Here is a 144,179-nt window from a genome sequence, read left to right as displayed (position 1 = left end):
CATTTATTACCATATCATCATACATTATATTATTATGCATTTATGTATTATGTATTATATGTTTCACTATTTACATCATGATGATATGTAGATCCAGAGAATAATGAAATTCCCAAATAATAACTTTTGGTGTCTTATTACCAGGGCTCTATAGATAGTATTGTCATTGGAAACTATTATAAAGGGTTAAATACTGTTTGTTTAATTTGTGATTAATGTGTGATCCATAGTGATTCTGTTAAAAAGTAAGTCAAACCGTATCTCTCTTCTGCTCCAAATCCTCCCATGTCTCCCATCTCACTTGAGTAAAAGCCGAAATCTTTACTGTGATCCATAAAGCCCTGTATTATCTCCCTCTGCTTCTTCTCTAACTGCATGCCTACTACTCTCTCCTTTAAATTCACTCCAGCCACAGTAGGCTCCTCACTGCCATGAACTTCCCAGGTAGGCTCCTATCCCAGGCCCTTTACACTGGCTGCCCCCAACCACTGGCCTGGAATGCCTTTTTCCCAGGTAGCCACGTGGCTAATTCCTTAAGGTCATCTTCTCAGTAGGAACTCCCTGGCCACCCTATCAAAAATCTCCTTTCCTCACTCAACCCCCATTATCACCAACACTTCATATTTCACTCTATGCTTTGTCTTCTTACTGTATTATTGTTTTTCCAGCAAATTAGAATATTAGCTCCATTATGGAGGGGGTTTTTGTTGTTGTTGTTGTTGTTTGTTTGTTTGTTTGTTTTTTTCTAGTAGACGATGATTTTATTGCTTGAGTACATAGCCAAATTTATGCGACCAGGGCAGAGGCTGTGGATGACTCATATTTCCAATTGAGGGGGAGGACTCATTTAGTCTTATAATATCGAGCCAATCGGTGAATATGGCTCTCAATCAGAATCAGTTGGAATTTGGCATCCTTATCCCTTCTGTTCCTCTTAAGATGCTTTCGAACAGCAACAGCTTTCTTAATCAAATGGTACAGATCCTCAGGGAGATCAGGTGCAAGTCCCTTGGACTTAAGAATTCTCAAGATTTTATTGCCTGTCACAAAACGTACTTGTGCAACACCATAGGAGTCTCTCAGGATCACACCAATCTGCGAGGGAGTCAGACCCTTCTTGGCCAGTATGGAGGGGTTTTTTTTTTTTGTCTTTTGTATTCATTCCTACATCTACTATTCCCAGAATAATGCCTGGCACATAGTAGGCACTCAATACATCTTGCAGAATGAATGAACATATCCTCCTTGTTTATATTGAGTGACTACAATATGCTAGATATTCGGATAGGCTCTGGGGATACAAAGATAACTAAGACACAAACCCTGATCTTGCAGAGCTCACAACTGGTGGGAGCTTTCTACATGTGACTGTGTTTTGCACTACCATATATTTTTATATTATATTATGTGCAAAAGAGTATGGATCCTGTCCAAGGCAGGAGCTAAGTGAATGTTATAGTAGCCAGCTTCATATTTTAGGAAGCTTTTACCTTCCTTGTAAGCACTGAAATCAAAGCTAAATAAAGGTGTAATTAAGTCTTCACATCCTGGCATGTGCTTCCCTCCGTTTGGGTAAAAGTCAAGGTGACCACAAGCATTAATAGTTCCGGCACCTGAAATAGATAAAAACAGGGTAAATGCTTCTAAAATTCTTTTCCATGCTTCAGTGTAGTTTCCGTTTGTATTAAAAACTTACCAAACTCAAAGAGCAATCGAACTGCATTTGTATGAATAACATCAACAAAGTTGGCATCCGAGGGGTCCAGCCTAACTTCATTTGGAGTATTATGGAAATATGGCCCAGCTGGGTCCAATCCTGGGAAAAAGCATAAACGCCCATTAAACCAAGACATGTTCTATACAAGAACACATTCATAGTGTGGTTATTTTGGAAGATAGATGGTGAGGGCAAGGTATTCTTTCCTTTATGATTTATATAGGTCCAACACCACCCAAGACAAATTACAGACACATAAATTGAGTACATACATGCAGGTCTATACATTACAATGTCAGATTCCTATACAAGTAAGGCTGTGTCCAGACAGTGTCAAAACAAGTAACAAGGTCAGAAAAAAAAGTCAAATTCTAGGGTCTGTACACAGATTACCGTATACATAATTAAGGTTATGGATTGCAGATGATCTCAAAAGTAATATCTGTATACAAAAATATAAATAAAAGTAAAAGATAAGAGTTCTTCAATATGTAAACATCAATCGACAAAGCAATACACTTAAACTTAGTTTTCAGCTATGGCTCACTTATTTCCACTTCATTCCATTACAAATGAAAAGCCTGATACCCAGTGAAGCGAAGTGACTTGATAAGGTCACCATATATTGGAGGCAAAATGAACTAAAAGCCCAAATGTCTAGACCTTCAGCTGACTGTCTCATTTTCAGACATCTAATAAAGATAAAGGTAAGACACCTAGAGGTCTCCAGGATGTTATGACCATTCACATATCCATTCATTTTTCACATTTGACAATTATTTTTCAAGCACTATTATTAGGTTCAGCATTTGGGTACAAGGAATAAGGCCTAGTCTTGTGCTTAAGGAGGTTTCTGTTTGATGGGGAAAGCACCTTGATCTAGTGCACTCGGTGCAGAGACAGAGGTGAGCATAGGTATTATGCAAGCATAGGGAAGCAACAAGGAAAACAGTCTTAGAAAATTGGGGCATGCTTCTGCTGGAGATGGGAAATGCGAGTGGAGACCTGAGGAACCAGAAGAGTCAGCCAGGGTAAAGAGGGGTCAGCTAAATAAATAAATAAATAAATAAATAAATAAATAAATAAATAAAAAAGAGGGGTCAGCAGCATGCCAGGGGTGAGAAAGAGACTCTTCGAGGCCTGCAGGTGAGACAGTTAAGCACTTCTGGGAAACTGTAACTGGTGTTCAAGGGCTGGTGTACAGAGTTTTAGAATTGGATGGAAGAGAAAGATAGCATCATAAGCAGGAGCCAGATGTAATCTGAACCATGCAAAAGAGTTTGGACATCATCTGGTTGGCAATGCGAAGCTCTTACAAGTTTGCAAAAGGGGAGATTTACATTTTAGCAAAATCCCTCTGCTTTAAAGTGGAGACTGGATCCCAGAGTGGAGAGGACTCAGAGCAGGGTGGCAGCTGACCCCTGTGGAAATGTGGCAGGAGTGAGAAGTGAATGTTTGTGCACCAGGCTTACAAGACACAACAGTCTGAGAATCAATCTTCAACTCCAGGAAGTTTGTTTGGTTGTTTAGTGTGTAGTCACTGATTGACTGCAAACTTCTGATGAGGTCAAGAGCCCTGCAGAGATGCATCCAAATATAGGAGACACACCTCAGACTATTGATCAGAGGACAGGCAAACAGCAGGGAAGTGGGGTCCTGCATTTGTGCTTCTAGGACGTCTCAGGAGGAAAAGCAACAGAAGGTTCAACTTATGCATATCCTAAAACCTATCATTTAATTTTGCTTTTAACTGATTTTATGATAAAACTACTATCTCTTTCTTGAAATTTTAGTTCTTTGTTATTCAAGGAACATGACTGTTCAAAAACCAACCAATTACGAGGAATATAGATTGCAACATCCAAATAATAGCAACCTTCAGACTTTCAGAGAGCCTCTAAAAATGTATTGTTTTCTATTTACTCAATGGGATAATTCACTCGGAAGGAAAAATTGGGAGTTGATAGTATCTGATTTTTGAAGTCAAAATTGAGAAAAACAAAATCTTCACAAATTTATGGTAATCCTGCACAATTTTTAATACATGAACAGCAATGTTCCTCCCTTTCATTTATGGCTGAAATGCTTACAGGCTGTTCAGGCCCCAGGAACTCCCATCTTCACAAATGTGCCCATTTCTCCTTTTCCCTGTGCTTGAAAACTTAGAGCAAAGGGGGATTTTTGCTACCCGGCAACTTCAGAATAAAAACACAATTTTATGGTACCAGAGAAGAAAGGTGGCAGTTGGCTGGCATTGTGGTTGGGATTTGGGAGCTGAGAGAAAGAGGATGCTTTCAGCAGGAAAAGTCTGCTATACCAAGAGGCTGCAGAGGCAAAGCATTCTGCATGTAATTTGGAGTTCTGAACTCTTTTTAGAAAAAAATACTTCAAGTTCAAATTTGAATTTAAAGCATAGGTATAGGGTAGCCCCCGTGGCACAGCGATTTAACGCCGCCTGCAGCCTGGGGTGTGATCCTGGAGGCCCCGGGATCAAGTCCCACGTCGGGCTCCCTGCATGGAGCCTGCTTCTCGCTCTGCCTGTGTCTCTGCCTCTCTCTCTCTCTCTCTCTCTGTATCTCTGTGAATAAATAAATAAATATTTAAAAATAATAATAAAATTCTTTAAAAAAATAAAGCATAGGTATATGTGTTTATATATGTCCACAGAACTGCAGTTTATTGTTTTAAGCAACAGGAAATGTGCACCTATTATGTGCCAGGCATGGGGAGGGGTGGTGGTAAGGGAGATTTTCTTAGTAGTTCAGAGTCTATCAAAATAAACAGATGAATACACACACACACACACACACACACACACACATATAACATGCAATACAGGAGTTGCATTTTTGGATACAATAGAAGCATATTTCAAAGGATATGGGAAGTACAGAGAATTAACTCTGCCTGAGGAAGGCGGCTTTGAAATAAATCTTGAAAGATGAACAGTGGCCTTTTAGGGCAAGGGGCAGTAACATTGCCAAGAGACAGAAATATGAAAAACCATGATGGAACATGAACCATTTATGTGAGAAGCTAAGAAGCTTTCGGCAATGGAAAGTTCCAGCAGTGAGTGACGTGGCCTGTGTTTGGAAACATGATGACTTGGTGTGGCACTCGTGGGGATTTGGGCTGGGGGACCAGTCAGGAGTGGCCAAACCCAGGCAAGTGATTAAGAGGGCCTGAACTGGGACTGTGGCCAGGGACAGACAGGCGCAAAGCAGACAAGAGGCCTGGTACCTGTTGACTGAATGTTGGTTGGGGATGCAGAGGAGAGAGAGGCCAGCCCAACTTGTTGATATTGGAGCTGATATTTTGGTCTCCATCCATCTGACTCAATTGGTTTGGAAGTCGGAATACAGGGAAGGGATATGAATAGTTTATCATTCTCGAAAATCTAATTCACAGTGAATGCTAATTCACAGTATATATACTTGACTCTCTGCAATATTTATTTATTTATTTGAGAGAGAGAGAGAGAGAGAGAGAGAGCACCAGCAGGGGGATGGGCAGAGGGAGAGGGAGAAGCAGGCTCCCAGCTGAGAAGGGAGCCTGACGTGGGACTTGATTCCAGGACCCTAGGATCGTGACTGGAGCCCAAGGCAGACACTTACCCCGCTCAGCCACCGAGGCGCCCCTGCAATGAATTTTTAGACTTAACAGTATATTCATGGATAACATTAAACACTTTAGCAACTGGAACAGCATGGCACAGTCCTTAAACCAGTTCCACATAGCCAGCATCTGCTGTGAGCTGCGACCCAGATGTGTCAAGGACATCCTTCCAGCACCATTAGCTGGGCTCTGTCGCATTCTTTGTATTTGAAGTATGGAGTTGCAAAGCCTGGCACGCATCACAATTCCTCAGCCATCCTGTACCCGTTGGTGGTCAGCTTCTATTACTTTGCTGCCACGGATAATGCCACAGTGAACATTCTGTAGAACTGTAGATCTGCACCCTCCGGCTTTGAAAACACTTTTATGTTTCGTTGGATCTCATTTTTTCCTACCTCACATTTGCCTCCTCTACTTAATTTGGCACTGCAGATAATTGATTTTGAGTGTAGACCAATGTGCAAGCAAATTCAAGGCCCAACTCCGGGGCGCGCTTACCAGTTATTCTTCCAAGGCCTGGTACCCTTGACCCAGCTTCCCCAGCCAGATGTGCTCCCACGCTGTGGCCAATCAAGTGAACTTTAGAAGGAGAATATCCAAATTTTTTCTGATAGGATTTTTAAAGGAAAACAGAACAAATATTTTTAGAAGACCAGGACAAATGCCTTAAATGTTCTTGACATATGCTTGACATGTTTGTCCCTCTCACATACAGGATGGGGACTAGTCAACGGACAAAGTAACCCCCACACCCCCCCTTGTCTGGCTGAAGGAGAAAGCACCAGGCAGGCTTGGAGGAATGCCTCGTGTCAGGTTCTTCTCCCTGTGCTAAGGGGCCTCAGGGTCCTCAGGAATAGAACAGCCCAGCCACTGCCTCCGTGGCTTCCAGCCCATGCCCATTCTTCCGGAGACCCAGCACACTTCCAACACAGGTCAAGTGTAGTCGTGCCCAGGCTGATACCCATCTTACCTGTGTCCATCTCCTCCAGTTGAGGGCAACTCTACACATGTCTGGGTTGACTTTGGTTTTCAAAGAGGAGTTTTCAAGAATATTCACAAAATGACTATATGCTTAAGAGTTCACACACACACACACACAACTTAAAGAGGAAAATAAGAGCAAGCATTTTTAAGTTTCATCTAAGCTTTGAGTTCTCTTGATGAGAACAGTGAAAATCAAGCAGTTGCCTTCACTTGGATGAATTTGTCATTTGATCAAATGTTCCGCCTTTTCCCCCACCAGTAATAACAATATTATGTGCTGCTTTTTAAAGAGTGTTTTCAAAAAAAAAAAAAGAGTATTTTCACTCATTTACACGTCAATGGCTGCTCAGGATATCTCCTGGCCATTAGGAGACCCCTTCTTCCACTGCTGCCATCCTTTTGTTATTTTTCCTTTTCTTTTCTTTTCTTTTAAATTTAAATTCAATTTGCCAACATATAGTATAACATCCATGCTCATCACCTCAGGAGCCTGCCTTAATGCCAGTCACCCAGTTACCCCATCCCCCACCCACCTCCCCTTCTGCAACCCCTTTGTTTCCCAGAGTCAGGACCCCTTTTAATCTCTGCTTTCTTTCTGTCTTTCTTCCTTTATGGCCTGGTATCTGAAATCAGCCCTCCACCCCCTTCTCCTCCTCTGTCCCCATTGATTTACTGAACATGTACCTCAGCAAATGCTTTCTCCTTCAGTTCAGCAAACACTTCCTCTCCTACAAGCCACTGCTCTTTATTTCCTGGGCCTAGAAGAGCCCACAGCCCAAGCTCCAGGATCGGCGAAGAAATTCACAAAAACTTAGGACAAGTTTTTCTCTGAAGAGGAAATGAATCTGATTTCATCCTTTGAATGCAAGGACCCATTCTAGGTACCTCCTTCTGCCCTGGTCTCCCCTGACAGCAGGAAGAGCAGACAAGCAGTGTGGGGGCACAGGTGAGTACTTGGCTCCCTGATTCCTCTCCAGCTGCTTCCTCCTTGTGCTCAGGATTCCAGTATCACCTCCCCTGGCTGCCCATCTAGGTGAGCTGCTGCTCCAGTCTCCCCCCATCCCATTGCCTTGGACTTCTTTATGGAACCGTCTCCACACATTATGAGAGAAGAAACACTGTCTCACTCACTGCGGATCTTCAGCGTCTAGAACAGTGCCTCGCCCACAGCCAGCGCAGAGAAAAGTATTTGTTGAATGAATGAGTGAGCCCTCCTCCTTAAGAGTCTGAAAGGGTCATAAATCTTTAGATTTTACTTCACTGCCTTTTATGGTGGGAAATTACTTTCTATAATGGGAGGGCATTTGGAGATTTATAAATGTCTCCGGGTATATCCCTCATAAATAGCAAAGTCTATTTTATTCTTTTAGAAAACGTATAGGTTATTGTGCCTGGACTGGACTGTAGACCTAACTAATTCACTGCCACAGAGCCCAATTTCTGTGGGAAAATGTATTTCACATTCTAAACAAATAGCATTCGTCTAATGGGAACAGTTTATAAACATTAAGGATAGGTTTACAATGCAATGAAAACTAACTAGCAGGAGAGAGGGGCCTACACGCTGACCCTAGAAGCGACCTTGGGGGTGGGATTAAGGGTGGGGAAGCATTTGGTGAAGAGCCTGTGAAGAGACATTGCCACCAAGTGGTGCTTTGCAGAACCACAGGCACTTCTTTCCTAAGAAATAATTTCCCTTATCTGCTCACCATACAAGAATGATTAATATCTCACATGTTCAGAACGCGTGTAAGCTAACAAAAAAGCCAAAAAAACGAGACTCAAATTCTTGGTATTATGATGCAAAACTAATTAAACATGATTTTTGGAAAAGCAACTTTTCTTACCGTGAGAACATTAATAAAATATGCCACCTCAGCACCAACAACTCGGAGATTGTTTACAGCATGGATGTACTCCAGCGAACCGTTAATCCAGTCTATGTTAATGCAGTTCACATCTTCTACTTGTAGTAACGCCTGATACAAAGATTTATTATAAGTATTTAAGAAATAAGAATTAAAGAAAGCCAAAGTGACTGAGCAACAGCTTCCATTATAAGAAATAACACTACTAAATATTGAGAACCTACTGCATGCTAGGTCCTGTCCTAACCCTTTTACATATATTGATTTATTTAATCCTCTTTTACAAATAAGGAATCCAAAGCACAGATAGGTTAATTAAACTTGCCCACGACCATGGTAAGTAGAACCATGGTATAAATTCAGGCATCTGACTCTACTATATGGCCTTACAAATAATTAATTGCTTACTATGTTAGCAGTCTATTAATCTTGAGTGTAAGAGAGAAAAATTAATTTCTTGGAGTGAACCTGGAACATTTTTTTCCCGTAAGTGAGAAATTTATCATATCATTCAATCTTTCATCAAAAGTGAGAATTTATCAAAGAATAATTACAAAGAAATATGCTCCCATTATAATCTATGCAATCCATACTAAGTGAGCAGAAATGGGGCCTTGGGACAGGGACAATGTAACTGAATGGACAAATTCCCATGAATATGCATTAATATATGCAAACTACATTCCTGTTAAATATACAGGTTTTACACTAGAATGAAGAAGAGTTTATTCACATCATACATGGCACATGTCTTGCTGCCACTTTCCATCTGATTTCCATCCAGGTATGTTGATGCGGGTCACCTTGTCTGTTCCAAAGTGCGAGGTTTGGATAGTTAGATAATTAACTGCACTGATCTCCTATTTCAAGTGAAAAGAGATTAAGGTAAAATAATAATTCAATATTATTTGACGTTTAGTAGAATTATTCTAACTCTGCTCAAAAGTCTTCCACTAAATTTGATTTAACAGCCTTCTTTAATATATTTTTTACCAAAGAAATAGTTACTGCTACACACTGTAAAGTACCAAGAAATTATTAATGCATTATAAAGTACAATATACACATTTAATCACAAGGCAAGGAAAGAAAAGTATTTGATTTTAAGGCGAGGTTTATAAGACGATGTTGGGTCAGTTTCAGTCAGGACTTCGTCAGCCTTACATTTGTATAGTAAATCTCTGTTGTCAATAGTGTGCTATTTGAGGCTTAGAAGCACGCTACAAAAGTGGCAAAACAGATTGTTCACCCCACTTTACAAGTGAGGAATAAAGGTGAGGATCTCATCACATGAGTACAATAGTATATTAAAGATAATTTTATGTAATTGCCTTAAATCTTCTTTTGTGTTTCTTGTATTTTGTTGGATTGTTTTTATAACCAACCAAACTCACTTTAAGTGACACTATGAATTTAAAGTGCTTTTGTTATTAAGAGAAAAATGAAAAGGCACAATGCAGGTAATGCTCAAAATTCTATTTTGAGAAAAAAAATGAACACTCTAATCAGCAAATTGCAGGTTTGACAACGGTGAATCCTATAACAAAGAGCCTTCAAACAAAGAGCCTATTACTAGCTACCTGTGTTTAATAGTAACATGCAAATTAATCATACAACTTGCTGGCTAGTTAAAGTATCTTCGAGATAGTAAGCAGTGATGAGAATCTTAAGTTGGTTTATGCAGTAACTATAATATAGTTATGCTTGTATCTGCCCATGCGCCAGGACTTGTTCTAAGCACTTTATAGTGTAGTTCATTTTAACTCCACAACACTGAGGTAGGTACTAACTACAGATTAGGATAGGGCACAAATGAGAAATCAAGTCACTTGTCCAAAAGCACTCCAGCCAAGTATCCCTGGAGTGGGGGGGCTGAAACCCACATGGTCTTTCTCTGAAGCCATGTGTTCCACCGCTGAGCTCTCAAGTTGGGATCTGACCATACTGTTTTATACTGATAGGGCCCAGAGCAGATGTGGATTTGCTGATGTATCTGGGCTTTCCTGGAAGCACTGCTCTGCTGCATAATGGAATCCAAGTGCAAAAACATTTGTCCATCTATATATCTAAAAGAATCCAGATGTTAATTCCAACTCCAGCTGGAGCTCCTTAAACACCAACTATATTTCTATTTCTATGTCAAAAAAAAAAAAAAAGCAAATCAATTTGGGAAAGGGGTCTTGGGAGAAAAAGTTTTTTTAATCTTTCTCCATCATGAGAATAGCTGGATATGGGGCCTCGTGAAAGCTTCAAAGTGGCAATCTGACACGTATTGTGGGATCAAAGCATCCTCCACCGTCATGAAAGCCTTAAAGAATTTAATAAAATAGGAAAGATAGAAAAACACTTTTGTTCACTTTATTCAATCTGGCACACCCCTGTGAAATGGCATACTAACCCAGAAAACAGGAAACTCAAAACAACATCATATAATCAAGTTCAAGAAGACACCTCAGCTTCTGCTGCCACAAGCACAGAACCATACAAGGGCATTGGGACAGAACAGGTTACCCTCAGCAAGGGCTAGTTAAGGTCACAATGTTTAACTGGGTGCTCAGGCCTTTACTTTTAATGTTCTTTGAGGAATCATAGAACCTAACTGATCCGAGATCAACCCATTCTACAAAGCATGACTACACTCTAGGTGATCTCATTTGTTAGTAAATCAAAAGCAGTCACCAGTTAGGTATGTCCCAGCCTTGAGAAAAGCTGCAGGCCCAGAGACTACTACTAATTATGCAAAATATGTGTCACCACTAGCGACTGTATGAGCCACTCTGGGGAATAGCAGGTTGGATTTATCCTTGCTGAAATGTAGCTGGGAAGACTTATGACTCTCAGAAGAGTAAAGTTTATTGCACCATGTTTAGCTTTAACAATTCCTCCCTCCGAGAAAAGAGTATGTTAACACTGCATGGTTAACTTCTCCTTTGTCATGCACGAAGTCAGATTTGCACAGTGTAGCATGTGAGTCAAGCCTGGGGCAATTCAGGTTTTTAGTACTGTACCTTCACTTATCCTATATCCTCACTGTTGGTACGAAACATGCTGACTCCAAGACTCAGGCTTCCATCCATTGCATAATTCAGGTACAGATCTGGTTTGTTGTGTGTGGTTTTTTTTTTTCCAAATGGAAGGGAGTGGGAAATATGTGAGGAATACTGCCTTTATGGTCACCTTATTAGGAGAGTGCTTGGTGTCTGATATTTTTTCATTGCCTTTAGCGTGGTCCAGATTCTCCTAAAGACTGACCTTCATCACTTGTTTTAGTGCCTGCGCTCTGCGAGTGTTCAAGTGCATGGCCACTATGCAGAAGGATAAAGAACCAATGAGTCCTAAGTGGATTGAGGGTCAAGACCAGGGGATATAGTTAGTCCTGAATGCACACACACATCCTAACCTGCTTACTGAAGGTGCTCTGAAACATTTGTATTCAACATAGATTCTCTTTACATTAAAAAAAAATTGTGGTAAAATATACATAATATAGAAATTAACATCTTAACCATTTTTAAGTACACAATTTAGCAACATTAAGCCACTAGTATTGTTGTACAACCATCAGTTCCATCCCTCTTGAATTTTTTATCATTCCAAACTGAAATCCTACACCTTTTTTTTTAAAGAGTTTATTCTTTCATTCACGAGAGACACACAGAGAGAGGCAGAGACATAGGCAGAGGGAGAAGAAGGACCCCAGGGTCACGACCTGGGCCGAAGGCAGACATTCAACTACTGAGCCACCCAGGCATCCAGAAATCCTACATCTTTAAATAGTAACTCTCCATTGTTCCCTCCTCCAGCCCCTGGTAACTATTATTCTACTTTTCTATCTCTACGAATTTGACTATTCTAGGTGTTTCACGTAACGGGAATTATACAATGTTTGTCCTTTTGTGTCTAGCTTATCTAATTTAGCAAAAATGTTTTCAAGGTTTTTCCATATTGTAGCATCTACCACAACTTCATTTCTTTTTAACGCTGAGCAATATTCCTCTCTCTGCTTTTTAATAGTTATAGAAATCACACTTTTGAGTACACTTTCTTTGTAAATTTCTCTGTACCCAAAAGTAGGACTTTTCATCTTTGTTTTAGATAGAGCTGTTACCTACAGAGCAAATGGCATATTCAGTGAAGAGCCTGGTGCCCATACGTGTGTATGTGTGTGTGTGTGTGTGTGTGTCTATTAAGTGGACAGCTACAAATCAGAGTCTGTTTGTGTGGTGCGAAGGCAGAGCAGAGGCCATCTTGGCTAAATCTGATGGAAAGTAAGCCTCAAGGTTATACAGATGCAGGAAAAGACTGGAAATGATCTTGCTCTCGAGAATGCTCTTGCCCCACCTGGGTCTAGTATCATGCTTTTTTTTTCTCTGCCTCTGAGATCATATCACTCTTTGGGCTTCAGCTCTCACCTCTAGTTAAGACACTTTGGAATCTCTTTTTCCAGCTCTAGACTGCCCACTGAGCTATAAGACAAAAATTTGTGATAGCCTGCCCAAAACTCACTGGTCCAAAATATAACTCATTCTCCAGCATCCTCAATCAAATTTTCTTGACAAGGGGGTCATTATTCTTCCTATGACTCATGTATAAGGTCTCAGGACAGCTTATGATGTTTATCATGTCAATTTTCTATTGTCATACTCATGCTCATTCTCTGGCTCAGGCTAGTTCTCTGAGTCTGATTCAAACTGCACTATAGTTTTCTAGCAACCTCAAAGAGAACTTTCTGTGGGGGTGGAAATATCCTATATTTGCACTGTCCAAAATGGTAGCCACTAGCCACTTGGAGCTACTGAGCACTTGATAGGTGGTTGGTGCAGCCAAAAACTGAATTTTTAATTTTATTTAATTTTAATACCTACGTAGCTCATGGTTACCATGTTGGGTGGCAGGGTACTAAACGGTCTGGCAATCACCTGCAGGCTCTCCCGGATCTGGTCAAGAAGGTGCACTGTAACCAGGGTAAATATGCTACAGCCTCTTTAAAAATTCCCAGTGGGAGACTCACGGCTCAACAGGATGAACTCCAAAGACCCCAGGAAGGGGTTATATAATTTGTCTCTAAACTACTTTTCTAACTAACTCCATATTTGAGGACTTCCTTTCCATCCCCAGTCTAACTCAACATGTTGTATTCATCAGATGTACTCTGCAGGCTCTCTCCTGTATGAATTTGTCCACGCTGGTTCATTTGTCATTTCCCTGTATGTCTCTGCTTACGCAAGCCCTGCCCACCCTGCAGGACACACCTCAAACAGGTGTCTTCCTCGAGGCCTTTCCTGGCTCCCATCCTACCCCCAAGGGGAAGGTAAGTCCTTCCTCACTACGCTCCCAGATTCTTTTGGTTGTATCTTATGTAACAGGTCATCATCTGTGCTGCAACAGAGGTTAATTATTTATATACCCTATTTCCCCTAATATAATAAATTTGGGATACTATCTTGTTTATTCAATTTAATACATAATAGTTACTTTGTTCACAGTCTTACACGTGGAAGGCTCTCAATGAATACATTAATTGAATGAAGTATCAAATTTACCTCATATGAAACAATAGATTCAGAGTAGTCTTTATATTTAAATACTAGGACAAATAATATGACAAGAAAATCTGGCTCACAACACTAAATAAAAATATTTGCCTTAAAGTCATTAGTTTATGACAGGGTAAGTTAGCGAACCTAGGTCTTCTGTATCTAGAGCTACATCTTCTATTTTAGAAAAACCTGTATATGAAGGCAGCAAGTGAGCTTACCTGATAAGCTTTGGGATTATGTCTAGTGTAGAGCAGAAAGCGAGTATTTATCTCCTCTGGAGACCAGGGCAAACCTGCCAACTGTCTTGACCAAGTCCCAGTCCATGGTAAACCATCTTTAAAGCACCCCACCCTTTCATAGCAAACTTCTTTTCCTGCAGCAAAAAGATGGAGTGTCAGTATTGTAGGAACCAGGCCCAGAGAGAGGCTGTGTTTCCCACCACGAGGGTTCACTGAAATAAGCGTTTAAGTTAAGCAAGTCTGGCTCAGGAAGACTCTCTTTAAAATATGTTCTCCTCTCCCCTTCCCATATTATTTCCGACCATGACTTTGTAGATCACAGTGTGGCAGAGGAGAGCATAGTGGCTTTGGAATCAGACATTCCTGGCTTTGGGCAATTCTTTTACCTTTTAAGAGTTTCCATTTCTTCCTCTGCAAAGTGAAGTTAATCCCACTTACCTTACAGCCTTAATAGGAAGACTAAATGAACTATTACACAGGACAGCCCCTGTGAATGGGCCTGGACGTAAGAGGGGATACTGTGAATTCCCTGAATTCCTGCCTTTTCTTATGAGACTGAAAGTTTTTGATGAAAGGGATCTTGGAGTCCCCAGAGCCTAGCACTATGCCTGACATGCAGTAAGAGTCCAGCATAGGTCTCCCAAGAGTATAGTTGACAGCAAAGGTCTCTTCAGTTGTAACCAAGTCTCTTTCTTCTGGCGCTCACCTCACTCATCTCTACAAAGAGAAGCTTTTGGGAAACTGAGTCTTAATGTTTCTGTCATCCACTGACTGATTTACCTTTTCAACATGGCCTTTCTTTTTCACTTAATAGTCAAAAACAACTTCATTTTCTGCTGTTTAAGGGAGGAATAATATTATTCAATAATAATAATTATTATTATTATTTATTCAATTTATTATTATTTATTAAATTGATTTTCATTTATTCATTTTGTGACTATTAGTATCAGAGGAGCTGTTCAAAGTTTTGAATTTGAGAGTTTTCTTTTATCACTTACCAAAAAATGTTGAATAAGTCTTTCACTTTTGAGTCCCTCGGATTTTACTTTAAAATTTTAAGAGAGTTTGCATTTTCTCCATTCCCTAATCTCATTGTTAATGAGATTCCGTAATAAATATAAAGAGGGAGAATAGAGAATTACAATATTTTTAATCAAAGAAGTGTTTGTACATTAAAAAGAAATTGTAGATGATCAAATATCCCTTGCTCACCCCCAAACTCAGCTCTCTCTCCAGAGGCGGTAGTTCTTCTGGTGGTTACCCCGATATGTATATATAACGTGCTTACACTGCCAAGGTTTGATTTATTAACTTTAGTCACACATGATCTATGAACTTGCTTCAATAATAAATGAGAATTTAACCCACCTACCATTAGGATCAGCCAAGATCAGGGCAAGAAACAAATCACAATGGTTATTTTAACTGTGAGAGTTTAATAGAACGAATTGTTATCAATCAGGTATTGAAGGCAAAAAGGGAGACCATGTAGTAGCTCCGATGTGACAACTGCAGGGAGCAGCTTCTATCAGGGGGCTGGTGGAAGACACAGAAGAGGTTCAGTTATTCAAATGAGGAAACTTGGAGGAAGGGCTGCTAACCCCGGGGGGGAGGGGTGCTGTCTCCAGAGTTGGGGTTTGGTCCCTGAAGAGGGGGGCTATATGGCTAGTGCTGGCATCTGTGAGTAGGCACCGTGCACCTGGTTCTGAGACTTTTAGAACGGCTGCAAACTGGAGCCACCTGCTGCTATTGGATGATTGTTCATGCAGGGGTGAAAAGTCATTGCTGGTAAAGCACTGACAGGAACCAGGAGCCAATAGGAAGGAACACCTCCCTTCTCCCACATGGAGCCTCAGTGTCCCTCTAGCATCCCTACCAACAGCACTTCTCTGGGAGTGGCTGAACAGGGTGAACTGTGGTTGTGCATCCCAGGCTGGCCAGGCAAGGGCTGGACTGAAGCTCAGGACAAGAGCTCCGATAGGTCCTGCTGTCCATTGTCTCAATTCTTTCTCCTATGACACTATTTTTAGCTCATTAATTGGCTTTCACAGTAAACTTAAATAGTAACGTTTTTTTTTTTTGAGAGAGAGAGAGAGAGAGTGCACGTGTGCATAGAGGCAGGAGGGGCAGAGGAAGAGGGAGAGAGAGAATCTTAAGCAGCCTTCATTACCCAGCATGGAGCCCAACGCAGGGCTCAATCTCAAGACCCTGAGATCAGGACCTGAGCTGAAAGCAAGAGTAGGATGCCTAACCAAGTGAGCCACCCCAGGCGCTCCAGTAATCTTCTGTTTCTTGATCCATACCTCCTACTCCTCATAACTTGGCTGCCTACCTTTGCAAGACAAGTTTTAAGCCATGTTGCCTGTCTTCCTCCCATCTTCCAAGATTTGCCAGCTGCACTTTGACTTTCATACCGTCAAAGTTGATAACATTCAGCCTTTGTTCTATAATCATAATTAAGTCTTTCATGTTTTGTCTGTAGGCTGGCTCCAAAAAATTGAATGTCAATAAACAGAATTTATATTATTATGACTAGATAAATATTTTTCCTTTCAGAGCCAGCTAGCATGCTATAATTACATTTCCTTGTCTGCACTCTTTATTCAGTTTCCCATTCCTTTCAAAGGAGAATATTCAAATGAATTATCTTTTCATAGACATGAAGTGCTCAAGATCAGTGTCATTTTAGTTTGCTCCATATTTGGATCATGATTTTCTTGTGCTGTTTTCATTTTCCTGGATTCTCTGGTGCCTTTGTTTTTCTAGTTGCAAGAGTAAACATGTGCCCTCTTCAATGTATCCCTAGTATAGTGCGGCTCCTCCATCAATATTTCTCTTGCCTGGAATCTATTCTGTTTTTTCTGTTGAAGAACACATCTATCCAGTTCTTATTTGGACCAATGAGTTCACATTCAATCGTGCCTTTTTAAAAAAGATTTATTTATTTGAAATAGAAAGCATTGGTGGGGAGGGGCAGAGGGAGAGGGAAAGAGAGAATCTCAAGCAGAGTCTACATTCAGCAAGAGCCTGACTTGGGGCTCCATCTCATGACCCCGAGATCATGACTTGAGCAGAAATCAAGAATTGGATGCTTAACCAACTGAGTTACCCCGGTGCCCCTGGATCATGCCTTTCTAATTATAACCTTCTGTTTTTTCTAGAATATCTAACTGACTTTATTTTTTGCATTGCCTGGCTTCATACACACACACACACTCTTTCTCTCTCTCTCTCTCTCTCTCTCTCTCTCAATACATTATTCAGTCTACGAAAGTGAGTTTGGATTTTGAAATGAAGAATGTTGTAAATACTCTATATCTTCTATGGTTGTAACTTACCAGGGTCCTTTAAATTTGCACTTCTTGAATTGCCTAAATACTTGAATATATTTGCATTTCTGGCCTTTTGCACATCTGTGGGTGAGATCTTCGTGTCCTATGCACTTTTTTCTGATTTTTTGTAAAAACTCTTTGAATTGTAGAGAGATTTGCTCCTCTTTGGTCAGCTATTGAGAAAAGATATTCTAGTTTGCTGTTTATATTTTTGTTTTATAGAAGTTTTACATTTTACTCAACAAAATGATCAATCTTTTTTTTTTTTTTCAAAATGATCAATCTTTTCCTTTATGGCTTTGGGGTTTCTTCTTGTTTAGAAAAGCCTTCCTTACTTCAAGATTATTAACAATGTCACTGTTTTCTTTAATACTTTTCTTGTTTCACACTTTTATTTTAAATGTTCATTGATCTGAGATTTATTTTGGTATAAAGAGTAATATTTCCTTCTAGAATTTCAATTCAATTTATATAAGTATAATCATTTTAATTTCTTCCACATCTGTGGTTATTTCCCTGTGTTTATTTAAGTCTGTCATCATGGTTTTCTATTTTTCTATTTTTTTAGTTTTATTAAGCAACCATCACACATATCTACCAATTAGATTGTTTTTCTCATGTTTTTCCAATGTATTAACCTCTACTTTTATTTTCATTAATTAAATTCTTCCTTCACTGTTACTTGTTCTTTTTCTAGTTTCTTCAGTTCTAGAGTCATTATATTTTGATATATTCTGCAATTGAAGTGTTTTATTTCCTCTTTGACCTAAAAGTTCTTTAAAAGAGCATCTGAAATATAGCACATTACGTGAAGCTAAGTTTAATTGGTTAAGAAATCATATAGGTTGGCATATCAGTTCATATTTTCTGAATTCCCATTCTCTAAATGAGTCATTTCTCTATCTTACCATGAGCAGCCTTTCTTAATGACATGAAAATCTTTAAAACAGATTCATTAATTTATTCAAGAAATATTTATTCGAGTGCCTATTATGCACCAGATATTATTCTCAGAACTGGGGATTCAACAGTGGGAAAAATAATCCTAGCCCTCGAGGGGTATAGTCTAGTGGGGTTGTAGAGACAGTGAATAAGTAAATAAAATGAAGGTACGTGTGTGTTTAGGTGGGGAGGGGCTTACTGTTTAAATAGAGTGGCCAGGGAAGACCTCATTAAAGTAAGTGGTATTTTTTTTTGTTTTGTTTTCTTAGGTAGATTCCATGCCCAGCCCAGAGCCCAACATGGGGCTTGAACTCACAACCCTGAGATTAAGACCTGAGCTGAGGTCAAGAGTCAGATGCTTAACAAGTGAGTCGCCCATGCACCCCTAAAATAGGAGACATTTGAATCCACAACTGAAGGCGGTAAGGAGCAAAGTACAGGGATTTCTGGTGGAGGGCAGCATTCTAGACAAAGGGAAGGGAACATTCAAGCCTCTGGGGGAAGGAGTGTGCTTAGGATGACTGAGGAATTATGAAGAGGCCACCTTGACCAGAGCTCAGGGAACAGTGAGGAAAGACAGGTCCACTGCACCTTATTCTGTGGTTTCAAAATATAAAAATCTCTGGGGAAAAGAAGTAGGGTTTTATATTAGACTTTCTTGTTCCTCTGTTTTTCAATTTGCAGCAGACTCATTTGGCAGCAAAAACTGACCTAAGGCTATATATATACATTCGTTATCCCACATAATATGAATATTCATAGATTTTATCACAAAAATAGTTGTGTGGTTGTTTGCAGGGTGCTGCCCCGGATTCCTCTTGGGGTTTTATATTTTATAGTGTACTTACCACAGTCCCTTTCTCAAATTAAAAGAAAAATCTGAATTCTGGAACAGGGGATTGAATGATGGCAGACAAGTAACAGAGGATGATACTAGAGAGGCTATAGAGGAATAAAGCATGCAGCACCTGGCAGATCATTGGAAGAACTTCAGCATTTACTCCAAGGTGAGGGGGATAGTCACTAGAGGGCCCTGGAAAGAAAAGTGATGCAGACTGACTTAGGTTGACTTTTGTTCTGAGAATAGATTGGAGTAGGAGAAGGGGAGAGGCAGAGAGAACAGCCAGGGGGCTATTGTAGTAAACTAGACAAGAGAGAGTGGTGGTAGTTGGGGAGGCAGTAAGAAGTGGTCTCAGGTTCTGGATAAATTGTGGAGGAGAATCCAAAAGAATTTACTGATTAATTGGCAGGGAGGTGTGATAGAAAAGTTGAGGATGATGTTGAGGTTTATGGATGAAGTTCCCAGAAGACTGGAGTTGCCATTAACTGAGATGGAGAAACTCTAGAAGGGACAGATTTGGGAGTGGAATCAAGAGCTCAGCTCTGCATATGTAGCTTCTATAAGAATTAGACAAAGAGTGGAGATGCCACAGGAACAGGTGGCTATGAGACTGGATTTCCAGGGAGAAGTTTAGCTGGAGACAGGAACTTGGAAGTCTTAAACCTAAAGTTGGTGTTTGATGTCATGAATATGGATAAGATCACTAAGGGAGTGACGACAGGTAAAGAAGAGGGATAATCTAAGGATGGAGTCCTAGGACACTCCATCATTAAAACATCAGGAAGATGATGAGAGGGAAGCAGAGAAGACTGCCAAGAAGTCATCAGAGGAGCAGGAAGAAATCCAGAAGAGTGTGGCATCCTAGAAGCCAACTTAAAAAAACCTGCTGCTAGCAGAGGGAGCAATCAAGAGTACCAAATACTGCTAAGTCTAAATGGATGAGGATGGAGAAATGACCACTGGCTTGTCAACATGGGAGTGACTAGTGGCTGTGACAATTGCAGTTTCTGGGGTGAAAGCCTGATTAGAGTGAGTTCAAAAAAAGAAGAAGAGGAGAAATAAGAAACCTCATGTACACAACTCAAAAGTGGGTTTTAAAGATGGGTGAAATAACACGTTTGCGTGCTGTGGGGAATGTCCCAGAAAAGAGGAAGAAAAGTGGTGGGGCAGGAGAAATAGAAGAGAGTATTGTTGAGTAGAATCCTTGAGCAGGTGAGAGGAGATGTGTAACACATACATAGGGGGAAGTGCTGGCCTTCGTGGAAGCAAGGACAGTTCATCTCTTGTGAGACAGAATGCAGAATGTATGGGCAGGTGCACGCAGGTAGCTGGTCAGATGTGGTACTGGGAGCTCCAGGAAGGCCTCTTCTCTTTGTTTCCATTTTCTTACAAAGGGGGAAATAGGAATGCAGGCCATCAGCTGGGTGAGCAGGGAGGTGTTGGAGGTTTGAGTAGAGAGAAGAATGAAACAATCCAGGAAGCCAGGCATATGAATAGACGAGGGGAGAAGAGTAAGATGGCTTGGCAGCTTCAAGGTCCCTTTCAGCCTGATTAACCATGAATTCGCAGTGAGACAGTGCATGGTAGGGGGTTTTCTCCAGGCACACTCAGCTGCCCATTCAGCTGTACAAAGGAGATGGAGTGTTGGATTTAACTGGGATTGAGGTTAAGCCAAGAGAAGCAAGAGCAGCAGAGAGAAGTTCAATGTCTATGCTAAGGAGTGATCATGATGGACCATGAGATTTAAACTGAGTAAGGAGGGAACTGAGGAGAGAGTTAGCTTCCAAATAAATTTAAAAACATAGGCAGTTATATGAAATTTAGACTATATGTGTGTGTGTGTGTATATTTGTACAGCACACATATATTCATTACAGAGCTGCCATAATTAAAAATTTGAGTCTACATCACATTTGTACTGTTACCTATATTGGCACCCATTAAATTTGTAGCAGAGTCCATTTGCATTCAATTCTTTGGTAGTTGCCATTTTACAATTTGTGTTCAATCCAATAAACCTGCAAACAGAAATTACTCCCTACTGAAAAGCGTACATTTCTGATGGGCCTAGAGAAGACTTGTCAATCACAGCTGTGTCTCTGGAGCTTAACACAGCACCCAGCACATAGTAGGTGATTGTATTTGCTGATTAAAATAAAACATATTATCATCCTTGTTCAGAGAGGATTTTGAGGGGTGGGCTGTGTGTAGAGATGGCAAAGAAGCCCCGAACCTGGGAGGAGGAGAGACCACCAGAGGAAAGAAGGTGGCAAATAAAGGAAAATGGACCAGGGCAAATGTCACTCACTCAACTCTGCTCTGGAGCTCATCAATCTAACTGCTTTCAGCATTCAAATCAGGCCAGTTTTGGGAGCAGGACAAATATGGAAAATAGAGCACATTTCCTAGAATATACTAGAACTAACTATAGCTCCATCCACTTTTATCCCATAGGACAGAGCTGGAGGGCAGAGACTAAAAACAGTGTGATATTCTTTGATTCTCTTTTGGTTAAAACATATCAACTAACTTTTGTTGTGCTTACAGGATCACCATTGAACCAAGGAGGTAAAAACAGCGAAAATCAACCAATACATAAGAGATGCATAAGGACGTAAAGAGTGCAAGTCAATATTGAGTTAGCGGGTCAGAAATGTTCACAGAAAAAAAAAAAAAAGAAAGAAATGTTCACAGACCAAAATCCCTTCCTGAAATCATGATCCAAATAGAAAAAATCAACTTGGAATTTCCAATTGGCATTACTTATTCATTCATTCATTCATTCATTCATTCATTCAGCATCTACAGTGAAACAGGTACTGAAATCAGAAATATGAATGTATTTTCTTATTTACTGTTACACATCTATATTTGAAGTGAAGAAATTAAGATTTTGACAGATAAGCTATTTATCTCGTGAACCTTATGGACCAAGTCCATAGGCAAATACGTGCAGAGCTGGGAGCTCAGTACAAGACAATCCAGCAACTTTTATATTATTGGAAACAGATGATTATATACTCATCAGATTTAGTATTACTAAATTAACGCATTTCCCTTAGATACTTTTAGATTTTTTTTTTTTAATTTTTATTTATTTATGATAGTCACAGAGAGAGAGAGAGAGAGGCAGAGACACAGGCGGAGGGAGAAGCAGGCTCCATGCACCAGGAGCCCGACGTGGGATTCGATCCCAGGTCTCCAGGATCGCGCCCTGGGCCAAAGGCAGGCGCCAAACCGCTGCGCCACCCAGGGATCCCTCCCTTAGATACTTTTATGGCAAAAATCAAAATATAAACAGAGCCATTATTTCAAAGTCCATGTTAATCACATTTTGGATGTGACTCACTATACTCCCTATTTTTAAGGAACTAATGAATTAGGAGTCTTACCTGTTGATGTGCTGAAGAGTAAGAGTGGAGCAATCCAAAATGCAAGCATCTAAGTTGATTTTTAAAATCACATCAACTCTTCTTGAAGGTTTTTACTTGTAAAATCACCTTGCTATAAAATATTAAGCGATTTTCTCCAAAATGATACCATTCAACATTTAAATTCTAGGTCCAGAGGAACATGGAGCTCACACCACCTTTAATCCCTGTGCCCCACAAAGTAATGTGCCATAGCCTACACTCCTAGCTCCACGTTGAGAGATATAATTAGCAGGGTGTGTCTTCTATTAGGTGATTGGTAATTAAAACTTCTGAGGTTTTGCTGTTTCATCATTAGCAATATTTTGGTTAAGTACACACTGAGTCACTCTTGAAAGTTATTTTAAGGCTTTGGGATGATAGATAACAAACATTTAAAAGGCACAATGTTTCTAAATTAGGATTATACATTTTGAGTATTCTTCCCTTAACACATTTCTGAGTGCACACATTCACTTACTATGAACAGACTCCTAAAATATGTATGAATTAAACAATGAACATGTCTAATAATGGCTAACCTGCCCATCTTACCTGTGTGGCAATATAACGTAGCAGTACCGTCATCTAGAGCCCAATCACCTGGGTCCAAATTCTGGCTCTGCCACTTATTAGTTGTGACCTTGGGCTAGTGAGCCTCACAGCACCTTTCCTCCCTTGTAAAATGGGGATAGTCATGGTTCCTACCCCATGGGGTCACTCAGGTGATTGAATTACTTATTATATGAGTAGCACCTACTAGACAGTACTATATTAGGAGTTAATTTTATTTGTTAGTTTTCAACTATATTAATGGTTATGAGAACAAATTTACTATATCCACGTATAGCTAAATACACCACTTACATCATGGTACACGCACTTCACAATGAACTTTAATGTAATGAAAACCTGCTTGTTGGCTACTACATTAACTTAGAGCGACTGAATTCACAGATATCCTCAGTCAATTTCTCAATTTTTATATGTTCATCAAAGATAGATGAAAGTCATTTCTTGATTTTTCTTAGGTCTTTTCCTCTTACCATAACAACATTAGGATTTTAAAGTATTTATGAAGCATTCAGCCCTTTCATACAAATCTTGTTACATTATGAAAGGATCAGACAAAGAAGAGATTATGACCAAGAGTAGTCACAAGTCTTGGGTGCTTTATTTGGTTAAAGTATTTCCTGGAACTAATAGCGGCCAGTCCACCCCAGCACGCAGGCATCCAGACACCCAGTAGTTAGAGAATGGGCCATTCAGCAGCTCTGAGCCGGTGCCTGGCACGCTGAGTGCCCAGCAACTACGCCATGGAAAAGGCATGTTCCAAAAACTTCACCAGTTGCAATTGGTCATTTCCCCAAGAATCAATGTTTTCAGCCACACGTGCAGGATCAGCATGAATAGCATAATCATCAGTAGGTCCTCTCAGAAGACAACCTCTTACTCATGTCTCCATCCCAAGGGTCAAGCATAATGCCTGGAATTTAGCAAGTGCTTAATGAACAGTTTTAAATGAAAAAAATACCAAGATCTACAATGATCACATAGGAACTTTTCCCAAACCACGCCCTCTTCCGTGTTTCCACAGCACTTTTCAATGAATCTGCTATAGCAATTGGCATGTCATAGAATGGCTAGGCAGTTACCAATTTGTCTCCTCCCCTAGGCTGAACTGTTCAGACACAAGGACTGGTTTTTGTAGCATTGATTTTCATTGATCTCACATCATTTGAGGAAATTCTTACTGTAGAGAGAAGATCATTCGGAGAGTGTAAGGCTCATTATACTTGAACAATTATATTTAACAATTGTCAGATAGCTGCTTGCTGAAATCATGGTCGTTCTGCCTGGAAAAAAAAAATGTCAGAGAGAGCAGTTAACAAGAGCGTTTAAAAGTTCATCATGAAATCAAAGCTCTGCTTGTAGGTGCCAGCACACCAAAATGAGGATAAACAGCCAATCAGTTGAATTCTTGATTCAAGAAGAGAGAATAATTCAATTAATTTTGCCCTTGAGATGATAAATTATTTTTAGGATTTTAGTAAGGCCGAGAACCTTTAAAGATGTCATGATGAATATTTCAATATTAATGTCAGAACCCCAAAGAATATGGCTGTAGTTTTAAAGATCACTTTTTTGGCTATTTCTTAATGGATGGCATTTTAAATTATCCAAGATTTCAAGGAGGCCAGGATTTCGTCATGGTCATTTTGGTGAAGCAAAGAAAGAATTTAGTACAAAGACAAATACCTGAGTAATCTCAGCAAACCAAATACTTGTACAGCTACTACATGCCAGGCACAATTCCAGTTTCTCATGCTATATCCATAAATAAAAGACAATAGAGACTCTGCCCTCTTGAATATGACAATTGGGAAGGCAGTCAATAAACACCATATACAAGTAAATTATAGAGTATGGCGGTTTAAGTACTATGGGGGAAAAAAAAGAAAGCAGAATTTGCGATTTGACTGGAGGAGAGGGTTGTTATTAAGTGTGGATGATCCAGGGAGGCCTCACCAAGAAGGTGATGTTTGAACAAAGACTACTGGCGGAGGCAAGGGAGGTAAACTTTGTTACTCTCCAGAGGAACAGGTGGTCCCAGGCCTTGAGGTAGGAGTGTGCCTCCTGTTTTTGTGAAAGAGCAAAATGGTCAGTATGACAGGAGCAGAGGAAGGGGAGCAGGAGATGAAGCCACAGTGGCACCTGGGGGCCCGAGTGAGTAAGGTTTAATTGGTCATTGTAACAGCTTCAGCTTTCCCTCTCAGGGAAAAGAGAGCCATTGGAGGGCTCTGAGCAGAGGAGATCTGGTCTGCCTGTGGTTGTAACAGGGTCTTTCTGGCTGCCCTGCTGCCAAGAGACTGAAGCAGGGCAAAGAGAAAAGCAGAGAAACCAGGTAGGAGGCTCTTTCAGTAATTCAGGTGAGAGATGATGGTGGTTTGGACCAAGAAGGTGCCAACAGAGGTGGTGGGAAGTGGACTGGCTCAGGGGAGAGTCTGAAGGTGGAGCCAATAGGGTTTCCTTTCTTACTATGTCTATTCTTCAACTTAGCTCTTGAAGTTGAAGCTCAATGACACAGGGAAGCCCCCAGTGTGTTTTGCAGAGGTACAAAAATCTACTCACAGTTTTTTTCCCATTTTATTTTTGAGTAACAGATTTTTCTCTCATGAGTATCGTCAGAATAATTCTTATGATGTTTGAAAGGACAAAAAGATTTTAATGAATTTGTTCACAGCTTGATTGGTTTAAGGAATGTAGTTTTTCTGCAAATTTTCAGAAATGTATCCCTGAAACAGATTATGCTTCTGGAGTCTGTCTCTGTAGTAAGACTTTATTTGTATGCACAATTTGTAGTACTTATGCCACTTGTAGGCAGACATAAAACAAGCATCTCATGTGAAAAAATAACCCCTACCAAGGAAATATTATTGTAAACTATTACTCGGTGAACTATAGACTGTAATTAGATAGTCATCACATATTTGTTAAATTATACACAGTAAAAATATACGTTGCATCAACACAATTCATTATAATTACAAGTTACTCTAGAAGGCTACTTGAAGTTTCCAAGTAGTACACTTTTCATAATAGTAATGTACTATATTAGAATGCGTATTAAAATTACACTTGAAAAAAAATAACTTAAATTCTCCCACGTTCAGGAAAGAAATTGGAACATATAGAAAAAAATATCACAGTCAAAGAGGCAAGGGAAGGAGAGGTTACAAGGATTTATGTTGGCAGTTCATGTAGGAGACTTCAACACAGTTTGAAAAGGCCTAAATTCTAGAAGTGGATTCTCATAGGATGAATATAGTAGCATGGTGATTTGGGGCCTGGACTTCAGAACTGGATCTGGGTTCATGGCCAGTCAGGACCTCTTTAGCTGTGCAATTGCTGGCAACTTAACCTCTCTGAGCCTCAGATTCCCTATGCACACTGGTTAAATAGATAAGCCCCATGATCTTACCTGCACTAATTTTATTTTTAATATCAGTAAGTTGGCCTTTTCTCCTTTATCCAACTATTCATTTCCTTCCTTCCCACCCCCCAGCTTCATTAAGGTAAAATTGGCAAATAAAATTGTATATGTTTAAAGTGTACAATGTGATGATATCTGCTATACATACATTGTGGAGTCATTATCACAGTCAAGGGATGTCAGTGTTCTTGGGAAGATGCAGTGAGCATGCTCACAGAGAGCCTGGCCTCCACGAGGCACAGGGCAAACCATAAATAGGAGCTGTAAGAACAATTACTATTTTCTTAAGTCCAACCCAGTCTCCTGTTACGTGCGAGGTGGTACAGAACGAATGTTACTAAGAGAGGCTGGGCGACTTGTCCAAACAAGCCCAGGAGAAAGGCAGGGCTAGAAGGGAGGGTCATTCACAGGTAAGTCTTCCTTCCATGGATGCACAGTGCCAACAGGAAAATCTGTACGTGGACAGTTTGTGTAATTACGAAGGAAGTGTGGGCGCAATAGAAATGAACCACTGGGAGAGAGAGTCATGGAAAACAAGCTCATTAGGAAGCATGATGAAGTACCTGGATACAGTGAGGAGAGGGATGATTGTAGGGTGAGGAAGTCAGGAAGAGGAACAAGTGTGCTCAAGGACAGAGAACAAGAAGGTGACTTGTAGATTAGAGAGCAGAGGGAGGGGACGTGATTTGCTTCACCAGGGAATGAACGTGTTCCTGTGAGGTGCTGGTTCCACGGTCAACAGCATTCCTAACTTTGGTTGCTCTGTCATGGACTCCCACCCAAGGAAAACCAGAGCTTAAGTAGATTAGTGTAAATCCTGCCAAACACATTTTAAAACCAGTCAGATGCTCATTGGTGAAAGGACTTACCATGAGTTTCAGGGCTCCCTACTAACAGTACAGGTGCTTCCCCAGCAGGGGGACTCAGGGCTGTTTCCCCCTGCAAAGTATTGAGACCACATTTACCTATGTCTCTTTCTACTCTGGCTCCCCTTCCATGACATTTCCCCTTGGGTGGGTGGTGCTGGAGTGGCCGTGGGCATTTCTGGGGCCCGGCTAAGGGAGATTTAGGGAAACACCTTGTAAGTGCCTGACTCTACTCTTTGGTGCTTGACTACTGACAGCTTTCAAGCCTCACCCTAACCTCCTTCCTTTCTGCGCCCCATCTGGTAACCTGATAAGAAAGCCTGAGTCCTCCCTTTTTCTGCTTGAGTGGGAAGTCCAAACAGGGAATCCATGCGCATGCGTGTGGGAACCCTCACCTTGAGCCCTGCCTCCTAAGCCCCATAAACTCCCCCAAGCTGGTGTCCTCTCTCTGGTCCTTTATAGACCAGCATGGGGGCCTGCCCTGCTCTCCCAGAGATGCATGAAGTAAGTAATATTAGCTCATTTTGTTCTCACAAATACCCTACAAGGTTGATATTTTATTCTGGTAAGAAAGTTGAAGTTACAGAGGTTAAAGAAATAAACCCCAAGGCAATAATGAACATTGAGCTAGGATTTGAATGCAGTAAAACCCCTAAACACCTCACTGTCTCACAGGAGCCTTCCAAATGGTTGAGCCTCCCTGTTCCTCTGTTGTATTTACTTCTTCCTGGCTCTGGCGACACACATCCCATTTTCCAGGTCCTTGAAATAACCTGTTTTGCTTATCTATTTCTATAGATTCCCTGGTTCCATTGCTGGTGGATTTTTCAATGATTTTCCTTATTCTTTAACTACAATTATTCCCCAACATTCTCCTTCTCTCACACACCATAGATTCCTAGATATTTCCACTTGAGAAAAGAGCCTTCCCTCCTATGATGTCACCTTTTGTCTCTATGTGTGAAACTTCCATCCATGCTCATCCTGAAGCTTCTGGTCCCACCATTACCAGCTTTCTTCCAGACCTTCCTAGCTAGGTGTTTTAAACGAATCATAAAGTCATCCCATCCATGTTCTAAGAAACTCTTCTCTCCTTGGAGCTTTTCTTCTCACCTTCCCTGTTTCTATTGTAGGAACCACTCTTCTTTGATGCTCTCAAGAGCCCTACTGATTCTTCCTCTATGGTGTCTCCTTTGTTCATTTCCTGTGAAACTCACTGTCATGATCCCTGCTCAGGACTTCATCTCTTGCCTGAAATACTGCTCCTCTTTCCCCAGCCATGTGTCCTAGACGTTATTTATAGACCAACCATCTTGAATCCTATCTCTGATCACATTCTCCTCAAATGTCTCTGTCAAATAAAGCTCAAGCTATTTAACTTGGATAAAGGACCTCCTTGTCCTCTCCTGACTTTAGCTTTTGAGCCTTCAAGTCCACGCCCCTCCACACCCATTGCTCCTGTCAATTTCTCTCATCAACTTGCTGAGGTTTTGGTTACTGCTGGTTCTTCCAGCTAGATGGCCCTTCTCCACCCTTCTCTACATGTTAAACACTCCTCACAATTCAAGGCCCAGTAGTGTGACAGTATCTTTCCTGAATATTTCTCCTGATTCCCCTCAGTCATGTAAGTTTTCTCCAGTTTCTGAATACCCACCTAACTTGTATTATTTTTATTCTTTGTATAACTTTTAATTTTATTATTCCATTTTTAATTTTTTTCTGTTCACCTTTGTTCCTCCTTTCATCCATTTTCCCACCCTCCACCTCCGTAACAACCAAGCTGTTCTGTTATCTTTGAACTTGATTTTTTTTCTTGATTCCACATATAAAATAGATAATATGGTATTTGTCTTTCTCTGTAGGTTATTTCACTTAAGCATATTGCCCTCAAGGTCAATCCATGCTGTTGTAAATGGCAAAGTTTCATTCTTTTTTATGGCTAAAAAGTATGCCACTGTGTGTGTGTGTGTGTGTGTGTGTGTGTGTGTGTGTGTGTATGGATGTATATACCACAATTTCTTTATTCATTTATCCACTGGTGGATACTTAGGTTGTTTCCATATCTGGGCTGTTGCAAAAAAATGTAAATAATTATTTTTATCCTTCTTATAACTTAAAAAAATCTCATGTTATTTTTTCATCCCCATTATTAAATTGTAATGAACTACATTGTAATGTATTAAATTCAAGGCCAAGGATATATTTATATGCTTGTTTTGATACCTGATTAGTACAGTTTTTTCCTAACACACAAATCCGATTGATTTTTTTCCTCTGATTTATCTATGAGATATAGTCCAAACTCATCAGCATGCAATGTGTGGCTTTTTTCACACCACCTCCTTGGGCTTCTCCCACTCCTAGCTCTAAGTGCCCATCAAACAGAACCACTTAGAGCACTGCAACCAGTTCATGGTGCCCATGCTTCTGTACCTTTATTTGAGCAATTTTTGCAACACTGTTACCTTCCCTACTCTGTGGGGTAAAATCCTAAGCTTTCATTCAGATCCACGTAAAGTATTACTCATTCTGTGAAATCATTCTCATCTTTAAATTAGAAATTATCACTTACTCTGGGCTCCCCCATACTTAGACACATCTCTAATTCTTATGATATTACATTTTAATTAGTGACATGTTGGACTGTCTCACCTGACCCCTCATCAAAATTAAGGAAATCAGTACCTCATAATCATCTTTGTGTTCCTCAGTAGCAAGTATAAGGGGGCTGTCACTTGGTGAACACTCAGTACTTCTAGAACAAATACTTGGACAGATGAGTGAAAAATGAAGGAAGGAAGGAAAGAAGCAGTCTCAATATTGAATGGAGTCATCCTGATTTTGCTAAATATATAAAAAATAGAATTCTTGTCAATATTCTAAATTTCTAATATAACTTTAACAACTTATGGAAAAGGAAGCAGCTCTATGAGTGTATTCACTCTATTCTTCATGTTTTCTAGTACATGTAGACTCTTAAATAAGTTAACTACAGGCCTGGTTGTCCATACTCTGAAAGCAAGGATCACCATTATGTATTGTTCTCTTTGATATACCAAAATAGGTAGATGTATCCTAATACAACAAATGTATGTATTCCCACAACAAATAGTTCCAAGAATTCAACTTTGGTACTGATGATCATTTATCTCTTATCAGGCTAAATCTTTATTATCTCATTAATTTGCTCAATATTATTTATTTCTGCTTCCATGTATCCACAATGTCTAGTTGCCATCTTAATGAATTTAAGTTTTCTGCGGAAAAGATGACCTGGGGGTAACTTGAAGACAATTGGGCTTTCTCTTTTCACTAGAGACCCAGTACTGGGGCTGTTATAGACGGAATGGTATGGTGCTATTTGAAGTTTATTGAATACATATTCTTAAGCTCCTTATGTGATAAATCACAAAACACATTTTAACTAAAGCACATATTTTCCTCTGGCAGATTTTATATTTAAGCTTTACACGACAGCACATGATATCAAAAAGACAATTCAATTTGACATCTGAAGACAGTTGTGTGAGAAGGCTCTCTGGACACAGAGGGATACATAGAAATAAAGGCTCTGCTTCTGATATGACTGGCCACTATGATCTAGGCCAATAGACACTTTCTGAGTTTAATTTCCTTGTCAATAAATTGAAGAAGTTGAACTTTGTGATCTAAGGTCCTTTGCAGCACTAAAGCAGTCTAAGCTTTGAATTTTAAGGATCACATTCATAGATCATTGAGTAAGCTCAACTTGCGAGGAAAAAAAAAAACAACCTCGTCAAATTTGTCTTCCTCTCTCACAGTAATGCTTTGATCATAAAACTATCCTACAGTGTGGTTATTCCTTGCCATCTACGCTGACTCAGTTTTTATCATAGTCAGGTGGCATGACTTTTTGGCACCACCTGGAAAGGAGCTCCTCTCTCTTGGGGCAGGACATCATTAAATAATTTTAAGAATGAAGAACGAATGACTTGAATGTCAACTAAAAAAACTCCAAAGACAGCATGTCCTGACGAATAAAGGGATTGATTCAGGTTCAGTCAAACCTGAGACCTTTCGGTGGCATAAGGAAAATTGACACCACTGTTATTTTAAAAGAACAGGGACTAAAATCCGCCCCCCCCCCCCCCCCCCGCCACTTCCCCAATTGTGGAAGAGGATAACAGGAAGCATTAATAACAAGTGAAATACTTTTAAGCTTCACAATAAGGATGACTCCTGGGCTGGGTCTCTGGAGAAAGAAATAGGACCAGTTGAAAGAACAGGAGAGCTCAATTTAAGGGGGAATTTTCTAATAAGTAGAATGTCCCCAAATAGGAACTCCGTAATTGATGACTTCAATAATATATTTGAGAACCTTATTACAGGGAAAGCACTTTTATCAACAGGATATTAGGGATTTAAATATTGAATCTGCCCTCAAGGAGACTATAGTCTAGTAGAAATCATATGACCTGTACATAAAAAAACCCTAAAACCAGGTAGAAGGTAAAATTTATGAACTGAGTAGAAAGGTAATAAATCCAGTGTCAGTGGCAATGTTCAAGGAGAGGCTGCATGACTGTTTGGGGTGACGTAAGAGAGATTTATACATCTGGCAGGAAGTTAAACTACGCGACCTTCAAGATCCTTTCCAACAAACACTTTGTGGTTTTATTAGACTGTCACCATAGTAAGGATTTTTTAAAAAACAGGATTGTCTGATTTTTCTGTTTCACTCACATCTCAGATGTTTTTCTTATAGAAATATATCTCTATTGTATGGTATCTTTCCCCAACATTAGTTCTTAAAACAAAGATTTTTAATTAATTTACCTAAAATATGTCTGAGAATTCAATCAGCTAGAAAAAGTCATACTTAAAACTATTTCTAAAAGGCAAATACCAACAACTTTTTTTCCAATATAATCATGATGGATTTTTTAAAGGGAAACTTAAGTATTTTATATAATACAAACCAGAAAAATAGGACTAAAGTAAAAATCTTATATGCATTTTAAAATATCCATTCACTCTTCATACTATCTTAGCCTTAAGATTAATTGTTCAGAATCTTATTTCACAGTCTCTCAACTTTTATTGACTTCGATATTGACAGACTTGGTACAAGTTATAAAGCCTTATGTGGCGTGATATATAATTAAAATACTTTGTCTCATAACTTATATTAATGGGTGCATGTCAGAGAATGCCAATTTGCCTCTGAGAAGAATGTAAACCCACATTAATTAATTTATTGTGGAAAAGCCTAACAGGGCCATTAACCACTTTGTCTTTGCCTTACATAGTGAAGCACTTGCTGCTACAGGCTGTGGTTAGGAGCCCTGGAGGCTCAGCCAACTCTTCCTTAATGTGACTTCTGTTAATGGTAAATTCATATTCAACTAGCTTACTGGTAAATTTTTCAAAATGTAAGGCCACTGGATCAGATTAATTTTTTTTTTTTTTAAAGCATTAGTAAAAGAGTAATTTGATTTCAAAATGATTGTGGTAAGGAAGATTCTCACTGTTGTTCTTAAACACTCATACATAGTTGAATGTTAATGGGTATGGTCCAACCATTTTTAGAGCACTGAGTTATAAATAATTAAGTAGCAGGATCTGGTGTGTTATTTATAGGTCAACGTACACATACTCTGTTCTTATGCCCAAGGGTGATAAGGCTCTAACAACTAATTTAGCTCCCCAAACTGACAACAAGGCTGCTATACAAACTGGAAAGCAAATTTATTAATGTGTAGGAGAAACATTCACTTTTGAAGAGGAAAGATATTCTGGTGCTTGGTCTCTCCCCCAGGCCAGATCAACAGTGTTGCTGTTGCTTAGTGAACACAACACCTGATCAAGGATAGGCAGTTGAAGGATATTTATGGCTACTGTTACCCATCTAGAAAATGACGGGTGCTTCTATCTCCACAGTAACAATATCCTTGAGGCCCCTGGTTGAGTACATTTTTTCCCCTAGCTAGTGCTGGACACTCTCTGGCAAATTCTTGCTATTTGGAATCTCTGTGTTTATAGATACCATAAAGATTATTTTCTTTCATATAGCCTTCCATCAAAAGATGATTGAGCATCAATAGAGGTTTAGGTCAATGCAGGGGGTGCTCATTCTAATGCCTACGAGGGCCAGCTAGTCCCATAAACAAGTGAGGTTGATGAGAAGTGAGAGAAGTATTGGAAAATAACCAAATTTACTTTATTTTTTTCTGTATATAGTATGAGCAGGTATATGTGTTATTTTTAGAGATATTTGAAACCTTAAAATAAAAATCATTGAAAAATAGAAATATTTCTTTCTTTTTTTAAAAAATATTTTATTTATTTATTCATGAAAGACACAGGGAGAGAGAGAGGCAGAGACACAGGCAGGGGGAGAAGCAGGCTCCATGCAGGGAGCCCGATGCGGGACTCCATCCCGGGTCTCCCAAAACATGCCCTGGGCTGAAGGCGGCACCGAACCGCTGAGCCACTCGGGCTGCCGGAAAAATAGAAATATTTCATTACTTAGTTCTCTTTCATAATTTGTTACTTCTGGACTTTAAATGAAAACATAATATGTCACCATCAGACCGTGTAAACCTAAACCACAAATCCCTCAACTAGTTGCAATAATTTGATTTACTCGGTTTCATATGCAAAACTGGAGTTTACAAACATTGGTGCTACTTAACATGTATAGATTCTCTTTACACGGTGCTTGGGTCTGGAGATGTGTTTGTTCAGTTCTGGCATCGCAGAACCATTGTATTTAACTTTCAGTTATTGGTTTGCAGTTCAACAGTTTCAGTTTATAGCTCTTGTTTTCATATTATCAATCTCCAATTATAAAGGAAAACTTTCTAATGTTTCAATGTTACTTTATTTTCATAAAGTTTAAAATCAGAGAACCTTTTTGGAATTCCATTTTCAACTCTACAGCTTTGGTAATGTAGCTCAAGCCATGACTTTTCATTTCAGGGAACTGATTTCAGTGCAGGATAATGGGCCAGATTATTCCTTGCAAATTAGTTTCCTAAAGACACAATTTTACTTCAAGTGAGCAAATTGAATCATACATTTGTGTAGCTGATTGTGAATGTCTTTGCAGAGAACTATTCAAAATCGATGGATTCTAGCATCAAAAGGCCAAGATTTTGATCCACTTTTCATTGTTAGAAACTGAGTAGAGTGACAAATGACAGGGAAGTGTCCAAAAATATTAGCGCTCAGCCACATAAGTCCACGTACTGCAACAGGCCACAATAGTATCCATCTAATTTATAAAAAGAAGCCCTGGGATATCTGGATTTTATGCTATGTAACATTATCCAGTTCGCAGTATTAATTATGGCACATTCATGGTATATTACGTTTTAAATTCTTTGGCATAAAGCAATTCCTAGAAATGATGTAATCAGGAGACCTAAATTCTATGTCGTGGGGAATATTCCCTTCTTAAATTTAAATTTTCACATTAACACTGTCCATTTTAAGAGTTGAATCACACTGACTGATTTTGACCAACTGCCCTGCATTTTGCACATTTTCTTACAGACAAAGATCAGTCATTTGCTGAGTCCAATCACAGCCTGTCATCATCTGACACATACAGATTCTTGGCAGTATCACCATTTCAGGGTAGCTGATGATGTTATATTATTTAGATCTGTGCTCTCATCATCTGCAATAAAAAATGCTGCAACCAATTTTACATTTTTTTATACAACTTTTCTGTAAGGGCTAAAATAAAACTTCAAAATTCTGGTCAACAGTAGTTCCAGTAAGATTTCAGTGTACAAATGCTTGTCTCTGTGCAGAACACATAATTTGTGCTTTATTCTGTGATGCTCTTTTATAAACTTGCCATCATTTATAAAGCTTTTGCTGTCTGGGTAATTTTTTCACTTAATATATAACCTCATTTTAGGAGCAATATCAGATATTTTATTGATATTCAAAACAATCATTGATATTTTGATCCGAGTCTCAGGTTAAGTTTTTCATTTCTCATCTTCTCCATATACCAGTCGTAAATCTTATGATTGTTTCATAATGGTTTCAGATGGTTCATTTCATATTTCACAACCTCTTAAGTTGTGGTTCTTTCAATAGGGACATCTTTTATTTGCAATGTTATATATGGAAGAATCGTCTTCATTTCATCAAAGAAAGATGATCTCTTCTATCATATCTGAATCAGGCATCTTTTCCCCACATTCATTGGAGATAGGCATATAGACAAACAATTCTTTGTTCTAGAAGAAACAGACACATGTGGCAACTGAAATCAACCTCAACATTAGAGAAGCAATAGGCAGTGATGGTGATTGTGGCTAACAAAAGACCAAATGTTCCATCTAACAGAATAGTTGCTGATGCTCCATATAAAAAAGGTAGCTAATTATTTGCATGCAGGAATTATTTGCATGCTGGTATTGCTGTATTGCCAAAATTGATTTTTTTATAGGAGAAGCTGAAAATGATTGACTCAATTAAAAAAAAAAAAAGAAACTACAGATCACTGATTGCCAAATCAGTCCCATAGGCAATCAGTATGCAATCTCTGTAATAAAGTGTTAAGATATTTCCATAGAATTTTACTTTTCTGAGACTATACCCATCACTGTGATTGGAATGCTATATATTCCCCAACATCTCAAAGATTTGCAAAAAAAAAAAAATATGGATGTCAGCTTTTAGTGTGAATCTCTTATTTTTGTTATCCCAGCAGGTTCTTTCTACTGGTAGGGATGTCAATCACATGGAACTGCATCCCCTGCATCTTCTATCATTGAGAGGATGTCATGTGATGCAGCCTAGCCACAGTTCTGAGATTTATGAATGGGCACATGACCCAAGTCAGTCCAGTCAGAATCCTCTCTGGGTTTTTATTTAAATGTTGAGAAACTCACTTTTCTTGGGGCTCATCACCAGAAAGTACATGAAGTCTGGAATTATATATGATCACTTTTGCTACAATACAAAAAGCATCTACCTCAAAAATGATGCCAACATGGAGAAAGATATCAGAGTCAAAAACCTGAAGAAAAGAGATAAATAAATTGGGCATAATATCATTTGAACTGCTGAAGCCAGCCATTTTAAAGCCAGAATTTTCCTTGGTCTTCCTAGTTCACATAAATCAGTATATTTTCTTTTTGGCATAGGTTGGTTTAGGGTGGGAAGGAGTACTGACTGTAACAAGCAAGGAGTATTGACTACATCTGACTAGTACAGATAATTAATATTACCCATTATGTCTGAGTTGTTTGGCAAGCTATATGGTCCATATAATCCTAAATTTTCTCCATAATAATGTACTATATTTAATTGTAATCTCTTATTTAGCATCAATTTTATGTACTACATTTGGAAAATTTTATTTGTGAAGAGTGAGAGAGTAAATATTGTAGACATTTTGGGTCAGCTGTACTCTGTAACAACTAACTTAACTCTGCCTTTTTGTGCAAAATCAGCCATAAACCATCCATAAACAAATGAGCCCAGTTATGTTACAATAAAACTTTATTAATGGTACTGAAATGTAAAATTCATGTAAGTTTCACATGTCATGAAATTTTACTCTTCTTTTGATTCTTTTCAATCGCTTAAAAAAATAATTCTTAACTTGTGAACCATACTTGGCCAGCAGCCTATGGATTGCTGACCTTGTAGTAGACCATAGACTCCATAAAGGTGAGGAGGGAGAGCCTCATCATCAATATGTCCCCAGCACTCAGGGGCAGTGCTCTCACATAGCAACATATCACTAAATATTGAATTTGGGTAAATGAGTACTCAAAGAAGGTCAAGATTATGGAAGATTCAGTTTTCACCAAAAATAATTACACTAAGGCATTTTAAAAACTTAGTAGAAATTATTAAAGACTGAAAGAACCCAAGGAAGGTCAATACTTCTTCCCAGTTCTCTGGCCCCTTTTTTGCCCCTCCCTCATCTGTTTACACCCTCCCTCCCAAATTGTCCCAGGAACTCCAACTTTTTCTTCTTCTATTATGTGGACTAATATTTTTTCTTTGCAACTACTCTCCCCAAACTTGCATATTGAAACCAATCAAAATATTCGAATGGACAGAGAGATTTGCCCCACAAGTCAGGGAACAAACCTGCCAGTTCTATTAGTGACATCCTCAACAGGTCATTGGTCTCAAGCAACGCACTTAAAAACTGATTTTTTTTTTCACATATAAAATGGAGACAAGTATCACTTATAGAACTAACTCCATACATTTTCTTGAAAGTTCCACATGAATTAGTAAACATATTACTTTGATGTAAACATGTTTTTCAAATTCCTAAAAAAAATTTAACAATTACCAATAAAGATTTTAGTGATTGTTATGATGATCAGTGTTTATAAGGAATTTGATCCTGCCTGCTTAACAAATCAAATTTGTTTTAAAAGGGTCATCATTGGGGATCCCTGGATGGCTCAGCAGTTTGGTGCCTGCCTTCGGCCCAGGGCGTGGTCCTGGAGTTCCAGGATCAAGTCCCACATTGGGCTCCCTGCATGGGGCCTGCTTCTCTCTCTGCCTGTGTCTCTGCCTCTCTCTATATCTCTGTCTCTCATGAATAAATAAATAAAATCTTTTTAAAAATAAAATAAAGGGTCATCATTATAACGAAATTTCTCATCTTAAAATAAAAATAAATTAGGCTTCGCAGGCTTTCTAAGGAGAAATATCAACTACAACAAGGATAACTTTCATACTATATTTTTTAACTGAGAATCTTGTATTCACTGATTTTAAACTATTAATACATGAAAATGAAAAATGACAACATCTGAATTTTAATTGTATTAAAAATAAAAACTCAGCCAGCCTAATCTAAAAAAATATGAAAATTTACACCTTTAGGATGTTATGCTCTAGAAAAATGTGGCTATTTCTAAAGATATTTAATTTTTTTATTTAAAGATTTTATTTATTCATTCATGATAGACATAGAGTGCGAGAAAGAGAGGCAGAGACACAGACAGAGGGAGAAGCAGGCTCCATGCCAGGAGACCGACACAGGACTCGATCTCAGGACTCCAGGATTGTGCCCCAAGCCAAAGGCAGGTGCCAAATTGCTGAGCCACCCAGGGATACCCCTTAAAGATATTTTAAAATGATATTTTATGCTAGTGGAATCCTTTTCTCTTTCATTAACCTGAAAGATAAACTTGGACTTTCAGTTAAAGTAAGAATCAAATGAATGAAACAGCAATGTATTGTCAATATGTAACACATTGATCTTAAATAAAAGTATTGTAAAAATTTTTTAGTCTTTCATACAATAATAAACAAGTCTCTTTTCTTCAAAATCATCTTTAATGTGTTGCGTAGCTACGGTTGCTAAGATTCTTTCTTTTTGCTTTTTCTTGAAAAATAATATTATGTTACATAGCCTATGGGGCCCTCTTATCTTACCTTAACTTCTGCTATCATAACTACACAAAACTAAAAATCTACACAGACATATCTTTGTTTTAAATAAAGAATGACAGATGGAAGTGGTTAGATTTTCAATTATTTTAAATATTTGCATTATCTTTCAAACCATAAATTCTCACAAATGAAACGTCTGGGTTTCTAGTCCAAACTATCCAGTTAATCTGTCCATTTTTGTACTTATTTGTTTATAAAATGTGAAAGTAAAATATAAAATAATTCTAAGCAAATGTGCCTCCATCATTTCAGAACAGGATGAAAACATCTGGTTGCTTTAATACTAAATGGAGTTTAGTATTAACTGGTTTTCTCCCTTCGGCTCTACAAAATCAAGTGTGGACCTAGAATGGAATATTCTTTCTCCTTCTCTATTACTCTAGGAAGTAATATCATCTCCCACAACGGCCAGTGAGGGACTTTTCCAAAAAAGATTTTAGTCTCACTTTTTTTTTTCTCTTTGTAGGGATGGTGTGGGAAAAGAGGTAGTAGAGGAAGGCAGGGAATTAAACCAAGTCCAATCAATTTTTGAAAAAAGATAATGTGTTCTCACCACCTTTCAGCTGTAAGCTCTTAATTGGTAAAAACCAAAGTTTGCTCAAGTTTAGCTTCCCCATTACTTTGTGAGTTCAAAGACAGGACCGGGTTTTACTCATCTTTTTATCTCCAGCACCTAGCATACATGGTGCAAGAGAAGTAGGAAAAGTTTAGCAAGAGTGCTGAAACAATTAACAAATGGATGAAGGGTCAATGGTAAAGATTATCTGTGTAGTCATAGTGATACACTCCTTTGAAAGATAAGTGAAGACAATATTTAATTGGCTAGGACTATAGGGTAAGCCCCCCAAGAGAATAAGAGTACTCATTGTTATTGATTATTTTAAATACAAAAAATAATTATTGGAAGCCATGCAAAAATTTGCATTCATCTATTGTGATCTAAAACATTGTGTAGTTTTATGATTGATCACAGGATAGCAGGGATGAAAAAAAATATGATTGGATTAGAAACTAACGAGAATTTTGTACATCAAAGACCATTTTAATCAATTGTTAGAATTTTTGTTCCTCTTGAATTCCTGTTTGCTTTTGACAATATTTTAGAATGAGGCAGGATTAGAATTGCTTTTCACCCAGTAAAGAGTTACATGGAAAAAAATGGCTCATCTTCTATTTTCTGGAGACAAAAGTGAGATTCTACTGAAAGGAGACAGGACAAGAAAAAGCATAATTAACTAACTCATTCTCAATATTCCTGCTCTCCATCCTGGTACTCAAATGGATCTTTTGTTTTAAAATGAACACTTTAGGACACACTGATGAGTTTGACGTTGATCAGTATATGTCCCAAGATTTCCTTGATGGCTTTCCTTTGCATTAAAGAAGTAGATGTCCCTGGGAGGTTTAGCAAATCTGCTCATGTATTTGAAAAAGGCCTTCCAGCATTACTGCTTCACTTAGAGTAATACCATTGATTATTACAGCCACAGCATCTGACAATGCTCAGAGATTATCCTTTCAAAAAAGGATCAAGAACTATGTTGCTTAAAAAAAAAAAAAAAGAACTATGTTGCTTATGGTAAAGACCAGTTTATCTATTTCACCATTAAATTTTTTTGTATTTCTTAGACAACACAGGACAAAAATCTAATGTGGAGTTACCAATAAAATCCTCACAAGTTAATTTCTCACTGAACTCAGCCCAATTAAAATCCCCAGCCAGTCAGACCACGTCACCAAACACCACAATGGGTAAAGAAACATATCCTGATAATGTTGTTCATATTATGCAGGCAGGAAGCTGCTGCCCACAGAGTCAACAGAATGTAGGAAATTCATGTGTCAGCATGCATGTGTCAGAATGCAAGGAGAGAACAAATCTGGCTTTGACTATGTAGCAACTAAAGCTTTATCTGACAAATTCAAGGATACAATATGTACATCTCAGGAAATGCAATATGGAGTTAACCTGACCTTAGTGAAGACTTAGTATTATTATAATAGTCTACAGTTGGATGTGAATATTCATGTGATCTTAACTATAAAAGGTTTTTCCTTAGAGAGTCTACACTAGGGCATAGGCTTCAGAGCAGGGAAACATTAGCAGCAGCCCTTAGAAATGACTATGACTTGGTGATGTCCATTACAGTTCTTGGGAGTCAATCAACAGTGAATACTTCCTCACATGGTCTGTTGCGTGATGAGCACTGTATCCGATCTAGTTGGAGACAGTGCAGAGAGGGGCAACAGCAACCCAGTCAGGGGGACAACTTACAAAAATGTCTTGGGAAAGAAGTGATTCGCACCATTAAAAATCCAGGTACAATAAACTGATAACATGGCCTCAGTAGCTAACCAAGTTCCTAAAATATAGTCTGGGAGTTTATACAAAGAAACTATAATTCTTTCTGGATTCAGACATTACATGAATTTATTTAAAAACTAAAATGTAGGGGCAGCTGGGTGGCTTGGTCAGTTAAGTGCCTCTCTTCAGCTCAGGTCATGATCTCGGGGTCCTGGGATTGAGTCCTGTATCAGACTCCCTGCTCAGGGGGGGAGTTGGCTTCTTCCTCTCCCTCTGCCGCTCCTCACTCTGGGTGAGTGCTCTCTTTCTCAAATAAATCCATAAAATCTTTTTAAAAACCCTAACTTGTATATCTTTTGTTTTTAAAGAAGAAAAGACAAAAACCAATTAAATAATTTTTTTAAAAATGTATCAGACCAGTGAGACAACCCCAGGAGGCTATACCATGTCCCTACAAAAGGTTTCAAACCTAAAGCCACAGGAAAATTTTGAGAGGCCGCCAATGAGTCATCAAATAAGAACCTAAGCACCCATATTTAGTGCTTACAAGGTACTCAATTTTTACCATATTTTTGTTCAATAAATGTGAATTACTACAGCATTATTTTATAGCCCACTAGAAAAATGTTGTTCCATGATATTAAATTCACCAGCACAGAGATGCTTTCTGGAATATCAAGCAAGTACTGAGTTCTGAATTTGTGCCAGAACATTACAAACACAAACCACAATTTCTTCAGCTTCACACTAAGAAATCAGATGGTGCCGAGGGAATAAATGTGCATTCTTAAGGGACAATGTCCTCCAAATAAAGGAAGCGCTTGATCCTAACTCAGAGTTAAGAAGTTCTAGAATTATGTCTGCGATTACGCCTATATAATTTACATTGATTACAAGCTGTTTTCTGGGCTACACTAAGGAAGCCTGGTGGGAGTAGGAGGAAACAGGTGGTTAGATAAATAGGACTTTAACTTTCTGACAGGAATCACAAAGAGAATCTCAGCTTTACTCACATGGAGTCAGATGTCAGTGCCTTGTAAAGGAAAAGTATCCAGAAGAGAACTCCCAGGCTCAGGAATATGTCTCTTAGTGGCCAGGACAGTGGCCAGTGATTTTTTTTTTTTTCAAATAGAAAGGAGACCAGGAAATCTGGATGAGAACCCAGCACTAGAGATTTATTCACAAGGGGGAAAAAAACAGCTGACAGAAATACAACAATATAATCCACACTTCCCCAATTTGCACAATAGCCTATAGAAGAGTGCAATCCTAAGGTAGAAAAAATAAAATAATTATCTTTGGCTCAGAGCCACCAGCAACAAAACAGACCTCGATGACACAATTATAGTTACGTGCAAATGACAGATCACTAGATAGGGCTAGCTTCTGACTCAGAGTCTGAGCGAATGAATCAGTTTGTCCTGGTTGGCATTAGGCAGGCAGTCTGTGAACAAAGGAGTTATTTGAACAGCCCTCACGGTTGCCTCCAGCAAATGATGAGGCGGAAAGAATGATGTAGATAACAACGATTATCACACTGAAGAAGACTGCCATTAAGACTCACCAGGATTTGCATCACTCTAGGCTCACATGCTCCATATTAAAAATCAGAGCCTGTCCAGTGAAGGCAAGGGGACGGTGCCTCACCTGGCTTTAGCTGTGTCTGAGTAAACTCTGAGAATTCACAACACAATCCTAAAGGCTGTTCTATCTGTTGGACCTTTCATTTTTTAACAAGTCATTTTTTTTTTTTTTTAAACAAGTGAGTCTCTGTAAAGAACTGTGCAGGCACCAGGGTTGTTTTCTGCCAATGGGTATTAAGGAATCCAAATTTAAAATACACAGTACAGTGTACAGATGGGCCGACAGCTCTGGAATGGCCAACTGGAAAATGTTTTCTCCAAGGAACTAAACGATACCAGAACCATTAAAGTATTTCTCAGCCTTACTTGCATATTCAGTTCAGCTGAATTATTCAGAGAGCTTTAAAGCCTTGGCATTAGTTTTGGTTTGCTTATTCGTTTTGTTTGTTCAGCACTTTTTCTCTTTTTTAAAAATATTTTAAATTGAGGTCTATTTCGTGTGATTGGAAGTGGGTGTAATCTGGATTCTGCTAGATTTCACTAATTTATAGCTGAAAAACCAGGCATTCATCCCAGCAGCTGCCATGGATGGATTTGGGGGGAACATGGCAACTCAAGTGTTACTCTGTGGAGTAGAGTGAATGCAGCAGGCATTTCCCTCAAGGAACTGAATCCAGAAATGGGAAGACAGTGACAGTGAAGATTGGAAGGAAGTGCCTAAGGTGGTGGTTGAAAGTGCCTACAAAGTCATCAAGCTAAAATGATTTACCAACTGGGTTATTGGATTAAGTGTGGCTGATCTCATTGAATCCACGTTGAAAAAAAATCTATCCAGGATTCCTTCAGTGTCAAAGATGGTGAAGGGAATGCATGGCATTGACAACAAAATCTTCCTGAGCCTTCTGTGTATCCTGAGTGCTCAGGGATTAACCACTGTTACCAACTAGAAGCTGAAGGATAATGAGGTTGCTCAGCTCAGAAGTGTAGACACCTTGTGAGATGATGAAAACACCTGCTTCCGGCTTTTAGGCTGTAGAAATTTTAAACTACAATGTGATTAACCATGAGCCTTTAGTCTTTCATCCATTTATATGGATCAAAGGTTGCTTTTATCTTCCTAAATATGTAAATTGGGCTCACAGAATCGAAGCTATACTTGGTTTAATGCTTGCAATAAGAGCCCTTAACAAATAAAATTAACTAAATAGAGGTATATTTAACATTCAATAAAATATACAGGTCTTTGGTGTTCAATGAGTTTTTTTTTTTAATTGTGATGAAGTGTAAATAACATAAAATCTACCATTTTAACCATTATTGAGTACAGTTCAGTGGCATTAAATACATTCATACTGTTGTGCAGCTATCACCGCTATCCACCCAAAGAACTTCTTAATAAAATAAGGTAAAATAAAACTCTATATACATTAAGCACTAACTACTCTATGGGTGCATGGGTGGTGCAGCTGGTTGAGCATCCAACTTTTTGTTTGGTTCCGTTCATGTTTTGATCTCAGGGCCCTGATTTCAGGGTCATGGGATCAAGCCCCAGACAGAGCCTCATGTCATGCTCATGTCGTGTTCAGTGTGGAGTCTGCTTAAGACTTTCTCCCTCTCCCTGTGCCTCTCCTCACCTCTCTCTCTCTTTCATAAATGAATAAATCTTTAAATACTAACTGCTCTATGTTGTGAAGCATCTTTTTATATGCTCACTTGCGATCTGTATATCTTTTTTGGTGAGACACCTCTTAAGGTTTGACCTATTTTTTTGGGGGGGGGTTGTTTTCTTATTGTTGAGATATAAGAGTTCTTTCATATTTTATATATTTATTAGATGTCTTTTGCAAATATTTTCTCCCAGTCTGTGGCCTGCCTTCTCATTCTCTTGACATTGTCTTTTGCAGAGCAGAAGTTTGTAATTTCAGTGAAGTCTAGCTTATCAATTTTTTTCTTGGTTCATTTTTAATATTAATCTACAGGAACTCTTTTTATATTCTAGATACAAGTTCTTTCAGAGTTATGAGCTACAAGTATCTTTCCCAGTCTGTAGCATGTCTTTGTATTTTTTAAATAATTCCTTTTGATGGCAGAAATTTTAAATTTTGATGAAAATCTATTTTTTTTAATGGTTAGAACTTTTCATGCCCTATCCAAAAAATTCTGCCTATCCCAAAATGGCTAAGATATTCACTTATGTTTTCTTTCTATAAGGTTCCATGTTCTCGGTTTAACATTTAGTTCTATAATCTATCTCAAATTAAGTTTTATGTATGTAGTGAGAGAAGGGTGTATTTTTTATATATGGATATCTATTTTTTCCAGCAATATCTGTTTGAAAAGTCTTTCCTTTCTCCCACTGGATTGCTTTGGTACCATGGTAAAAAATCCACAGATCATATATACATAAGACTCTATTCTGTTCTCTTGATCTATATGTTTATCTTTTTGCCAATACCACAGTGTCTTGATCTAAGCTTTAAGGAGTAAGTCTTGAAATCAGGCATTGTAATTTTACCTGTTGTGCTTATTTTTCAAGATAGTTTCAGATATTCTGGGTCCTTTGTATCTCTATGTAAATTTTAGAATTAGGTTGTGTATTTCTTCACAAAATCCTCCTGGTGTTTTAATAGGGATTTCATTAAGTATATGGACTTATTTGGAATGAACTGACATCCAGATGTTAATAAGCCTTCTAATCCAGGAACATTATCTCTTAGGCATTCTGTAATTTCTCTAAGTAACATTTCATACTTTTCAAAATAGAAGTCTTGCATATCTTTTGTAAGATATCTGTATTTTCTAAAGTATTTGATGTTTTTTTGATGCATTCATATTTAGTATCATTTGATATTTAATTTAAATTTCTCATTGTATACAGAATACAATTAATTTTTGAATATTGCCTGTGTGTCTTATGTTCATGCTAAATTCATTTGTTCTATTATACTTTTGGATGATTCCATAGTATTTTTTAAATACTCACTGTTATTGTCTGTGAATAATGAGAATTTTACAACTTTTTCCCAATTTAGATATCTTTTGTTTCTTCTTCTTGCCTCAGTGCAGCAGCAAGAACCTTTAGTACACTGTTGAATACAAATGATGAAAATAAACATGCTTGACCTGTTTCCAATCTCAGGGGAAAGGATTTAACAATTGACCATTAACTATGATGTGAGCTGTAGGTTGTTTTGTAATGCCCTTTACCAAACTGAGGAGGCTGTCATCTATTCCTGGTTTGCCTAGAGGTTTCATCATGATGGAGTATTAAACTTTGCCAAATTCCTTTTCTGCATCCATTATGAGTTTTTTCCTTTACTCTGTTAAGTGGTGTATACCATCAGCTTGGTTTTCAAGCGTTATTATTTTTTACGATTTTATTTATTCATGAGAGACCCAGAAAGAGAGGCAGAGACATAGGCAGAAGGAGAAGCAGGGTCCCTGCAGGGAGCCTGATGTGGGACTTCATCCCAGGACCCCTGAACTGAAGGCAGACACTCAACCAATGAGCCACCCGGGCATCCCAGGTTTCTTTCTTTCTTTCTTTTTTTTTTAAGATTTTATTTTATTTATTCATGAGACACACACACACACACACACACACACACACACAGAGCAGAGACACAGGCAGACGGATAAGCAGGGTCCCTGCAGGGAGCCCGATGTGGGATTTGATCCCGGGTCTCCAGGATCACACCCTGGGCCGAAGGCAGGCGCCAAACCGCTGAGTCACCCAGGGATCCCCTCATGCCGGTTTTCAAGCCTTAAATCAACCTTGTATTTGTGGAATAAGCCCCACTTCACCATGATAAATTATCCTTTGTGTATATTATAGGTTGTTAAAATTTTTGTGTTATGTTCATGAGAGTTATTGATCTATAATTAACTTTTCTTCTAATATCATCATTAGGTCTCAGAGTTATTCTAACCTCACAAAACGAAGTAAGAAGTATTTGTCCCCTGCTTATGAAAGAGTATTGTCTCCACCTTATGAAAGAATTTGTGTAGATTGGTTTTATTTCTTCCTCCAGTGTTCGGCAGAATTCATTAATAAAGATACCTGGGGCTGTAGTTTTCTTTGTAGTAAGACTTTCTTTGTAGTTTTCTTTGTTGATTACAATTTCAACTTATTTAATAGATACAGGGCTATTTAGAATCTTATATAAGTTTTGGTAATTTGTGTTTTTACAAGAAATTTGTCTATGTTGCAAAATTAATTGGCATAAAGAAGTTTATAATATTTGCATTATTCTTATAATGTCTACAGAATCTGTAGTGGTGTCCCCTTTTTTATTGCAGATATCAGTAATATTTCCTCTCATTCTTGATTACATTTGTTGGGGTGTATCAATTCTATTTGTCTCTGAAAGTATCACATTACAGTATCTTTTAAATGTTATTGTACTGTATTGTCTAGATTGCTTTTTTTTTGCTTAATAGATCATTGAGATTTTCCAAAATTGATGATATAAATATTCCTCAATTTTTAATAGTTGCATAATATGTCCTGGATTCCACCCATATTTAAATCATTTCCAGATTTTTCAAAACTACAAACAATGTTGTATTCTTGTTTAAAGTCATCACACAACTCATGCTATAACCTAGTAGTACTTGCTAGATCATAAACCATGAAATTAAAATGTTCATAGAGTCTCCAAAAACATTGCAATGTAAGAGTATGCCTTTTCATCCTAAATTCACCAATACTGGTAGCATCTTTTTGTTTAATTTTTGCCAATTTCTTAAAGAAATTTATCTTATTTTTATTTGCATTATAAATGAGTCTAAGCATCTTTTTTATATGAATAGCAGCCTTTGTATCTTTTTCTATTAATTATTGATATCCCTTGCCCATTTTTCTTTTTTTTTTAATTTTTTGAGGTTCTCTCCATGTTATTCATGTTAACACTCCACTTACCACCCGTTGCAAACTCATTCTCCCAGTTTTGTGTGTGTAGGTGTCTGTGCATGTGTGTGTTGGGTATTTTTTGTGATAAGTGTTAGAAATAGATGAATGTTTATAAGGCATTTGGCACAGTGCAGAGCAGATATCCAATGCACAGAACTGTTATTAATCCTGTCATGTGAATGGCTGATGCTAGGAGCCTCCTTTGTTGCTTGTACTACTGACATCCATTAGGGAGCTAAACGCTTCATTTTCTCTACACTTCTGAACTTACATCAGACTCCACCCCCACACACCAGTCATGAAGAACTACTGCTTTCCTACTCCCACATTCTGTAATGAACTAGCTAAATTTAAATCTTCTACAGGAAATTGAGTTTTAATTAATATAATCCAACTCGCACTAAAAACACTGATGCCATTTTTCATGACATGCATCAGAAAATAATTCAAATTCTTATGACTCATCCTTGAGAACGAAATGTCCTCGGACAGTGGAACACAGGTGTAACAGGTGTCGTCAGCCTTGTAGTCTCTGTCTTGTGCTCCCAGATGAGAAATAACATATCCTGGATAAGAAATGAAGAAATGTTGATGTAATTTGCTACATTCCCTGTGCACCTTCTGTCACAGGAAAAGATTTCAATGGACTGTCTTGCTCAGCTTGACCTGACAGGCTTCAATGATATAAACAATTTCTGCAGGTGTTATTTGATAAGACGGGCCCTTTTAAAAAAGAATCACAGGCTCCATGTGAACCTAGATGAAAAAAGTGGTCATGAGGAATGGAGAGAGTGTGAGAACTGACAGTTAAGTACACTTGGAAATAAAGCTTTTCAAGTGAAAGACTCTAATTACTGCTGGATGCTCTAAGAAGTCCTTTACCTTCCTTTGGCCCAGATTAATTAAGCCCAAACCAATTTTCTGTCAGTAGGAAAAGTAGAAAGCTGGGTGAATATTAGCCTTACAGTGATGTGTGTCCTCATGTATTTTATCCCATCTTCAAGCAACTTCATCTGAATTTTTAACAAAAATAATTCATTTGATGACTCATTTATTTGAAAGAGCATCTATTAACCACTTATTAGAAGTTTTTCCCCCACTCTTGTATGTTTTAGCACCTAGCACTGAACCTGGCATAATCACCAATGTTTTTTTAAAAGATCTTTTATTTATTCATTTGAGAGAGAGAGAGAAGCAGACAGACAGAGAGAGCAAGAGCACAAGCAGGGAGGAGTGTCATAGGGAAAGGGAGAAGCAGACTCGGAGCAGGAAGCCCGATGCGGGGCTCTATCCCAGGACTCCAGGATCATGAACTGAGCTGAAGGTAGATGCTTAACTGACTAAGCCACCCAGGTGCCCCAATCATTGATGTTTAATAAACATTTAGTTGACAAATAAATTAATGAATGAAACCAGGTGTTGTGCTAGGCAGTATGGATATGTTTTAATCACTGCCTTTCTTGGCAGCATTTGAAACAGATACCCAGGATCCCTGGGTGGTGCAGCAGTTTAGCGCCTGCCTTTGGCCCAGGGCGCGATCCTGGAGACCCGGGATCGAATCCCACGTCGGGCTCCCGGTGCATGGAGCCTGTTTCTCCCTCTGCCTATGTCTCTGCCTCTCTCTCTCTCTCTGTGACTATCATAAATTAAAAAAAAAAAATTGAAACAGATACCCTTCCTTTCTTCCTTGAAGTTCTGTTCTTATGCTTCCTCAATGTCACAGTCACCTGTTTCTGCTCCTAACTCTGGGCAATCCTTGCTGTTCTTTGTTAGTTCCTCCTCTACTTGCCCGTTACATTTTGGTAGTTCTTCCAGAGTCTGTCATAGGCCTTCTTCTAAGTCTGCTCATTCTCCCCAGATCATTTTATTCATCTCTAAGACTTTAGTTATTGTTTATATGTGGACAAAAAAATCTTTATTTTGAACCCAGGTATCTCTCTTGAGTGACAGATCATATATCTAGTTATCCCTTGGTTTCTCCCCTTAGGTATCATACAGATACCTCATATTCATCAGCATCAAACTGGAACTCATCATTTCCCCTTTACCTCCCTTCCACATGCTTCTGCCTCACAACACACTATCTCAATAAACAGCACTCCCACGCAACCTAGATTTCAAGCCAGAAACCTGGAAGTCATGTTTGAATCTTCTGTCTTCTTCACTTCTTTCTCCTCTGTTCTGTGCAACCAATCACAAAGTCCTCTTAATTCTAGGGCTTACATTTCCCCCGAATCTATCTCCTCCTCCCAATCTTCTTTACAATGATTTTGGTCCAAGCTGCTATCAATTTTTACCTTCTCCTACTACAGTAGTCTCCGATCTCCCTGCCTTCAGTCTTGTTCCTCTTCAATTTCTTACTCATTCTGTAGTAGAAAAGAATGATTCAGTGTAAATATGGTCAGATTCTTCCCCTTCTTGAAACTTTGTCTTTTGTCCTTAAAATACAATCCAAGCATCTGAAATAGCTTAATAATGCATTCTAGGATCTGGCCTATGCTGTTTCTATACCATATGAGATTCAGTTCCTTGAACACCCATAGTATCACCTTTTACCTGAAGGCTTTCATATAGGCCCTTCCTTCTTCCTGAAACAGTCACCTCCCATCTCCACACCACCCTTCATCATGCTAAATCATTCATTCCTCCATGTCTATTACCATCGTGCTCTTAACACTTGTACCACAAAATTCAACACATACTTTGTAGTTTTTTTTCTTCCTCATTAAAAATAAGCTTTGTTAGTGTGGAGACAATGTGTACTGAACTCTATCATCTTGCTAGCATTAGTGTCATGTCTGGTACATCGTACTCATATATTTGCTGACTAAATGAATGGGATGGGATTCAAACAAAAATAAAACATAGGCTCTACCCTCAAAGAGCCAGGAGGAAGAAGGCAAAATGATTAGTTATAACTGAGCCAAAATTATGTGTCATAACATAGGTATATGTAAAAGTTAAATGAGAGTTAAAAGACATCATTTTTGCCTAATAGAGAAGGGTCCAGAAAAGGCTTTATAGAGAAAATGACACTTGAACCAAACCTTGAAGAAAAAGTGGACATTGAGAGTGTTTGGAATATGCAAATCTATTGCTTTAGCTGGTAATGTCCGACATTCATTCTTCCTCCTTGTGCTAACACTCCCACTTTCTTCTGGTGAAATATGCTTCTCTTTTCTCAGTGCATGAGCTTTGCATTCGGTGGACCTCATCCCCTGCCCCACCCCTCAGCCTGGCCTGGCCAATTAGAATCGGAGAGAGTGGTTCAGACCCTCGCACCTTGTCCATGCAGGCCAATGAGAGCCACTTCAGAGACTTGCTAGAACTAGCCGAAGAGGAGCGCACTTTCCAGGGGTATAGATACACGGACACTAAAAGCCTGAAGCTGCTAGTAGCCGTCTCCGCCAGCATGTGGCCAGAGTTTACCTGAAGATGAAGCTGGAAGAGTGAAAAACAGGCCTAGGGGTGGAGAGAGAGCCAGGTCTAATTATTTTGTTAAAGCCCTTGGGTCCAGCTGTGCGGAAGACCAATACTGGTCTTCCAATTAGTATTCCAGCACTTAACTTACTTAAGAGAGACAGCACACTCCTTTGTTTTGTGGGGGGTTTTTTGTTTGTTTTTAAGTGAATTTGGGTTGGGTATCTGATCTTTGACAAGTAAAAGTGTCCCAACTTACTCAGCACTTAATAAGTAACTATTAAAATGTGTACAAAAGTAATAGAAAACACAAGACAAGGTTTCAGGTCAAGGGAATAAATAGTAAGTGAAGGAGGAAATTAAGTTTTAGACAGCTTAAAAATGGGGAGAGATCTATATCTATATATCTATATCTGTATCTATATCTATATCTATCTATATTCATAGATATGTAGATATAGATATATCCAGCATTCATTCTTCCTCCATTACCAGCTAAAGATATATATGTATATCTTTATATAGGCAAGAATTTCATGCCTTTTAAGGCACCTATCTGACGGCTCCTCTTCATCGCTCAAATTGTTATACATAAGAATCATGGCACATAGGGGCACCTGGGTGGCTCAGTGGTTAATCATCTGCCTTTGGCTCAGGGCGTGATCCCAGGATCCTGGGTTCCAGTCCTGCATTGGGCTCCCCTTAGGGAGCCTGCTTCTCCCTCTGCCTATGTCTCTGCCTCTCTCCGTGTGTCTCTCATGAATAAATAAATAAAATCTTTTAAAAAAAGAATCATGGCACATAATATAGGAATGATTCGTCCAGTTTTGTTCAAAGATGGCTATTTATTTTGTTCATGTTGAACAAAAAGATTCAAGGAAGTGGTAAAGAGCTCATTTATTATATCTATGTTCAGCTATTAGAATCAGTCCTTTAACCAGCCATTATGATGTCATTCTTCTTGACAGGCGCCAGGAAACAATTCTTACTCTTAATGTATAACCAAAAGATTTGCATAATCTGTACTATATTCAAACGGCATACATTATGACTAGAGCGCTGCCAGCTTATGATGACGTGACTTCACTACGTTTTCTGCATGATCAAATTACACATCTGTTGCAGTAGATCTTCTCAACATGTCTTGTATAATTTTAATTTTCCTATACACATGAAACCTCATTTCTGTTTCCTAACAACTCAAACATAGTTCTGTCTTAGTCTACTATCTGGCACACCATTCTTTTTCTTAATTGGACATCAAAACTTATATGCTAAACAATTTATATAAAAAGTATTAGTAGAGTACCAATAGGCTTTTATCTCTCTATAACCCAGGCTCTAAATTAACTTCAGCATTTGCTGAAATGTTCTAATTGAGGTTTATAGGCTTATTGGTAGTGCTCAAAATTGTACTTATATGTGGAGATCCCACTAAATTTAAACCTCATGCTCCATATAACCTTCAGAAGGTAAATAATTATAATATAAGGAAAAAATAGGTATGCCTCACTTTAACTGTTGCCTTGCCTAAATTTCCTATAGTTAGAGTACCCATTGCCCTAAAATATCCCATATTGGGTATAGAAGCTTTAACATAGTGAAAAATAAAGGAAAATTGAAATAAGTTTTTGGCATTTATAAATTGGCTTGATAGATGAGACCTCATGAATTCGCAGTTAAAACAGTTAACTTGCTCCAATGTACATTAAAACAGAGCTTCCAAAGATAAAAACTTATTATATAAAACTTAATAAAGGACTGATCATCTCACTGTTTCTCCATTTCATAGCCCCCAAATTTTTGCCGGTTACTAAATTTTTGCCTGGAAAAAAATAAAGGATATCTCATGATGGAATACCATAGCCTGAATCCTGTAGTCCCATCCATTAAGGCCCCATACCCAATATCAATATTACTAAAATTACTGATTCCAGCCAGTCAATAATTATAAATGAAATTATTCCTTTTTCTAAAAAAAAAGATTTTATTTATCTATTCATGAGAAACACACACACACAAAGAGAGAGAGAGAAAGAGAGAGAGAGAGAGAGAGAGAGAGGAGAAGCAGGCTCCACTCGGGAAGCCCAATGTGGGACTCGATCCCGGGACTCTAGGATCACACCCTGGGCCAAAGGTGGGCGCCAAACCACTGAGCCACCCATATATTAGATTTTTTTTAAAGATTTATTTATTTAAGGCAGAGACAGAGATATCAACAGAGAGCATGAGCAGGGAGAAGAGGGAACAGGGAGCCTGACTCAGGGCTCAGTCCCAAGATGCTGAGATCATGACCTGAGCTGAAGGCAGATGCTTTAACCAGCTGAGTCACCCAGGTGCCCCTAAATGAAGTTGTTCCATCCCTTGCTTTGGGTAGTGATTATATGGGTGCTTACCTTTGTCAAAACTTATCAAAATCCACTCAAAATCTGTGCATTTTGAGATGAATTACATCTCAAAAAGTGATTTAAATTTAAAGAAGAAAAAACTGCAAAGAAAATGTGTTTCACATAGCCACTATGCTTTTCATGCAAGCCAGAAAGGACTTTTTTTTCCTTTAAAAAGAAAAATAAAAGCATGTACTTTTATTGAAGTCATTATAAGCTGATTTACGTGGTCTTGTATTAGCCGATTATTAAATTTTAGGAACTTTGTGAGCCAGCTGTTAAGCTATTGTTATCTTGAAATTTGCCATGGTAGAGGCCTTTACAACACATTACAAATCAGGGCTCCTTCCATCCCCGCAGCCTCAGTGAGCTGGTGTACTAGCACACCACTGTATTTATGATATATATTACAATAAAGGCCTACTTTGCATGCTGTTTAGAGTTATGGTCAGTAAACAAAGCAAATTTTCCAAAAATACAGTTCTATAAAAGTTATTTGTATTAATGTAGACTATCAATATCTCCTTGCCTGCTCCCCTTTGCTTTCCATCACCTGTGCTCCCAAGTAATAATTTCAATTATTTTGGCTGTTCATTTCTTAATTTGCCTTCATGTCACTAACATGCTTCTGTTGCTTATTTTTTTCAGTTTTGGCACTATCTACTGGTTTCCCACATGAAAGATATGAATTTAGTCTTCTTTCTCACATAACATCTGCCATCATCACACACTTTTTCCTACCTCTATCCTTCCAACATTGTGTTATACTTTGTTATATCAATAGTCAATGTTTACACTAACATGATTATCAAAATATTCACAGCTGAGCTACCTAATATTATGATTAGTATTACTTATCCTTCCTTGCACAACTTTTTGTTTTCTCTGGAGTTAGTAATATTCTTGTGGTTTTATTTGCTTAGTTTTCTATGTGCTTATCACTGACCGAAACTCTATCCCAGTTGCTTAAAATTCCTCTCAATATTTCCAATATAATCAGGTATTGTAGCAATTCCATTTTGGGAACACTTTTCTGGAGGCTATTTTCACTTAGATTTGTTGCTCTTCAGGACTGGTGCACAGCTATGATCCTGGGATTTATCTTCCCCACATCTATAAGATTCTCATTACCTCTCTTGTGAATTGGTAAATCAATTGCTGGATCAGTCATCCAAGTATTGCTGTTGACAAGTTCAAAGCACTCTGACTCCTGATCCCTTAGAAATGACCTATTTTTCACTTTGCAACTTTATCCTTCATATTCTGAGATTTTGTGATGATGTCAGTTGGAGAGCAGGTCTAGTGATTCCACTAGGCCTTTAATGGGTTCTTTCCATCTAAGAACTTAGGTCCTTTAATTCTTGAAAAATTTCCTTGCTTTTTCTGCTCTCTTTCCAAACTCTTATTATACAGATATTGAACAAAATGAACTGATTCTTGATTCTTCTCTTTCTTTCCATTTTTTCTTTTCTTTTCTTTTCTTTTTTTTTTTTGCTCTGCTTTCTGAGAGATTTCCTCAACTTTAGCTTTTCACTCTTTTATTTTTTTTCAAAAAGCTCCTGCTAACATTTTAAATTTAATTTGTTTGCACCTCTCTGAAGATATCAATGATTTTTAAAATTTTTTCATCTCCCTACATAATCTCTTCCAAGTTGCTTTTCCCCATATTTATTCAGATAGGTCTTCTTGTTAAAGACATGTCTTATGGATATTGACTGCTTCTATTTAAAAGTGAGGCTGTAAAACGTTTTAATATTTCTTTGGGGCCTCGCTAGCTCAGTCAATTAAGAGTCTGACTCCTGACTTCAGCTCAGATCATGATCTCAGGGTTGAGAGATCCAGCCTTGCTTCGGGCTCTGGGCATGGAGCCTGTTTAGGATTCTCTATCTCCCTCTCCCTCTGTTCCTTCCCACCACTGCTTGCTCGCTCTCTCTCTCAAAAAAAAAAAAAAAAAATTAAATTAAATTAAATTAAATTTCTGGACACATGGGTGGCACGTGTCAACCTGAGTTTCATGCTAGGGTTATCTGGCTGGACTGTTTCATTGAAAAATTTCTTTCCTTAAGTCATTTCTGTTGAACTTGTGAAATTCTTCAGAGAAGGATATCCCAGTCTTGTTTGGAGTGGTATGGTTCTTAAACTTGAGTGTACATCAGAATCACCTAGACAGCCTGTTAAAACACAGATTGCTGGCTCCACCTATAGAGTTTTTGAGACAGAGCTCTAAAATTTACATTTCTATCAATTTGTATATGATATTGATGCTGCTGGTCTTGGGACCATACTTAAAGGCTTACAACATTTAGAATGTAAGCTTTCTTAATCCCTCTGTTCAGTAATTATACTCTATCCTCAACAGTGCCAGGTACCCTCTGTCCAGAGGCCTTTTATTTTATAGTTTCTAGAAAATAAATCTAAAATCTTCTGCCATAGCTGGGGAAGGGATGTTCCCAGCTTGAATAAGGAATAGGATCTGAGGATCTCAGTTTCCTAAACACATACCTAAGCAATCCCTTTGTTTTCAATCCCACCTTCATTTCTACCTTTAGAGGTACATAGTATTTCCAGTTTCCAAGTGTTTGAGAATTCTTTAGGGGTAAATAAAGATGGTTTTCATCTTTCTATCTGCCATTTTGGGATCCACTTTCTCAAGTTTGCTAAGTCATTTTCCAATCATCCCTCTACTTACAGCTTCCAAAATCATATTACTATCAACTCTTCTATATCATTTTCTCCTTGTCCTTTAGGTTTTCAAAAAAAATCATTTTACTATCATATTAGAGTTTGGGGGAAGAAGGAGAGGTAAAAGTTTGTATTTCATCTGCCACCCGCAATTTGAAGTTAGAAAAATCTTCAGTATCCAACAAATGATATCCCCAGGATAATATCTCAAAATATAAAAACAACAAAAGAAAATTGAATCATCCCCAAAAGTTCTGCTACACTGGTCAGTTCAGTTGTTTCAGACTTGGCAAAAGATGTAAACAATGTGCTTCACAGCCTTAGACTATATCCCTCCTATAGCCAAGTGTGTCATGGGTCCGGGATATAAGCCACACATATGAAATTCTGGTGACTCAAAGCAAGGAATCATAAAGAAATCTAAGTGTATGAACCAGAAAGTTCATCTTTGCATAAAAAGAAAAACACTAAAAATATTAATACCACGCTAAGGTACACTATCTGTTCCATACTGTCTTCTACCCAACAACAGTTAAAATGACTAGGATTCACTGAACATATATACACATCAGAAATATGCTAGTTACTTTATATTCTTTGTCTCATAGAATCTTTATAATAACCTGACACAATGGGTATTATTTTATACTTTTATTACCAGTTAGGTAACTGAATTCCAAGAGAGTTAAGTAACTAGCCCAAGGCCACAAAGGAAGGGCAGAACCAGAATAGGACAGCATATCTGCCTTATTCTAAAGACACTGCATGACCGTCTTGAAATTGGGTGAGTTAAAAGCAAATAAAAATACTTTGAACACAAAACTCAAGTTGCCTTCATAAAGCAATACAGCAACTTAAATTTAAGATTTTTTAAATAGATTTTAACTATATCTTACTTTGTGTATGACCTACACAGCACCCACCAGAGCAAAACTTTAAGAAATAGTCACTAAATTGAAGATAGTTCTAAGTTATTTAATAGCTCTATAAATAATACACAAGAACAAGTTCATTCAAGATTATTATAGACATGTCTGGTAAGTCACTAGACAGATTTCTGCCAAGGTAAATCAACAGGACAGAACACCCTTCAGAAACACACAGAACTTGCTCCTAATCATTACTTTGGAATATTTTCTGTCTTCTTAAATAAAAACAGATTCTATACATTTGAAACAACAAGGTGGTTTTCCTAAAGGATACTTTGAGGGTGGATATTTTTGTTTTAGTTTATAAAGATCACTTTGAAGTTCCATGGTCTTTGGGGAGTCTTCCAAATGAAGATTTTTACCAGACAAGAGAGATTCAGTGAGGGGCTAATGATCACATTTTAAAATCTAAAAAATGGGCATTTATTATCCACAAGTGAAAGTAATCCAGTAAAACAAATAAACAAGATAAAAGTGGACAACAAGAGTAGAAGTGAAAAACAAGAGAAAAAAATTATAAAAATGTGTTTGGGAGACACTCAGAAAGGAAAGGCAGAGGTGTTAACAATTAGGATGAGAAGGAGATGAAGAAAAAAATGCTTAGAACTGCCCATGAAATGTCTTTGTTACAGGACTATGGGACCCACTTTGCTGGGAGGAGGAGAAATCACTCAACTACATTATGTTTTTACTTTATTGCAGGGCCAGGAGATGGGCTACAGAATCATAAAAAGCAAATGTCATTAACTAATACTGAATTTTTCATTCAATTTAAAAGGACTTGCTAGGAAACCAAACACAAAATGTGCTGCACAATTCAAAAGACAGCTTAGCTTAGAGAGCACAAATATTTCATTGATGTGCTATGCAGAATAATACCCCCTTCCAAAGAAATCCACCTCCTAATCTCCAAAACGTGTGAATATGTAAGTCACATGGCAAAAAGAAACTAAGATTGTGGTTGGAGTGAAGCTGTTAATTAGCTGACTTTGAGATGGGGAGATAAGCCTGGATTGTCTAGGTGGGCCTCAACATTACAAGGGTCCTTATAAGTTGAAGAGGAGGGCAAAAGAGGGAAACCAGGGAGACTGAACAAGAACAACCTGGCTTTTAGTAGGCTGGATGGAGTAAGATGCAGAAAGGGTCCACATGCCAAGCCCCAAGAAGCTAGAAAAGGCAAAAATCTATAGATTCTACTCTAGAGCCTCCAAAAGTAATGCAGCTCTGATGTCTTGCTTTCAGTCCAGTGAAACCCACATTACACTTCTGACCTTAGAATTGTAAGACAGCAAATGTGTGTTGTTTTAAGCCACCAAATTTGTGGTAATTTGTCAGAGCAACAATGGGAAACTAATGACAAGCCCATGTATATACACTCATCGTTAGTCTTATCTTACTCTCTAAAGCAAGCCAGTCAATTGTCACTTAACAGTGTGCAGTGTAAAAATAAAACTGTCATTATTATTTTTGTTTGAAGAAAAATTGACTCCGTTTTTCAGTTTCAAATAAGTATATTCCCAGTTAAACTTAATTAATGAGGTTTAATGAAAACAGAAATCAGAACTGAATTATACATGTATAAGTAAGTAGTCTATTTCGTGCATCATCATCATTGCATAATACTGTTGCAATATGGCCAACTATGCTGTTTTCTACACTCACTGAATGGATTAACCAAACGTCCTCCTCAATGAAGAACTTCCTCCATGGGTTTGTATGTATACATTAATTATTTAATTCTGGTAGTCTGTGATCAGCTATTTTTTCTAGATGCTTTCTCCATTCCTTTTAAAATGTTCCCATAGTAGTGAGTATTCCCAACTTCCCTTTTAACAATATCAAAGTGTGACTGTGAATGGCAAATGGTTGTACTGAGAGCAAATTTGAATTTTGGGGGGGAAAAATCACCAGAACAAGAATTTGAGAAAGAAAGCGTTGTGGGTATCTAGTGTTCAAAAGTTAGCATTAGGTTATTTATTTATTCATTTGTTTTGATTTTTATTTAAGTCCCAGTTAGTTAACATGTAGTGTAATATTAATTTCAGGAGAAGTAGGTTGTTTAAATCTTAGCAATCACCTTCTCTCACCAAGATTACTAAGATGATTAGGTGTCAGGCCAATCTATAAAACTTAACCCACTAAGTATGTGAAGTGGAAGTTAATCATATGCATGAAGTCTTCCACATTTACTGGGTACCTGCAACGTGCAAGGCACTTTGATAGAGTTCAAAATCCAAAGATAAATGAAAATTCTTGTCCTCATATAGTTCACAATCCAGAGGAGGCTAACAATTATACCACTGCCAGATACTATACTATAATGCACATTGAGTAAAGGTTCAGTGGGGCACAGATGGCACGCTCCATTTGCTTCATGGTACAAGGAGACACTTGACAGAGAAAGAGATACTTGTGCAATACCTGAAAGAAATGAATATCTGTATTCCAATTACCTCCAAACTTTCTGGGAAGGAGAAAGCAGGGGCCACCACTGGAGAGGTAGCTGAAACATCCCTAGTACCTAGTTAACTGCTTTCTTCATCTATGAAAAGAAAATCACTGTTGCATTTCTAAATCCAGGCAAATTGGTCCCTATGTATTCTGAATTGGGAAAGATGGCATTTATTAGAGAGGATTGAATTTAGGTAGTCCTGGGTTCAAATCTTCCTGGAAATTGTCACTGCATTATCTTGGTATTTTGCTTAGGCTTGCAGCCTCCGGTTTCTTGGCTGTGAAACAACTACCAACATTCCTGTTTTTTAAGATAGTGGTAAAGATTAGAGCTGGTTTATGTAAAGTACCTAGCATGAGAAATCAAAAATGGAATTTGAACTCTAAGTCCAGAACACACACAAGTGTTCATGGATCAGGAAAAACACCAAACTCCTCAAGAATCACTGCCAAGTTTTACTGATGCCCCTCAGAAAAATCAGCAAAGTGCAACAAAAACAAAACCATCTCCTATTCTTTGAAGAATAATTCTAGCAGCTCTGAGTCTGAATTGTTTTGTCATTCATCATAAACCTTTAACAATCCTCAGAGAGAAGTACAAGTTCTGTAAATAAAAGGGCCACATCTTAGTCACCTTTGGTCCCATATCACAATTATCATGATTTCTTGTTTAGTAGGTATTCATTTTTTACCTTAAAATGTAGTGATATATATATAGTCAATCTGCATGCATGTAAGTGGCAGAGATTATACTTACTTGGACATTATAATTTAAGAGTTGACAGAAGCACCAAGAATATATCCCTACTCAATAATTTATAAAATATTTTATTTGAGAAAGAGGAAAATAGCTTAAAGTAAATCCATTCATTTAAGAAATAAGCTGCATGAGTATATATTATGTGTCAAACACCATTCTATGCAATGGGGAGATAGTGAAAAAGAGAATTTCATGAAGCTTATATTCTAGTCTGAAAGATAGTGAACATGACAACATTTATAAATAAGAAAAATAATAGGATAAGTGCTAAGAGACAAAGCATAAAAGAAAGGCCGGAAGTGTCAGGAAACTACGCGGGGGTGGTAGCCATGCTGCGATGACAAGAGCTCCCAGATTCTGCATATATTTTGAAGGTGGGAACAAGATTTGGTGATGGATTGAACACATGAAATACTGTCAAATATTCGACTATTAGGATATTCTTGGAGTCAACAGAGATTCACCCCAATTTCCCTTCATCAACAGAAATGTGCTAGATAATATTTCAATCACTTAATTAATGAAACAACATGAATTCTGTAGATGATAAATGATAAAGAGATGGGAATTTTAAAGTAAATCTCTAAAGAAAACACATATCTGGTGGTAAAGGTGCTTGGCAGATCAATTGCCAAAGATCTTAAGTAGAATGACTTCACTTCATTTGATGAACGAACAATGCACTTCACAATCTTTGAAGATTAATGACAAACTCTAAACAATCAGATTAAGACTCAGAAGTTGTATAAATAATCAGCAATTTGATTTTACACCAATTTTTTAGTGGTCTCAGAGCAAAAGTCTTCTATTTTTTTTAAACTCAAAAATAAAGAAAATGTCTTGATTAAACCAATTAGGTTCTTTTAACACTAGCAAAAGTAGAAACAGCAATATTACTAAAATTTCACTTTTAGAGCCCTAAAACTTTATATTTTCTCTTGGATATATATATGTGTGATACTAATTTGAAAATTTGTATCATATTTGAAAATTATATATGGAACAATTGGAATTTTATAGCTACATAAATGGGGAAGGAGGGAATAAAGGAAGGAAAGAATAAGAGAAAGGAAGGAAGGATCACTTGTTTACAAGGATTTGTCATTCTCAAACTTCCTCCAAGTTTTCTCATCTTGTTCAAAGTGGTACCAAAGAAATCCAGCAGATGGCACTCACACATTTTTCTAAATATGGTGCTGAATAAAAACAGGATTGCTTAAACTTTGTATTTCAGACCAGAAAGACCGAATAAATCATAGTCAGAAGCAAATGCATTTCAAAATTTTCTATTACCATGGAGAAATAATGCTTTTAAGCTACTCTAATGCACATTCATAGCTTGCAAGCAACTTACAATTTTCACTTCCTATTCTAGTAGCCGGTGGAAAGTAAGCATTCAAAGCCATTACCTGCCAATCAACAGCTTGATAATAGAAAGCTGTAAGTAAACATTGAGAGACCCACAAACTTTTTCCATGATGGGATATGGGATCATTATTTTCTTCTGGTTTCCTTTCAATGCTTTTATTGATTGTTCTATAAAGATAGGTTCTGAAATTAGCAAACATTATTACTGCCAATTTTTAGCTAAGTAAACAGGGTCTCAGAAAATAAAAAACAGGGTCTCAGAAAATAAAAAAAAATGAATAATTCAACCAAGAAATAATCAACAATAAATGAAGTCAACTTCTTTAACTAGAGAAGCAATAATTTATACTTAAATTCTCAATTAATAAATATGTGTTAAATGAACAAGGTAATTCAAGCCATATTTTAGCATACATTTATTGAACACTTCCTAAATGCCAACATTGTTCCAGGCTTTGAGAAGAAAAAGTGGTGCATAAGACTAACAATACCCTTGCTCTCATAGAACTTGTGTTTCACGTGGATGGAACTGGAGGGTATTATGCTGAGTGAAATGAGTCAATCAGAGAAGGACAAACATTATATGTTCTCATTCATTTGGGGAATATAAATAATAGTGAAAGGGAATAGAAGGGAAGGGAGAAGAAATGGGTAGGAAATATCAGAAAGGGAGACAGAACATGAAGACTCCTAACTCTGGGAAATGAACTAGGGGTGGTGGAAGGGGAGGAGGGCGGGGGGTGGGGGTGACAGGCACTGAGGGGGGCACTTGACGGAATGAGCACAGGGTATTATTCTCTATGTTGGCAAATTGAACACCAATAAAAAATAAATTTATTATTTAAAAAAAAGAACTTGCGTTTCAGTGGTTAGAAATAGAAAAAAAAAACAACAAACAAGAAATGTATCAGAAATGACAAATAGTATGAAGAGCATTAAACTTGAGTGTGTGATAATGTGACCAAGTAACTACTTTAGATTGACTGCTTAAAGGAGGGCTTCTCAGAGGAAGTGACATCTCGGTTGACACTTGAATGACAGAGCAGGCAGTCTTACAGAGATCAGGAAGAGGAGCGTCCCACGCAGAAGAGACAGTTCCCAAAATGATCCCAAGGCCAGAGCAGAAAAACCAGTGTGGCTGGAGAGGAATTTTCAAGGAGGAGAGTGGCATGATATGAATTTAAGAGGTAGATAAGAACCAGGATAGAAGGAAGGAAGGAAGGAAGGAAGGAAGGAAGGAAGGAAGGAAGGAAGGAAGGGAGGGAGGAAGGGAGGGAGGGAGGGAGGAAGGAGGGATGGTGGATGGAATAGAAGGGGAACAGAAAGAAATGAACAAGAGCACTAATTTCAGGTAATCAGAGATTCTTTTATATCTCTATAAGTTTTCTATTCACAATCCTGTCTTATCAAGTACTGAAAAATGAATATAACTCTTATTATTTGGTATTTTAAGAAGGTGCCATCCCTTAGGTTATCACCTTAAATTATCAATGACCACAGGGTAACACTGAAAAAAATAAATCTGTACAAAATGTAACAAAGTGGGGTGAATTAATTAATTTCAAGAGATATCCAGGAGGTGAATTTTCAGTAACACTTGAGTCTGTTTTGTACCGATTTGCCCTTTACTCCTCATAGAGAGTAAAAGATGCTCTTAATGATTTACATGTACTGATTCATCAGTGTTTTCTGGTACCAAAAGGATGATTTAAATGATTCTCAAAGTTCTCTTATCTTCTAATATTTACCTGTTATATAAGACTTTATTATAAGCATTTTTTCAAAAGCAATGTATTTTTAACGTTGTTGGAAATGAAGCCCAAGGAATTAAACTGTAAATAAGGGGACCCATTGCCCTCTGTGACTTCACACAAAACAGATCATCAATCAAAATCTCAGTTCTTCCTACAAACACTGGAATATATGCTTAGGCTCCAACTAGAATCTCAATAAAGAGCTCTAGTTTTATTGGATAAAATTGATTTTATAAATATAACCTTGATATTTTACAAATTTTAATTGATGACAGATTTTAAAGCTGACATTATACTGACCTTAGGATTACTCCCATATCACCCATTCCCAACCAGAAGCTTCCTTGTCTAAAGTCCACAAAAACTATCAACAACCACCCCATTTGATGGTGATTTGAATTTGCAAATACTTTCTCTCAGCAATCACAAAGCCATATCCAGAAATATTCATTAGTAATTGTATTTGCATCTATTAAATGTAGATTAAGAGGATTTTATTTTAACAAGATTTTATTTACCAACTAATTAGGATGACAATTTATTACAAGTATGAAAATAATTAACTTAGAATTAATAGAGTAGTATAGCTTTTCTAGTTATAAGAAAGAAAATAATTTCTCTCTCCTCCATGGGCCTTGTTTTGCACAGCAACTTACATCAGTCATTGTTATTAATTTCACATTTTTACTTACTCTTTATTTTCCCAGACATTTGAATTCTGGTGCTGTCAATTTCATAAAGGTCTTTTAAAGATAAATGTGCTATGTATCAAAAGCAGTTGTTTAAATAAGCTTTCGGTTCTGACAGCTTTGCTCTTGATAGTTTTCACAGCAGCAGCTAGGAGAGCATTTTACCCTCAGTCATGGCTTTCTTTGTAATGCTTCCTTTCTTTTCCCTCCAGTCAAAGTAAATATGTTCTTACAACCAGCATTATCCTGCAAAAATGTTTCCTCATGTTAATGAATGTGACCATCAGTATAATGAACAACAACAAATAAATAAATGGAATCCCTGTACTCCCTTACAGAATGGGGAAAGTGATCACATTGTTTCCTTCATCTATTGGTCAGTGCTATCTCAGTATTATCTTTTGGTCAAGTGTCAGGAAGGTAAATAAAAAAATAAGGCTTCTTCAGCAGCATGATGATTAGATCATTAGCAAGCCAAGCAAAAACTTAACTTGAAAATATAATGTTTAGAAAGTATAAATGCAATTAACTGTACATTCCCACCTCTGACATTTTCAAAGATAATTTCATCTTCCCCGTTCTTCCATTAAGAAAAAAAAAAATTGTTGTCTTAAGATAAAAGGGCCACAAAACTCCAAGACTTAATCCCTGCTTCAGGCTAATGACAAAAAATATTTTTCATTTTTTTTAGTTCACATCGTGAAAAAAATTCCCTTGACAGAAAATGTTCTGAACTAGACTCTGAAAGGCAAATGTATTTGCTTCATTTTGGTTTTTCAGAATGACAAAGGAGAGAAGAGGAGTCAAGAAGAAACATAAAAGTTGACCTAAAAAAGATCTGTTTCAAATATTAAAATATTTTTTAGAACATTGAACAACTTCACATTTCAAATGTTATGCTATAAATAAATATTTGAATGACAGTACACCTTACCCTTGTGCACCCAGGATTAAAAATCATATCCTATTTATTTCTAATCATGTCACTGAACTGCTCCTATCTTCTGGACTGCAGATAAACGACTTATTCATAATAACGTGACACAGTTATGTATGATTTATTGGTATGAAATAGAAAGGGACTTTGTCCTCAGTGTAAGCTGCCCAGTGCAAGGGCCTGACCAGTGCATGGTATCGGCCCATCTGCAGCCAGCCAACTGAATTATCCTTCTCGTAAGAGGGTAGATTTTTCACAGCATAATTTCTACTCTAACATAAATTACCAATAGCAATTGTCTCTGCTTTAAGACACTTCTATATTCTAGTTCATATAATTCTATGACTTCAACCTTATCTTGGACTTTTAACAATCTCATCATGGTTTTTGGGGGTTCAAGGAGAAAAAAAGACAGGTAGACAAAGTACTCCTCAATTTTTGTTTCTTTTACAGGAGAAAACACTACTTTTGACAAGACAATGGGTAGCATAGAAATCTTCTTGATTGTATATACCTTATCTTGGACTTTTTAACAGTCTCATCATGGTTTTTCAGGGTTCAAGGAGAAAAAAGATAGGTAGACAAAATACTCCTCAGTTTTCGTTTCTTTTACAGGAGAAAACACTACTTTTGACAAGACAATGGGTAGCATAGAAATCTTCATAATTGTATATACCTAAAGCTTTTCCTTTTCTTTGATTTTTCCTTCCATTTCAATAATCAGGCCAGAGAAGGAAAAAAGGAATGTCTAGTCTAGTTGTCACGCTCCACATCCTATAATTTTGCTGCTGTTTTTTCCCTAGCCAAGTGGTGCCATTAATCAGCAGGAAAAATATGCAGCAAACTATCTATACATCCTCATATTATCCCCAACGGAGAGCTGAGAATTAGAAAGTTGCTTCTGAAAGAACTTCTGTCACACTAAAGACCTACAGTAGCATGCCTAGCACCTGCAGCATCACTATTACTCTGGGTTAGTTTGAGCCTTGGCTATAACTAAGTATAAGGAAAATTTAGTGAATTATTTGCTTACTGAATGAACATCCATTTAAAAACTGCCTTTCTGTATAGCCAAAGTCTTGCTTCCAGAATAATTATAGTCAGTCTGAGACACATTTTTTACCCAGAAATTTCAGTTATTTTTCCTACTTAAGAGGTTTATAAATACTGTCTTAAAAAAAAAAAAACTAAAAGTGGACCAAATCTACTGCTGATATATTACATTGACAGTGCAGTTTAGTTTAGCACACTGTGATTTCTATTGATTGTTATATTTCCTTTGTTCAGTGAACCTGTTCCTTTGATTACATTGATTCTAGTAGTCCCAGTTATTTTGACTTGTTATCTCATGGGTAGTGATTTAAACGACTCTACTATGTAGTGTTAAATTAATCATACATTTGATTGTTTGAAAGTTAGTTTAAATCTTAGAATATGCATTTTGAAACAATGAAAATACCGAATCTTCCATATTTTTTCTCAAATTCAGTTTATTTGGATCCTGATTCCATTACTGAATATTTAATCCAGATATCCTGTATGATACACATATGAAAAGATAGTTGTATCAATAAAAGTTTATTCTGCATATGTGTCATTATGTGTTATGCAAATATGTGGCAGATCTGTAATTCACATTAATGTTTAGCTACAAAACCAATATCGAACAAAAATTACTGGTAAGTGAAAAAGGCTTTATGTGTAAACTCAATCTGCATATTAATAGTAATAATACAAATTTAATAAGTAGATAGTCATGAGACTTAGAATTTAGATAAATGGAATAAAATAAGACAGAACTGAAGTCATGACTAATCCCAATAACCATTTCCTACTCTATATTTGCATATAAAATAGAATGTAATTCCCTGGTACCATTAATTTTTTTTCTTCTTAAGCAAAAGTAATTTACTATCAAATATTTAAGAAATCAAAATAAGAAATTACTTCTGAAAATGCAAATTATTTAAACAGATGGCAATTGCTACACATCTCAAAGGAGAGTTTTAAGTTTACTAATTTTTAAAAAATAAAAGTGTAAAACAACATACAAAGAAAGCTATGCCAAAGTAAGCATTGGTCTGGAACTAGACCACCTTACCATCAGTAGAGAGAAGACGTTTAAAACATTTCATAGTTGATGTTAAACTCATTCAACTATAACCACAAAAGAAAACACGATTCTAGCATTTGCACTCAGTACTTTGAAATATGTCCCCAAACAGGTTTTGCTCCCCTCCCTAGTCCCAGCTCCCTTAAAAGGCCTTGTTGAACAGTTTCAATGCACTTTTTTAGAAACTAGTAAGAAGTATATACACCTTTCTTCCTAGACAGGATGGTCAATCACAGAAAGCTATATAACGTTGCAAATTTGGTGGGAATACCAAGTTTGATTCAAACATGAGTTGTAGTTGCCATGCTTCAGCGAAAATGAATCCTGAGAGCCCTCAGGAGATTATGTACATCCCCAAATAGATGACTTATTTCATTCCACCAACATCGGCATCAGGAAGAAAACTGGCAGGCACATACGCTGGCCAAGGCTGCAGGCACCTCAGACTTAACTCCACAGACACACCTAGAGAAAAGGGGAGAAAACTGGCTTTTGCAGATGAAAGGCTTCTTTCTGAGTACTTCTGTCAACAGACATCTTATGGTGAGAGAAGGATTAAAATGAAAGTGAACATCTTTTTGGTGGAAATGGCATCGACAAAATTGAGTCAATAATCTGATCATTTCTCTCTCCCAGTGTTTGATTAGACCCAAGGTAAACTGCAACAAAAAATGAACATCAGAAAGTACAGATCAGCTTAAGGGTCAGGGGAGATAAGTTGGAGAACACAGTATCTACCTGTGCTTTTTTCTGCCTTTAGAAATAAAATCAAATCCCCATAAGACGCTTTAAAGTTCCAGCAAATAACAAGACAAAAAATTACATTTTTAAAGTGCTAATCTACCAATTCTAGATATCAACAACTTTGAACATTCTGGACCTCACGTTTTCCACAAAAATCTGTTGTAATGGGTATCGTTTGTCTATCACAAAGATTTGATTCTAAGATGTTTTGATCAAACCTTGGATAGCTTTGGTCAACTCTCCACAAGTTATTTGTTTTCCTGAAGATCTTTCTGTGCCAATGTCTGAAATGAAAAATATAATAATTATTTATGAGGAAAATGAAATTCTTAATGAAGGAGTTCCATAAGGTTCCTGTAAATTTAGCACAATAACTGGGCTTTTCTAAATTTTATTTTTGAAAATTTTAATAAAAAAATACAAATCCTGACATAAGCTATTGGAACATTTTAAACAAAAGATGTTTACAGAAAATAAATATGAAACAAAATGTAATGTACTAAATTAAAATTACATTTTAACATATTTTAAAGCTAGCTATATATGTCTTCCATTAGAATAGAGCATGGCAAATACTGCATTCATTTTATAAACAACCAAAGTAAGAGGTTAAAAGCAATTTAAAGTGCTCCCACACAATCTGAAAATAAGTTTCCAATAATTGAATCCAAAGTTCTTGAGATCATAAAAATCTGTAATAAGAAAGTTTTAGGATCAAATATAATAAAAGTATAATTTATGCCTATCAAAAACAAAAAAGCTTTTAAGCATTATGATAGTTAAACTCCTTCAGTGCATTAATCCTCTAATAACGGTTTCAGTCAAGGGAATGTTGTGAGGTCAGGTTGAATTTTTTTTAACTTAGTTTGAAATTGTACATATTCTCTTTGAATAGAATTTGCTTTATGTAGCACCTAACTCTCAAGGAACTCAAAACACTTCACAGATTTATATCTTGACCTTAGTTTTGTTCATTGTTGCTGTTTTATTTTTTTGTATCTAGTGAGAATCCGTGTGAAAGGCAAACCACTAGTTCAGTGATACGTATCTTAGCAAACTCATTCTTGCTAGTAGAGAAAATAATGCTGAGAAATTAAAGAATGAGTGGTGGCTTACCAACTCTAAAACTTCTATTTCTGTTTGGAGAGCTTCACAAGCACTTTGCATGTCATCTTCCTTATAAAGTTGTAATTCTTTTTTAAGTCTGTATTAAAGGAAAAATTCACCCTATGAGTTCAGCAATAAACTTTCATAATAATTTTTTAAATTATATGGATAGTGGCAGATTAGCAGATTCTGTCATCAGAATTTTAAGTTAACATTAAAGAACCTGGAAAGAAATTTTAATTCTCTATAATTCTAAAAAGACTGTAAAAATTCTGAAGAAGTACAAAGCTCCCATAAAGAAAATAAGGCAGACTAAATAAATAATAGACAATTTTATGTTAATTAAAAGAGCAACATGGTTTAGTGGGAAAAATATAGTACCGTCTGAAGAGTTCTGTTTTAGTCCTGGCTCCTAACAAGCTTAAAAACCTTGGCTAAATCATTTAGCCTCTCTGAACTTCACCTGAAAAATTTTAATTACAAGAAAAAATGACCTCTGAGATTTCTTCTTGAACTAAAATTAAACATCAACTTTACAGTACATATATGTAATTTTAATTTTGGAGTGAGAAAGCAATATCAATATTTCTTCCTTCCAGTTAAATCTTTAATCCTTTGAATATTCAGAAATTTAAATAAATTATGCCTATATTTAATGTAAATAATTGTGAAAAAAACAGTCTTCTATTTCTAGCATTATGACTAACATTCCTTCCAAAAAGAAAAACATAAACAAAAGCCATGAGCTGTGGTTGGAGAGGTAGAGAGCTAGGGCAGCAAGGAGATGAGGCTGCCTTAAAGGCTAATATCAAGAGCAACATTGATCTCACAAACCTGGGCCAGCTGGGCCAGCCACAAGGTGAAGAGAATAGATTGAACTGGACCTCTGCAGACTCCAACTCTTAAGGAAAGTCTGAAAGGGGTTCTAGGCCACTGGCGTTCCCAGTATACTAGTAGAAACAAAAGAAAATCCTCTCCAAAAGAAAGGATTAACATATTCAGACCTACAGGCCTCCCAGATTAAGAAACCATGAGCTCACATCAGAGATCACCAAGCACCTAAGAAGGCAAGCCACCATAAGTAAAAGTCAGCAGAGACAATAAACAATAGATTATGTCCATAACACACGAAGAACTACAAGTCAATAAGAAAAAGTCAGCACAATGGAAAATGGTCATACACACACACACACACACACACACACGCACGCACAAACCTCTACCAGATTATTCACAAAAGATATACACAACTAACAAAAATATGAAAAGGTGGTCAGCTTCATTAATTATCAAGTAAATACAAAAGAAAAACATAATGAAATGCTACTACATATCCAGAAGAATAGCTACAATGAAAAACAAGCATTTCCAAGTACTGAGGAGGATGTGACTATATGCCCTAGAGGCTGTTCCTTCCCACTGGGTTGCAGAATGCAGATGAGAAGTGTGGCTAACTCCCAATGAACATGTATGTAGTGTGAGCAAGAAATAAACACTCATTGTAAATCACTGACATTTTAGGGTTGTTTGCTTCTAAAGCATAATTTAGTCTAGGCCACAGAACAAAATACAAAAACTAATTAGAGAGTCACCAGGAACTGAGCATTGATGGCCACTAAACACACCAAAAACAAGAGGCAATAGCCTCCTGATGGAAAAACACCACCATTTATGATATAGCTTTGCCAAAAAATTACAGCCTAAATTTGATCAAACTTCAATTACCAATTCATAAAAAATATATAAAAGTCAAACAAATATTTTTAACCATACAATGGGAATATAATCAACTACATCCAAATCATGGGAAACTCTACAGGATAAAATATATCATTTCCTCACCAAATAAATTACAAGTAAAAAAAAGAAAGAAAGAAGGGGGATTTTCAAGATTTAAAACATTTATCAGTTGATTGTCATGTGTAGACCTTATTTGGAACTTAATTCATGCAAACAAAAAAATGACACCTATAAATTGTAAATGTGAACATTGACTGGATATTTGATGATATAAGTTAATTGCTCTTAATTATTTTATTTTATTTTTTTCTTAATTATTTTATCTATAATAATAGATTCTAGGTATGTTTTTTGAAAGTTCTTATTTTTTAAGAGAAACAATAAGATAATGATATATATGATTAGCTTCAAGTAATACAGAGGAAAAACAAATAGAGATATAGATGAAACATGATTGGCCATAAACTAATAACTGTTAAAGTTGAGTGATGAGTACATACAATTCATTATATTTTTCTTTTTTACCTATGTATGTGCTTTAAATCATCTATAATAATTCTTTTAAGAAATAGAGTTCAGCAAAGATAGTGGCCATAAAGTACATACAAAAACTTGTGGTATTTTCATGCTCAGCAATTAACAATTATAACGTCATTTAAAATAAATACGTTATTTATGAGAGCATCTAAAACTACAAGGTACCTAAAATTAAAACTTACCAAAGATGTAGAATTAAAAAACCAGAAAATTATAAAGTTTTATTAAAAAGTATTTTAAAAGACAAATTGAGATATCCTAAGTTCATAGAGGGGAAGTCTCAGTTTCATGAAGATATAAAGTCTCTCAAAAGTAACTATAATACTAAGTGCAATTGTAACCAAAATCACAACAGATTTTCTCGAATATGGTAAGTTGACTCATAGATGTATGTAAAAAGCAAAAGGCCAAGTATAGACTCTTGATGAAGCCAAAAAAAAAAAAAAAAAAAGACAAAGGGGAGTATCCAACCTTGTATCATGACTTATTACAAACTACCAGTAATTAAATAGTTAAAATGGAATAATATGCATTTAGTAGTAATTAAGGCAGTTCTGAGCAGAAATGAACAAATTGCCCAATAAAACAGAATAGATAGGGATCCCTGGGTGGCGCAGCGGTTTAGCGCCTGCCTTTGGCCCAGGGCGCGATCCTGGAGACCCGGGATCGAATCCCACATCGGGCTCCCGGTGCATGGAGCCTGCTTCTCCCTCTGCCTGTGTCTCTGCCTCTCTCTCTCTCTCTCTGTGACTATCATAAATAAATAAAAAATTAAAAAAAACAGAATAGATAATAACATATGAATTATATCCATAACATATTATTATTTTTGTTTTTAATAAAAGATGTGACATTTAGATTACTAGAGGAAGAAGAAACCATTCAATAAATGTTGCTGGGACAATTGGTTATCTATGTGCAAAAAAATGAAAATGGATCTTGTTGTACATATAAACGAAATCAATGCCACATAGACTAAAGACAAATGTAAAAAGCAAACTTTACAAATTATTAGAGAAAATATAGGACATTATCCTTCTGATCTTAGGTAGGTAAAGAGTTCTTGAAAAAGACACAAAAATGCGAATCCTAATAAGAAATTATTGATAATTTCAACCATAGTAAAAGGAAGAACTCTACTAAAACAGTATAAAGAGTATAAGGAACTCTTAAAAAAAGAAAACAAAAACAAAAAGCTTCATAAATTGGGAGAAGATGTCTTCAACGTGTAACAAACAAAATCCAAAATTATTAAAAAACTAGAAATACAAAACTTCTAGAAATCAATAAAAGACAAATACCCAATCTCGTTGCAATAATTATGAGGCATTTTACAAAAAAGGAAACACATGGCCTATTAACAGATGGAAAGAGGCTCAATCACATGGGTAGCCAGGGCAATACAGATGAAGATCACAAAATGCCATCATATATCCCTGAGACTGGCAAGAGTTTAGGTAAGTCTAAAAATAGAGTACTGAAGAGGATGGAGTTCAACGGAAATTTTATAATGTACTAATATAAATATAAACTGGCTTAATCATTTTGGAAAAGAATTTATTACCTTGTAAAGTTCAACCATCATATACCTTATACACTAATTCTATCAGGCATATAACCTAAACTCTTACACATGTAGCTCAGGATAATCACAAAAGCACTGTTTGCTAAAACAAAAACTAGAAACAACCCAAATGTACATTAAAAGGGGAAAAACTTGTGATATATTCACACTCAACAACATGGATGAAAACAAAACAAAACAAAACAAAAAAACAACATGGATGAGTTTAGAAACAATCCCAAACAGTATCATACCATTTTTACACAACTCAGAAGTAAACAAAAATAACCAATATGCAGACAGATCATATACATAAATATATGGCATAAATTTAAATAAATCACAATGTAACAAAGAAAATTATATATAGGAAAATGGACTAAATGCCATATCACAAATGCACACACAAGAAAATGAAACACAATATAGGACAGGAATTACATGAGGAAGGAAGGGTATGGAATAAAAGAGTAGCCCATGTGCAAGTTATTGGTTATAATCTAGTTTAGTTCACAGGTGCTCATTATATTATTATACTTTACAACTTACACGTAGGGAAGAAAGACATAAATTGTAGGGATGGAAGGGGAAACAATACCCTATATATGTGAACTTCACTGTGTTCTGAACTCTTATGAATTTAATAGTAAATAGGAATTCTGAAGGAATGCTCAAGTATGAAAGATAGAACAAGTTATTAATTTTGAGCATTAGATGTTTACACAAGCATAAAAAGCTTTGTAATGGATATTTTTAAGGAGTAAGTGGAAAGTTAAACGGAGAATTACAATGTACTGTGGAGAGCTACACAATATACTTCAGGCTTCATTTGAATATATTTATCTTTTCAAATAAAATGGTAGTGATCTTTCTTCCTACCATACTTTCCATACTCGCTCCTCCCCTTCTCAGTTTAAATGAACTGAAGTTTCCCTAAGATTTTTCATGTCCATCAGAACTGGGCAGTTTACTACTTTTCCTTTTCAGTTAGCTATCCGCGAGAATGAGAGACTACTGAAATTAAGGAGGGCATTTAGACGGAATTATAGGAAGTATTTCACTATTCAGCATATAATCAAGCTGTAGAATTTAGATCTGCACTTAACGAAAAAATTGCTGTTGCTAGCTTTAAGAGGCTAGATAATAATGGTATGAATATTAATACATTTGCAGCTAGCCAAAGCTATATAATGGTAAGCAGATCTCATGCTTCAGTGCATAGACTGATTGCCTACAGGAGTCAAGAAGGACTTCCTTCACCTACTGCACAATAACTCAGAGCAGTTTGCATTGGTTATTGTCACCCTTCTCTGAATCATCAAATAATTACGAGGATGGGCCAATACTGCTAGTTAGTTTTGCAAAACTTATGTTCCATGTATTTTTATGATTTCCTGCACATTCTTTTCAGTTACTTCTAAGTGTTACAGAAAAGCCTTTACTAAAATAATACTCTTTTTAGCTATAGAACTGTATACAAGAACTATTTAAGTAGAAAGAAGGAAAAATTTCACCCAAAGGCCTACTATACATACTCAAATTATATTAAAATTTAGGAATATTCTACTAAAACAACTTACTAAAAGAATATTCTTTTTAGCTATAGAACTGTACACAAGTACTATACCAGTGGAAAGAAGGAAAAATTTCACCCAAAGTCCTAGTACACAAACTCAAATGATACTGAAATTTAGGTATATTTCACTGTGGTCTTTGTTTCCAAATGATGGTGATTATACAACTTTACTTCCCAGTTTTTTTCTTTTGCTTAACATTATCACTTATATTTTTCCCAGTTAATTACACATGCCAATTAATACCATATGAGATAAATACATAGTCCAAGTGGTTACACCAGAGTTAACTTAATCATTCATTTATGGTATAGCAATTAAGTTGTTCCTGTATTTTTCTACCACAAACAATACTTCTATAAATACCTTTGTACATAAAATTTCTTCTGTACTTAGAATTATTTTCCTTAGGATAGAGCTCATAAGTGTAAATTTTAGGTTAAATGGTATAAAAAATTTTTAAGATGCTTACACTGAATTATGTACATTCCAAATATATACAATGTATACTGCCTCAGCAATATATGAATTAACTCTGTACCACGCCCTTGCCAATTTTGGTATTTAAGAATGTCATTAAGAATTTAAGAATGTCTTTCAAAAAATATTTTTAAAAATTTTATTTACTCATTCATGAGAGAGAGAGAGCAGGGACATAAGCAGAAGGAGAAGCAGCCTCCCTGTGGGGAGCCCGATGAGGGACTCCATCCCAGGAGACTCCATGCCAGGACCCTGGATCATGACCTAAGCCAAAGGTAGATGCTCAACCACTAAGCCATCCAGGTGCCCCTGTCTTTCAAAATTTGATAGAAAAATTATATTCAGTGGTTTTAATTTGCATTTAACTGATAAACAGTATAACTGATTTACCGTTTGACTTATTCATCCTCCTATCCCTACTAACTTGCATAGTGTGAGATACAAAGTATGCATTCAATACATGTTGGTTGGATAAATACATGAAATGAGAACTATTGATTTTGTATTTCCTGACTGATTTTTTTTATCAGTTGATTATTTGGTAAGCTGTTATCTTTTGTCATAACTACAATAAATTTCTATATTAATAACTACTATAAATTTCTCCCAGTTTATCATTCCATGATGCTGAACTTTTTTTGACAAGTGGAATTTTAAATCTTTTTTTATAATAAATTTATTTTTTATTGGTGTTCAATTTGCCAACATACAGAATAACACCCAGTGCTCATCCCATCAAGTGCCCCCCTCAGTGCCTGTCACCCATTCACCCCCACCCCCCGTTCTCCTCCCCTTCCACCACCCCTAGTTCGTTTCCCAGATTTAGGAGTCTTTATGTTCTGTCTCCCTTTCTGATATTTCCCACACACTTCTTCTCCCTTTCCTTATATTCCTTTTCACTATTATTTATATTCCCCAAATGAATGAGAACATATAATGTTTGTCCTTCTCCGATTGACTTACTTCACTCAGCATAATACCCTCCAGTTCCATCCACGTTGAAGCAAATGGTGGGTATTTGTCGTTTCTAATGGCTGAGTAATATTCCATTGGATACATAAACCACATCTTCTTTATCCATTCATCTTTCGATGGACACCGAGGCTCCTTCCACAGTTTGGCTATTGTGGACATTGCTACTAGAAACATTGGGGTGCAGGTGTCCCAGCGTTTCATTGCATCTGAATCTTTGGGGTAAATCCCCAACAGTGCAATTGCTGGGTCATAGGGCAGGTCTATTTTTAACTCTTTGAGGAACCTCCACACAGTTTTCCAGAGTGGCTGCACCAGTTCACATTCCCACCAACAGTGCAAGAGGGTTCCCTTTTCTCCGCATCCTCTCCAACATTTGTGTTTCCTGCCTTGTTAATTTTCCCCATTCTCACTGGTGTGAGGTGGTATCTCATTGTGGTTTTGATTTGTATTTCCCTGATGGCAAGTGATGCAGAGCATTTTCTCATGTGCATGTTGGCCATGTCTAATGTCTTCCTCTGTGAGATTTCTCTTCATGTCTTTTGCCCATTTCATGATTGGTTTGTTTGTTTCTTTGGTGTTGAGTTTAAGAAGTTATTTATAGATCTTGGAAACTAGCCCTTTATCTGATACGTCATTTGCAAATATCTTCTCTCATTCTGTAGGTTGTCTTTTAGTTTTGGTGACTGTATCCTTTACTGTGCAAAAGCTTCTTATCTTGATGAAGTCCCAATAGTTGCATTTTTGCTTTTGTTTCTTTTGCCTTCGTGGATGTATCTTGCAAGAAGTTACTGTGGAATTTTAAATCTTATATGTTAAGTGTATTAATTTTATCCTTTTTGGTTTTCTTAATCACACCAGAGGTTTGCTAAGTAGTTCTTTCTACTTTTCACCAGTGTTTTCAAGGCTTGACTTTTATATTCTTCTCTATATTATTTTCTATGAAAATTATTTTAGTGCCATTTAAACACAAATACACTCTTTTTGAAGACATAAAGGTCACTCTCTTTCATATACAATTTACTTTTGAAAGTAAGTTTAAAAGTTGAATGTGTGAAAGCAGAATTCAGTGTTCTAATTATGTCTTCCTTCAGTCCAGGCCACCAGCAGACAGGTCATAACCTTCACAGGTACGTCAGGCTGAATCAGAGAGATCTGCTTAGAAGGAGGTAAAAGAGGGATGGGTCCTGCCAGCATCTCTTTTATTTCAAATCCTGGGTGAGCTGAATTAGGCACCTTCTTTAACAATGTATTTCCTATCATCTCCCTACCCCCATACCAAAAGGGCTTGTTTGTAAAGGTAAACAGATGAAAATGGAAAAAAAATCTGTTTTCTATCAAAGACATGAGTGATTTTTGAAAATGATTACTTTAATATTATACATGGCCTGTACAATAACATTATTTTGAAGTTTAGGAACATCTACAGATAGTCACATTTACATCAGAATATAATGTTTAAAATAATCAATTGATTCTGTCATCAAAATTTCCCTTGTATTTACTTAGAAGCTTTGTATGTGCCAAAAATTCACAAAACAGGAGATCTCTATTAGCTTGAAGGCTACAAAATCAATGCTATAAAGACACTTCTGTTAGTGAATAAATGATGAAGTTTTACTAGAAAAGATGCAGAGTCAACAGAAATATTCAACAAAACACAGAGCTAAGAATAATGCTGGAATTAAATGGGGATTTCCATATTTTATAAATGTTAAAAAGAGAGAGAGATGGCCTGGATTGGCTACAGGTATATAATTATTTGGCTAGTATTTTCCAGAAACTTTAATGCTGAGGTCTTGCTACACTTACCCATTTTGAGTTCATTCTTGTTGATATACAGAGTGGCAAAATACCTGTGCATTATTTCCTCAGTGTAGCCTGGATAACAATTCCTGTTGCTCTACTAAATAATAATTATTCCAAATAATGTTATAAAAACACTGCCACAGCTATTTAAGGATACATGTATAAAAATGTTTTCAATTATGAAAGTTTAGAAACTCTTATACATCTATCAGCGGGAGAAAGGCTATATCAGTATGGGATTTCCATATTATTGGCATTAAAAGAGGATGAAGTTGATCAGCACAAACATGAGAAATGTCTATAATATTTTTCTAGGTAATAAAGTAAATTACAGACCAGTAAGTGTGATCCCATTTTATGCTAAACACATATACAGTGGCATGTTTGTATGTACACACACACAAACACTGAAGAGATGCATGTTAAACACTGAAAAGATACATGTTAAACTTTTAACAATGCTTACACAGGGGGTTTCTGGAGTAAGGTGATAAGAGAGGAGACTTTGATGTTTTATATTTTCATATAGTGTTTGAATTTTGGATTCTGTCAGCATAGCCTAGTTTCATAATTTAAAAACACCTATAAACATTTGGTAAAATAAAAATTATAAATGTGTGTGTGTGTGTATATATATATATATATATATATATATATATATATATATATATATATATCTGTGTATCTTTTAGAGAGGTTGGGAGTGTTTCAATACCATCATGTGTTTATGCTTTCTTATAAATTGAAGGACCATCAATGTGACCTCTACAACCAACTTAACTGGATGACTTTCTCACTGAAAAGGCAACAGCACTGATTTACTACTTCATATTAATGCATTTAGAGTCTCTCAGTAGGAGGTGTGTATTAACTTTTGTGCAGTTTCCATTGCAAATATCTCTTCACAAAACCACACTATCTTCAAAAGTTCAGAAGGAAAATCCCATGTTATTGACTTTGCAGCTTCATTTCTGAAATAAACTTCCTATTGTATTAAATAGGCACAAATACTGGTTATAAAAAATGTAAAAGCATTCTACAAAGAAGTTTCACGGGTAAGGAAAATGCCTGAAATGTTTCAAGTTGTCTGGTATGTCACTATTTGGAGCCAATAAAAAGTCATGATTAAGAACTGTATTTTGGTGACCCTGGTGCTGGGCAATAATAAAAATAATAATAATAGGTGTTGAGAGTTTGAAAGGGTCCAATATATAACACTCTGCCTGAATTCTGCCCAATTGAGAAATAAGGAAAGCAGAAGATATCACATGTACTAGGAATATAAGAGATAGTGGAGAATGTGGCAAGCAAAGGGCTTACTAATATTGAACCCCAGGATTAGCCTAACTTAATACACACCATTACCAGCACAGTTGGATGCCACAGGCTTTCTCTTATGGGTTCCTACCACTGTAAAAGTTAAGGGATAGAGGAGTAGGGAGGAACATACACTCTCTGAGGCAGGCCAGCTTCCAAGGAAATAGGGCAAGGAAAGGGGCTGTGCTTGTCTACCCTTCTAAATTTACCAGTCAGATTGAATCACTTCTCCCCACCTTCCAAAAAGAAAGGAGGGTGTTAGGAAGAGTTGGGAGGGTTAAACGTATAAAGCTTTTTCCACATGGAAAAAAAAATCCGGAGTGGAAAAAGAATTCCATGGGGCTATCCCAGTGATGAAAATATACTACATTTTTGCAAATAACATTGAAAATATGTGAAGGATTTGTATCTTCTTTGTAGTGAAAATTAAATTATATAGAGACTCAATCTCCAGACCAAATATTTATTTGGTGTGCCCTGACTGTGCTAGATGTGAGATTGATAGAAAAATGAACAAGAAGTAGAGGGAATTCCCAGTTGAGTGATGCATGTAACTATCATAGAATATGATTACAGAATTATAAACATATGCTCTATGAATACAGAGAAAGGAACAATACAGGAAGCCATCCATAATTTATTACATTAACTTATTCATTTATTTATTTAACACCTACTATATGCCAAGCTCTGTACCAATGTCTTAGAACATGAGTATACAATGGTAAACTGAGTAGACAAGATCTCTTTTCTTGTTGAGCACATGACAGAGACAGACACTAACAAAATAAATCATGTAAGTATGTGATTACAAAATGGAATCTGTGCTATAAAGGAAAAATATGTAGGATGTTATTTTAAAAAATAGTACAATTTAGATCACAGGGTAAGAGAGAGCTTCTTGAGGAAACATTTCAACCAAGATCTAAAAGATAGTATATGTTCCACCTAGGTAGGAGATAGGAAGGCAGAGGGGCTAACAGATCATTTGAAGAGAAAGAAACAGAGACAGAGGTCCTTAAATGTAAAAATCTTGAAGTTCTTGAGGGAGCAGAATGAAGAGGGGGTCACAGCTGAAAATAACACCAGGGAAGTGGTCAGAAGCCATATCCTGACAGGGCCATTCTAAGGACGTTAGATTTTATTATGTTCATTAGGAAGCCAGTGAATGACTTCAGTGACATGATTCAATTTACAATGGATTGACTGATCCAAGAGTACATGAACAGGGAGAAGAAGAGAGATTGTTACTGTGAGAGAGGTGGTAGCTAGAACTAGGATGTTAGCAATGGGGAGAGAGAATTGGAAGGATTCAAGAAATATTTTGCAGGCAAAAGCAACAAAACTTGGTAATGGATTAGGGTAGGGTGAGAATGACAATATTTGTAAATACATCAAAAATGCCCACTACATTTTAGATTTGACCCATAAAAACCCATAAAAAATGGCATGTGAGTTGAGCTTTAAAACTAAGTTTTATTTTAGTTCATGGAGAAGAAAATGGAGTGAAGTCCTGTGGCATGTTCAGAATTTCATAAACAGTATTCTGATGCACTAGTAGTATAGGATATTTGAAAAAAAATGCAGGAAGATAATGGAAAGACACAGATTATGAAGATCTCTTGGAATTTTCCCATCCAAGTACTAACCAGGCCCAACCCTGCTTAAGTTCTGAGATCAGACAATATTGGGCATGTTCAGGGTGGTTTGGCCTAGAAAAGACCTTTGAACTTCTGATAAAATTTTTATTTTTACTTTTTTGTTTATTTAATCAGGGCAACATCACTTCAGATCTATGTTTATATTAATCTGTTGGGAATTCAGGATTGGAGCTTCTGAAAGAGGGATTTGGGACAAACATTTGAAAATTGTCTATATCTGATAACTAAAACCATTAGAGCATATGAGGTAGCCCATAAAAAAGTACAAAGAAAGAAGATAATCAACCTTTAGGGAGACCTTGCATTTAAAAGACAGGTGTAAAAAATAAATAAATAAAAGACAGGGGTAAGGAGTCCAAGATGGTAGAGGAGTAGAAGACCTTAGTTTTGTCTGGTCCCAGGAATTCAGCTAGATAACAATAAATCATTAAATCATTCTCAACACCTGTGAACTCAACTGGAGTTCTTAGAAAAGAATTGCTGCAACTCTACAAATAGAAAAGTTACCACTTTCTGCAAGTCTTTTTAAATTTTCATTTGTAAGATATAACTGTAAAGTTATATTCTATCCTTTCATTGCATTTAATTTTATTTTTGTATATATATATATATATATATATATATATATATATATATATATATATATAAAAGCTTTTCTTTCTTTACAATTTTGGGATTCAGTTTCTTCTAACAAACAGATCAAAATAAACCCAGAATCTAGTGTATTGCTCTGTTCTGTTCACCTGTCTGCTTATATTCCTTCTTTTTTTTTGTCTTTGATTTTAATTTTTACAGCTACATTCTATCCTTTCATTGTATTTATTTATTTTTCATTTGTTTTTATTAAAGCTCTATTTGCCAACATATAGTATAACACCCAGTGCTCATCCTATCAAGTGCCTTTCTCAGTGCCTGACTCCCAGTTACCCCAACCCTCTGCCTACCTCTCCTTCCACAACCCTTTGTTCATTTCCCAGAGTTAGGAGTCTCTCATGGTTTGTCTCCCTCTCTAATTTTCATTGTATTAAATTTTATTTTTGTACATATATAAGTTTTTCTTTCTTTACAATTTTGTGATCTAGTTTTCTAGCAAACAGACCAAATACACACGATCCAGTGTATTGCTCTGTTCTGTTCACCTGTCTTATTATATACTCTCTTTTATTTTTTAAAATTTTATTTTATTTATTTATATTTTAAATTTTTATTTAATTATGATAGTCACACAGAGAGAGAGAGAGAGAGGCAGAGACACAGGCAGAGGGAGAAGCAGGCTCCATGCACTGGGAGCCCGACGTGGGACTCGATCCCGGGTCTCTAGGATCACGCCCTGGTCCAAAGGCAGGTGCCAAACCACTGCACTACCCAGGGATCCCCCTAAAAATTTTATTTAAAACAATTATTTATTTATTTTTTGCTTCAGGTTGCTTCTGATTTGTTTAGTGTATACTCCTCTGGGGTCATTGTTGCCATTTTAGTATTTTGTTCTCGTGTTCATCTATTCTTCTCTGGACAGAATGAAAGATGGAAAAACTTGCCTCAAAAAAAGAGAACAGGCAGTACTGACTGCTAGGGACCTAATCAGTATAGCTACAAGTAAGATGTCAGAACTAGAGTTCAGAAAAAATGATTATAAACATAATACCTGAGCTTGAAAATAAGTATAGAAGACACCAGGGAATCCCATTCTGGAGAAATAAAAGAACTAAAATCTAATCAAATTGAAATTTTAAAAAGTCTATTAATGAGATGCAATAGGAAACAGAGGCTCTAACTGCTAGGATAAATGAGGCAGAAGAGAGAATTAGTAATATAGAAGGCAAAATTATGGAGAATAAAAACCTGAGAAAAAAAGATAAACAACTGCTGAGTCATGAGGGGTGGAATTCGAGAGATAAGTGAAACCATAAAGCAAAACAATATTTGAATGATTGGGATCCGAGAAGAAGAGGAAAGAGAGAGGGGGGCAGATGGTATATTGGAACAAATTATAGCAGAGAACTTCCCTAACTTAAGAAAGGAAACAGGCATTCAAGTTCAGGAGGTACAGAGAACTCCCCTCAAAAATCAATAAAAATAGGTCAACACCTCAACATATAATAGTGAAATGTGCAAATTTCAGAGACAAAGAGAAAAAATTCTGAAATTAGTTCTCATAAGAAGTCTGTAATCTACAAGGGTAGAAACATTAGACTGGCAGCAGACCTACCACAGAGACCTGGAAGGTCAGAAAGGACTGGCATGATATAGTCAGGGTGCTAAATGAGAAAAATATGCATCCAAGAATATTTTATCCAGCAAGGCTGTCATTCAAAATAGAAGGAGAGATAAAAACTTCCAGGACAAACAGAAACTAAAAGAATTTGTGATCACTAAACCAGTCCTTCAAGAAATGCTATAGGGGAAGCTTTAAGTGAAGAGAGATTCCCAAAGTAACATAAACCAGAAAGGAACAGAGACGATATACAGAAACAGTGACTTTATGGATAATACAATGGCACTAAATTCATATCTTTCAATAGTTACTCTGAGTGTAAATGGGCTAAAACCCCAATCAAAAGATAAAGAGTATTAGATAGGATAAAAAAGAAAGTCCCATTGATACGCTGTCTGCAAGAGACTCATTTTAGACCCAAAGACACCTCAAGATTGCAAGTGAGGTGGTGGAAAACCATTCATCATGCTAATAGACATCAAAAGAAAGCTGAGTTAGCAATACTTATATCAGGCAAATTAGATTTCAAACCAAAGACTATAAGAGATGAGGAAGGACACTAAATCATAATTAAAGGGTTATATCATAATCCAACAAGAAAATCTAACAACTGTAAATATTTATGCCCCTGACATGGGAACAGCCAATTATAAAAACCAATTAATAACAAAATTAAAGAAATACATTGATAATAATACAATAATAGGAGCAGACTTTAACACCACACTCACTGCAATAGACATATTATCTAAGCAGAAGATCAATAAGGAAACAAGGACCTTTCATGACATACTGGACCAGATGGATTTCATAGATATATTCAGAGCATTTCATCCTAAAGCAACAGAATATACAGTCTTCTCAAGTGCACATGGTATTCTCCAGAATAGAATCACACACTGGGTCACAAATCAGGTCTCAACTAGTACCAAAAAACTGGGATCATTCCTGCACATTTTCAAATGATAATGCTTTGAAACCTGAACTCAATCATAAGAGGAAATTTGGAAAGAACTCAAATACATGGATATTAAAGAGTATCCTACTAGAGAATGAATGGATCAACCAGGAAATTAAAGAAAAATTAAAGTAATTCATGAAAACAAATGAAAATAAAACACAGCTTTTCAAAACCTTTGGGATACAGCAAAGGTGGTCCTAAGAGGGAAGAATATAGCAATACAAGCCTTTCTCAAGAAACAAGAAAAATCTCAAATACACAAGCTAATGTTACACCTAAAGGAGCTGGAGAAATAACAGCAAATAAAGCCTAAATCCAGCAAGAGAAGAGAATTAATAAAGATTAGAGCAGAAACCAATGAAATAGAAACCAAAAGAACAGTAGAACAGATCAAACACACTAGGAGCTATTTCTTTGGAAGAATTAATAAGATCAATAAACCCCTGGCCAGACTTATCAAAAAGAAAAGAGAAAGGAACCAGATAAACAAAATCATGAATGAAAGAGATCACAATCAACATGGAGGAAATAAGAACAATTATAATAACATATTATGAGTAACTATATGCTAACAAAGTAGGTAATCTGGAAGAAATGGATGCATTCCTAGAGACTTATAAACCACCAAAACAGAAAGAGGAAGAAACAGAAAACCTGAACAGACCGATAAGCAGCAAGGAAATTGAAGCAGTAATCAAAAATCTCCCAACAAACAAAATTCCAGGGCCAGATGGCTTCCCAGAGGAATTCTACCAAACATTTAAGAAGAACTAATACCTATTCTTCTGAAGTTGTTTCAAAAAATAGAAATGAAAGGATAATTTCCAAACTTGTTCTGTGAGTCCAGCCTTACTTTGATCCAAAAACTAGACAAAGTCCCCACCAAAAAGGAGAATTACAGATCAATAACCTTGAGGAACATGGATGCCAAAATTCTCACAGATACTAGCCAATAGGATCCAAAAGTACATTAAAAGGATTATTAGCCATGACCAAGTAGGATTTATTCCTGGGCTGCAAGGGTGGTTCAACATTTGCAAATCAATGTGATACACTACATTAATAAAAGAAAGGAAAAGAACCATATGATCCTCTCAATAGATGCAGAAAAAGCATTTGACAAAGTACAGCATCCTTTCTTGATTAGAACTCTTCACAGTGTAGGGACAGAGGGAACATACTTCAATATCATAAAAGCCATATATGAAAAGCCCACAGAGAATATCATTCTCAATGGGGAAAAACTGACAGCTTTTCCTTTAAGGTCAGGAACATGGCAGGGATGTTCAGTATCACCATTGTTCTTCAACATAGTAGTAGAAGTCTTAGCCTCAGCAATCAGACAACAAAATGAAATAAAAGGCATTCAAATCAGCAAAGAAGTCAAACTCTCACTCTACACAGTTGACATGATACTCTATGTGGAAAATCCAAAAGACCCCACTCCAAAATTGTTAGAACTCATATAGGAATTCAGTGGCAGGATATAAAATCAATGCACAGAAATAAGTTGTATTTCTATACACTAATAATGAGACAGAAGAAAGAGAAATTAGGGAGTCGATCCCATTACAATTGTACCAAAAGCCATAAGATACCTAGAAATAAACCTAATCAAAGAGGCAAAGGATCTGTACTCAGAAAACCACAGAACACTCATGAAAGAAATTGAGGAAGACACAAAGAAATGGAAAAATGTTCCATGCTTAAGGATTGGAAAAACAAATATTGTTAAAATGTCTATAGTCCCTAGAGCAATCTATACATTCAATGCAATCCCTATCAAAATACCAACAACTTTTTTTTCACAGAGCTGGAATAATCCTAACATTTCTATGGAAACAGAAAAAGACCTCAAGTAGACAAAAGAATGCTAAAAAAGAAAACCAAAGCTGGTGGCATCACAATTCTGGACTTCAAGCTCTATTACAAAGCTGTAATCTTCAAGACAGTATGGTACTGGCACCAAAACAGATACATGTATCAATGGAACAGAACAGAGTACCCAGAAATGGACCCTCAACTCTATGGTCAGCTAATCTTTGAAAAGTAGGAAAGAATATTGAGTGGAAAAAAAGACAGTCTCCTCCACAAATGGTGTGGGGAAAATTGGACAGCCACATGCAGAAGAATGAAACTGGATCATTTTCTTATACCATATTTGGGTCATCTTAATACATGCTAAGGCAGTTAACTTGTTTAAAATATTGCTATGACTAAAACTTAAATTGAAGGTTGGGTTAATTCATAGGAGGCTCCCAGAAGGTTGTATAACTATGATCTATTTTTTTCATATAGTTCAGGGAGGATAGAAATAATAAACCTCAGGTTCTTGAAAGGCAGGTAATAGACCCAAAATATATGAAAGACCTAAATGTGAGAAAGGAATCCTTCAAAATCCTAGAGGAGAACACAGGCAGCAACCAATTTATCAAACTCAACACTCAAAGAACAAAAGTCCAATTAAGAAATGGACAGATGACATGAACGGCAAAAGAAGCCATACAAATGGCCAACAGACACATGAAAAAATGTTCAATATCACTCGGCATCAGGGAAATACAAATCAAAACCACAAAAAGATGCCATCTTACACCAGTCAGAATGGCTAAAATTAACAAGTCAGGAAATAACACATTGGTAAGGATGCAGAAAAGGGGGAGTCTTCTTACACTGTTGGTGAAGATGCAAGCTGATGCAGGCACTCTGGAAAACAGGATAGAGGTTCCTTACAAAGTTGAGAATAGAGTTACCCTACAACCCAGCAATTGCACTATTAAGGATTTACCCCAAAGATACAATGAAGTGATCCGAAGGCACACCTGCACCCCAATATTCATAGCAGCAATGTCCACAATAGTCAAACTATGGAAAGAGCCACAATGTCAACCGACAGTGAATGGATAAAGAAAATGTGGTATATATATAATGGAATACTACTTAGCCATCAAAAAAGGAAATCTTGCCATTTGCAGTGATGTGAATGGAACTAGAAGGTATTATGCTAAGTGAAACAAGTCAGAGAAAGACAATTACCATACGCTCTCACTCATATGTGGAATTTAAGAAACAAATGAGGATCATAGGGGAAGAGAGGAAAATATAAAACAAGATGAAATCAGAGAAGGAAACAACCATAAGAGACTCTGAACTCTAGGAAACAAATTGAGGGGTTCTGGAAGGGAAGGGTGTTGAAGGATGTGATAACTGGGTATCTGGGTGATGGACATTAAGGAAGGCACTTAATATAATTAGCACTGCGCATTATGTAAGACTGATGAATCATTGAACTCTACCGCTGAAATTAATAATACATTATATGTTAATTAATTAAATTTAAATTTTAAAAAAGGTGGAAGAAAAAATGAGAAGTCTGCAAGTCATGAAATGCTCATGGATAATATGAAATAAAAATGCAATCATAAATAATTATATAATTTAATTATATCTAATTATATAGCATTTACTATGTTCCAAGCACTGTTCTAAGGGCTTTATATATTTTAAGTCGTTTAATTTTTACTATACCCTTGTGAGGTAGGTACTATTGTGAACCTCCATTGACAGATGTACAGACTGAGGCATAGACAAGTTAAATTGCTTGTCCAAGGTTACTAACTACTAAATTAGCAGAGCAGGGTTTCAAGGGGTTTATAATCTTAACTTCTATGCTTACTGCCTCTCAAGAACCTGATGTTTATTATTTCTCTCCTCCCTGAACTATATGAAAAAAACTAGATCAGTCATAGTTATACAACTTTCTGGGAGCTTCTTATGAATTAATTCAATCTTTGACTAAAGTGTTAATCATAGCAATATTCTACAAGTTAGCTGTGTTAACATGTTAAGTAATGATCCCATACTCTTTGAAATAGAATCTTTTAAATAAATAAACATCTTGGTATTTATAAATAGGAAAAGATTACCTAAAGCAGAGACTATTAAACCACTGTGAATGTAAGTACTGGTTCTCTACATTAATGGATGGCATCAAGATAGAGTCCAACAAATAATCTGAACATGACAGATTAACTTAAAAAAAAAAAAGACCATAATCATTATGAAAGAATTCCAATAATATAGACAGAATAAAATATGCATAGAATTTTCTAATTATTAAAAGTAGGAACAATAAGCTCAGTGAAATAAACTAATATTAATTTTTTGTAATTGCTTTCTTACTGGTTAAACTTTAATAAAAATAGATGTACAATTATAATAACCTTAAAATAAAACTGGTTCTCAACTGGGGACAATTTTGCGCACCCCTCTCTTCCCAGGGGACATTTGGCAAAGTCTGGAGACATTTTTGGTTGTCAAAGCTGGGGGTGGTAGGTGCTACTGGCATCTAGTAGGTAGAGGCCAGAGATGATGCTAAACGTCTTAAATTGCATAGGACTGCTCTCTTGCAACCAAGAATAACCTGTACCAAAATGTCAAAGTGCCAAGTTTGAGAACTCTGCTATAAAATGGCACATATACCAATAGCAGTTAAACCTGAACATTTAAGAAAAAGGCAACAGATTTCAGTATACATTTGAACACACAGACAGAAAAGAACATTTCAAAACTTAAGGATAAAACCAATATAATTTTGGCCTTCATGATGTTGAATAAATGTCACATTGTTTCTTGCCATCATTAGTTTCTTGTTATTGCACTAATTATAAGGCTTATGGCCCTATTTCCAAAAGTCTTTATACTTTGACGTGGTTCTTTATACTTGAAATAACGTCTATGGAACATATCAGTTAGCAAACTAATTTACACATACTAAATAATTTAACGTGGGAACTGGCAAAATACTGGCATTTTATTTGGCATCTGCTAAAATGCAAAAAATGGACAATGTATCTAAACTACTGTTTCTTTCTATTCAAATTTCCTCTGTCACCATCTGTGAAGGAAAAAAACACTCTATAACAGACTTTGTGTGTTTAATTTTAACCCAGGGCAAATTTTTATGACTGAGTGATAAACCCACAAAACTGGAGTTCACATCGGAAGCCCTTACACTACTAACCATAATGATACCAGTGGGCATTATCATTTTTAAAAGTGTAAAAAAATCAATGAGCAGATTGTCATTACAGAAACTCATTCTGCATCACACATATCACCCAAGAGATTGATATTTCATGCTTATAAAACTTAACATAAAATTAAATTGCAAATATTTTCTCACAATCTACTAAAATTATGGCCTAAGGCAATATACTGCTAATATGAAGCATTTGTTCAGCTCTAGTGGACATATTTCTATATGATTTATGTAAGAGAAGGCTTCATTTGCTTCTCATAGATTCAGTAATGAGGGTTCTTTCCTTATATTTAGCCTAGAAAGTGTATGAACTTCTTAGAAATTAAGCCAGCAAATATAGCATTGAATTATTAATAAATAATAGTAAAATTAACTATGTGTGTGTGACTATGCTGTTTCGAACATCAGCCATTCTTTCATTATCCAAATACATAAAGAGCAGGTCAATATTCTATACAGAAAATACATTTCATTCTCTCAGCACAAAAAGTAATAGATTTCAAGTAAAATAGTAGATTGTGATTCTTTTTCCCTGAAATCTAGAAAGATAAAAAAGAATTTCAATCATTAAAAAAAAAGTTAGGAATAACAGAAAGGAGAGTTGTGAAACCAATACTCTGTCTCAATCTCTTGAGATGTGAGGAACACTGAGTCCATGAGGTAAAACAAAAGATAAAATTGATTTCAGTATTATCAACCCCATGCATTGTGAAACTTACACGTAGCACTTTCTAGGTAGTGAAGCATTTTCTCATTAGCATATTTTGTAATGTACATAGAAGGAATTAATGTCTTTATCTGGAACTTAAAAAAAATCACCTCACATTTAGCTTCATGCTGAAATCTGTTTGACAACTTGAAAAATTACCAGATTTTATACAAAAATATAGTAGGAAATACTTACCTTAAGCATTCTGCATCACTTTGAGGCTTTTCATTGATTTTTACTTTTTCTGCCTCTAGGTATTTGGTAGTACAAATGGCTTCATTCTTTTTATCTTCAAAAACTAAACAATTAAAAAAGTGCTTACAATCTTTAAAAAAATAAACATAAGAGCTAATTAACTTTACTCATTCATAAGAACAATACTCTAATTTTTGATGCTTCATGTAAAATGCCTGCACTCATGATTTTTATTTTTCTACTTTAATATAGCAATTAAAGGCACAAAAAAGATTTTGACAAAATTTATGACATTAAAAATACCAGATCTAATTCTGTTCATTTTAGTGTTTTATCTATCTCTGTTTTTTTTTTTAAAGATTTTATTTATTCACTTGACAGAAAGATAGTGGGAGCATGAGCACATGCACCCACAGGAAGGGGGAGCAGCTGGCAGAGGGAAAGGGAGAAGCAGACACCTCACTGAGCAAGGAGCCTGATGCCTACTCCATACCAGAATCCTGGGATTCTGACCTGAGCTGAAGGCAGATGCTTAACCAACTGAGCCACCCAGGTGCCCTCCCATTCCTGTTTTACACCAATAATAACACTATATCCCAATAGGTTAGTACAGTTTGAAATAATAATATGATCCTGTTATGTGTATATAATTATATTCATCAGCAAAGTAAACTAGCTCATAAAGATAATACCTTTAAGTTTTCTCTGCACAGTAAGTAATTCTTGTTCTAATTCACTCTTTTGTTTTTGAAGTTCACTTAACTGGCCACTATCATGTTCCATTGACTTCATTTCTAGAAACAAATAGACAAAAAACCCCACATTTTAACCATTTAGGCTTTGCCTTAAATATGTCAGCAATTATTAACTTTTTTGTGTCTGTAATCAAAATTTAAGCAGCACGTGGTCAATTTTAAACTGACAAGAACAGATACTATACTTGATCTTAACCAAAAGGCCAAGAAGCAATTCATATGGTCAATTTTAAGCTCCAACAGGCTTCCCTTGGCCATCTAGAAACTGTCTCTAATGAACGGACCAGGGTTCATTAAACAACAATGGGGTACAAAAGAATGAGTTAATTGATGGTTAGACTACCAAGAGAGAATTCAAAATAATGTAACATCACCAAGTAAAACAAGCTTCCCAATGAGATAATAAGAAAACTATCATTCATAAGTAAAACATATTTAAAATATTTCATAGTACTCAACATATGGCTACAATTCTTCCATAACACTGCTAATATTGCTGCTTCTACCTAGAATATCTTTCCTCTCTTTATCCCCACAACAAACTCTAATTCGTCCTTTAAAGGTCATCTACTAATTTTTCAAAGGTAAACAATAAATTAGAACACAAAATTTATAATACACATTAAATAACTAGCTAACTTCCTTAAATTTACAAAGAGCTCATATAAATCAGTAAGAACAAAAATGTAGGAAGATGAACAAAGAATATGAATAGATTAGTAACAGGAAAATAAAAAGAAATTTAAGTGATCAATAAATTCAGAGAAGTAAATTCAACATCATGCAAAATCAAAGAAATATAAATTATATCAACATAACAATAATGTTTTTGCTTGTCAGATGGGCCAAGGTTAAAGTCAGTGATAATGCCCAGATTGTTAGTAGTTTAGGATATTAATTTAGGAAAGCAAGTTCTCTCCTATCGGTTGGTAGGTAAATTGATTAATTCAGTGCTTTAAGGAGTATAATTTGGCATTAATTCTTTCGATATTTTTGTTGACCTAGCAGTTTCATTAGATTTTACCACGGAAATATAGTCACAAAAGTATAAGGAGATATATATTCGGATAATTAGAGGCCCCTATTGATGGTCATGTAGGTTGTTTCTGATTTTTATTTTGTTTTGTTTTCTTCTGAAATCACCACCAGTCCCTCCACCTGTGAACCATTTCCTATCTTCTCTGGGAACTTTACTTCTCTCTGGAATTTTCAACTCTACTTCTCCATGGGCTCCAACCCATCAGTATTTAATATGTTCAAAAATCTCCCATCTAAGAAACAGAAATGCAAAAAGGACAACACATTCCCCACTAAAAGTCTTCCCCTGACCTCATATTCCCTTGGGTTACTGGACTTTCCCATCCAGAGAAACTTTGTTTCAAGGGCTTCTGGGCACTAATGATCACCATTTCCTCTGCTCCCGCTGCTCAACCCATTACAACATGGCCTCTGTCTTCCTCTCTTCTTATCCCCATCTGTTCCTTCCCCTAAAGATCACCAGAGACCTCTCATGGCTGCGTCTTAGTATTTATGGTTGACAGTTTGGCAACATTTAACTTGCGCTGATCACTCCCTCCAACACGGTGGTGGTCTCCAAGGTGATCTCCATTTCACACAGGTGATCTCCTGCCTACCTTTTACATTCTTCCCTGGCCCTTTTCTTCTTCTTCCTTTGAAACTCCTGGTGTTCCTCAGGGTTCTATTATTTTCTTTCAATACATTTTTCCTGGGTGACTCCCAAATTTAACAGTTTCAGCCCAAATCTCCCTCAGCGCTCTTGACTTACTGATATTTACACTCAGATTTGTCATGTGGCTAATTCCTACCACCCTTAAGTCTGAAGGTCACTTGCTTGGGGAGATCTTCCCTAACTCCTAGTCCAGGTTAAGTTCTCTTATTATATGTTCTCACCTCATTTTACACATCTCCTTTTGAAGCGGTCATTGATTCATAACTCTCTCTCTCTCATACTATTGGAGACAGAGCATTAAACTAAACAAAGTCCTGCCATTACAGAGTTTAAAGTTTCATATGTAAATGTTATGATATACGTAGAGATGGGCTTTGTGAAAGTACAAAGACCAATAGTACCAGGACCATGGAAGTAAATCTATTAAAATAAATGCATATTTCTGGAAGAAAGGATACAAAACAGAGGGCTACAACAGTATTTGTGGTATCAAGGACTTTTTTCCTTATCACTTGTTTTAGAGGAATCATTTACATAAAGTACATCCACTTATAGCATATAATTCTTTGAATTTTGGCTGTCATATACACTCATGAAACCATCACCACAATCAAGAAACCATATATTTCTACCAATCCTGAAAAGTTCCTCTACTTTTTTTGCAATTTATTCATTCTGGTCCAGGCAACCACTGATCAGCTTGTTGTTACTTGCCTGCTTGTTGTCACATACACTTTGTATTGTATATAATATGTGTTCTTTTGTGTCTAGCTTCTTTTACTTATCATATCATTTTGAGATGCATCCATGTTGTGTGTGAGTAGATTTGTTATTTTTTATCTCTGAGTATTCCACTGCATGGGTACACCAATTTTGTTTACCCATTTACCTCTTAATAGACATTTATGTTCTGTTCCGTTTTTGGCTACTGTGAATAAAGTTACTAAAAACTTAGTGTGGATGTATATTTCAGTTCTCTGGTATATCTAGTTGTAGAATGGCTGGGTCACCTAGCAAATGTATGTTTAATGTTTTAAGAAACTGAAAAACAATTTCCAAAGTTGTTGTACCATTTATTTTACATTCCCATCATACCTTAAGAATTTCAGACGCTCCACTTTATTGCCAACACTTGATACGACCAGTCTTTTTAATTAAATGCATGTATAGTGATATAACATTGTGGTTTTAATTTGTATTTTCCTGATGACTAGAGATACTGAGTATCTTTTCATATGTTCATTGGTCATTAGTGTATGCCCTTGTGAAGTTCAAATCTTTTCCCCCTTTTTAAAAATTTTTTTAAAGATTATTTATTTATTTATTTATTTATTTATTTATTTATTTATGACAGACACATAGAGAGAGAGGCAGAGACACAGGCAGAGGGAGAAGCAGGCTCCATGCAGGGAGCCCAACATGGGACTCGATCCTAGGTCTCCAGGATCACACCCCTGAAGGTGGCACTAAACCTCTGGGCCACCCGGGCTGTCCTTTTCCCCCTTTTAGAGTAAGTTTTGTTGCCTTATTATTAAGTTGTAAGAGTTCATTATAGTCTAGGTAAGAGTACACCAGCAGATATATGCATGGCAAATATTTTCTCCAAGTTGTGGTTTGTCTTTTGATTTTCTTAATAGTTTTTAAAATTTATTTTAAATCCAATGTATTTTTTTTTTTTTACTTTTATGGTTCATGTTTCTGTGTCCCATCTAAGAAATCATTGTGTATCCAAACCAAGATAGCAAATATTTCTTATTATGTTTTCTTCTAGGAGTTCCATGATGTTAGCTTTTATGTTTACATGTATGTCCATTCTGAGTTAATATTTAATATGGTGTGAAGTAAGATTTAGGAATCATTGTTTTGCAATGGATGTCCAATTGTTTTAGCACCATTTACTGAAAAGAATTTCCTTTCCTCACTGAATTGTCTTGTTACTGTTGTTGATAATCAATTGACTTTACATGAGTAAGGCTATTTCTGGACTCTTTCATTTGAATGGTACCTATCTGCCTATTTTTAAGCCAGTGACACGTTATCTTGATTACTATAGCTTTTTAGCAAAATTTGAAATCAGGGAGTATAAATCCCTAAATTTTGTTCTTTTAAAAAATTGTTTTGGCTGTTCTAAGTGATTTACATTTCCAGACGAATATTAGAATCAGCTTGTTATGGCTTAATAAAACTTAGTAGGATTTTTACTGAGATTCTGTTAAACCTATGATTTGAAGAGAACTGATCTTCTAACAAAACTGAATTTTCTAATCATGAACTTGGTACATCTATTTATGTAAGGTTTTCCTTGATTTCTCTCAGTAATTCTCCGTAGTTTGTGGTGTAGAAGTCCATTAGTCTTTTGCTAAATTTGTTTCTATTTTTTTTGATGCTGTTTAAATGGTATTTTTATTCCACTTTTCTATTGTTTGCTGTTAATATATAAAAATTCAACTGTTGTTTTTTTGTGTGGGGTGGGGAGAGAAGGAGAGAGAGAGTGGAGAGGGGTGTAAGGGAAAGGGAAAAAGAGAATCTTAAGCAAGCTTCACTCCCAGTGTGGAACCTGATTTCATGACCCTGAGATCAGGATCTGAGTCAAAATCAAGTTGGAGGCTTAACCAACTGAGCCATCCAGGTGCCCCTCAACTGATTTTTAAATATATACATTGTATTCTATAATCTTACTATATTGAATTAATTTTAGTAATTGTTTTATAAATTCCTTATAATTTTCTATGTAAATTACCATGTAACCTGTAAATAGAGGCAAATTTATTTTGTCTCCTTGAAATGTTTAAAATGACTAGGACATCCAGAGTTGTATTGAATGGAAGTGGTAAGAATGGGCATCCTTGGCTTATTCTCAATCCTTTTGGGGAATGCATTTAATATGTTACCATTACATATGATATTGCTATTCAATATTTCACCATTAAGTGTAATATTAGCTGTAAGCTTTTCAAACAGGTTCTTATCTGGTTTCTTATCCCCTCTATTCCTGGTTTCCTGAAAGTCACATAGGGCTGTTTAGATCCATTTGCCAGTCTCTTTTTCCAGTCCTTTATGTTATAGCTGTCATATATGCATACGGTATACATGTATACAAACTGCTTCTGCATACATTATAAATTCCACAAGACAATATATTATTTGCTTAAATTGTCACATGTAGTTTTTAAAGTTAAAAAAAGAGGTATTTATAATTATCTATATATTTGCCATTTCTGTTTAATTCATTCAGCATGATCTGAGTTTCTGTTATCATTTTTGCTTCTATTTTGAGGACTTCTTTAGCATTTCTTGTCATTCAGGCATGATGGCAATGGATTCCCTTAATTTTTATTTATCTGAAAATGTCTTTAATTTTAACTTCATTTTTTTAAGGATATTTTCACTAGATATAGAAAAATTTTCTTTCAACACTTCCAAGATGTTATTCCACGGTCTTCTTGACTTTATCATTTCTAGTGACAAGTACATAATCATTAGAGTTACTGTTCCCCGTTTTCAAAGTTTTCTCTTTCTCTTTGGTTTTTTTAACAGTTTGACTATTATTGAATAGCTAGGCATAGATCTATTTGAACGTATCTTATTTGGGTTTGCTGAACTTCTTGAATCTTCAAATTAATGTCTTTTCAAAAATTTAAGAAATTTTCTGCCATGATTTCTTCAAATATATTTTGACAATTCTCTTTCCTTTCCTTCAGAGATTCCAATTACTTGAATGTTAGACCTTTTAAAATTGTCCCATAGGTCCCTACATTTCTAATTTTTTGTTTCATTTTAACTTTTCTTTTTCAGATTGGACAATTTCTATCAATCTATCTTCATGTTCACTGGCTTTTCTATCAGTTCCATTCTGCTATCAAGCTTATTCAGTGACATTTTTATTTAAGATAATGGATTTTTCAGTTCTAATGTTTTCTTTTTTTACGTTTTCTATTTCTCCACTGAGATGACCTATCTTTTCATCTGTTGCAAGTGCATTTTCCTTATCTCACTGAGCATAGCTCAAGAATAGCTGCTATAAAGTATTTGATAATTCCAATATTCTAGATCATTAGGGGTTTGGCATCTCATGGTTTTCTTTGACACTAAGTCACATTTCACTGATTCTTCAGAGGTCAAATAATTTTGGATTGCATCCTGAACCTTGTGAGAATATCATGTTGTGGAGACTTTGGATTTTTTTGATAATAGAATTCTAATGAGTGCTAAGTGGTATCTCATTATGGTTTTGATTTCCATTTCTCTAATGACTAGCATCTTTTCATATGCTTAATGACCATACCTTTGGGGAAATGTTTGTTCAAGTCCTTTGCCAACTTTTTAATTGAGTTGTTTATTTATTGGCTTTGAGTTATAATTCTTCATATATTCTGCACATTAGGAGCACCTGGCTGGCTCAGTTGGTAGAGCATATGACTCTTGACCTCAGGTTTGTGAGTTCAAGCCCTACTGGTTTAAAAATATTCTGGATATTAATCCTTTATCAAAGATAAGATTTGCAAATATTTTCTTCCATAAAAAACACAACTCATTCTTTTTTGTGATATACAGAAGATCTTAGTTTTAATGATATACAATTGGTCTACTTTTTCTTTTGTTGTCTGTTTTTGGTATCCAAGAAATCACATCTAAACTCAACATGATGAAATGTTTCCTGTATGATTTCTTGTAAGAGCTTTGTTGTTTTACTTCTTAAGACTTTCATCCATTTTTAGCTAATCTTTGTATATTGTGTAAGGTCAGGGCCCAACTTCATTCTTTAGTATGTGGTATTCAGTTTTCCCTGCTTCATTTGTTGAAAAGACTGTCCTTTCCCATTGAATAGTCTTGGGACGCTTATAAAAAAAAATCATCTGACCATATACAAAAGGGTTTATATTTGAGCTCTCTGTTCTATCCTGTTTTTCTATATGTCTGTCCTTATCCTAAGACCACACTGTTTAATTACTGCAGCATTTTAGTAAGTTTTGAAATCAAGAAGTGTGAGTCCTCCAACTTTGTTCCACTTTTTCAAGATGGTTTTGGCTCTTTGGGATCCTTTAGGATTTCATATGAACTTTAGGATGGGTCTTTCAGTGCATGAAAAAATGCTGTTGGGATTTTGACAGGGATTACATTGAATCCATACATCATTTTGGGGTAATAATATCATCTTAACAGTACTAAATTTTCCAATCCATGAACATGGAATGTCTTTCCACTTATCTGAGTATTCCTTAATTTCTTTGAGTAATGTTTTATAGAGTTTTCAATGTACAAGTCTTTTACCTCCTCGGGTAAATTTATTCCTAAGTATTCTTTTTGATACTATTGTAAGTGGAATTTAATTTTTTTTTCCTTTTTGGATCACTTATTGCTCATACATAGAAATGCAACTTATTTTTGTGTGTTGATTTTGTATATTGCAACTCTGCTATGTTTATTTATTAGTTCTAGCATTTTTTTTGTGGTATCCTTAGGTGTTCTATATATAAGAGTATATCATATGGGCACAGAGATAATTCTACTTTTTCCTTTCCAATTTAGATGTCTTTATTTCTTTTTCTTGCCTAATTGATTTGGCTAAAATTTCTAACACTATGTGAATAGAAGTGGAAATATCCGTGACTTTTTTTTATAGAAAGTTAGTTACAGAGTATGTACCCATTTAACTTTGTATTCTAACTTGTTATTGAAAATACACATCAATATCACCTAAGGACAAAAAAGTTATGTTCCCTACCCGTCCCACAGAGATTCTGATTCAATAGGTCTTGAATGAGACTCAAGCATTCAATATTTTTTGAAGCTTTCCAGATGCGTGCCTCTGTCCTACACTGTCTACTCTAAGTAATTTATCTATGATAACCTTATTTCCATCATCTATAAAAAGAAACTAAAAATATAATTCCCATATTTTTGAGGGCTTAATTATGTGGCAGGCAGCATTCTATGTGCTTCAATATTATTTCATTGAATTCTCACAACAACCTTTGTTAAGGTCATTACTATTAACCCCTTTCTTTACAGATGGGGAAACTGGGCCAAAGAAAAGTCAAGCAACTTGCCCCAAATCACATAACTACCAAATGGTAAAATTAAGATTTAAATGAAATTAACATGACATTAGCATTTATAGTCTTTAGGATAGTGGTTGTTATATACTATAAGCCTGATAAATATTACTTAAAAGTTGTCATATGCAAAGCAAAACAATAAATTATTCATACTGATAGCTCCAAGTCAAAAAGTTAAATGCGTTTATTATTCTCCATTTACTAAAGGCATCAAAGTAATAAACAGTACATTTTAGAAAGGCTTCCATTAAAAACTAATTATCCATTTAATATCATTTATATTTTCATTCTCTACTTCCTTGACTCCCATTGATTCCAATCTATTACTACCAGTCTTCTACTGCTCTACTCTATGCTACTGCACTTGACATCTTCTGATTGTCAAATTAATAACCTATTTTGATTTCCACTAATTTAAGAAAAACATATTTTGCTTTTGGTTTCTAAAATATTACTATTACTTTCTGCTGGTTCTCCTCTTGCCTTCTTTGAATGCTTTGTCCCATTCTTTTTCTTTCTTTCCTTAAATGTTTCTGGCTTTGGTCTTTGTTCCTTATCTGTGTCCCCCCAATATGTTTTCTCAGAATGATATCACCGACTCCTCTGGATTCAGTTCCAAACTTAATGGTCTAGCTCTGATTTCTTTTACCAGCTTCACAAACAACTCTTCCCCTGCCACCTGGGAATTCCCCTCTGTGTATTTCATAGACATCTCCCGGCCTAAAAATACCTGAAACAAAAAACTTATTTTGTCCAGAAAAGGCTATATAGTTCCTACAGGCTTCTCTATCTCTGCTCTTCCTCCTGGTACCACATTCTACCCAAACTCTGATGTTTGAAAACTATAATTCATCCTTAACTTTCTCTATTTTTGTTCACATTAAAAAGTGATGAAGTCCTGTTATTATTTCTAAACATTTCTTTAATTCAACTTCTATTTGGCAATGTCTTTAATTCAGGATCTTATCACAGATTACAATAACCTACATGCTAGGGTTCCTGAAATGAAATTCTCCCCACCCCACTGTGTAACCTTGTTTTCTAGTTTAAATTACATTGATGGTAAATGAGGTACATCCCACCAGTCCTACCCCTAATATGGCTTCTATCACACTGTACTATAAATATCTGCTTACATATTTGATTCTTCCACTTTTTAGTTTTATAGCCCAAAGACCTAGAGCAATGCCTATCACATAAGAGAAGGAGCAATAGATATTTGTTATTGAATGAATGACTAAAATGCTCATGTCACACCTACGTCTAAAGAACTTGAGATTGTTCACAATAAAAGATACATTTCCATTAGGTTAATTAAGAGAAAGGTAAAAGAATAGCTATGCAATAACCCAATTTACTTATGAAAAAGTTAAATTTCTGGAACATCCATTGATTCAAATAAGTTATTTTCATTAATGATACAAAAATGAGGTGGTATTATATACTCATACCCCTCTTCAAAATGTTCGCCTGGTTTTCTAAGTCAGATATTTCAATCTTGACATTTTCTTTTATCCAAAGTTCTCTTTTCTTTGTTACTTCATACTCATTATTGAAATCTGTAATTTCCTTAATAAATTTTTCTTCCTCCTCTGTCACTTTTTTCTTCACAGCCTCCTGAAAAACAGAAACAAAAGATCAAATATAGATGGTAATTGTACTGTTATTCTTTAGTGATTCAAAATGCAATCATTTTGAATATTAACAACAAATATATAAAATTATAATTCCCATTATTATTACAAAAATGCTTTATTCCTCCAGCAATATGAAGCTATTACATACCAACTATTTCCACACGGAAGTTTTATCTTTAATATTTTGGGAGTATTATTGAGGTAGAATTTCTACTACTCATCATTGTATCTGTGTTTATATATTAAACTTATAGCCATTGGTGCCATTTTGTCATTGCAATATAAATTTGGGTAAAATAATTAAATGTCCAAACCTGAACATGAAAATGTACGCTCAAGGGAATTACTTCTATAGAAAAAAAACAAGGAAATCGAAGGAAACCTTTTAAAATATAGCAAAGGAGGTAAAATTATATATTTATTTCCAAGTCAGTTCTACAAAATAGTTTACATTTTATGAAACATGAATATGAAAAAGAAATAAGAATTTCCAGAAACTCTAGAACCTAAACACTACTGAATTTTTCTATTTTTTTTCTAAGAAATGTCAATTAGTTGTGAACTACATTGGGAACTGGCCATGTTAACATAAGCACCAAGTCTGTTGATTTTGACTTCAGATATTTTTAATATTTTTAAATGTATTTTCTTTAAAATGTCAATTAATTACAAGTCACATTCCTAAACTGGCCCTGTCATTTAAAACTACTGAGTCTGTTGCTTCTGACTTAAGATAAAAAGATAAACAAAATCTTTTCACCAAGATCCATAAATATGCCTAAAGTGTGAACTCTCTGCCTTTCAAAAGCATTAAAACCAAGGTCTCAAAGCCTGAGCAATTCAAATCAGTTTCACTCATTTTTTTATGCTTATTACAATTGCAAATAATTTCTATATTGCATTCCTGCCAATAGAATTCTTTCAAACTATATTACTCTACCAACTGGTTTTAAATAGCACTTAATACTTTTCCATATCTGAACAGGAGTATCTGCCAATATGCATACAGATAATTTTCTAAGAGTACACCTAAGTATATTTAAATACTTTTCAATACTGTTAGTGAAATAGATATTTCTAAGTGGCTGTAGGCTTACAAAGGCTTGAAGAAGCATATTCCTCTGGTTTGTAATTTCACTACACTGTCTTTCTAAGGCATTTTCATGAATTTTCCAAAGCTGTAAGAGGAAGGCTTTTTCAGAAAACTGCTGAACCTTTAAAGTAAAAAAACAGAAATCAGAATGAAACAATTAGGGTGCCTTAGTTAAGAGAACAAATATTAACCTTAAATACAAAATAAATTTCACATTAAGCATCTTATTTTAAATGCACTATCATATATTATTTTAGAAGTGTTCTATAATTACAAGTTTTAAAATGTTTTCCCCCAATAAGACATAGGCCCCTTATGGGCAGAAAATGCATTTTCTTTTCTCTTTGCAATACCTAACACATTTCTTAGCTTAGGTACCAACGCTTTTTAACTACACACATTGAAATCTGCTTCAAGACAGCTTGTGTTAAAGAGCAAGTTTCTATTCTCATCACTTATAAGGAAGATATGGATGAATTAAACATGTATACAGTATGACTAATAAAATGAGATAAAATCTACAAACCACAGGCAAAAACCCAGTCCCATGACTACAGTTATACTAAGAAAAACACAAATCTGCTAAAGTCCTCAAATGCTTTTGAGAACTCATTTTTTAATTTTAGTACCTCATTTGGTTCTAGTTAGCAAGAGACATAATAAACATTAATATTGGATATGTAACTATTATTTCACTTGGGCCATAAAGAATAGCATCTCTTGAGACCATGAATATTGAAATGGAAGTCAGGAAGCTTTAATATATAAAAGCTAAAATTGATGCCAGACTGGGAATAATCTTTCCTCTATATTCAGTACTGGCCCTCATAGGAAAGCATCACTTTTAGTTTGGGGCTGTTCCCATCTCCATAGTGAAAAGAAAAAGGAAATAAATTCAATTTAAATTGCAGAAAGCAAGATTTATGTTAGCCATAAGAACTTCCTGAAGGTGAGAGACAGAGTGTGAAATCTCTGTCCCAGAAGATACTGAATAGTAAAGAGCTTAGGAATAGTCTAGTCCAGAGGCAAAAGGCTGGCCTGAAAGAGATTTTGAAATGATATGGCTAAAAAGTCCTGGAAATACTGGCATTAAAAAAAGTAACAGAAAAAAAGGAACAGAAATAAAACATAAAATATGATCTTGCATGTATATTATGTCATGGCACATCTACTCACACCTTTAGTACTTGCTGCTGTTCTCATCAACTCTATCTTAAGAAGACATCAATAGAGAACGAATAAAGAGATACAATTTTCATGAGCAAAGAAACTCAGAAAAAGCTTTTAAAATGGGGGAAGCAGGACTGGGGCAGTTAGTTATTTTACTAAGAAGAAAGAAATCATAAAACATATGGCCAGATCTAAGAAATCACATAGAAAATGGTAACAATAGCAAACAGGAGTATGATCATGAATCTACCATATTTATTTAGAATAAGAAAACACTTCAGAGATATTTACTATTTATTATATAAATGAGAATAAAATGAGTCCAGAAAAGTGAAATTCCTCAACAAAGGTAATGTAATTAATTACGGGCAAACCAAGGACTAAAATCCAGCTCTTCCGATTTCCTTTCTCCTATGGGACTAGAACTATTTCAAAGTAATTGAGATACTTTTGGAACTAAAAGGAACTCCATTCTCTATAATAGTAGAAGGTTAAAGTATGTAAGTTTGAGAAACACAAAAAGTATCAGAACTTAATGAGAAAAGGTTGCTTGTAGTATACCCAACTCTCAGGATTGCTATTCTGGAGGGTAAGCATGAATGCATTCAAGATTGCTTTAAGACCAAATATTGGGCTGGATAAATTTTAATTCAATAAGGTATGTCACGTATGAATCAAAGTTCCTGAATTCTGATTGTTTCTGCCACAATCAGATTCTGTTGTGAAAGACCTATGATGAAACCCAAAAATGAAGAAAATATTAATCAGACTAAGAAATTTTTAAGTAAGACATAACTAAATTTATTATTCAGATTCAGAAGAGCCTTATGTTAAGAAATAAAAAATTAAGGTGTCCCATTCCAGCTATTACCAACTAAGATCTAAAATTACACTGAGCTCATGTCCTCTTTCCTAAAAAAGAAAATAAATATTAAAGAGAGCTATTAGACAAGCTGTCATTTAATTGGAATATTTTACCATAATCTGAAAAATGAAACCTATATAACCCAAATGAAAAGTAGACAGCTATTCAAAAGCTTTATAAGAAAGGTATAACTATAAATTTCCTCTTCCCCTAAACTTCTATAGGAATTATCATTTTGAGGTATTTTCTGCTTCTTTGTTGTTGTTATTTTTATTATTACTTTATTATTATTATTGGCCTGCTTCTCATCATTATTCCCACTTTCTGTCTTATACTCTGCCTTTATCTTTTACTTCCACATTTTCCTCTGTAAAGCAACCTAAAGAAGTTCCAGAGTCAATAACTACAGAAAAATTACAGTAACACTAATTTTTAAATTCACTTAGGATCTGTGATGAGAACATTTAATACAAGAAGGAATTGGCAAGTAAAAGAAAAAGCATAATAGAAAAAAAGGCAGGAGTTTGGGAAAGCTCAAGTCAGTAAAATTATTGTCCACAATATGATGATTCACATGGTGAAGACAAAGGTAAGTTAGAGTTGCAGTAGCTACCCAGGTCTATTATTAATAGAGTTTTTTCATATTTTAATGAAAAATTAAAGGACAAAGACTTTTGGATTTTCCAAGTTCCTCTCTGCCAAGCAAACATTGTTACTCTTAAAAACTGAAATAGCTTTTCATGGCCCCCTACTTGCAGAATGTGTTTCTCATTATTTCTTTTGTTTTTGCTGTTATCACAACCAACTCTGTAAACTATTTTTCACACTCTTGTATTTGAAAACCAGACCCTCTGATGTATAAAATAGGTAAATAATTTCAAATATAACCCCAAACATATTGCTATGATCATAAGACAAGGTCATTTCACAGAATAAATTATCAGAAACATCTCTTGTTGTAAGAGTGATAGGTGGGGATCAGAATTGGAAAGATATTAGAAGAAATGTAAAACTGTGACTTAAAAATAATTTTAACTAGGGTATAACTGACATATAACATTATATTAGTTTTGAGTGTACAACAAAATGATTTGATGCTTATATACACTGTCAAATAATTACCACAGCCAAGTGTAGTTACCATTTGTCACCAAACTTATAAAATCTTTTTTTTCTTGTTAGGAGAACTTTTTAAGATTTATCCTCTTAGGAACTTTCAATATCACTGACTATGGTCACCAGGCTGAGTACTATGACATGATGATTTATTTATAACCAGAAGACTGTACTTCTTGACCCTCTTCACTCACTTTGCCCATCACCCAAACTCCTCCCCACTGGTAACTACCAATATATTCTCTGTATCTGTTAGTTTGGTTTTTCTTTGTTAGTTTGTTTAAATTCCAAATACAAGTGAAATCATATAGTATTTGTCTTTATCTGATTTACCTCACTTAGCATAATACCTTCAAGGTCCATCCATGTTGTTGCAAATGGCAAGATTTCATTCTTTTTTATGGCTGAGTAGTATTCCATTATGTACTTACCACATCTTCTTTATCCATTCATTCACTGATGGATACTTAGACTGTTTCCTTATCTTGGCTATTGTAAATAGTGCCACAATGATCATAGGGGTACACATATCTTTTCAAATTATTGTTCCTATTTTCTTTGGATAAATACCCAGAAGTGGAATTGCTGGATCATAATGGTAGTTGTTTTTAATTTTTTGAGGAACCTCCACACCATTTTCCATAGTAGTTGTACCAATTTATAATACTGCCAACAGTGTGAGGGGGTTCTGTTTTCACATCCTTGCCAACACTTGTTATTTCTTGTCTTTTGTTTATTTATCTTTTTTATTATAACGATCCTAACAGATATGAAGTGATATCTCATTATGATATTGATTTATATTTTACTGATGATCAGTAATGCTGAACATTTTCCATATGTCTGGTGGCCATTTGTATGTCTTCTTTGGAAAAATATTTATTTATATTCTCTGCTTATCTTTAAATCAGAGTGATTTTTTTTTTTTCCATATGTTCACCAGTTTTAGCAAGGCAGCAGGAGAGGGCAGGGATAGGGCACATCCACTAGTGTTAGCAGGGAAATTGGAAAGTGCTATGACTGTGTGCACCTACCAGTACAAGGAAGGTAAAGGGAGAGTGCAAAAATGGCTCCCACCAACATTGGTGCTAGCAAGTCAGCAAAATGGTACAAGGTGGAGGAAGAGTGAAAAAATGGGGCACTGCCTGTGCTGCCATCTCTGGAGAGAGTCCCATAGGCCCATGTCGTTCTGACAGTTGCTTTATGATTAAGAAATAAATTTCTCCTTTACACACATGCATGTGTGTGTGTGTGTGTGTGTGTGTGTGTGTGTGTGTGTGTACATGTATATACACATATATACTCTAGGTGCTTTTCACACTGCTGCTTTTGTACTAGTTCTGGGGCAAATGATTCTACATATGAGCCCTTTAAGAGCAGAATCTCAGTTCCATACAGTCCTTTGGATCTCTTGGATGTAATAAGCACCACTGGTTTTCAAAGCCAGATGTTTTGAGGGCTCATCATTCCCATGTAGGTCCCAAGGATTGGTGTGCCTGACGTTGATGTGGTACTCAGGGAGAAGCTCCGTATTTGTAAGCTCCCTCCTGATCAAGGGTTGCTGTGCCAATGTAGGGAGGGAGGTCTGGTGAGACTATGTCTCTGTCTCCCCCACCCATTTCAGTGTGGCCCTGTCTGTTATCCTTTGTTGTGGAATAATTTTTCAGCTAGTTTCCAGAAGGAATTTTTCAATATGTAGCTGTAGATTTGGTGTGTGCATGGGAGATGAGTTCAGATATTCCTATGCTGCCATCTTGAACCACCTCCCAAAATATTTTTGAACATATCTTTCCCAGTCAGGTTTTAATTGAGGCACAATCTTATAATCTATGGTAGCTTGGACATCTTACCATAAACATTTAAGAGACACTAACTCTATCTCCTAACTAAGTTACCCAGGAATATCAAGGGGATATGACTAAAAAAAGAAAAGAGTAGAAGGTTCCTATACTAATATAAATTTCTCTTTCTCTTCTTTTTCCCCTGACTACAAATGAAGAGAAAATATTTTCATGCAGCCTTAAAGTTATATTCTAGAATCAAACAGCCAAGCTTTGTCAGAAAATATTGCTGTTTTGGAAAATTTTAATTTATAGCAGTGCCAACATTCCGGTTAATTCTGCTTCCCTCAGCAATAAAGATTTTTTTCTTTCCATTTTATTCCTCTTGGGATATTTGATTTTTCAACAGAGCTTATAGTTTTCCCAGTGAGCTGACTTATCTGGTCAACTAGGTCAGTTTTCAGCATAGCCATGATTTGTGACTCTTCACTACTCTTGCTGCCTGGGTGCCTTTAGGTATTTTTCTACCAGAAGAACTTGAAAATTGAAAATGACTGAGGATTCTAAATTAATGTTTAGGTCCAAGTAAGCAAAGTATAAAGCTTCTCTTTGTTGTGGTTGCTGTTGTTTAAAATAGTCTCAGACTTTAGGAACTGACATTTTGCTGATTAAATGGTCGGCCTCATAGTGTAAGGCAACTTTACATAAGAGTTACATAGATTTCACATTTGTAAGCTCATAGCAATCGGGGAAAGACTGTGTTTGTTATGACTACAATAATAGACATTGTAAATTCTAGAGTACATCAATGGATATTGTATTGATAGATTTAAGGTTTTGTAAAAAATATATATATATATATTTTATAAATGTATCTCTTAACCACAGATTTAGTACTTAAAATTCACTATGACACAGTGATCCAACGTCAGAAGTTTCAATATTAGGAAATATTATTCCTTACAATAGCTCATAAGACTTTTTGTGGTCTGCACTCCTTATTCACTCTCCAACCTTATCTTCTATTATTCTCTTCATTCACTCTCTCTAGCTACATTGGCTTCCTCATTATTCCTTGGACATACCAGGCACACTCTCTCCGTATAGTCTTTGCACTGGCTGTTCTCTCTACCTGAAAATCTTTTCCCAGATTCCTCCTGGTTTGTTCCTTTACTTCAGTTGAGTCTTTGCTCATCTCTCATCTTCTCATTGAAGGTTATTAGGATGCCAGATAAGACCACTGCTATTTAAATCTGTTCGGGAAGTTCTTATTAGTACAATATGGTAAAAAAAAAAAAAAAAAAAAAAAGATATAATTATCAAAAAAGCTGGTATACAATTTTATTTGTTTATGCAAATGCCATTGTCACATACCTAACAAATCCAAATGAATCTACTGAGAAACTTAGAAATAAAAAAAGAATTAAATAAAAAGGTTAGTAACAAATATCAAAAACTAAGCATCTTCTATAGTTACCAACAATAAATAGAAAAAAAGCATGAAAATATCTCATTCATAACAGCAACCAAATAAAAAAAACACAAATAAGCTTAGAAAATATAAGACATATATTAGAAAAAAGAACCTCTACTGAAGAACATAAAAGATACAAATAAATGTGGAAAAACACATTGTTTAAAATCTTGGAGTGGGGTAGGCTTTCCCAAGTCTGAGATGGATTTCAGAACAAACAAACAAAAAAGATTAAAAATTCTAGCAACACAAACATTCTAAATTTTGACTAGATAAAATATGTCATAAAAATGCAAGCTTTGTACAAATAACATTTGCAACAAATGACAAAGAAGAGTAATTATCTGTAACATATAAAAAGCTAGATGTCAATAAGAAAAAAACAAGGAGAGGATATGACTAGGTATAACACATGGTAAATATTAGCAGTCAATGAACAAAATTAAAAATATAAGTAAACAAAAAATTCAAATTAAAACTATAAAAGGATGACATTTTTCTCTTATACTTACCAAAAGAATTGATCATTTCAATTATATGAGTAGTGAAATTATACAAAAATAAACTGGAAAAACTTCTGGAGGACAATTTAGAAATTATCAAAAGTCTTAAAAGTATACAATTACTGATAGAGAAACTTGATTTCTAGGACTTTATCCTAAAAAAATCTAAGTGCATCACGGTGCATGTGCAAGATTGTCATCCCACCCCAGTGATATTAATAATAATTTATTAATAATAATCATAAATATTTATCAATAGGAAAGTAGTTAACTAAAATATGGTATAGCCATTGAGTGGAATACTATGCAATTATTAAAAACTGTTTATTTAGATATAGATTTACTGAGATATGTGGGATATAGTAAATGGGAATAAAGCAAATCATTTAAGAAAATTATACATGGACTTAAATAATTTCAAAAGACCTGTGAAAATAGTATATACAGTAGAACTATGGATAGTTTTAACTGTGTTTTACATGTTCCTATTTTGGGGATAATTTGCAATAAACATATACTACTTTTATGAAGAATTAAAACAAAGCTCGTTCAATTCAGAAAAAAAAATGTCTGCTGTATGTTCATCAAATATAATGGTAGGAGGCCCTTATATTTCCTGAGAATTTAACCTTCTCCTAGTAGCAACATAAGCAAATGCTCCTCATAAAAGAGAAAGGAAAAGGAGCCTCATAATAAAGAGAAAAAGACAATTTTAGAGGAACAACCTAATCCTTTATCCTACTGTGGCAGTCACATATCTCCCATTCCTTCCTCTTTTCTGTCTTTTCTCAGAAGGAATTAATTAGAATTTTAACCAGGAAAAACTGGACTATATTTAAAGCCATGGAACTAGACTGAATCAAAGAAGCTGAGGTAGGCAACCTTTCAATTTATCTTGAGATATTAATTCAGGCAATAACAATTCATAAAACCACATTAAGTACCAAAGGCTATATGACATATTCTTCTTAGCAACCTCAAGATCACAGGCACAACTGTGGGTAGCCAGTTTGCTTTTAACCTCTTTCATTCTCCTTTTTTGAACCATCTGGTGTTACAAAATCCATAGCCAACCTAAGTCTAACCTTCTCAAAATAATTCCCATACTCCAAACATATTCTTCCCCTTTTCCTCAAATAAAACTCCTATTTCCAAAGAACTGCTGATTTTGCTAGATATTAATCTGATTAGGGAAAGAGCAGTAATGCGCAAATACTAATAGGCCAAGAACATCTGTAATGATACTTCTTAATCTGAAAGACTCACTGTGGAGATAGTTTGAAATAAGGTAACTTCTATGCTATTTGACAATTCAGAGGGCAGTACCTTATCTTACCTATCACTACATCTTCCTATTCTGTCAGGATATAAAACAATGGAATGCTGCAGGTAGTGATTTTTCATGTACTGCTTTTAATGGAAAACTATAAAATTTCACAGATTCTTTAAAACATACATTTTCCTCCTCATAGTAAGAAAACTTGGCACATGAGCAAGAAGAGATCATACCTCAGTCAAGTATACTACAAGAAACTAGGTTGGGGATATTCACATCAACTTGTCAACCAGCAGCTTTAGCTTTAGGAAGACAGTTCATTCTTTAAGAACTAGAGAAAACAAGGATGGGATAAGGAACAATGTATATACTGTATCTGTTGGCAAGCTGTAAGTCTAGACAGTTCTCACATAATAACAGCATAAACCCCACCAAAAAAATACTGTAATGGTAGATAAAAGGTGAATTGCCCAAAAGCTTACAGAACTTTAAGTCTCTAAAATATATCACTGCTATAGGGTGCAAAAAGATAAATTTTGTCAGTCAATTATGTAATGTCCTCAAGAGGATGCAAAGGTATGTCCCCTAAAAAACAAGAGCAAGTAAGGACATAAAAGATTTAGATAAAAACACAAGCTGAGATAAAAAGGAAGATAGGAAATGAAAGACATATAAAAAAGAAGAGCCCAACAGAGCTTTTAAATTTACACAGTATTAAATAATACAGCCAACACTGCAAAAGATGGAATCAGTAATGTAAAGTATAAGGAGTTCTCCAAGGCTGCTGAGTAGATGATGGGTTCAGAGAAGAGAGAGCAAAGATCTAATCTTATAAGCAATAGGAATACTTGAAAAAGAAATCACAGTTAATAGTTGAGGTTAAAATGGGAGACTCATCTATGGTCTAGACAAAACTAATAGCTACATATGTGAACAAATTTGGAATGATAAGGATAAAAAAAAAATCTGTACAATCAATCAGGAAAGAAAAATTAAAACAGGTTACCTGAAAAGGACTTTTAAAAACCAGGCTGATTTCAATATATCTCTTCTGCATTAATAAATTTCAAAAATCAGTAGTGCTACTTGTTGTGATGAGCACTGAGTGTTATATGTAAGTACTGAATCACTAAATTATACACCTGAAAGTAATATTACATTGTATGTTAACTAACTGGAATTTAAGTAAAAACTTAAAAAATCAGGAGCGCTAGATCTACATAATTTTCTAAAAACAGGTGTGAGCCAAGAATTCTGTATACAGACAAGCTTTCATTTAAGTGTGAAAACAACAGAAAGAAATTTAAAATCTTAATGGCTTAGAAAATCCATCATGCACATATTTTTCCCGAAGAATTACTTTAACAATTATACAGATTGACCAAAAGATAAAAAAGAAATAAGAACTCAAGAATGAGGAAGTTGAAGCATTAAGAAATTTTAAAGTGAAGAATTCTGGTTAATATGGCAGTCTAAGCAAAATGTGGGAAGGACACACTTTTTACTCAAATATAGAGAAATGCTATACAAACTAGAACTACATTTAAAACAGATACTGTTTACACAGCCAACCTGAAAGCAAGAATGGGAAATCATCATGCCAGAAACAAAGAGATGACTCAAGGTAAAGATGTTGTGCTAGAATTAAAGCCCAAGGGAAATCTTTGAGATCGGATACAGGTGTTAGGGGTTAAGGTTTTAAATGCTCACATAAGACCAAAAGTCAAGACCAGAAGGAGCTGGAACTAGGCTCACTGGATAAAGTCAGGAATTGAGAAGTGTCTAGCCAGTTGTGCACGTGGAATAACAAAACTCCATTCACTGTTTTAGAGAAGCAGCACATAAACAAGCTGCCACCATTGAGTCATGAGTGGAAGGAGTCATTCCCAAGAAGCTCCAACCCCAAGATTGAACGGTTCATGGATAGGAAATTCATATGTCTCTTATTCATGTACTGCAGAAATCCTAAGCTCAGAAGTTAACATAAAAATGGTCCTGAACAAGTGAAACTTGTTAAGGCCCTGGCAATAGGGGTGAAACTGCTTCATAGCAGTCTTTTTTATCAAAAGAATATGTGATATTCCTAAGAAACATAAACCCCGTGAAAAATAAGTTGACAATAGAAATATTTAAAGCTCATAACAAAATACAACTACATAAGAAAGCCATCAGTTGAAACAGGCAGAATTCACAGAAAACAGAATTATATGAGAAAAGTTTTAATATAGTCATCCAGCAATATTTATTTAACACCACTGCAACCCAAGCACCGTTCTAGATACTGGAAATAACAGTTGTGAACAAATTAAATAAATTTGTATTCCTTGTGGAGCGTACATTCCATTGGTGGGGGAGACAAGTAATAAACAGATCAATATAAGATATGTCAAGATGCAGTAAGTGTTACAAAATAAAGGACTGTGAATAGACAGAGATGGGATGGTATGATAGTATTTTATATACTGGAGGTCAGGGAGGATCCTCTTCAGTAGTCATAACCAAACTTTCTGGTCTCATGACTTTTCTGTCTTTTAAGACTTTATAGTCTTAAAAAATTATTGATATTTTTGATTATTTTTGTAAGCTAGACCTATCAATATTTTCTATATCAAATATTAAAACAGAGAAATTTTAATAAACATTTAATTCATTAAGAACTACCAATACATTTATTGCATATTTAAAAACATATATTTATGAAAAATAATATTCCCCCCAAAATAGTAAGAAGAGTTGCATTTACATTTTTTTGTGAATCTTTTTTAATGTCTGGCTTAATAGGAGACAACTGAATTCTCGTATCTGCTTCTTTATTCAATCTTTCAAAATAAGTTTTTTTGGTTGAAGTATATGAAGAAAATCTGGCCTCACACAACATATTTTAATACCCTTTTCAAATGATTGTGGGTATGCTTGATAGTGCACCCAAATTAAACTAGTGGTAGTTCCTTAAAGGTTAGTTGCAATGTAGAATCTGAAACTATTTCAATAAACTTTTCACCGTCTGTTACAATAAAATCAATTGGTCTATCTTGTGCTTTCAGAGAATCTTTTATCCATGAGTGGTTTTGTAACATTATGTGTTGGCCATTTGGGAAATGCTGCTTCACTGAAGTATTCAGATCCTCCAAATGTTGATGCATGTCATAATATGATACTAAAAAACAACATTCATTAATATCATCAACAAACTCATCAGAAAAATCTTAAGTATTGGGAAAAATGCTGTCAAGTTTATAGTGACAGATATGAGTCTTCCAAAATTCTAATTTTTGTTTGAAAGGCTGAATATTATCGTTGGCAAGATACTACTACTACTATCAGTTGTTTGCCTTAAAATGTCAGGGTCACTTCATTTTTGAGAAAATTTTGCCAAGTATTCAAGTTTAAATAACTACAGTCTGTCAGTTATTCAAGTAAAAATGGTGTTCCAGAAAAAAAGAGCTAGTTCATTTTGTAACTGAATCACGTAAGTGCTCACCCTTGAGACAATCATTGTACTTTGGAATACAGTAGTACTTTATGTGAACCTATCATTTCATCACACGCAATATTAAAAACTCATACTCAACAGTCAGCTTCAAAACAAGGCATTTAGTGAAACTGGCGGGTTTTGTCCTTTACTGTGAGTTTATGTCAGTGAAGAGTACAATAACTACTAGTACAGTTTGGTGCTACTGCCTTGATTTGTGCTAGGACACCAACAGATTTACTCATCATTGCCTTTACTTAGCATCAATGTGCATGTGCGCACAGCGAAAATGGCAAAAAAATGCCTCTGCATTGTTAAGAAAAAAGTCTGACCTCCCAGACCTCCTGAAGGAGTCTTGGGGATGCCTATGGTTGCAGATCATACAAAAACCATAGGTCTAAAGTGGCAACTGCAACCTCAGGTAACCAACCATCAAGATTTGCATGCAACTGTCTTTTTTTTTTATTTTTTTTTTTATTTATGATAGTCACAGAGAGAGAGAGAGAGAGGCAGAGACACAGGCAGAGGGAGAAGCAGGCTCCATGCACTGGGAGCCCGACGTGGGATTCGATCCCGAGTCTCCAGGATCGCGCCCTGGGCCAAAGGCAGGCGCCAAACCGCTGCGCCACCCAGGGATCCCTGCATGCAACTGTCTTGATGTAAAGTCTCATATTCCAGTGGAATGGTTGGTCACCCTACTGAAAAAGACCTCAAAGAAATGAGTGTACACAAAACCCCACTAGCTGATGGAAAAAGCATTTAGGCAGAAGAGGCAGCAGGTAAAAAAGCCCTGAAGTAAAAAACTGGCTGGCATATCCAAGAACAAAAGAAACCACTACAAAGGTAAACACCCTTAGAAAATTAGATTATCCCCACAAAAATGCCAAATGCTATTCTCTAAGGACATCCAGTGACCTCATCTATTTTTATGCTTTAATTACTCATGACAAAAGTGAAGTTTTTCCTTACAGAACCACACAGAAAACATCAGAAGTTATTACAGATTTTTTTTAGAAAGGAGAACATCAAGAATTTTGCATTCATAGTTAAGTTTATGCACTTGAAGCTATCTGATGTCAACTCCCAAATTAAGGTAGAAAGTCGTTATGTAATTTATTTCCAGTTATTCATGGTGCAATATAGATGTTGCTTAATGAATGTTTGTTAAATGAATAATTACCCAATGTGTGATTGGAGATATTTAGAAATGAGGAAAACAGTTAATTGATTTTCTAAAAATCACAAAAGGCAAAAAAGCAAACTTTTGAAAGGGCATTCTTTTGTGCTGTATAGTCCTAGGAGGTCAGCAAACTAAATGTAATCTCATGCTTTCTGCACACTGAGCCACAAACGTAGTGTTCTTTAATTAGAGAACCCTTCTCTCAGTTCCTGGAAAGGAAGTTTTATTTTGGGTTTTGTTTTTTTGTTGTTTTTTTTTTTCTGTTGAGAACATTTCTAACATTTTAGCCTAAACAATTTACTTAGAGTAGCTCTTTAAAGAGAAAAGAAAAGAAGAAAGAAATAGGCACATTGGTGGTAGATTTTATACAATTAGAAGCAGTGCAGTAGATTTTCCACTTTGTGGGCCCAAGCCAGGAAGTGTGCAACTTTTCTGATTTATAAGCACTTGCAAATAGAAAGGCTATCTAGCATACTGTTATAGAGTTTGCTCTAAACTGCTATTACCATGAAATATTCTTTGGATTTTCTTAAGATCATGAAAACAAAGTTGAGAAAAAGGAGTTCAATAAATGCTATATATAATATTTTTCACTTCATTTAGAAATATAATCATTTCAGTTTTGTCAAAATGAAGAGAGATCACTACTTCTCAGAGACCAGCCCCCTCATAAAAGAATTGGAACCATGGACATAACCATTAATCAAGCAGCTCATCTTAAGAATGAGTGTGTCAAATGGCCAATAAGCACCTGAAAAGATGTTCAGCATTAATGTCATTAAGGAACTTGACATATAAACCAAAACCAAAGTATAAAGCAGATACTGCCCTACTCCCACTAAGATGACTATAACACAAAAACAAAACGAATTAAAAAAAACCCAGAAAATAACAAGTGTTGGCAAGGATATAGAGAAACTGGAGCCATGGTATACTGCTGGTGGAAAGTAAGAAGGTGCTGCTGCTATGCACAGAGTCTGGCAGTTCCTCAAAAAGTTAAACCCATCCTTACCATGTGAACCAGAAATACCACTCCTGGATGGAATACCCAGGAGAACTGATATTATATGTTCATACACAAACTTGTAGACAAATATTCACAGTGACATTATTCATTATAGCTAAAAAGTGGAAACAACCATATGTCTATTAACTGATGAATGGATAAACTAATTTGGTATAACCATGTGATGGAATATAGTATTCAGCCATAAAAAGGAATGAAGTAGTGATATATGCTACAATATGGATGAACCATGAAAATATGCTCAGTGAGAGAAGCCAGTCAGAAAAGTCCATCTATCAAAGGATTCTACTTATATGCAATATCTGGAGACAGAAGTAGATTAGTGGTGACTTAGGGCCGGTGGGGTTTGAAGGGATGGAGGGGGAGTGCTAAGTGCTTAGGGTTTCTTTTTGGAGTGATGAAAATATTCTCTATTAGGGATGATTGCATAACTTTTTGAATAGACTAAAAAACACTGCTTTGTAATTTTTAAAACGTTTTTTTAAAAGTCACATAACAGCTATGCCCTCACCCTCAACTTAAGAAATTAAACCGTATGTGTAAAAAAGTGCCCTGTATACCCTTCCCTGATTACATTTATCATCTACCCCATCAGAGATAATCACTACTTGATATTGCTACTTATCATTCCAGCATGTCATTATACTTCCACTATTTATTTATAATCCCTCATAGATGTTCTGTGTGTTTTTAAATGGTATCATACTTATGTACCCCCTTTTTAAATTACATTATTATATTTTAGAGATTTTTGGATTTTTTTTGTCATTATTTAGTGGCTTTTTCACAATGAAATTTAGCATTTAGAATTTTGAGGTCATACTTCCAGGAATAGTAACTAAATGGGTTAAATGTCTGTCTACTTTTAAAAATCAATTCAATCAGGTGATTCCTTCAAGTATTTCAAACTATCATTCAGTTCTTCTTCAAAATAAAATAAAGGAATTTTAAGTGCATGTAGTAACATTAAGACTTTATAAGGAGGGGCAGCCCGGGTGGCTCAGCGGTTTAGCGCTGCCTTTAGCCCAGGGCGTGATCCTGGAGACCCAGGATTGAGTCCCACATAGGGCTCCCTGCATGGAGCTTGCTTCTCTCTCTGCCTCTCTCTCTCTCTCTCTCTCTCTCTCTGTCTCTCTCTCTTTCTCTCTATTGTGTCTCTCATGAATAAATAAATAAAATCTTAAAAAAAAAAAAAAGACTTTATAACGACTTGAACATAAAAGACCTCTTGCTTGACTGAGGGATAACTTACGAGGGAAAACTTTGCATTATATTCTTTCATATATGATAAATCATACTAAGATTAAATGTTAAATATAATCAATTAATCTTACATATTTCAACCTACTATAGGGACTCTTTACATGGCCATTCTGGCTTTAACCACCACCAAAATACTTGTTGTAGACACTGTGGTTGCCTCCAAAATATGCATTCTTCCTTTCCTTGGTTAACTATTAGTTTTTAGAAACCTGTGCCATCCCTAGACAGCCCCCTGAATTTGGGAGAATTTACTACACTTCGCCACAATTTGTGGATATGAGATGTAGGAAAGTATCTGATGAGGATAATTTCTTGCTTTTCAGAGAAAGTTTCTACAAACTTCCTTTTCCCTCTCTTCCCGATTTAGAAGGAGAAAGCATGACTCTAGGACTTGTTAGTCATTTTTAGGGGAACACAAGAACAACCAGCATTTTGCCATTATTCTTTATTAATAAAATTCCGATTTTATTCAGAGCAGTAACATATCCAGTTAAAAGTATTTACATTCCCAGTCTCCATTTTCCAGGGTTGACCATGTGGCAAAATTCTAATCCTTAAGATTCAGGACTAAGTCCTTAGAGAGGAGTTCCCTTCCACCAAAACAATGAAAAAGCCACATGAGGAGAAGTCTTTTGATTTTCATGCTCTCCTCTTCTTCCAGCTGGAATTCAATATGATGCCTGGGGATAGAGCAGTACTAGGACTATAAGGACTAAAGCCACAGGCTAAGGAGAGTGGAACAGAAAGAATATGCTGGGGTCTTTCAGGAATTCCTTGAGCAGTTTTAATAAATGGCCCCGGGTTTCCAACTTCAGACTTCCTGGAGCAAATAACCCCTTATGAGGTTATTTGAGCCACCATGGTTACTTTTTTTTTATAAGCAACCTGATGCAATTCCAACTGATATAACCGCTGAATCAAATGTTGGGTTTTCAAATATATGTCAATAGTTTCTCAATATTGTTTAAGTTGTTTTGATCTTAATTTATGTTGTTTGCAAACGAAAGCATCCTAACCTGATGAAGCCTTCTCTCTAAGGAAGGGGTGGTACTTCTGACTAAACCCTCAGGGGCTAACACACTGCCTGACTGAAATAGATCTTTCCTGATGAGTAGCCCCTACAATTACAGGGAAACTTCTGCAAACTCACGCTATTACCTTGCTTGCATATGGCCACCCAACTGGAAAAGCATAGGAAGAAAGAAACGACACATTCTTATTAATAATTTCATTAAACGCATATGACACATACATCAAAATTGTTGAACTAACAAAGCTAAGGTTTTTAGTGAACTATGCCTTTAGTTCCCTAGCACTGTCTCCAAACTTTCCTATATCCTCATCTTTTCCTCATTCCATTCTTTGCACTATACTACAGGGTTTAAGAGTAAGGGCTCTCTAGTTAACCCTATATATCTTCAAATCTTACATCTATTGCTTGCCACTTACATGACCTCATGCAAGGTACTTGGTTTCCATGTCTCAGTTTTCTCAAATGAATAATGGGAGAATAATTCTACCAACCTCACAGGATTCTTGTGAGAATTAATTGAGATCAGGTTTGTAAAATGCTTAGCATAAGACCTGATATATAATAATGATTTATTTAATACTATCTATTACTTTTAAGGCTTTTTAAAAACATTTTATTTATTTATTGGGGAGAGCAATGGAGAGAGAGCATGAACAAAAGGAAGAGGGAGAAGCAGACTCCCCGCTGAGCAGGGAGCTTGAAGCTGGCCTGGATCCCAGGACCCTGGTATTATGACCTGAGCCAAAGGAAGATGCTTAATGGACTGAGCCACCCAGGCAGCTTTACAACAGAAGAGGTATCCCTCCTCTCATCAAAGGCTAATTCTTACCTTATGATCTGGATCCCACCCATCCTCCTTCTACCTTTTTAGGGACTTTTAGGGATGATTATCTTTTCTCTCTAGTCTTTATCTTCAACCTGTCTCTCTATAGGTCCCTTCCCATTAATATGCATAATAACAATGATAATGATGATACAGGAGATGATGAGATTTGAAACATAGATAGAATTGTCCTTTGTCAGGAGGAAGGGCATATCCTTCATAACAGGAAGAAAAGATGATCTTCACCATGGGTTTGGAGAACACCAGGTAGGAAAATAAAGAATTTCCTGTTGGATGGTCTATTTTCCCTGAAACAAAATGCAAAGTTATCTCCTGAGATAACTAAGTAGTTAAGTTAAGTAGTTCAGAAGAGAGAATAATATGTATGAGAAGAGTGAAGGTTTAAACAGTTATTACAGAGTGAAAAAGGAATGTAGTAGTATTTCCAGGCAGTATGGAGATCTCAGTTGAACTGAAGGTAACATTCATGAATACTGGATCCAATCTCCCCTGGAAATGAGTGCTGACACAGACAATTGGTTCACATGGAGTTGGAGTCTTGCCAGGGTTTGAAAAAAAATGAGAGAGGAGTCAGGAGGAAGAGTAGAATGACCAACCATAAAATCTAAGAATAAAGAAGGAAATGAATACACAGACAAGTACTAGTGGAGAAAGACAGAAATGGACACAAGGTCCTGATGAAATTAGAGAACAAAGAGCGTGGAAGAAAAGTGAAATGTTTTATTGATTTTGAAAGTGAAATGGTTTTAGGTGATGGCACAGTATGATTATGGAAATAGGTGGCTGCGGTGGAAAAGAAAAAAAGGTTACTGAAACCGTGGCGAGCAAAGAACAGGCCAGATTGGTAGCTGAATGGTCCCTACAGACAACGTTATTCACAATGATGGCAATTGTTGAGACAAAGGGGAAGCCTGGGACCAGGTACCAAATCCTAAGAGCAAAAGAGAGTATCACTGAATTAGCAGGATAACAGAAAAAAGAAGCTGGGAAAAGTTGGTAGAACATAGCAAGAGCTATCATAAGTGGGTAGAGAAATGTTCTGGAAGTAGCACTGGGAAGTAAAGAAAACATCCACCAAACCTTTATCAAGTATCCTGAATGTAAAAGAAAAATACTTTGTAGAATGGACTCCAGACTCTGAAATACAACCACTGTCTATGGAATTGTACATATGACCAAAGTGAATGTACAAGAGACAGAATACCTAAAGTTCTAGACCATATTTTTTTAAAAAATCAGCTATACATGCTTAGGACAAGGAGGGATTTTGCTTAAAGGACTTTCACGTGAAAAAGTCAGAGAGAATGCAAGCAACTAAGTATAACTACCCTCAAAAGTGTCTTGGTCACAATGAACAAAATTATATATAGAAAAGTATTAAATTGTGATAAACAGAATTTTCATGTTATCTTCTAAAATTGAGGTTAAATAATTCACTTTATTGCTTATGTTTTTTTAACTTTTTTTTTAGGATTTTATTTATTTATTCATGAGAGACACAGACAGAGAGAGAGAGAAAGAGAGAGAGAGGCAGAGACACAGGCAGAGGGAGAAGCAGGCTCCATGCAGGGAGACTGAAACGGGGCGGGGACTCGATCACGCCCTGGGCCGACAGCGGGGCTAAATTGCTGAGCCACCCAGACTGCCTTTTACTTATGTTTTTAAGTAACTTCTAATCAATAAAATTAAAAAGGCTATAAATTTTTGTCACAATTTTTACAAAAGGAAAAATCTCCATAACAAAACTCCGTTTCAGTATTATACATGATAACAATTTGTGATTTTGTTCTTTCCCTCTTTAGGTAGTAGAGTAATAGAGTACTAACAGATATGACTTTTTCTGCTGTTCTAAGAGGGTCTCCTACTGGGAGGGTTTTTACCAACTAAAAAAAAGTAATGTGTGCATTTTGAAGAAAGGTAAATGAAGCCACCTTAAGTTACTTGTTTATTTCAATATAATTAATTTTCTTTAAAAAATTCATGACATATTATTTTAGTATTGCTTTAATGTTTACATAGTAAGTTAAAATTGGGAAAAGAAAAATTAAAGTAGTCAGCCTCAGACTTTCCTCTCTTTACTTTCTCTTGAGACAGTATGGCATTATTTTTGTTTTTTTTTATAATATGTTTATACATATTAAATGCCTAAATTTTAACTATATACTACTTTTAAAACAGAAAAAAATGCTTAGGAGAAATTACAAATGTTCTATAAGTCCTTAATTTTGATTTGCTCTGTCATCAATACTAAAAAAAACCTTTCCTTGACTATCAGGAGCTTTAGGTATGTTATATTGGTAAGCATTAATGCAATCCAGGGCATGCATGTTCCTGTCTTTCTGTTTTCATATTACCAAACCTAACCACCCATACTGTAGCTCTCCAATTCACAAAGTACTCATACTATATAATCTGAGACTTTTGCAACCATATATTTTAAAGGACTCATTGAGCCCTGAAAGGCAAATGCTATCATTCAAGTTCTAATTACATGCTACCAGGGTTTTACAGAAAAGAAAAAAAAAAAAAAACCCACGAGTACTGTACTTCCTAAATACATTTTTTGACCACAAGCAACTTCCAAAATAAATGCCCCAAATATTGTCTGAATGTATCACTGTACAAATAGCTCAAGCACTGGCCTATTCAAATTATGTTCTAGTTTCTCCCAATGCTGCTTCCACTTGATAAATTGGTCAATAAATGCCAAATCAAATATTCAAGTAAATATATTTTCATTGTTATTGGCAGGCATATAATTAACTCTGAGAATAAAATATACAAGAAATCAATTTATGATTACTTCTTTAGTTCTTCCCATTAGTCATTTACATTATAATTGTGATTCCACTTTTAAAATCTTTATCCATACACATATACACACACACACACACACACACACACACAAGCCGTTTTGACTATATTATAAATCAAATTATTTCAATTACAAATTAGTATTGTATGCACTGTGAACCTCATGTTAATTTTATTAGTAAGATACAATTGTACTATAACCCCTATATATGAGCTGATTAAAAAACAATGCACACTTAAGAGCCTATATTAATTAGTAATCTCAGCAGATGTTTCTAAACAATGTTAAGGATTTGCTCTGTCTTTTCTCAAGTATAAATATTTGAGTCAACGTTTTTTATGTATGTGTATTTAGCAACAAATTCATCTCCATTTTCAACAAAATAGGCTGCTAAAAGAGAAAACAGTATAAAGAGTAAGCTTTTTTTTTTTTTTTTTTTTTTTTTTTTTTTTTCAAAGAAGACACATAAAGAGCAAATTTTTTTAAAACATTTGTTATCTGTCAGGTCAATATCTTCACCAATCTGGGAAAAATACATTTTGTATAAAAACTTACGTAAGTGACCTTTTAAAAAACTGCCCTAAATTAACTGCAAAAGCATCAGATACATTATTATATGTGGATTTCATGAAGAAAAAAAAATGTAAGATGAGCTCAAGAAATGTTTTAATAAAATATGCTATCATTACTTGTTATTTTCATTATGGTAGCTTACTTGTTTTCAATTATGTATCATGGGAAGGTCATTTAACCTCTGTGTTTCCTCATCCATAAAGGGAAATTAATAATGGTGCCATGTCACAGGATTCCTGACAGGGTTAAAGGAGTTAATATGGGTGAAGCATTTAGAACAGTGCCCAGCATACAGTAAGTGCTCAGTAAGCATCAGCTAAGCATTACCTAATTGTATGTGTTGCCTATTGCTTCGATTAGCTTCCAGTTACCAATCCTGAAAGTATCTTAATTCTTTTGGAAGAAAAAGAAAGCTACATCATGACATTCTTAATTCTCTGCCCTTCCCATCAGCTTATAGTGTTGTTAGTAGCTACTTTATCTGCTACTCATAAACAAACAGGACCTACAGTCTGAGTTAACAGTCCAAATCCTATTTTAAAAGACAGCACTCTCCCTATTATCTTACTATTAGTACTCATTAATCCATCCAAACACCAAAGTAAACTTTGTGCTAGGCATTGGATACAAACTGTGGAAGCAGAAGATGGTTAAGAGAAAAAAAAAAAAAAATTCCAGGTATCTTGCTCCCAAAATAGTGAGGGATATAAACATGCAAGTACTGTTGTTTAATTGTAACAGGGTACACTGAACTATAATTCAAAAAAATGTCCCAACCTGGCCAAGGGCAGGGTTCACAGCTGACATCTGAGTAAGCCTTGAAGGAAGATCTCACCAGGTAGAGAAGGGATAGGGATCTATGAATACTTTTGTTCACAAAGAAAACTAGTAAGTTTTCTTACTAGTTACTACTTAACTGGTAAGTTAAAACAGACATATTTTAAGCAAACAGACTTCCTCAAACAGATTTCCCATTGCACACAGTTAGTTTATTTCTAGGTGTTGAATAAATATTTTTGAATGACTGTCGCCTCCCCTCCCCTATAGGCCAGGCCTTCCTTAGGGCATACTTGGATGATGTTCTTAGTTCCCTTCCTCCCAGGGCTCAAGGAAATCTTTCTAAAACCACTTTTATCACGCCACTCCCTGATCAAAAGCCTGGAATGGTTTCCTCCTATTCCCAGATAGCTCTCTGCTTTGACTAGATTTCTCTCCCAATATGCCTTGGGCATGTTTCCCTTTTGTTCATATATCCTCTCTCTGCCCCAAATGCTTTTCTCCTATTACTTATTCCTGCCTTTCCAAAACTCTACCCATCCTTCAAAATCCTCCTTCAAGAAGCCATCAGATTGCCTTGCTTCTATTTAAAATAACAGAACTTTTCAAATGATGCAGAAAAGAGAAATGCCAGTGAAAAAATTATCCTTTTGGATGAAAGAAATGTCCAAAATGTGGTAGAGAATTGAAAAACAAAAGGCAGAGACTCTTTGGAAAGTTACATTCAATGGTGCATCAACACAGCACACTTCTTAAATTATTTACTACTCAAAATTTACACAATGCACCAACTACTTATTGAACAATTTTTTTTTTCAGGGACACTGGGCTCTTTGAAAAAGTTAACCACCCCACGTAGACCATCAATTCTTCATTACTTAAACTGGCTTCTTTAGGACAAGTGCCTATTAGGATGAGTGTCCCTGGACTGAGAGCTTGAAATATTACCCAGAAACACTGAACTGCACTAACCGGCCCAGTAGTGTGCTTCCTAATTGCGTGACAACTAGTTGAATAGTAAAATAGCCTCAAAAAGTCAAGTTAGAATAGACCTTTTTTTTCCCCAAGGGAGAAGGAGCATTCTCTACAGGTGAAGGTACCTTCAATTCCAACTTGATTTTCTCTTCATTCAGCAACTCAGTTGCTTTCTTAATTTCTTCACGACATCTGTTTATTTCCGACCTCACTGGAATACAAATGAAATCCTTAAACACCTCCACCTTTCTTTCTTTTCTTTTTTTTTCTTTTCTTTCTTTCTTTCTTTCTTTCTTTCTTTCTTTCTTTCTTTCTTTCTCTTTCTTTCTTCTTTCTTTTTCTTTCTTTCTCTCTCTCTTTCTTTCTCTCTCTCTTTCTTTCTTCTTTCTTTCTCTTCTTTCCTTTCCTTTCCTTTTTCCTTTCCTCTTTCCTTTCCTTTCCAGATTTTATATATTTATTCATGAAAGCCACCGAAAGAGAGGCCTCAGAGACAAAGGCAGAGAGAGAAGCAGGCTCCATGCAGGGAGCCCGATGTGGGACTCGATCCCAGGACCCCAAGATCACGCCCGGGCTAAAGGCAGGTGCTCAACCGCTGAGCCACCCAGGTGCCCTCTGCATCTTTCCAAAGTCCCCACTTCTGTGCACGTGGACAGTAGGGCCCCCCTCAGGGCTTGGACCGCACCTTCCGGGTTGCTTTTGGCTCCAGCCCCCACCGCCCCCCACCACCACCAACCCCCCGCCCCAGGAGACAGGACCCAGCGAGAGACGGGTGCACCGACCTTCTCGGATCAAGCGGCGACTCTCCTCGGCCTGATGCTCCGAGAAGATGATGTGCTGGAACAGGGACTCTAAGCTCATCTCAGGCCCCGGACGCCTGCGGGTCGGTTCAGGATCTGCCGGCAGGAGTGTGAGGACCCCAGAGAGAACCGCGAAGGAGGAGAGGTATTCAGAGCTCCCGCACCCCTACCCGCACCCGCACCGCCACCCGCACTGCCAACTGCACCCCCATCCGCACCCGCACCCCGACCCGCACCCGCACCCCCATCCGCACCCGCACCCCCCGACCCGCACTTCCATCCGCACCGCCACCTGCACCTCCACCCCGACCCGCACCCCGACCCGCACCGCCACCCGCACCGCCACCCGCACCCCCATCCGCACCGCCACCCGCACTGCCACCCACACCCGCACCGCCACCCGCACCCACACCCCCATCCGCACCTCTACCCGCACCCACCGCCACCCGCACTCTCACCCCCATCGGCATCCGCACCCGCACCGACACCTGCTCCCCCATCCACACCCGCACTCCCACCTCCACCCGCACCTCCACCTCCACCCGCACCTCCACCCGCACCCACACCGCCACCCGCACTCTCACCCCATCCGCATCCGCACCGACACCCGCACCCCCATCCACACCCGCACTCGCACCCGCACCTCCACCCGCACCTCCACCCGCACTGCCACCCGCACCCGCACCCCCATCCGCACCTGCACCCCCATCCGCACCTCTACCCGCACCCACACCGCCACCCGCACTCTCACCCCCATCGGCATCGGCACCCGCACCGACACCTGCACCTCCACCCGCACCACCGCCTGCACCGCCACCTCACCCGCACCACCATCCCCACCCGCACCCCCACCCGCACCCTCACCCTCACCCGCACCACCATCCCCACCCGCACCCCCCCCCCCCCCCCCCCCGCGCCTCAGCCTGGGCTCAGGACGCGCCAGGTGTGGCGCCAGGCCCCGGCCTCGCTTCCCGGTGCCTCTAAGGACCCACCACCGTCTCCCCCCGGGATGGAAGCTCCGCCCGGGTTCCCGTGTGGACGCGGCCCCCTCCACCGAGGCCCCGGGCTCCCGCGGGTTCCCTCTGCGTCCTGCTGCCACGTCAACATGGAGGCCCCAGCCTGGCTTCTGAGCGCCCGGGCAGCAGCCCCCGCGGCTGGCCTCTTCCTCCCACCGCCTCTTTTCCGGGAGCAGGTCCTCTTAATGCCCCCCCCCCTCCCCGGGCTGTGTGCGGGCGGACAACACCGTGCGGGACCCTCCGCAGCCGCCGCGGGTGCCTGGCCTGGTCCCGCGGGGGCCCCGAGCTACGGCGGCGCGTTGGGCCCAGCCCGCGCCTGCGGCTCTTTCGCTTTGGCCACGTGGCGGCCCAGGTCCGCGGGCCTCGCCTGCGCTGGCGGGATCTTCCTGCGCGGCGGGAACCCGGTGACCGAGAGCTGAGGACTCATGATTCTAAGTAAGACTGCGGCGCCTTATCCTTGACTGTGCCAAAGGCTGCTATAAATGTGCGATGCCTGACATTCCGCCTTAATCATTCCTTTGTAATCAGGGCATATCTTTTTAGCCTGCTTTAAAATTAATCATTGCCTTTTGTAATCAAGCTTCGGTAATATTAACACTTCAGCATCTGCACAATATGTGTCAGAGACCAAAGTGCTTGCTAATTAAAGCTTAAACATGAAAGGCACCTTTGGGACTTTTGCATGGGATTTTTAAATTAAAAAATAAAGCATTTTTAGTTTTAGCAGGCCAAAATTGTAAGATTATAATAAACATCTGACATCATTTCTGACTGTAGAATTGACATTGGCTGAACTTTAAAAAATGATTTTTAATTAGATTGGATTAGAATTGAAAGATGGTAAGTATGAATTCCTTCACATCATCTGTATAAAAGAATTGATATTTCATTAATGCTGTAGTATATTGGGCTATGAGTTTTTAACCTCTTCCAAATTTCCACCTCAACTTCCATCAAGCCGTGTATGCATAAAACTTCATTTAAAAAAAAAAAGACTTCATTTATTTATTCATGAGAGACACAGAGAAAGAGAGAGGCAGAGACACAGGCGGAGAGAGAAGCAGGCTCCATGCAGGGAGCCCAACGTGGGACTTGATCCCGGGTCTCCAGGATCAGGCCCTGGGCCAAAGGCAGCGCTAAACCGCTGAGCCACCCGGGGCTGCACAAAACTTCATTTTTAAACTGTTATTATAAAAGAATACATATGGAAAAGTGTAATGCTTAGAAAAGAATTATCTATAAACTTACCATTCAGATGCAAATATGAATAGCATTTTGGCTACTGCCTTCCAGCTAATCCTCCTCACCTTGCATTTTCTTTTACAAGCTTGAAAATATTGTGAATAAATAATAATATTAATTACTATTAGTATTATTTCTTATTTGCTGGGCACTATTCCAAACAATGATTTTTACTATTACCTTCATAGTATTTGATGAGAAAACTGAGAACAGAACAGTTAAGTATCTTGCCGAGGTGGCATACCTAGTATATGACAGGGCTAGAGCTGAAACCAAGAAATCTGAGATCAGAGGCCATGAATTTAATTTTGGATACTGCTGGGTTTTCCTTTGATTACATCATAAGCCTTTTACCATTTCATTGAAAACTCTTCATAAATACACTTTTATATCTTCATAATTCTCCATCATGTGATGCATGTGTAAAACTTAGATATACGGAAATAAATCTGACTCTTTTATCTGTTCGAGGATGGAAAACAAAACTGAAATTGTGGTTTGAACCATTTTCTTTGAGCACTCGTTTGGAAGCTTATGAACTGTGCCATGGCGCTATCAAAGGAAAGGGCTTCCAGAAGATAAATTATATTACTAATTAATATCACTCCCTTCAGAATTATTTCCCGTGGACTTGCACAGGGGGCATTCTTACAAGGAGGCTGCTTTTCAAAAGCATGCTGCTCTTTAACATTCCAATTTTATTAGTTACATTCAAACTCACATTTATTATTTAACATGTTCTTTCTGTACTGAAAACTTGGCAGAGTGGAATTTGGGCAGCCTTTGGGGAGCCCAGTTGCCTCCCTCACACAGGCGTATGCAAAGGAAGAACTGCTGGAAATTCTGGAATGGGATTATGGGGAGAAATGACTTCTTCCTCTTCTGCAGTCTTCATATCACAGAATATTGTGATGCTTTTATATGCCAAGTTCAATTAGTCTTAGGGGTGCCACCACTATAGATATCAGCAGGGATTTTTATTTTCTTTTATTTGTTGAAACATGATTATACAAGCCCACAATTCCAATTTTAAGTCTTTTATAATAATGGGTAAAAGTAACATGTTAGGAAATTAAAATAGTATTATCATATACTAGATTTATTCAATCATGCACTAGCTTTATTCAAATATTTTCTTCAGTAAGATATTTATTCTTTTAGATATACATGCTGATTACATTCTATAATATTCAGAGCAAGGGTAGCATTGCTTCAATTTATGCCAAATAAAAATGGTATATGGCATGGTAAAACTAGGGCATACCATTTTCTGAAAATGTTATCTTAGAAGTCTAAAAAAAAATGATTCATCCAACAACTGTTTAATGAGTCTCTGCTATTCATTCAACATTCATTCAACAAATATTATTGAGCATCTCCTATGTGCCATATTAGAGAAGCAACAACAGGATTTAATAAAAACAGAACTACATAAAAACTATTTTTCTTCCCCCGGATATTTCTAACCTCATAGGAGAATTATTATATTTTTCAGCATTTTGGCATCAGTATAAACAACTGCTTTCAGATGTTTCAACAGATGTTCTTTAGAAAGAAAGCCAATTATTTGCATTATGATACCCACATATGATTTTCAGATCTAAACCTTCCATCTGTACATGTTTCATTGAATTGCATACCTATGGAATATAAAAGTTAAGATCACTCATTGTCTCTCAACCTCAGACTTTTGTTCATAATAACTCTAGCACCTGGGTTATTGAGCCATTGATAATTGCTTTGCTAGAAGGCCTTACATAAGGCTATATTGCTCTTGTGATTTAAAATGCATTTCCTGTCCATTCTTAGATTGATGACTTCCCTAGGTTCTAAACCAGGCTTGCAAATACCCCTAGCCCAGGGCATATATATTGCAATGAAAAGACGAAAAGTAATTCATTTATTTTATGTTTTTCTCAGGGCATCTGCCAAAAAGAAAAACAAAATGTAGGTTCAACCAAGTTTAACAACCATTTATTGAGTATCTACTAAGTATAAAAAAACCTCTGCTAGGTACTACAGAGAAGACACAAAATTGAAAGGTACAAGCCCTGCCCTCCTGGAGGTCATCATCTATCAAATGGGACATAACATGCACAAATAACTCCTAAGCAGGCTGCGTACAAGAGCTTGTGCTAGGGGAATATGACAGAGGGAGAAAGACTAAGTCTGATATAGGTGACCTGAGAGAGTTACCAGTAGGGGTTGAGAATATGAGCTGCATTTTCAAGGAGGATGTGACTTCAATAGATAGCAAGTAAGGGAGAAAAAAAGCAGAGAGTTAGATGGAGCCAACTTTTAGATGGTCTTTAATATTTTCACATATGATGGGGGGTCATGTGATGTTTTCTAGCAGGTGAGTGGCCTATCTGAGTTGCTCATGTAGTCAATCTGTGGCAGTGGGTTAGAAGCACTAAAAAGGAAGGGAATCAGAGCTAACATGTATCGATAACATACTATATGCCAACCACCATCTGAGACTTTGACACATCTTAATTCTTTTAATCAACCCAATAACCTTACAAGTTCAACACTTGTATGTTTTTCTACATTACAATTGGAGATGTGAGGCACAGAGAACTAAGTAACTTATCCACGGTCACATACAGTAGCAGAATCAGGATTTCAACCCTGATAATATCTTAAGACAGATCCTTAACTACTTCATTTCCTGCCTCCAAAAACTAGAGGCTGAATAAGACTATTTCAGTAGCTGTGTTTCATTTCAAAGCAGATATGTTTCCTAGAAAAAAAAATGCTTATCACCAACAAATTAATATCTTTTCAGAAGACATATTTTGACTTATGGAATTTGGATTAGTAATGCAATCCCTGCATAATCAATTAAAATCAAATATTATTTAAAGAAAAAATAATTGAGAACGGATCATGCTTTGTAAATGCTTATCTAACTAGCTGTGTATCTGTGATGTAAAACTAAAAATGAAATTTGTGTACAAAGCATTATATTCAATTCCTAATATTTATATTAGTTTCCCAGAGCTACTATAACAAAAATATCACAGTGATTTAGAACAACAGAAATTTATTCTCTTACAGTCTGGAGGCCAGAAGTCTGAAATCACGATGTCCACAGTGTTGGTTCCTTCCGGGCCCTCACATCTGGTCTTTGCCTCTTCTTAGCTGCTGGTCTTTGCTGGTAAATTTTTGGTGTTCCTTGATTTATAGATGCAACAGTCCAATCTCTACCTCTGTTGTCCCTTGACATTCTCCTAGTCTGTCTCTTCCTCTTTGTCTCTTTCTTCTTCTTATAAGGACACTGGTCATATTGGATAAAAGCCTACCATACACCAATGTGACCTCATCTTAAATAATTACATCTATAATAACCCTATTTACAAATAAGTTCATATTCTGAGTTACCACAGGTTTCGGACTTTAATGTATCTTTTTGGGGACATAATTCAATGCATATAACAGAACTTAAAAGTTAAATTGCAGGAAACAACTGCATAATAATCATAACTTAATAAGGATTTTTTTTAACTTAAGAGACTGATTTATTTATATTTCAATCAAAGTATTTTTAGCATTTAAAGTGCTTATTTTAGACTTTAGAAAACATCTTGCACAATCCTTTTATGTTATAGATGTTAGTACTGAGGCCATGGAGGTTGATAGATTTCCCTAACATGGCACAATTAATGTCTGAGCTAGGTCTAGAACTCCTTCCTAATTCCTCCTGCTCCAATGAAAGATCTTTTTTGTTCACCAGTAGCTTTCAACTACTTCAGTTAAAAGAACTCCTCTTTTATCTTTTTTCTATATTGAACTTTCTAGTAAGAGTTTGAAGAAAGGGTATAACAGCTAAGGTTCAGAGCTGGCCTGGGGCAATTCACCTACTATAAGAGCCCTTCCCTATTTAGGAGATTAGATAGATAGATAGATAGATAGATAGATAGATAGATGATAGATAGATAGATAATAGATAGATAAAGAGAAAGGTAGATAATATAGGTACATATAGAGAAAACATACCTGCATACATACATATGTGCATATATATATGTACACACATATATAGGATGAAGATATATATAAATATAAATTTTCAGTCTCACACTTCTATAATAGAAATGAAAGTAAACTGTCAATCCTTAATTATTGGTTTAGAAAAACAAACTTGTTTTGGTTGTGAAATATATTGCATGAAGAAATTCCAATAACACTAGGAGTCATGAAATAGCAAAGTCTTTAGAATTAAAAAACTGTAGTGAAACTGATGAACTTGGATTTTCACTCTGTCAGAGTCAGGAGCGCAGCACAGAGTCCAGGAAGGCTGCCCCACGTGCTCCTTCCCAGGACATTAGCCTGTCATCTTCCCGAAACTAAAACAAAACAGGACTTGGAAACCACCCTTCTGCATCTTGTGATTCAAGTGGCTATTTTATAAGTATTTATTGGGTGGACACTATATGTAAGGGAAATAGGAATTTTCGATTACAAAGAATGAATAAACAAGAGCCTTGAAATCTGGTTGTATCAATTTGTAGTTACAATGACAATAAATTTAAGTGCTTTGGGATTACACAGAAAGAATTAAAAGAGAAATTTAAGGCTTTTAATTTCTTACCAGGTATTTATTTTAATCATTAATATAGTCTTTGCCTACCTGATAAGTACACGGTTACACAGCAAATAAATGACTCTAGTTGTTGAATATGTTCAAATTTAAGGCAACAATTACCATATTCTCTCATTAAAATTTCTATGAAGATTTCTATTAATTTCAAGAAAAAATTAGTCATAGCAACTATTTGGAAATTTAGGATAAATTTTAATGTTTCTGTTATTTTCTGTGAATTATTCACAGCAACTCTTTAGAAAGTTTGAAAAAATGTAATGTTCGTATATACATATAGGCAGAGTGAACCATAAATCCTATTTCTTCTTAAAATAATTTGCTAAATTGCTCATTTATCAGGATAAAATTACTTTATGCTTCCAATATTTAAAATGACTTAGTGGCCTTAGTACAATAGTATTACGTTATAAAAGCCAGACACTCTCATTATTTTCCCTTCACGATGCCATAGACAGTTCAAAATGTTTTATCATAGTTTACATGGCTCATAAACCTTATCTTTTATTTGACATTGCAGGTGTGTTGATAATAGAATATGGAAACTTTGTAAGATGGTTATAGGAAACAATTAATTAGCATTTAAATAAAAGAGCTCGGTAAGAAACATTTTAGACAGAGAATAAGCTGATTATTTCATAGGTAATAGTAAGCAGTTGTGGAATAGAATTGAAGGGCATGCATACAGAGTGAAATGAATTTAAATATCTGAAAACAAAAAAGGAAATATTGCAAATATTAGAATTACTGAAGTTGTATATACATCATCATTTGAAATTTGATGGTCTTGTAATTCCGTTCCTGCTATATTTCATTATTCTACTTATGAAATGCGTGTGTGAATAGGTTTCTTAAACCATTTGATAATCTACCTTTATAATTTCCTTTTTCGAGATGTTAACGCAGAGAAAAGCAGGAAAGAACTGAGATCCTGCACTCTATTGTGCCTTAGCCTCAAGTGAATAAATTCAAAGATTGTGCACATAGTATCCAAACACTCGTAAAAAAGATTCATGGTAATATTCTTAGAAGAAATTAATAAACCCTAAGAGAACTTGTCAGAAGAATGTCCTAAAGATGATTTTATTTCAGTAATTGTTGTATTTTAAATGCTTTCATTTTCTTTTGTGATGTCTTTTATCTTACTTACAGATGCTATTACTCATAAAATATGATATTTCAGTCCAGAAGGCTGTAACTGTAAATGAGACATAATATTCTCATCTAGAAGTAGATAAGGGGATTCAAATCTCCTGCTTCATGGTGTAAGCTGATTACTGCAGAGGTCAGAAAGCTAGTTTCTACTTCCGTTAAGTGCCAGCTGTGATATTTTCCATAAATGACCAGACACCATGCGTTTCCTTTTATCCAGCCCCCACATCTGGTTGCCAGCCTGTGTTGGTGTCTTACAAGATCAACTAGGAATTCTGTGCCTTGAGAATGGTGAGATGATTTTAGGGTGAGGCCACGAGGAATGACCACAAACATCATCCATACAGTGTTCACTGAAGAACTACCATGTACAGGGCTCTGCTACAACAGCAAACAAGATGAATGAGCTCTCTGCATGCATGGGGCCTACAGGGCAACAAGAAACAAAGTGCATACATTCATTAACTCAAGGCACACAAAGTAAGTGTAAGTGTAAAATGTAACATCGTGGGGCAAGCACCTGCTGTGGACCTTGTAGACAACACATTAACGCTCTCACAAAGCCCCTATGGCAGGACAGTACTGGTATCGGAGAGTGGAGAGGACCAGGGGGGCCACCACACAGACAGGATTGGTGCAGTGGTCAGGGTTGCATCATGCCAGGCCCTGAGAGCCGTGGCAGCAGTTCAAATTTTATTCAGAATACGGTAGAAGGCCATAGACAGATCTGTAGGAGACTGAACACAATTTAAGTAAAGAGGATGACCACTGAGCATTGGTTCCCTTGGAGAGGTGCGACTTCACATCACTGGATGGGGTATTGACCCAGGTCCATGGCTCAGTGTGGCTGATAACTAACTAGGTGACTTCGAGCAAGTCACTGACTCTCTTTTCCTCTTTCACTTTTTTTCAAATGCGGAGAGGAGAAATAGGGTTAAAGAAAGGAGGAAACAGGAGAGATGAAAGGAAGAAAAAAAACCTCTCAAAATTTAGAGATGGAAATTTCTTACTTCAGGTAGTAAGTTGGAAAAACAATCAAACAATGAAGAATTTGGTTTTTTAAAGCTCCTGAGCAAGGAGTCATCCCAGTCCACACCCTGGAAAATCCCAGCATAAGACACATAGAAGTGAATATAGAATTCTATTAGAATCATTGCTTTGGCCACTTTGATTAAGAGTTAATATTAGGGCCTTAGGAAAGAAAAACTCAAGAGTCATGCCAGAATCCACTCTACATCCATCAGTTAGTTGTGTTCAAGGGTGTGCACAGCAGAAATCCACTAGTACACCACTTCTGACTGTAAAAATATTGAAATACTCCCAAGAGTGGTTCGTAAATAACCAACACCTCAGCTCTCCATGGCCAACTCCCACCACCAGGCTGTCCCAACTCCATGACTATCCAACCAGCTCTCCCACAGCCTGGCAACTGAGAGGTTAACACTCAGCTTAGCAAAGAGCGTTAAGAAGCCTGGTCAGGGTCAATTCTGATTTCTCAATGCCTGGGCTTATCTGTGGATAGTCTTCTTGATGCTTTAACAAATCACCACAACTTTAGTGACTTAAAACAATACAAACTTGTTATCTTACAGTTCTGGAGGTTACAAGTCCAAAATGGGTCTTACTTGGCTAGAATCAAAGGATCCACAGTCTTTCTGGAAGCTGTAGAGGCCAATTTGTGTCCTTGCCTTTTCTGGCTTATAGAAGTTACTTGCATCCCTTGGCTCCTGCCCCTTCCTCCATCTCCAAGCAAGCACTGTAGCCTCCTAAAATCTCTCTCCTTCTCTGACGTTCCTGCCCCTCTCTTATAAGGATACTTGTAATTCCATTGGGCCCACCTGGATAAGTCAAGATGCTCTCACCACCTCAAGATTCTTAACTTGATCACATCTTGAAAGTCCTTTTTGCCACATAAGTGACATACTTAAGGGTTTCAGGGATAAGGATGCAAATATCCTTGGAGGTCATTATTTTGTTTACCATGGTCATTATACATTTTAAATATCATACCTGAGTATATATAATACCCTCCCTAGACATCCCATAAATGAAACTGAGTGTATCACAGTCAAAACCTGAGATACAAGGGGGAAAAAATCTGAGTCATATCGAGAAAAATTATGGTAGGTCCATATCTCAAGAACTTTCTAGAATATGGCAGACTTTTAATTTCCATAACTAGTTTAGCAATGAGCTGTATCAAATAGATGAAATAGTTAAAAGGAGAAAAGAGTTGGGGCAGCACAGAAGGAGTGAAGAAGACAAAGGAAGAATGCAAATGCCACTCATCTGACTGAATGTCTCATGAGAGCTCAGAGAAGGAGAAGGACAGAGCAAGGACCTTCAAGGGGGTGGGTCCCAGTGAGACAAGAGAGGACGTTAGAAACTGATGGCAGGATGTCACTAAGTAATGTCCCACTCTCCCAGAGTCAATTGTCTCCCAACCTGGGATACTAAGGGACAGAGGAAGTGAAAATGAAAATTTAAATTTATTCTGTAGCTGAATGCTCATGAAATGACTTGGGATTGACTTGAGGAGGTTTGGGGAAATTTTAAGATGATTAGGGCACAACTAGCCTAGTACAGTTTAGCTGCTTTTGGAGGTGGGATCGTGTGTGATGGGTCTTTGTGTATCAGAGTGCCTTGTATGCAATGGGAGTAAATGTCCTGCCATCAAAGCCAGGAGCCACAATAGAATGTTGGCTTCATGAGGAAGCACCCGTTCCTTTTGTTCACCATCAATCCCCAACTCCCGGAACAGTGCCAGGCCGATAGCAGGTGCCCAGGAACTCTGCATTGAATAAATAAAGGAGAAAAATGAATGTATGCAAAACTTTGGTGTAAATGAAGTTTTTGGTGTGAACAACAAACCTTTGTTTTAATAACCAGGAAATACTGGACACCAATATTCAATTCAATGTGCTGACTTTTTGATATACCGTATCAAAGCTTAAGTGATCAGGTGAATTGCAAAGGCCTATAATCCTGCCTATAAACAGGGCTGCCAGATTTAGCAAATGAAAATGCAGGATGCCCAGTTAAATTTGAATGTCAGATAAACAATGAGTAATTTTTTAGTATAAGCGTGTCCCAACTATTCTGGGACCACCTTGCTGTAGAGGCATATTGTATTCTATTTCAGGTAAATTGTGACTTTCAGGTAAAACTGTTGTTTTTAATGATGCTACTATTCCAGAAGAAAAAGGAGGTGCTTTCACTAGATTATCTTCAAAATGAGGGTAGGGGAAGGTAAAAACTGGCTGTGTCGTGTTGTGCTGTTTTAAAAGCATGCTTTTCTGTGAGTGAGTGCCCATGGAGGAGGACTGAAATTCAGCTTCTCATAAATTCTGCAGAGCTACCAGGGAACAGTAATCAACAAGGATAAAATCTGAAGGGAAGGTCAGTGAGGCAGGTAAGAGCTGCTGCATCCATATTACCTAAAGCACACACAGCTCCACAAAGCAGGACGGCCAAGAGAGCTTGAGAGGAAGGAGAGAATCATCCCATATGAGCCTCATTAGATTGCCTTTAGGAAAAAGCCCCCATCTGCCCCAATAGCACTTTATTTTATGAGCACACTGCATTTGTTTAGTCCATAATAGAGAGATGAGCATGTTCCATGTACTAAGTGGTCTGTCTTCATAATGCCCTGTTGCTGGTGAAGTAATTCATTGCTTTTCTCAGAAAGGACATGGTGTTGCTATGTTCATTTGTCCCTGATCTGAAGAATCTCTATCGATAATTTTTTTTTCCACTAGGCATTTAGATGCTACCTGGCTGTTAGGCCTGAAAATACCAGATGGAGCTTGGGAGCAGAGCAGACACTGTTGTCATAGAAACAAGATGCTATCCCAGCTCTATGCAGCTGCCATCTTTTGTTCCCCCCCTTTCACTGTGAGGAGTTCTGATAGGAGCAAAAACTGATAAAATATAGAGATTCTCTCCCCCTCTTTGGAAAATTGAGCTACATTTCAAGTGCTGCGTAGACAATTTGTTGATGTGTCCCTCAGCTAATGGACAGCCTACACCTATGGAAAGATGACTCGATTTCCAGGTCTTCTAATCAGAGTATATAGAACTGGGAAGCCCATGCTTTGATATCATCTTCTTCCCCTAAATGGCGATGATGCATTTCTCTTATCCCAAAATGAGACAATATCTTTTGTAGCCAGGGGAGCCTCAGTGTTGACATTCCTGGAAAATGCAACCTAAGAGTTCACAATCATTCTGCAATGTGTGTACTCAGCACGAGAATAGAGAGTGACCTCTCCTGGTTCTCTGAATTCCCCACAGGAGCTGCAGAATGCTGAGTACACAGGCGGAGTATGATGAATTCTTGTGGCTTGATGTCCGAACTTGAGGGAAGCAGTTATTGGCCACCGTCGCACACTCCTGCCTTTTCTCTTTGGGGCCAGATTTGGTGTATCCTCGAGGGCATATTACTGTGAGGGAAGTGCCCACCACAGATGGGAAGGGGAACAGCAGTGTTTTCTAGATGCAAGGCTGCTTTGGTGCTGGGAAACGGATTAAACCCTAGAGCCTTAAAGGTCTGGCTTGAAGAGTTATGTTTAGCAGCAAAGGACTCCTAAGACAGGTGGTTTAGGGCAATGGTTCATGTACCAGTCTCCTATTGCTACTGGAAAAATGACTGCAAATAGTGGCTTAGGACAACACAAAGTTATTATTTTACAGTTCTGAAGGTCAAATGTCCAATATCTGTTTCAGTGGGCTAAAAAGATGTCAGCAGGGACGCCTGGGTGGCTCAGCTGGTTAAGCATCTGCCTCCGGCTCAAGTCATGATCTCAGGGTCCTGGGATGGAGTCCCCCAACCCCATTGGACTCCCTGCTCAGTGGGGAGTCTGCTTCTCCCTCTGCCCTTCCCTCTGCTCCTGCTCTCTCATGGGAGCTCTCCTCTCTCTCAAATAAATAAATAAAATCTTTAAACAATAAAAAATAAATAAAAATTTAAAAAACCTCAAAAGATATCAGCAGGGATGGCTCCTTCTGGAGGCTCTAGGAGAGGATCTTTCCTACTTTTTCTTACTTCCAGGGACCATCTACATTCCTTGGCTCCTGGCTCCTCACTCCATCTTCAAAGCCAGCAGCCTCGCATCTTGCTTCTGTCCTCACTTTGCCTTTTTCTGTTGTCAAATCTCCTTACTCCTTCTTAAAAGGAGACTTGTGATGACATTTGCAACCCATCAGATAACCTAGGATCATCTCCCCATTTTGAGAATCTTAATTTCACTACATCTGTGGCCTCTCTTTCATCACATAAGATAACACCCACAGATCCCAGGGATGAGTATATGGATATTTTCCAGGGCCAATATTCTTTCTACTGCATTTCCCAAACCCAGATGATCATCAGAATAACCTGGGAAGCTTTTCAAAAAGAAAGACTGCCAGGCTCTACATGAGCGTGAGCCTATCAGAATTTCTCAGGATGGGCAGAGGCCTGAAAATCTCTGTGAGACTCTCTGTTTTCTATTGAAAACTTCTGTTAAAGGCTTCTTCAGGCTCTTTCTCAAGCACATGCAGTGAGGATTTATAACACTGTGATTGAGTTGTCTGGATCGTGTTCAGGGTCAATGAGTGTATGGGAGAGGTTTTAAAAATGTATTTGTTTGGAAGCTTGGAAGGTCATCCCATCCTCTGAGGTTCAGAATACTCCCACAGAATGGCTCTAACAAAAGATAGTGTCAGGTGAGCTGGGCCCAGCCACTCTTCAATTTAATGGTAAAGATACCAAAATTGTTTGCTAATGCCTCCCTAGACCTTTAACCATATGAAATATGTATCTCGATATCTGGAATCAGCTGTTGTTCCTTCTCCTTGTGGAGACTTTTCCACTTAGTGCACCAGAACATTCTCTTTCTTCATAGGCACTTCTATTCTGTTCTCAGAGCTCCTAAATTCACCTATTTTTGCCCACTTCAAGAAAAATGGCTGTGGTAGAGGAAAAAAAACCCATACAGTATCTTTAGAAAAACTGTAAATATTTCATCATTTCTTACTAAACATGCATTATTTACTCTATAATGTAAATATTTTATGGCCTGCAACTGGCAATTTTGGAATATATTGGTATGTTTGGAGAATTGTGGTTCTGTTACAAATCCGACACTGCACACCCAGCTCATATTTAACTTATACAACTCTTTAATAAGCATTTAACTCTCAGAATTAAGGAAGTAACAGAATCTATTTTTCAAACGGGCCTTGAGGACCAGACTTAGAACCTGAGACAACACATTTTGTTAAAGGCAGAAGCTGGAAGCCATAATAGCCCAGGACTTGCCTTTACTGCAGGATGGCAGGATCATTCAATTACCCATACCCGTGTAGATCTGGTTTCACATAGCGGAGAGAAGGGGCAGACGTGCCCACAAACAGCTCATTAGAATGTTCATGATCTGGTTGAGAATGGAATCTGAGAAGTGTTTTACCATACACAAAAAGCAAAAGGCAGAAAAATTGTTCCCCCACTTTAGGATAAGTATTTGGAGCTATGCATAAGACAAGAAAATCTTTTCATTAAATAAAATGGCTAGATGTCAGAACATTTAAGCCAGATTTTCAAATATAAACCTAAACTGTTTAGAGATTTTTTTTTTTAATTCCAGTGACTCTCCAATATAGAGGTCATAGAAGCTGCCATCATTCTAAATTACAGCCCATTTCAGAGGTTGGCTGTAATCCAGGAGGTTGCATTATTCCAAATTGCCTGTCAAAAACTGTCAAAACACTGCCATTATCAAAAAGTAGTCCTTTTAAATAATTTTCTCACTCTTTTCCCTGAAACTTTGCTGGCATTGAACCTTAATATCATAGCTCATAGGCATGGTAAGTGAAGCCTTTCAAATGAGAAGTGGGGGGAAATAACATTCTAGGCATACAACAGCAACATACAAAATTCTAGGCAGAAAATTGAGTAGAGTTTGCAAATGCTGTTACCCACAAAGCAAAGTCATTGCTAATCCACATGTGAAATGGTAACCAAAGAATACATAATCATGAGGCCCAAAAGCATGACTCTTCCGCCATGTTTAGCACATGGAAAGAATTCTATATTAAGTGGCTAAACTCCAAATTTTTCCTTGTTCTCCTCTCCTTCCCTACAGCATTCCAAAGAAAAGTGTTGCATCTTCCAGATTATCAATGTCCTTTTCTTTCATTTCATAAATATGGAAATTGACAGCTAGACAGCTATCTGATTTACCCAAGGCTTCATGATAGATCTAGACCTAAACCCTGTACTCTTTTAAATGCACATTTCAGCTCTCTTTTTGACTTGGAAATCCATCTCCTTTCATCTTCTTTTCTTTACTTTACACTTGACTCTACAGAATTTCTCTGCTTGGATTAGAAAAATCTACCCCCCAAAAAGAGCAATCCCCACCACCTACATTCTCTTGGATGTAGACCTTGATGCTAAAACTTCCATTCTCACAAAGAATTTCAGCAACTGTTTTGTTTAAGACCATTTATCTTTCAGACAGTGTAAGATGACAAAATATTTTAAAGAGACTGCTTTTATTTTGAGTCATTACAATTCAAGCAACGAATTAGAAAATCAACAGGGTAATTCAGTCCTACAATCATTGTGACAGTTGTATTTGTCAACAACTAGTTTTCAGAAGAATTGGAACTCAAAGAAAATACATAGCTTCCAAGTTCAGACAAAGAGATACACAGAAATATTTCTTTAAGCTATCAGTAGTATATTATAGAGAAAATTTAATGTGCAGGTGAATTCTTTTAACAGAAAGACAATGCTTTGAACAAATGTAGCAGAAAGATATTTCAAAATAGATCTTCAGCTTCTGAGGATGCCAGTAATATATGTAATGGTGCTTGATCTCATTAACAAGCAGCTCAAACTCTTCAGCTACCATAAAATACAAATCATCATCAGCACATTCTTGAGAGCAGTATATCTGTCTGACCTGACTTCTGCTCTGCAGTTAGCAATTTTGTTTTAACCCATAAAAAAGAAATTCTCATCATCTCTAAATTGTACAAATGGATGCCCAGAAGATCACACTTGAGTCTAGTGTTCATGGTGCATGTTGTTCTATGTTCCACAGAAATCTTGACAAGCCATTATTAACTCATTATCAACAATGACAACCCCAAGACTTTCCAGCGGAAGATTCCACAGAACACTCCCCCTAATCAATAGAGCATTTTGTTGAGTACTGTGGGTTCTTTACCAACCTAAAATATCTGAATTCGAGAAAAATTACTTAAAGAGGTATTTTCCAAGCTGTGTTTTAAGAAATTCCTAATATTCCTCATGATTTTATAGGCTTTTCTTTAAAAAAGACAAAAACCTATGAAAATAGGTTGAGAAACTGCATTTGGTAGTCCCCTAGAGACTCAGATTGCACAGTAGTTTATGAAAGGTTCTGAGACATCCCACAATGAAGAAACCTGATTTGTAGAGTTGAACACAATGTTCCCAAACATATTTGTCCATGACCCTTTTTTTCATGAAGCATACTTAACCATGTTTGGGTCAATAATGTTCTACGAAATACAATTTGTGGTTCAAAGCCTAGTATGGATTTCTGTTTAGGTAGCTACCAGACTTAGTCCACAGGCCACTCAGCTTTCTTTTGCCAAGGATTTCCAAAAGTTAAGATCCTAGTGTATGCTGGCATTCTGATAAACTATTGGTCATCAGGGAGAGAGGACATGAGTGTATGTTTTGAACAAAGTAAATCACCACTGATAATTTTGCTTAAAATTATAGGTCCTCCTGATAATAAAAATAATGAACATTTATTAGAAATTAACGACATGTAGAAACATCATTCTCAGTACTTTGGTTATAAATTCATTTAATCTATACGAACATGCATATATTTTTTCTTTTCCAGATAAAGAAACTGAGACACAGCAAGACTGAGATGAAGTTACTTGTCAAAGTTATAAACAAGTAAATAGGAAGGATTCAAATTTGCCACTTGGTCCCAGAATCCCAGAGTTAGCTATGAGGCTAATACATGTGCACAAGCACGCATACACACATGCTCATTTTTACAAATGCATGCATAGGTGGGCTCATCTATGCACATTAATTCTTATAGGCATCTAAGTGTTACCAATATTTCCTTATGTATCCTCAGCCTGAGAATAAAAATAGGATTATAAAACAAATAGCACAATATTATCTCACTTTGAAGACAACAGCTGTGTTTGGAAATAATATCTTATGTCACCCAGTTCCCAGGCAAGGCGACATGTAAGCACTGTAGAAGAAATAAGAGCTGTAATTCTCTTTAAATTAATTTATTTTAAGATACTAATAATGGAGACACCTGGGTTCTTTGGTCAGTTAAGTGTCTGCCTTCCATTCAGGTCATAATCCTGGTGCCCTGGGATTGAGTTCCACAATGGGCTCCCTGCTCAGCAGGGAGTCTACTTCTCCCTTTGCCTCTCCTCTTGCTCATGCTCTCTCTCTTTCAAATCAATAAAATCTTTATAGAAATAAGAAGCTACTATTAAAGGTAGCTTAGATCTGCTTTCTCGTTTCACAATTCTGTGGGGGAAGCAGGGCCATTAGTACCATCGTCTATATTTTATTGATTGAAACTGAGGTTCCAACTTGCTCAAATGTGCATGTGATAGAACTGGTTCTAGAGGTGCCTGGGTGGCTCAGTGGGTTAAGTGTCTGACTTCGGCTCAGGTCATTATCTCAGGGTCCTGAGATCCAGCCAGGCCTGGAGTTCCGGGCTCAGTGGGGAGTATGCTTCTCCCTCTGATTCTGCCCCTCCCCCCTCATGTTCTCTTTCTCTTTCTCTCTCTCTCTCTCTCTCTCTCCCTCTCTCTCAAATAAACACATAAAATCTTTTTTTTTTTTTAAAGAACTGGTTCTAGACTCAAAAGCCCCCACTTTTGGTTGACTTTTTCTCAACTGAGATGCCTTAATGTGTACAGCTTCTCTGTCCGTTAAGAAAATTCTCTCAGCCTCACACTTGTTAAAGAAAGGTAAGAAGTCATTATACACATAACTAAAGACCATTGTAATGTTGCTTGAAAAATTAGCCTAAGAAACCAGTATTTAATTGTGAATAGGAATCATGGTTTATACCCATTTTGTAAAGTTGTGTTTGTTTGATTTTGCAAAATCCAACCTATCTATTGTCATTTTCCGAATAAATCTTTTTTTTTCTCAGATTTTATTATGAATACAACCACGGTGTGGCCCATTCCTGTTATCCCAACTTCATGTTGCTCTTTTTCTAAACTGTATCTTTCTTTTGTACTTAATCATCATTCGGAATGATAGATGACCACAAGGAGCTGTATCTTGCAACTGTTCAGCTGTTTCAATAAATCACAACAGTCGACACATCCCTTTGCTGTACGTATCCAGCTAAAAATGAATTTAAATGGCAGGTTTGTGAACAAAGTCATGGGAAAGTCTGCCCACAAAGTGGATAGCCGTAAGCACTGTCTTCCACCTGTTTATTTTCAATTTGATATCTATAATCAGTCATAGTTTATTCCTTATATATTAAATAAGATGAATTATAATGTTTGAAGCAGTGAACTATAAAAGCAAGGCATAAAAAGGTCTAATTTACAGTGTAGCCAAGTGAAAATTTTGCCATGACTTCTGTTTCCACACAAATTTATACATTAGCAAAAAAAAAAAAAATTATACATTAGCTCCTTTATAAGGGTTCATTTCCAAGTCAAGCATCCAACTTCCAAATAAAATAGATATTTTATTTATTTATTTACTTACTGGGTTAAAAACATGCAGCACTGAATTATGTTCCTACTTCTTAGGTGTACCATAAAGAGAATGTTCACACTTTTGAACAATAGAAAACTTGTCTGTTACCCACACTGCACTTCAGTTACAAGCTTATGCATGCTACCTTCTGTTTTATAAAAAGAATAGGTAGCTCAAGCTTAAAGGTTAAACATTAGCAAATTACAAGACTTAATGGAATGACATGTTTTTGAAATGTATTTTCAGAGAACAGGAGGATGTTTTGCTATGGGACAGGGAAAGGCTTTGAGACGTGGCCTTTGGAGCTCAGTGTGAATATCACATTCAGGTCTCCCCCTTCTCTGCAACCAAACTCGTATAGTACCAAATGGCCAAGGGTTTCAGGGAAGAGAATTCAATTCTTTTCTCAGGCAGAAAGGTTTTTGGGGAGGGTGAAAAGCACTGAAGATCATCCTTTGGCCCTCTGGTGATAGCCAACACAGATTAATGTCTGCAAATCATGTTAATATAACACCTTGCTGGAGGGACAAACAGATTAGAATCTTGATATAATATCTACTTCTGTGGTTAATATCAACAGTGGAGGCAGTTTTTTGTAATTCATTGCTCTGTTGATTTCAAGATAACCCTGTGTGCCAGGCCCTGTGTAGAGCATTTTTGCATGAATTATCTATCTTCTTTCATGCTCAAAATAACTCTATGCTATAGGTACTGCCATTATTCACATTTTAAAACTGAGGTCTAGAGAGATTAAGACATGTGTCCGGAGTTACACAGTCAATAAACGGTGGTGTTGAACCTCAAACTGAGGTCTATTCAGTCAGTTTCTGCTCATTTGCGGCTTGTTTTGTGGACTTTATGCCAAAATCTCATCCCTGTTTAGATTTCTGCATACATTTCTCCCAAAGACTTGTTTTCACATAAATTCATAATCTCTTCCCTTGCAAGGCAAAAATTTAATGCTATTTAATCTTCAAAGGATGTGTTGAATGCTAACAAGCTACTCAGGCATTTGGGGAGATGGGATGAGGGAGGGGAGGGCGTGGGAATCAATTTCCGAAGTTGCACTTTATTCTCATTTTGATGTTAAGAAATTCTTGAGAAATTATTTGAATAATTACCGTCATCTTACTACAACTGTTTATTAAGCTCTCACAAGGCATCAAATGCTATGGACACACAGTTTTTGCTCAATGGATTTGCTCTTTGAAGTAAAACCCTCCTCCACCACCAGCCTCCCTGCCCCCCCTCCCCCAAGAAAAGGAAGAGGGAAGAGGAGGAGGAGGGGGACAGAGAAGAAAGGGTTTTGTTTTCCTTCCTTAGGAAATCTGGTTTTCCCCAGTTGAGTTCAGGTGCTCTGGTTTTTCTCTATACTATCAAAAAAATAATTCTTCCATCACTTAACATTGTGTGGTCTCTGGAATCAAGGCTCTTTTTCTTTCAAAAATGCAGCAATGGCCAGATTTCCACAGCCTAGAGAAAAGGAAAGATTGAGACAGTTTTCTCAATAATTGCTTCAATTCTCCCCTTTGCGCTAGCCG

The 144,179-nt window shown here is 36.6% G+C and overlaps 2 protein-coding genes and 1 pseudogene across 2 annotated transcripts in view; all 3 read right to left on the bottom strand.

Annotated features, from left to right (window-relative positions):
• The window catches only part of PNLIPRP3 (pancreatic lipase related protein 3), a 34,545-nt gene extending 11,847 nt beyond the window's left edge, over positions 1 to 22,698 (bottom strand). The window contains exons 1-7 of the mRNA XM_072738163.1: positions 22,474 to 22,698; positions 13,943 to 14,097; positions 8,925 to 9,044; positions 8,164 to 8,295; positions 5,831 to 5,939; positions 1,697 to 1,816; positions 1,491 to 1,613 (exon numbers count right to left, since the gene is read on the bottom strand). Coding sequence (XP_072594264.1) covers positions 1,491 to 1,613; positions 1,697 to 1,816; positions 5,831 to 5,939; positions 8,164 to 8,295; positions 8,925 to 9,044; positions 13,943 to 14,097; positions 22,474 to 22,522 — 808 coding nt within the window. The 5' untranslated portion in view covers positions 22,523 to 22,698. The remainder of the gene's footprint in view (positions 1 to 1,490; positions 1,614 to 1,696; positions 1,817 to 5,830; positions 5,940 to 8,163; positions 8,296 to 8,924; positions 9,045 to 13,942; positions 14,098 to 22,473) is intronic.
• A 45,338-nt stretch (positions 22,699 to 68,036) lies between these two features.
• On the bottom strand, positions 68,037 to 123,965 carry CCDC172 (coiled-coil domain containing 172). The gene is made up of 8 exons (XM_025995929.2): positions 123,858 to 123,965; positions 123,204 to 123,289; positions 100,939 to 101,055; positions 99,656 to 99,821; positions 90,393 to 90,494; positions 89,701 to 89,803; positions 68,935 to 69,022; positions 68,037 to 68,102 (listed from the first exon to the last, which is right to left on the bottom strand). The coding sequence occupies exons 1-8, from the start codon at positions 123,934 to 123,936 to the stop codon at positions 68,067 to 68,069; spliced, it is 777 nt and encodes a 258-aa protein (XP_025851714.1). The 5' UTR covers positions 123,937 to 123,965; the 3' UTR covers positions 68,037 to 68,066.
• Positions 90,549 to 90,670, bottom strand: LOC112918243 (U2 spliceosomal RNA; annotated as a pseudogene).
• Positions 123,966 to 144,179: the final 20,214 nt, after the last annotated feature.

The sequence above is a fragment of the Vulpes vulpes genome, chromosome 15, assembly GCF_048418805.1.
Source record: "Vulpes vulpes isolate BD-2025 chromosome 15, VulVul3, whole genome shotgun sequence".
Taxonomy (NCBI): Eukaryota; Metazoa; Chordata; class Mammalia; order Carnivora; family Canidae; genus Vulpes; species Vulpes vulpes.
This window is presented reverse-complemented; position numbering and strand designations above follow the sequence as displayed.

Coding starts and splice junctions, on each gene's coding strand:
- CCDC172 (XM_025995929.2), bottom strand. CDS start 123,936: ATGAGCTTAGAGTCCCTGTTCCAGCACATCATCTTCTCGGAGCATCAG. Junction 123,290..123,857: donor TCGCCGCTTGATCCGAGAAG/GTCGGTGCACCC, acceptor TTTGTATTCCAG/TGAGGTCGGAAATAAACAGA. Junction 89,804..90,392: donor TGTGCAGAGAAAACTTAAAG/GTATTATCTTTA, acceptor TTAATTGTTTAG/TTTTTGAAGATAAAAAGAAT.